This window comes from Macrotis lagotis, chromosome 1 (genome assembly GCF_037893015.1).
Source record: "Macrotis lagotis isolate mMagLag1 chromosome 1, bilby.v1.9.chrom.fasta, whole genome shotgun sequence".
In the NCBI taxonomy this organism is placed as follows: domain Eukaryota; kingdom Metazoa; phylum Chordata; class Mammalia; order Peramelemorphia; family Peramelidae; genus Macrotis; species Macrotis lagotis.
The window spans coordinates 396,224,888-396,363,169 of NC_133658.1; the positions used below are offsets into that span (position 1 = coordinate 396,224,888).

General features: G+C 36.7%; 2 protein-coding genes and 1 pseudogene across 13 annotated transcripts; 1 reads left to right on the top strand and 2 right to left on the bottom strand.

Moving 5' to 3' along the window:
• Nucleotides 1–51,206: 51,206 nt before the first annotated feature.
• MFAP3 (microfibril associated protein 3) lies at nt 51,207–71,507 on the bottom strand. Of its 6 annotated transcripts, none has more exons than XM_074212563.1 (5): nt 71,160–71,507; nt 68,982–69,050; nt 62,298–62,790; nt 54,507–55,237; nt 53,129–53,418 (listed from the first exon to the last, which is right to left on the bottom strand). In XM_074212563.1, exons 3-5 carry the CDS (start codon nt 62,590–62,592, stop codon nt 53,347–53,349), a joined length of 1,098 nt encoding a protein of 365 aa, XP_074068664.1. In that variant the 5' UTR covers nt 62,593–62,790; nt 68,982–69,050; nt 71,160–71,507; the 3' UTR covers nt 53,129–53,346. The 6 variants fall into 6 exon arrangements, with proteins under 6 accessions (XP_074068667.1, XP_074068664.1, XP_074068666.1 ...); XM_074212565.1 differs by lacking the exon at nt 71,160–71,507 and adding an exon at nt 70,651–71,038; XM_074212566.1 differs by lacking the exons at nt 53,129–53,418; nt 68,982–69,050 and adding an exon at nt 51,207–52,120.
• On the top strand, nt 71,270–105,175 carry FAM114A2 (family with sequence similarity 114 member A2). Of its 7 annotated transcripts, none has more exons than XM_074212557.1 (14): nt 71,270–71,349; nt 73,183–73,427; nt 74,323–74,422; nt 75,748–75,837; nt 78,144–78,253; nt 83,417–83,551; nt 84,085–84,243; nt 85,586–85,709; nt 87,873–87,952; nt 92,920–93,102; nt 93,457–93,596; nt 100,624–100,696; nt 102,282–102,335; nt 104,465–105,175. In XM_074212557.1, the coding sequence occupies exons 2-14, from the start codon at nt 73,197–73,199 to the stop codon at nt 104,567–104,569; spliced, it is 1,584 nt and encodes a 527-aa protein (XP_074068658.1). In that variant the 5' UTR covers nt 71,270–71,349; nt 73,183–73,196; the 3' UTR covers nt 104,570–105,175. The 7 variants fall into 7 exon arrangements, with proteins under 7 accessions (XP_074068658.1, XP_074068659.1, XP_074068656.1 ...); XM_074212558.1 differs by having other exon boundaries at nt 71,292–71,415; XM_074212555.1 differs by lacking the exon at nt 71,270–71,349 and adding an exon at nt 71,578–71,845.
• A 5,507-nt stretch (nt 105,176–110,682) lies between these two features.
• Nucleotides 110,683–111,567, bottom strand: LOC141518338 (U2 small nuclear ribonucleoprotein B'' pseudogene; annotated as a pseudogene).
• Nucleotides 111,568–138,282: the final 26,715 nt, after the last annotated feature.

A 138,282-nucleotide genomic window follows, 5' to 3' on the forward strand; every position in this document is an offset into this window, starting at 1 on the left:
AAACCCTACAACCTTCACTTGACATGGTGAACCTCTAAGCTATGATTCTATATAACCTCCAGAAAGAATAGTGTACTTGCTACCTTCACTTCCTCATCACTTTTCAATCCATTACAATTTGGTTTCAGAACCTACTACTCTACTTGAACTGATTTCTCAAAGTTATCAAAATGATCCATTTTATAATTTTTTTGTTTTTACACCACCTACATTTTCTCGTGCATTCCTTACTCCCTTCTCCCTTCCCCTCCCAGAGAGCCATGACTTCCAGCAGGGTATGGGGAACATCTGGCCCTTGAGTCATTTGAACAACCACAGACTGGGATTCAAAATTCAATAAATATAGGAGCTTTGGGGGTAAATTAAATTTTTGATCAAATATAGCACATAAATGATGCTATAAATATCCAAATAACCCTTGGCAGAAAAAAGATTCCCCACCTATACTGAGTTTTATAGTAAAGAAGAAAAAGAGAGGGAAAAAAGGTCAATTAAAGTAACCAACATATCAAGTAAGTCTGATACTATATGAAATGTTCTATGTTTATAAGTAGTTCATAATTATAAATAGTGTGGAGTGATTAAAATAGCTCCTTATTAATTAACTTTTCTATAGAGAAGGACCATTTTCCCTAGTGGAAAAAGGCAGTGAATTGCGATAATGTTCAGTCTTATTAGAAATTTAAAAGGCTTGTTCCTCCCCTTTATGCCAGTCATTGGTCAGGTTACAATGTACTCAATACACTCACTTCCATACTACTCTCTAATAATGTTTTCCCTGCCCTGGTCATTATACTAATGAGCACAGGGGGAGTGAACAGTAAATATGTATGAACTTCATTAAGCAGATGTACTTGCAAAGGACAGGGACTCTATATCAACCCTTGTCTAGTTGAAGCTAGTTTCTGACCTCCCCTTGGGCAAGGAGACTTAATTTCTGGTGAGGGGAACCTTACTCAGCTCAATGATTGGTTAGGAATCATTTCTTTTGTCTTACACTCACATATTGCAAGTAGGCACTACCACCAGCAGAATTTAGTCTTTATAATATATATTATTTTTTAAAGAAAGATTTTATTTATTTTGAGTTTTATAATTTTCCCCTCATTCTTGTTTCCCTCCCCCCACCCCCCACAGAAGGCATTTTGTTAGTGTTTACATTAGTTCCATGTTATATAATGGTATATAAATTTTAAACTAGCAATCTCTTACATTCTATGGAAACAAAACAGCCTACATTCCTCACTTTTCCATATTCACAATCTCTTACCTCTGCAAAGAAGTGGGTGGAAATGTTTTATGTCTTTTCTTTGGAACCAAGTTCATTCAATTATAATTTTGCAGTATTTACCTTTGAATTTGTAGTGATTGTGGTAGTGGTTCTGTGACTGCTGGGATTTTTGGGGGTCACCAATTAAAGATAGAATTTTGGGTAACCAAGAAATAGAGGGCCACTGAAAAGGATGCAAGAATTCAAGCTCTCTGGGATGTTAAAACTGCTCAGGATTTTATTATGCAATATAGCAAAGTAAACTGGTTAAAAAACACTTTTCCTCCCAAAGGATCAACAAGCACTTTATGACAGAGCTAAGGCCCCTTGCATGGTAGACAGAGAGAGGAAGAAAAGGAAAGACAGAGTTGCCTGGGAGAGAGAGAGAGAGAGAGAGAGAGACAGAGAGAGAGAGAGACAGAGACAGAGACAGAGACAGAGACAGAGACAGAGAGACAGACAGAGAGAGACAGAGACAGAGACAGAGACAGAGACAGAGACAGGGACAGGGACAGGGACAGAGACAGACAGGGAGAGTGCTTGAATGAGCTGGCCCAGAGTGGGGGTTCAGCTCAGGTTTAGCCTTTCCCCTTATCTGGGCACTGAGGGCAAAAGGGGAAATCCTTCCCCCACTTACTGACTGAAACCAGGTGGAAGGTTGGAAGGGGCCGGGTTGGGGATGAGGAGACAGGATACAAATTTTACATTAAACATTGAAACAATAGGAGTTAATTTACATCTCAAGAGCAAGGAGCCTTCCATACTCTTAATAAGATTCCCAGATTCTAACAGCATTAAAAGATTACAGATTTTGCTTCTGCCACATTCATAATTCTGTATATCGGTTCTTTCATTTATTTGTTGCAATCATTTTTCTTTTCTGGTTCTGATTATTTGCTTTGCAACAGTTCATATAAATTTTCTCATGGTTCTTTGTTGTCATTGTATTCATTATTTCTTAACAAGATAGTAATTTTCATACATATACCACAATTTGTTTAACCATTTCACTATCAGTTGGCATGTATTATGTTTCCAATTCTTTACTACCACAAAAAGAGTTACTATAAATACAGTGGTGTATCCAGGGCCTTTTTGTCAATTCATGATCTCAACTATTAAATCTGATATCCCTATCCTCCTTGGCCTTCCTTCAGTTTTTGACACTGTTAATAACTCTCTCATTTGCTTTCCATAGCACTTCTCTTCCATGACTCTCCTCTTGCTTGACAAATTCAGGTCAATTTAATGAGCATTTATTAAACTCCTAGTATGTACCAAGCCCTGAACTGAGTGCTGGGTATACAAATAAGAAATAGTCTCTGCCCTTAATGAGCTTATGATCTCAAAGGGGAAGATAAACTTCAAAAAAGGGGTGTTGGGACTGGGGGAAGCATGGGGGAAACCTCATATTCCTTGGAATTCAATTGAAAGAGTCTGTGGATTGAAAGTGGAGAGTTAGCTGGAGAGTCCAGATTTAGCTCTCCATAAAGGAAGACTTTGGGAAGAATTTTCACCCTCCAGCCCTTCACACAGTGGACAAAGGACACTGAGGGCGCTGGAGAAATGCTGAGTGTCCAAAGCTGAGATGAGATTTCAGATGGTTAGCTTATATTGGTTGGAGCATCATTTTCCTTGGAATTCAATCCAAGGAGATGTAGATGGCAAGTAAACTGGAGAGTGCAGATTCAGCTCTTTATAAGGGGAGTTAAGTGGAGCATTTGTAAAAGGAAGGCCAGACTCAATTTCAGTTAGTTACCTTAGGTTCTGTGTTAGAATAAAATGTGTAGGTTATTCAACAGTTAACAGAAATTTTTATAACTATAGAATAGAAAGCTTATTTAAAAAGTATACTCATGTTAGGAAATATTTCCTGACATTAAGCCTAAATTGGCCCTTTCACAACATACGTCAATTATGTGATATTGAGGCTAATTGGACATCTGGAAGAGAGAGATACAGTGGTCAGTTAGACATATGGGTCAAAAGTTCAGAAGAGAGATTTAAGTTGATAGCTAGTTAGATAAGATAGATAGATAGATAGATAGATAGATAGATAGATAGATAGATAGATAGATAAAAAGATAGATTTGGATGTCATCTTTTATAAAGATGACAACTGTATTCATGAAACAGGTCACCAAACAGTGAGAAAATAATAGAGAAGAGAACCCAGGGCATCTCCTTTAAGGACACCCAAGATGAGGGAGAGGAGACTGAGAAGGAATGCTGTAACAGGATCACCATCTCCTAGGGTTCCTCCCCATGCCCACCTCTTCCCCCTTCCCTCTTTCCCCTTGTGGGTTAAGCTAGTTTTTTTCTCTGGAAGGCAATAATGCTCTCTTAAAGCTTAAGCTGTGACTTTTTAAATGTAGTTTTCTAGTGGCTTCTGGCCACATTGACATAAGTGACATTCCTGTCACTAAAGGCATAAAAAGCCCATCCACACTGTATCAGTACCCTTCAGACTTGATGGATATTCCAAAAGAAATACCCCTCCCCTGATGACTGGATTCCTTTCCATATTTAAGGGGGTGGGATAGACACATCTAAGTTAAGTGCTAGAGTTTCCTTTTAACATGCCCTCTCAGGGAGGGTGTTAAATGATATTCAGTGCTCAATGCTGGGCACTCTTCTTTAGACATAAAAAATTCAGAATAAGCTCATCTTCTACCACTCAAGTAAGCAGGGCTAGGCTGACGCTCACCTCAATTCTCATGATGGCATGATTTCCTACTTCTGAGCATACTATCTGAGAAGCATAAACCAATCTCAAATGTGCAACTGTGAACAGCAGCCTTCCGCTTATACAACAGAGATGACGCACAAGAAGAGAGAAGTAGGAATAAATATAAGCTCCAGCCCTGTAGCCTCAGCTCTTCAATTCCCATTTAAGTCCCACTGGCTCTGTAAGGTTTCCATATATTCAATCCCCTGGGTGCTGGTTGATACCCATACATGGTCCTGAGGAATAGTCTGTTGCATCTGCTTGCTCTCCTCTTAGCTGTTTTCCTCAGAGGCAGGAGCAGAAACATGGGGAATGAGTTTTGCCTCCACCACCTGTGCTCTCCACTCCTTAGCTTCAGATCTTCAGTCTTTCTACTAGACTGACAGAAGGACATTTGTATATGATGTTTCAGATGTCTTAAAGAACACATTTGGAATTCCTTCACACTTTCTATTCATCTATGTCACACATCTGATGACCATATCCTGGCAGGGAGCACTGAAAAGTGTTCAGCTGGATCCTTGAAGGTGAATATTTAGAGCTTCTGCCCAAAGTAAGCTGCAGTGAGCCTCTATCTGTCCCCCATACTCTAATTATAAGAACCCTATCTGCACACTGGGAATAAAGAAAGTTACAGACTTATATCTTGGCAGTGGGAGCCCAAGGGGACACTCCAGGGAAGAACATTTGTCAGGGAGCTCAGGATAGGGTTTCAGTTTTGGGTGTGAACACCTAAAGTTATCCTTACAAAGGGCAATGGTAAGTATATTGTTGAGTATTTTGAAATATCATCCAGTGGTATTTAGGCACAACTGAAATCATCTACATATCTTCAATTTTTCATTGTTGATTTGATTTCATAAATCCAGCTTTGGAAGCAGTATGGAATTCATTTGTTCATTTAACAGGTATTTATAAGGAAAGTGAAAATGAGTAGAATTCTGTGAGAAAATACAAAAAATAAAATATGCTGCTGCCTTCAAAAGTTTCAAGAAAATCTAGGCCAACTCCTCAGTTTACAATTAAGGGGGAGAAACCTTGACCAGTGCCATATATGGCATGAGTGAGTAGCAAAGTCAAGGTCAAGTAGGTGGTGAAGTGGATAGAGCACTGGCCTTGGATTCAGTAAGACAGGAGTTTTAATCTTGTCTCAGCCACTTAACTCTTACTAGCTGTGTGTCCTAAGACCAGTCACTTTACCCTGATTGTCTCCCATCCAGGGCCATCTCCAGTCATCCTGACATATCTGGCCACTGGACCCAGATGTCTCTGGAGGAGAAAAGTAAAGCTGGTGACTTAGCACAGCAGCCCCTCATTCAAATTCAATTTATGTGTTTGGCATGGCATCACCTCCCTGATGTCATGGTCTTCTTCAAAAATGAAGGACAAACATTATTGGTAGCAGCAAAGTCAGAACCAGAGCTCAGGTGTCTTTATCATCATACTTCCTCTATTTAAGGCTCTTTTTTTCTCCTCTTCTCTGACTTGTTGAATTCTTAGGATTTTCAGACATCATAAACATCCATCTTTCTCTGATCACTATTCTCTCATACTCAGGGAACCAGAAGGAATGGGAGGTCAAAGGATCCTTCACATACTGAAAATCCTATAGATAATCTTTCTCCATATCCTTATAGTCACATGCATATGTCTGGAAGATGAGCTGAAATCCACTCTGCACAAACTGGTTATAATGCCAGAGACACAGCAGGATTTGGCATTGTTTTGACAGTATAAAAAGGCACTGAAACTTAAATGGCCTAAATTTAACATTCCATCTCTGTGAGCTGTCACTCAAAAGCCTTGCTGCAAACCATTGATCTGACATTAGTTCCTTCACTGGAAGATAGATCAATGGAAGAGAGTCTATTTCCCAAGCCACAGCTAAGCAAAAGGAAAAATCCACCATCCATACATATTGCACTTCCTCATGATTCAGCATTGTGGGAGGTTTATTTAAAACACCTCTCTTCCTCTTAAGGACATTTTTTTTTATTCACTCCTTTTCCACCCCTCATCTGGTTTTTTAAACCTTAATCAAATTTACTAGGGGAGTTTTTCTTTAGCAAGTGAGCAAGCTAGCTTTTGATGACAAGAGCACACGCACACATGCACACATTCACACCATATTTTTGTTTTCTGGAACTTTGGAGGCCTAACTTAGGTGCTTGAGAAGCAAATTCAATTAATTCTGATTTAATTATTCTTTCTCCTTCTCCCTCCCTGCCCCTTCCCATTTAGAAAGTGAAAACTGTATTCTGATCATTGGTTTTTCTACTGCTTCAGTATATGACCTTGCACAAGTCACTTTATATCACTGAAACTTGGTTTCTATATCTGTAATTCAAGGAGTTGGACTAGATGATTTCTAAGAATCCTATCTAATTCTTATAGGTCCTTCTATGTCTAACATAGATTGGTGTCTGGATCCTTAAGAGGAATGACCTTTCCAGTAGAGGGGCTCTTGAAGGCCATTCCAGTGAAGCACAAGTTCTGGCAGGACTTAACAAGCTGGGAAGTCTTTGAGCCCAAGCCTGTGATGTGCTGTATGTAGGCTGTGCCTAGCTAGGTTGGCAGAGTTTTTAGAACATTAAGTAGGGAAAGTAATTATCTTTTACACAGAAATAGGATGACATAAAAATAAATACATGAAAAATGCTCTCTTTTGATCATAGCATGACCCTGTATCAGAAATTCTCTGTACTCTATTTGTAGACTCCAGGAATTTTCACTTTCTGTTCCTCAAGCCTGAATGCTCTTATCATCTCTGCCTTCTCGCATCATTGACTTCCTTCAAAACCTACTAAAATCCTACCTTCTACAGAAAGTGTTTCCCAACTTCTTTTAATTCCAGTGCCTTCCTTCTCTGATTATTTCCAATTAATCTTTTATATAGCTTGTTTATATTTCCTTGTTTGCATATCATCTCCTCCATTAGAACAAGGGACTATCTTTTTCTTTTTGTTGTGTCTCTAGTGCTTGGCATAATCCCTGGCATATAGGAAACCCTTTATAAAAATGTTTACTGGCTGATTGGCAGATGTTCTTTAATTCATAGTCATAGGAACATAGAATTTGGAGCTGGAAGCTATCTGGAAATCATCTAGGTCAGTTCATTTATTGAAAAGGAAATAACTACAGAGAGCTAAAGTAATTTCTTCAAAGTTGAATAGGTGGTAAATAGTGGTAAAACCAGTATTTAAATACAAGTTGTCAGGGGTGGCTAGGTGGTGCAGTGGATAGAGCACCGGCCCTAGAGTCAGGAGTACCTGAGTTCAAATAGGGCCTCACATACTTAATAATTACCTAGCTGTGTGGCCTTGGGCAAGCCACTTAACCCCATCTGCCTTGCAAAAACCTAAAAAACAAACAAACAAACAAACAAATAAATAAATACAAGTTGTCAGACTCCAACTTTACTGTTCTTTCCATACACTGTGCTGTCTCAGTTTTCAAAGCATTGGTCATAAAAGAAGTTGTCTTGAAGTTAGAAATGGATAGTATGATGATCCAATGTGAGTAACTTAGCTATTCTCAACAAAACAATGACCCAAGACAATTCCAAAGATTTTCCACCTCCATGATGGTGTCTGAAGACAGATCAAAGCATAATATTTTTGTGTGTGTGCTTTTTTTAAAATTTTGGTCTGTTATATCTTTCACAACATGATTAATAATGGAAATATATTTTGCATGGTTACACATGCATAATCTATATCAAATTGCTTACCATCTCAGAGAAAGGGGAGGGGAAGAAGGAAGAGAATTTGAAATTCAAATTTTTAAAAAAGAAGGGCAACTAGATGGTGCAGTGGCCCTGGAGTTAGGAGGACCTGAGTTCAAATTTAACCTCTGACACTTAATAATTATCTAATTGTGTGACTTTGGGCAAGTCACTTAACCCCATTGCCTTTCAACCCCCCCTCCCCCCAAAAACTCCCATAAATTAAAAAAATATTAAAATTGTTTTATATGTAATTGGGAAAATAAATTATTATTGAAATTAGATTTTTTTTAAAACAAGGTTTTCAACTTTACATCTGGTATCTCCATCTTGCTCTTCTTTTTATAAAGCAATAGTACTTGCTACTTAGAATCAATAAACTGGTCAGTGTATTGTGTCCTAGCCTTCCATTTCATTCATGAGAATGATGAACAAAACTAGATTTTGAAATCAGAGTTTAGAAGTTGCCAAATCCTGTTTTGCTTCCACAACCTTTATCTTAAACATCCCCTCATCACCATTAATACAGACACCAATTTAGTTTAATCCTTCATTGGTCTCTTAATTAAAACTCCCCTGCTCTAATCCATTCTCTACAAAAATGCAAAAGTGATTTTCCTTAAGGGCATATCTGACTAGTTACTCATCTACTCAATAAACTTCAGTGGAACAAATATAAATTCCTTTAGTATTTAAAGTCATTTGCAACCTGGTCCCAGACTTTGTTTTTTAGCTTCCTTATAGGTTGCTATCCTTTATATATTCTGTGATCCAGTTACTCACACAGCATTCCATCTTCCCTCTTTGCCTTTGTACTGATTGTTCCCAGTGTCTGGAATACATTCTCTTCTCATCTTCCTCCTAAAGGATCCCTTTATTTCCTTGGATACCTAGCTCAAGCTCCACCTTTCCTGATCTCTCCAGTTGCTAGTGATCTCAAGATGACCTTTTATTTATTCTGTAGGGATTTATGCATTTATATATTATCTCAACTTGATAGAATGTAAGTTCTCTGATGGCACAAGCTGTTCTATTTTTGTCTCTGTGCAAGAAAGTCATCTCTTCATGTGAGACATGGAAGAAACGAGGAGACAATGGCAGAAGGCATCTAAGTGATGCCTAGCATCACGGTTGCTTGGCACGTGGTTGCCATTTGATAAATGCCTACGAATTGATTGATCTCACCCACTCAAAAATACCTTCATATGATGTGTTGCTATTAGAGGTTATAGAGCAGATGCCAGACAAGTTAAGCCACTACCATCACTTCTAGACCCTGATGAAGATGATGCCAAAGAAGCTAGAAGGCAGAGGTGAACAGGGGAGAGTATTCTGGGTGTGGGGAAGAATTTCTGATAAAGGATCATGCTGTGATTAAAAGATATCATTTCCCATATTTTTTTATGTAATACTATTTCTATGTAGAAGATAATCAATTTCCCTACTTCCCTACCTCATTGTTCAATCAAGATTACTCTCTCTATCATTACTAGTGGTCTCTTAATTGCCACCTCTAATGTCCTTTTCCCCATCCTCATCTTTCTTGGCTTCTCTTCAGTCTTTGACACAGTACAACAATCTTTTTTTCCTTGAGATTTTCTTCTCTCTAATTTTCTGTGACACTTCTGGCTCTCCTACTCTTCCTAGCATTCCTTATCAGCATCCTTTGTGGGATCTTAGTCCAGGTCCAATCTGTTAAATGTGAATGTTTCCTAGGGCTCTGTTCTGGGCGGGTGATCTCATCAATTCTCATGGATTATATTAACATCTCTGTGAGAATGATTCTCAGATCTACTTGTTCAGTCCTAACTGCTCTCCTAAACTCCAGACTCAGTTAATCAATTGATAAACATTTATTAAACACCTACTATGTATCAGGCCTATTCTCAAGTTGGATATCTCCAAATGCCTATTGGATTTCTCAAACTGAACATCTCAGAGACTTCTTGAACTCAACATGTTATTATCTTCTCTCTTTACCCCTCCTCTCAACCATCCTTGATTTCTAACTTCTTTATACTGTCCAAGATATCATCCTCCTCAGAGTCACCCAGGATCACAACCCAAGTAACACAGTTCACTTCTCACTCTTACCACTTTGCCTACTCCTATCTCCATATCCAATTTATTCCCCAATCCTGTAAATTTTTCCGGAACCTCTTTCAGCTATACCTATTTCATTTTTCTGAAACTTCACTCTTCTTGGGGCAAACCCTCATTACCTATAACTCCTATCCTGAATTTAGTTGTTAAATCAATCTTCTTAAAATACAGTCTGAACAAGGTTACTCTATTCAATAGCTTTTAATGGCTTCCGATTACCATCAGGATCAAATATAAAATCCAATTTTTCATTTCAAAGCTCTTCATAACCTGTCACCCCTCCCTCCTACTTTCCTTCTATGGAGTGATGAGTCATGACAGCTCCTGTAGCATGAGGGTGTCATTATGTAGCTCAAAGGGAGGTAGAGTAAATATGCCTAGTATTTTCTTTCCCCTCCCTACCATTTGTTTTCCAAGGGAGAGTTAAATTCCTGCCAAGAGGAAATAGGAAGGTGGGGCTAGAGGTCATGCTACTCTTTTCAGAGAGAGGGAATACTGGGCAAGAATTATAGTTTATTCATATATATATATATATATATATATATATATATATATATATATATATACAACTACAACTACCAACCTATAATTTATGTTGTTAGTTTAGGGGATGAGATTTTCAGGTTCAATTTCATTTCTTTTTTTTATGTTTTTTTTTTGCAAGGCAATGGGGTTAAGTGGCTTGCCCAAGGCCACACAGCTAGGTGATTATTATTAAGTGTCTGAGGCCGGATTTGAACTCAGGTACTCCTGACTCCAGGGCCGGTGTTCTACCCACTGTACCACCTAGCCGCCCCCCAATCTCACTTCTGATTTCTATTTCAATATGGAGGGAAGGAGGACCTAAAACTTTTTAACTCCTCACTGACCCCTGGTTCCACAATAAACACACATGTAACAATTAGTTAGAAATTCACTTATCCAAATTGATAGCAAAGTAGAAATCAGAAAAAGTACCATATTTTCTCATGTATAATACAAACCCTTTTAAGAAAAATTTGGGGGGCGGCTAGGTGGTGTAGTAGATAAAGCACCGGCCCTGGAGTCAGGAGTACCTGGGTTCAAATCCGGTCTCAGACACTTAATAATTACCTAGCTGTGTGGCCTTGGGCAAGCCACTTAACCCCATTTGCCTTGTAAAAAAAACCTAAAAAAAAAAAGAAGAAAAATTTAGGGTCTAAAAACTGGGAGTTTCTTATACAGTGGTTGTAGATTTTTTTTTAATTTGCGTTTCTTACTTTTTCACGTTTGATGTCTTTGCAATCATTGTTTCACGTTTGTTACCAGTATATTATATTAGGTTAAGCTTTGCCACATTCTGCCCAGAAATGGCTCAGAAAAGATTTTCATACAGTGCTAAATTCAAGTTCAAAGTGATCCAGTTTGTAAAAGTGAATGGAAATTGTGCTGCTGATCTTGTTTGATCTCCTCTAACTGAGAAAACAATCCAAGACTGGCTATGGGAAGAAGAAACCGTACTGAGAACACCACAGTAGAAGAAGTCCATGAGAGAGTCAGCCAAATGACCTGATCTAGAGAGGGAATTGAAGAGATAGACTGAAGAACAAAGGGCCACTGAAATTCCTTTGTCCACAGATGGTTCAGCAGGAGGCAAGAAGAATTGCTGATGAAAAAGAAGTGACTGATTTCAAAGGAGGACACAATTGGTAGGTAATTCAGGTTCATGAAATGGAATGAACTAAGCCTGTGTCCATGCACCAGACTTGCCTAAAAGATGCCTGAAAGCTATGAGGAGAAGGTCCTTGAATTTCATGATGAATAAAATGAGTTCAATAACTTTATGCAATAAATTTTTTTTTTCAAATTTTGGGTCCCCAAATTAAGTTCCACCTTGTACATGGGAGTGTCTTATAAATGGGGAAATATGATATACATGATGGTGATGATGATGATGTTTGTCTTTTATTTTATTTTATTTTTTTGCAAGGCAATGGGGTTAAGTGGCTTGCCCAAGGCCACACAGCTCTGTAATTATTAACCGTCTGAGGCTGGATTTGAACCCAGGTACTCCTGACTCCAGGGCTGGTGCTGTGTTAAGTTACCAGCCTCATTTTCTCCTCCAGAGCCATCTGAGTCCAGTGGCCAGATATGAATCAGGACAACTGGAGATGGCCCTGGATGCAAGGCAATCAGAGTTAAGTGACTTCCCAAGGTCATACAACTAGCAAGTATATATATAATAGACAATACAGAATGAAGTATGGTATCTCAGTTTAACTAAGAGATAAAAGTTCTGGATCTTGCTCAAGGGGAGTTCCCCAAAGACTCATAGTAACCTGGCAACAATGACATAATAAAGCTTGCCAGCTCCTATCAGTTCTTCCTAGAATCACTTTCCAAAGTAATCTGACTTGGGGCTGACCTACTCCATCTTCCTTCTCAAAATTGGAAGCCAGAAGTCCCTGGAAATTCTGTAGGGTCTGAAGAAACCGGAAGTTTAAAGAAAATTTGAAGATGACTCCTCTCTCCTGCTCTTGCCAACTTGGCTTCATCCACCACAGGCATGAGACATACATCAACCATGAGCTTTGGGACTGAGGTTAAACAATCTTCTTGTGCTCTCATACTCTTTGATCCAGTGACAGTGGCCTCCTTGCCATTCCTCATATAACTTCTGATTCTATGAATTTTCACTATGATTCAGTTCAGTCAGTTTTCAGTTTTGTCTTACTCTTGACCCCATTTGGAGTTTTTTGACAAAGATACTAGAATGGTTTGCCATTTCCTTCTCTAGGTCATTTTACAGTTGAGGAAACTGGGTCACACAGTTAGTATTTGAGGCCAATTTTAAAAAAATTAATTTATTTTCATCCATATGCACATGTATATTTTTAAATTACAAAATTTCCTTCCACCCTCCCTTCTTACTCCACTCCCTTCAGTGACAAAGAGTCAGGTTAGCATTGTACATACGTATTTTGAATAAATATGTTCATATATTAGTCATTTTCAGTATGAGGAATTGACATACATAAGATGAGATCCATAAGAGATAATTTTTATAAAATCGTCATCAGATTCTGAAGGGCTATTTATTTTTTCTTTTTTTTTGTTTTATTTTGTTTTTCTTTCTCTAGATGGGGATAACAATGTCCATAGCTGGTCTAATACAGCTGTCCTAGCTTTCTGAACTGCTTCCTTTAAGGCTGATCATCTCACAATGGTGTTGTTAATGTGTATATTGTTCACTTGGTTCTGCTCCCTTCCCTCAGCATCAGATCCTGTAAATCATGCTTTTGAGGACAAATTTGAATTCAGAAAGATGAATCTTCCTGACTCCAGACCTGGTTCTCTATCTGCTGCCCCACTTAGTTGCCACTTTCATTAAAGTTTACTATTTCTAAAATTCTCTCTCTTCTCATTTCTCCCTTCTCTTGCTTCTAGTGCTGGCTAAAATCCTATCTTCTACAAGAAGCCTATCATGCTTCCCCTTAATGCTAATGTTTCCCTCTTTAATGATTTCCAATTTACTTTCTATATGTTTTGTTAGCACATAGTTGTTTGCATGCTGTCTCTGCCATTAGATTGTGAGTTCCTTGAGAGCAGAGATTGTTTTTTATATTTTTTGTACCCCTAGTTCTTATTGTAGTACCTAACATATAGTAGTAGGCACTTAGTATATACTTGACTGATTGGTATCTGATTTGCAACTGAAACATTCCACATGTGTTGTTGTCTCCCCATTAGAATGGGAGCTCCTTGAGAACAGGCTTGCTTACTTTTTCTCTATATATCCCAAGCAGTTAACACAGTAATTTTGCCCTTAGTAAGACCTTAATAAATGATTTTTCATTCATTCATTTAAATGAATGTTTCTTGGGGACTTTGCTTTTCTATTCTAGAGACATTTTTTTTATTTTGATGTTATCAGTTTCTACTAATTATCATGTTTTCAGGGTTGCTTTAAGAGCCGAAGTCAAAAATACTTCTTAAAAATAGAAAAAAAAAGTTTCACCTTCAGAAATAACACAAATACACAGCATGTTAGAGTTGGAAAGAATCTGAGAGATTATCTAGTACAACTTATTTTTCCTAGTGAAATGTTAAATTCCTCTGCAGATAATGTGAAGAGGGAACAGGGAAGACCCATTATTAGAGGTGATGAAATCCCATATTTAACTTGTCAAATTGCCCCCCACTTCTGTCATTCTACCCCTACAAGATTTTGTTTATATTTTAGGGTAGTGAAAAGAGCACAATACTAAGAATAAACTCCAGGGTTTTGTTGTTGTTATTTTTGTTTTTTTGACCTTGTTTTGCCACTTACTAGCTATATGTTTTTGGGAATGTAACAAATTCTCTAAACTCCAATTTCTTCATTGGTAAAATGAGGAATCCTTTCTGGTTCTAAAATTTTATGATTTTATGAGATGTGAGAAAAGGGTCTAGGTAGAACTTGCTAGCTAATATAATTAATATAATCATTAATTATTAACATAATGATCATAATTAATATAATAATCTATTAGGAAATGATGGTTTTATTATTGTTACAAAATATTATGAACAAGTTGTCCCATAATTCTTTATAGTGAACATGTTGTAACTTTTCCTTTTCCCCATCTCAGTAAATGGAAGTTTCTTGAATGTGCGGATTGTCTTACTGGTATACTCAGTAACCCATCTAACAAAACACCAAACACTTAGTAGGTACTTTTAAAATGACCGTTGATTAACACTGAGATCATTTAATTATCGTATTTCATTATTTTATCTTAGTTCTTTTCTTTGACCTCCTTATAATATCTGACATTGTTAACTACTCTCTCCTCTTTATACTTTTTACTCTCTGAGTTTTCCTGATATAACTCTTTCTCTGTTCTCTTACCTTTCAGATTATCTTTCTAAATCCCCTTTACAGGTTCATCTTTAATATTATATCCCCAATCTTGGATGTTTCTCAAAACTCTGAAATGGTGCCTTCTTTCTCTTCTTTTTGCAGTCTTTCTTTTGAGAACCTTAGTAACTCCCATTGACTTAACAATTATCTTTATAGAGAAGACTTACTCTATGGGTCACCTATATTTATATCTATCCACCCTCTTTCTCTCTCTGTCTCTCTGCCTGTCTCTGTCTCTGTCTCTGTCTCTGTCTGTCTCTGTCTCTCTCTCTTGTCGATCTTTCTGTAGAGCTTCTGTACTACATCATTAACTACTATTGACTACTTAAAACTGAATGTTCCATAGACATCTCAAATTCAACACATCCAAAACAGAATTCATTATTACCACCCCACATTTTCTTCTTCCAATCTTACCTATTTATTTTGAAAGCATCAAAATCATCATTCTTTTGGTATTCCAGGTTCATAACTTCAGTACTATCTTGATCTCCTCCCTCTCATTTTTCCTTTCCCCACATATTCAATCATTTACCTTTAAGGTAATACCCATAGGCAATAGTTCTCTATTCTGCCTAGATTTTAGGTCATCTGCTTTTCTTCATATGAATGTTTAATGAATTAATAATATTTTCTTAGGCAGAGGTTTTCAATCTTCTTCAACATATAATTTGCATTTGGTAAAGCCATGATTGCTGGTAAATATATAAAAATTTGATCTCTGAAAAAAATTAGTTAAGATGCATCTGCATTATTAAAATTTTCTTAATCATTTTAAGTTCAGGCAGTCAAGAAGATAATAAATAGAACCTGTTCTGTAGCATTTGCTGATTTCTGAGGTCTAAATGCTTACATTAAGAATTTAATAATTTGCTCTTTTGAGTTGTAATGAACTAGCTCCAGCACATCCATGGGCAAAGTTTACCAACAAGCTTTGGTGTCCTGGAGAAGGCACTGACCTTGAGTCAGATGACCTGGTTTAAGTCTAAGCTCTGACACTTACTAACTGAATGACCTTGGACAAATCTCTCTAAGCTCATTGGATCTCTACCTGTAAAGTAGGGATAAAAAATCTTGGACTACCCCCAGTCCAGAATTGCCATGACAAAACTGTTTAGTAAACAGTAAACTAGTCTAGATAAGGGGCTTATTGTTATTAAAAGGAAGAGAGAAATAAAGACCAAAATAATCAAGTACCTCTTGTCTCTTCAAGATAGAGCCTACGTGCGAAAAATCTCTGTGATTTTTAATACCTGAAACAGTGCTCTTAATAGGTACTTAATAAATGATTTTGAATGAATTTAATGGATTTGGGGGAGGTTACCCTTGGCAGTGCCAGGAAGTTTTTCTCTTTAAGGTGGGGGTGGGTGGCAAGTTTGTGTGTGGGCTCAAGGATTCCTAGCTAATGAATTCAAAGGCACGGACTGGAGCTTACAAAAGGCAGCAGTCTTCCAGAATAGTTTCTAAGGAACATTTCATTGACTTCAGTCCCATCTCAGATGTGCCTTCTGTGATCAAATTAATGAGGAGGAGCAAACACACAAAGTCCCTTGGTGTAGGATAAAAAAGACATCACACTCAAAAGGAGCAGCAAGGGAGGAAAAAGCAATAAATGATTGAAGTTTTTCTATGATTCACAGTCTGCACGTAATCTTTGCAAGAAGGTTGTATTTTTTCCTTCTTTGGAGGTGGAATGCAAGCAACAATGAAGAAATGGCTGTCTGATTGAATATATTATAATGAGTTGATTGTACAAAGGAAAGGGCTGTGACTCTTGCCAATTTGTTTAGTCTAATCCATCAAATACTTTTATGCACTGTTTACTCCTTTGCTAAGTCTTTCAAGTTGGCTGGGCATAAAGTGAGTAAGGGAAGGATCTAGGACCTATGCCAGTAGGAACCATACTACTTCTTTCATGATGCCTTCTCAGATCCCTCCTCCTGGAAGTGCTATACTGATTTCATTTGATCACACAGAACTGTGTATTCTGCTTATGAATTTATTCCTGTCTTCAATAGAGCTCTAAACTCTGTATTTATCTACCAACTAAACTATAACCTCCATGAAGTTGGAAATCCTTTTTTTTAACCTTTATATTTCTTCCCGTGTCTAGTACGATATACCACATATAGCAAATGTTTAATAAATATTTATTGAATAAATGAAAAAATGAATACCTGAACTGCTTTTCCAATTATACTTTTCCCAGGGAGAAGGGAGAGGAATAAAAGAGGAATAGAAAAGGATAGTAACCATCTGAATCCCTGAAAATACCATCTTTAGGACTAGTGATTTGGGAATTTGTTGACTTTATCATGATTTTCTGACTCTGAGTCATTAAGAGGATATATCTCAATTTTAGCTAACCATGTGGCATAGTCAACAATGAGAGAGACAGGACAAACTATTGAATGGAACTCTTAAATCCTCTGTTTTTTTCTTATTATTATTTATTTTATTTGTTTTACAATTATATACAATAGTAGTTTCTATCTATCATTTTTTTGGTAAGGTTTTGAATTTTATACTTTCCCCCCCACCCCAAATCCTCAATTTCTTAAATATCATGGTTCTATGTATGAAAGTCTGCATTGTTTCCAGGAATAGGAAGATGAGAGTATTATCATATTTTGCCCTCATCAGATCTCATTTAGAATATCCTGTTCAATTTTGGAAACCAGTTTAAGGACAATAATAATCTGGAAAATGTCTAGAAGAAGACATCTAGGGATGGGCTGAAGCCAGCTTTAACTTTTGATAACTGATCACTAGTTTTTTTTTTTTTTGCAAGGCAGTGGGGTTAAGTGATTTGCCCAAGGTCACACAGCTAGGTGATTATTAAGTGTCTGAAGTCAAATTTGAACTCAGGGCTTTACCGACTACTCTATCTAGTTGCCCCCTTGATTGCTAAATTTTAAGTGTGAGCATTTGCACCTTGGAAATCAGCAAGCCACAAATCAGGACTTGATTTATGTTTTTCTTAATTAGGTTTCCTAGATTTCAGAAAGTTATACAGAAAATGTTTGTAATACAGAATAAACTTAAAAGTATGTCTTGTATAGAGTTTTGTTATTTGTTTTTTGTTTGTTTGTTTTCCTGAAAAGGCAGTTGTTTAACATCTACCAGCATATCCTTGAAATCAAGCAAGATAGTTAAGGGTCTTAGGTCCACATGATATGAAGACTGCCTGAGAGAACACAAATTGTTTGGACTGGAGAAGAGAGATGTCTTGGAGCATTTGAAAGGCTGTCACATGGAGGAGGAGTAGACTTGTTTTGTTTGCCTCTGGAAGGGAGAACCAGGAGCAATGAATGGAAGTTGCTAAAATGCAAATTTGAATTTGATGTCAGGAGGAAATTCCTAAAAATAATAGCAAACATTTATATAGTGCCTACTATGTGCTAGGCCCTTTACAAATATTATCTCATTTGATCCTCACAACCACCTTGGTTGGTAGATGCTATTGCTAGCCTCATTTTACAAATGAGGAAACTGAGACAGAGGTTAAATGACTTGTCCAGGGTCACACAGCTAGTTTAGGTATATGAGGATTGGATTTGAATTTAAGTCTTCCTCACTCCAGACCTGGAGTTTTATCCACCGCATCACCTAGCTGCCTAAATATTAGAATTGTTCCAGAGTGGAAAGGGATGCTTCAGGAAGTGGCAGTTTCTTTGTCCTGGGAGATCTTTTTTGGCAACTTTTTTTAAAGTAATTTTCTTTTTTATTTAATAGTGTTTCATTTTTCTAATTACATATAAAGAAAATTTTCAATATTCATTTCTTGAAGAATTAGAGTTCCAAATTTGTCTTCCTCCTTTTTCCTGCTCCCTCTTCCCAAGATATAGGTTATACATGTATAGTCATGTAAAACATTTCCTTATTAGTATTTGTGAAAGAAGAAAAAGAACATAGGGGAAAACAAATAGATACCCCCCCCCCCCCCAAATGACAACAGTATGCTTTGATTTGTATGCAGACTTCATAGTTCTTTCTCTGGATATAGATGGCACATTTTCCATCATGAATCTTGAAATTGTCCTGAATTGCTGTATTGCTGAGAAGAGCTAAGACTATTATAGTTGATCATCACACAATGTTGTTCTTACTGTGTATGATGTTCTCTTGGTTCTCCTCACTTCACTCAGCATCAATTCATGTAAGTCTTTCCAAGTTTTTCTGAAATCTACTTATGACAACTTCTTAGAAATATTATCATGGGAATTTTTTGTGTATGGATTGAAATAGATGGCTGCTGTGGTCTCTGTTAACTGTCAAATTTCATGGTTATGATAGTGGTGATGATGGGAGATTTTAACTTAAATTTGTATTTCTGCTAAAAATGTTTGGTATAGTTAAGAGGTATCAAACTGGACTTTGGAAAGCTTTTGTTTCTTGTCAGTTTTGCTACTAAGAAGCTATGTTACCCAGGGCAAGTCACTATATTTCTCAGACTTTTGAGCCTTCCTCCACTTTGATGCTGTGGACTTGGAATAGCTTTCATATCTAACATTCTATGATCTAAGTTCTTGTTCCCAGTCATTGCATTTTATGTACTTTACATTCCCTCTGGTTCTAACACCCTAAGTTTCATGTGCTTGGCAGAGTTTCTTATCAATATAACTTTATGATTCTCTGGTTCTACATTTAAGGCATATTTTTCAGGAAGATCTGGATGGGGTCTATATGAAGTGACCCATTGTTTACATTAATGGTGTCAACCTAAAATAGAAACAGGTCGAAAAACCAGACAAAAGAACACACACTGACTTAGAGAAGTACACATTGACACTATCCAACACTTTATTTAAAACACAATGCTTTTGTCATATTTATATTTATATTTATATTTTGTTAAATGTGTCCTAATTATATCTTAATCTGGTTTGCTGTACTCAAGAAACTGGGTACTTGGAATTTGACACTACTGATTTAAATGGCAAGTGTCCCAGATTCTATTCTAGCATTTGAGCTTCTCAAATAAAAATACTAATTTAATAGTTATTTGAATAATACAATAAGTTCATGAGGTAGGTAGAGCAAGTATTATTATTCTCTCCATTTAATATATGCTCAGAATGGTTAAATAATCTGTTCAAAACAGCATGAGTGACAAAAGCAAGACTCAAAAACAGGACTCCAAATACAAAGTTTGATGGTCTCTCTGCTATATCACAAAAATTTTTTTTCTCTCTCTATGGTTTATTTTTGTAAATAGTATTTTATTTTTTTTAAGTATGTGTAAAGATAGTTTACAACATTCATTTTCATAAGATTTTGAATTCCAAATTTTTTTCTCCCTTCTTCCTTTCCTCCTTCCCTTCCAACCCCCTCCCTAAGATGGCAAGCAATCTGATACAGGTTACACATGCAATCATAAAAACACATTTCCATTCTTCCATCTGCATTCAGACTTCATAGTTCTTTCCTTGGATATGGTTAGCATTTTCCTTCATGAGTCCTTAGGAATTGTCTTGGATCACTGCATTGCTGAGGAGAGTTAAAGTGCTGTTACTGTACAATGTTTGACTGGTTCTGCATCATTTGCCTGGTTTTTGCCTCATTCAGCATCAATTCATATAATTCTCTCCAGGTTTTTCTGACATCTGGCTGCTCATCATTTTTTTATTGTACAATAGTGTTCCATTATATTCATATACTACAGCTTGTTCAGACATTCTCCAATTGATAAGTATTCCCTCAATTTCCAATTCTTTGCCACTATAAAAAGAGATAATATTAATATTTTTGTACATGTGAGTCCTTTCCTCTTATTTATGATCTCTTTAGGATACAGACTCAGTTCATTTAATCAATCTCTTAGAAAGTGTTGCTCAAAAATATACTATGTGTTTTGCCTTGAACTTTTTACCATGGGATCAACTAGAGAAGAAAATATTTGCCCTTGAGGAACTTACAATATTAGTGGAGAGAAGAGAAAGTGGAGGAAGTGAAATATAATCCTTTGACTCAACCCTTTCTGATAAATTAAGACCTTTGGACATAAGGATTGAGAGGAACTGGGTCTTAATGAAACAATCCAAAACCAATGCCATTTAAAATAGAAGTGAAATTTCCATCTGGGAAAGGGGCAAGGAAAATTTTCAGTTCTTGTCAGATTGACATAATAGTGTCAACATTCTCTTAGCACAATAAACAGTTTTAGCCTATTAACCTGTATCAGAAGTTTGGAAACTTAACAATAGTTTCAAAGTTATCAGTCATCCATTTGCAGATTTCTATGCACAATCAACACAGGCAGTTATTTTCTCTCCAATCTCATATCTATTAGCAAAGCCATGAAGATGTTTGAGCAAATTTAAACCAAATAAATAGTAAATACCAACCAAATAAATATTAACCTTTTTTCTTTTCCTCTCTGTATGAGAAATTAATTATTAACCAATTGCCCTGGTTTAAACTATGTTAAAGTGTGAGAAAAATGGCAATATGAGTTTTTTCTGCCTTTATTAACTTCTAAAAGATATCTTGATGGTGATAAACACATTCATTCTAATAAGAAAGTCCTAGGGAATATGTTCAAGTTTAAGCAGATAGTCTTTTTTAAAAATTTTTTAAATTTTAAACTTAAATGCAAAATAAGAAAAGGAAAAAAATAACATTTTCAAGTATACAATAGAACATAGGAGAAGATTCCATATAAAATATTAAATTTCTAATTTAATAAGTTAGTGGAGCATTTATTGCACTCAAAGTTATCTAGCTTTTCTTAAGCAGATACTCTTAAAATGATGGATTCTGACTAGGCAACTGCGAAGAAACAAAGGTGATGAAGGCCATATTAAACAGTGCAAATTGAGTTTGGGTGATTAAAATCAGAGTAAGACAACTACCAAATTTCTCTCTTTGTATTACAAGACCATTTAATTGTGACTGGGGGAGGAAGCAATTCACATACATCCCATATTTCTTGGTCTAAAGTGAAATTTTAAGGGCTATGTGCTCAAATACTTTGAGTTGTGATTTCACTGATTTGGATGTTCTTTCCAATATGCCAACCATGCATCTTTTGTGCCCACTCATGATGTGAAACAAAACAATCTGCTTCAGACATTTTGAGTTTAAGATGAAAGTCATTTGGAGATGACAGATTGGAGGTCAGCAGAGAGATTAGGACAGGAAAGGTAGATTTGAAAATCATTAGCATAGAGATGGCAATTAAATCCAGGGTTGCTGATAAGATCATCAAGTGAAGTAAAGTACACAGAGAAGAGAAGGGTACCCATAAAAGAGGCCTAATGAACACTTATGGCTAAAAGGCATGATCTGGGAGGAACTGGCAAAGGAGGCAGAGAAGGAGCAATTCTATAGTAAGAGAAAAACCAAGAGAGACTAATATCCTGAAAACCTAGGGAGAAGATAGTATCAAGGAGCCAGTGATCAATACAAAGGCTGCATCTCTGCAGGTCAAGGCAAATGAAAATTGAGAAAATGTTGTTGGTTTTGGCAAGTAAGAGATCTTTGGTAACTTTGGAGAGAACATTGTTGGTTGGATTAAAAAGAGAGTAAAGAAAGTGGAAGCACCTATTGTAGACCACCTTTATGAAAAATTTAGCCACAAAAGGCAGAAGAAAAATAAGATAATAGTTGGGAGAGATGAAAAGATCAAGTGAGAGTTTTTTCAGGATTTGGGAGACAAAGTCATGTTTGTTGGTAGTAGGGAATAAACCAGTAGATGGAGGAGACTGAAAATAAGTGAAAGAAATTATTGGAGGAGAAGGAAGTGGGAGGAATAATTGAACAATGAGAGGGGTTAGCCTTGGGTTAGCCTAAGGACTAAGGCTACTTTGTCATGTGAAAGAAAGAAAGTGGAGGAAGACATCTGATGGGAGATAAGAAAAAAAGGGGAGAAAAGGGAGATCATGGAGAATGGTCTCAACTTTTTTTTTCCTATAATTTGAGGCAAGGTTCTTAGGCTGAGAGAATAGGAGAGGGAGAGTCATGAGAGATTTGAGGAGGAATGAAAAGCTTTGGAAGAATCACTGTGGAGAGAGGGATAGTGAGTTGGTCAGGGAGGTATAGTACAGCAAGGAGTACCTAGTTGAGATTATTAACATAAATATATAATAAACCAAGTCAGAATGGTTTTATGATTTTTCTCCACTTTTTTTTTGTTCAGTAGCACATGTATAGGGACAAAGACCACAAATGGAGTGGGTGGAACTAAAGTAGAGGCTTGGATAGGCATACTGGCAATATGAGAAGGGGTCTAAGAATTTGAAAGAGGAGGACAGCATAGCATTTAATTGGTTTACCATGAAAACAGAATGGGGAGAAGAGGAGAGTATGGCTAGTGTAGAGGAGGTGTGGGAAAGAACTGAGAGGTCAAGAGGTCATGGTAAGAATGAAGAGTAGGGTTATATAAGAGAAGGCAGATGGAGAGTTGAAAATCCAACAGATTATGTTTGAATAAAGGAATTTTCAGAATTCTTGGAGATTTATGGATGATAGCAAGATTGAGAGTATGAATGTCTTTGTGTGTAGCTGCTCAAGTAGGGTGGAAGAGTAACTCAAGGGAAATGAGTAGGTTAGGGAACTGGATAGTTAGAGTATTCAAGGGAGAATCAACATATATGTTGAAATCCTCTAATATGAGGGTAGGAATTGTGAAGGAGAGAAAAATTGTAAGTCAGATATTGAACTTATGGAGGAAGTGAGGGAAGTGACTTGAGGATCTATTTACAATAGCTATCAAAATTTTGATTGGTTAGTAGATATGAATTGCATGAACTACAAAAGAAGAGTGAAGAAAAAGGGGGAAACTTGGAAGTGGAAATGGGGAGAAAGGAAGTGGAAATGGGGAGAAAGGAGTATTTCAACTCCTCTGCCTTGACCAACAAGCCAAGTAGAACTAATGGAAGTACAGCTGGTACTAGAAAGAGTGGCCAGGGAGACTGCTGTGGGAACTGAATGACCTACCCTGACCTCATCTTGTGACTCACTTCTAGAGCCAGCTTAGATCCCTTTCTATTCAGGTATAGGCCTAGTCACATTTCTGTTTTGTAAGAAAACATTAGAAAACTTTTTGTATTGTTTGAACCTAGCTGTCTGTCTGGGAAGCTGTACCACCTCTCCCTGCTGCTAACTGGTAACTAAGGACCTAGTTTATGCTGACCAGAAACTCAGTCAGATCCAAAGACTGATATAAAGAGTTTTCCCATAATTAAATATCTCAAGTCACCCACACATCCTATGTGAAACTGACCCTGAACTGGTTAATTTATTATTGGTTCCACGTTCCTTTGATTGAATAAAGACACTTTGAGGGGAGTGGGACACTTCTTTTTCTGATTTCAGGGAATTGCACCTGCTTGCTCTCCCACTCCCATTTTAGAAAGTTCCTAATCTTTCCTCAATTAGAAATCATATTACCTCATTTTGTATCCTGGTTAATTATTTTCTTCTAATTAATTGGTCTTGTTTGAGTAATTGTTTTTAATGCATAAAAATTCTTCTCTTCCCGTATTTGGGGTCCAGTGCAAAACTGAACAGGTCTGGTTGTGATTTGTTATGCAACTGGCATGCATCCCTTAATAAATTGATATGCTTAGGAGCTTGAACCTTTGTTTCTTCAGCATTTCATTTTTCACCTGCTACACTGTGTTATCAAGGGAAAGTCAGATTTCAGTAAGCACTAATAGATGGAAGGAGTGGGAGAAAATAGATTTAAGATGAAGGAAGTTTGTTGTCTATAGAACAGACAATTCAGAATGCACAGTGGAAAGGCTGGGTAGAGTTAGGATAAAACTTTGAGGCAGGAGGGTTGAGGGAGAATGGAAATGAGAATCAGGTGTAGGGGGGTGTGAAGTGGTGTTTGGATGATGATTTATAGGAGTTCAGAGTCACTAGAATGTGAAAGTCATGAGCAGGTGTGAGAATATTTCTCATTGAGTGGAGGGTAGGTACCACATCACTAGCCTCAAAAGACAGTAGATGGGAGGCCTAAAGCTAGAGGGAAGTTGCACTCGAGGTTCTCCATTTAAGGAGAGAGCTCAGCTCAAACTTCTCATTTCTCACTGGCTGCACAACCTTGGGAATTCTCTGACTTACCACCATGTCTCAAATTGACTGCCTTCCCTTCTCTTTTCAGTTTCTTTTTATGTTTTTGTCTTTTCACCTTAAATTGTAAGTATCTTGAGGGCAGGGATGGTCTTTTCTTTTTTTTCACATTTGTATCCTCAGAGTTTAGCACAGTGCCTGGCAATATAGTAAGCAGTTAATAAATATTTATTGATTATTGATTATGATAGTCTCTGGATACAAAGAATGGCTAAAGGAGCATCCTTCTTTTGAGCTGTTTTCAAGGGGTTTACATTCTAAAGAAGGAGAAGTAAGGTATTTTTTCCAGCTATCACAAGGAGGCCAATGGAGCACATGGGTTGTTTGCCTGTTCTCTCTTGCCCTCACTACATAATGAGTCCCTCTTCTTCAAGCATTGTCCTTCTGATGCCATCTTTTATGTTTTACAAATAAAAATGTAAACCAGATCAATCCTGTCAAGACTTGTGTGACCACACTCATTATATGCCCAATCTAAATCCTGTAAGTTCTTATCTAATTGAGGGGAGCAGGATGTTTCAAACAAATCTCACCCTTCTTGCTTTCTAGGGTCTTTATTAAGAGAGACTAAAGGAATGTTGAGGAGGTTTGGAGAGATATATACTTTGTAAAAAATTTTTTTAGGTTTTTGCAAGGCTTACCCAAGGCCACACAGCTAGGTAATTATTAAGTGTCTGAGGCCAGATTTGAACTCAGATACTCCTGACCCCAGGGCTGGTGCTCTTTGCACTGTACCACCTAGCTGCCCTGATGTATACTTTTTATTGTATAGCCTTGGTGGTGGAAGGCTTAAAGGTCAAATTCACACATACATTTATTTTAATTTGCACAGCCCAAGTTTGCTTATCAGTTTCCCAAGTTCTGAGTCCACTTTTCCCCCATTGTCCGGTGTGCTTCATATCTGCTTGTCCACTGTCTGCCATTGCCTGCTGTTTGCTCCACTCAATTCTGGTACCTGCAGGCAAAATATGGTCTAGCCTCTCTATACCAACAGTTATAGGGGCCTAGAACAGCCAAGTCTAAGACTTACCTAAATCTCATTAATTATACACAAGGTGTGTAGCTACTTCCATGTCCAACTAAGGACTGAATGTATGACCTTGATTATATAATCATAATCTTCCAATACGGTCTTTTCCAGTCAGGTTGGACCACTGTGATTAAGGAAGATTCATATTCCAGTTCTGGTTGAATGGTTTATCTTACACTTCACTCCTATTACTTTTTGAAGCTTCTTATTTGTTATGTTGCAGCCTGTTTGTACCCAGCATTCACCTCTTAATTGTCTTCTGTTGGTTCTTTTTTTCTGTGCAACCTATTACACAAAGAGATAAAGCATTTTAAAAATGTAAGGGTGCACCTGAGGCTTTGTTTTTGTAATTTTCAAGGGGAGACAATGTGTTGAGAAAATCACTGAAGTGAGAATTAAGAGACCTAAGCTCTAGTCCTGGTCTTGCAATTAGCTTGTTATGTGCCCTGAGAAAACTATTTCTCCTTTTGAAGTTTCAGTTTCCTCATCGATAAAATGAAGAGAGGTTGGACTAGATGGGCACTAAGGTTGTTCTCATTCTCTCCTTCTATTTTCCCCAGTCTTCCTCTCTATCCCAAACCATGTCCTTGTATTTGATGATTTCCGCATTCATTTGACCTTCCTTTAAATTCCCTGGCCTCCCACTTCTTCAATCTCAACTTCCATGGGAAGCTTCACCCAGGGACATTCTTATACTTGATCTCTCATTATCATCTATAAGTATTCAACTTAAATAATTAAGCATTCTGAAAATCATTGGAATCTAATATCCTTTCTTTCCATCTCTCTCTCTCTCTCTCTCTCTCTCTCTCTCTCTCTCTCTCTGTGTCCCTGTCTGTCTGTCTGTCTCTGTCTCTCTCCCTCTCTCATTATGTTGTATTCTTGCACATTATTCCTCATTTCCAAATCATCACTTAGGCTCTTGTTTCACTTTTCTCCCTCCTTAATACAGACCCAATAATGAACTACTTCAATGTTACACTATCCTTTTCTCCCTTATTCTACTTTTGCTCATGCCTTGCCAAACTCAAACCCCAGATTACTTTGGTCTGTCTTTGCATTCCAAGACATATTCTGTTGAGGAGCTGGAGGAGGTCAGAAGAATGCTGACTAGGTCCACTACAAATTTATGTTTTCTAAATTCTGCAGGGTGCTCTTCCCTAATTACTGCATTCCACCTGATCCAAACCTTTTCTTCTTTCCTCAAACTGCTGTACCACTCTTCCTTAGAACCCTTTCAGTTGAAGAATTTATGAGTCTTATTCTTTTTTTTTCTTTTTAGTTTTTTTTGCAAGGCAAATGAGGTTAAGTGACTTGCTCAAGGCCACACAGCTAGGTAATTATTAAATGTCTGAGACTGGATTTGAACCCAGGTACTCCTGACTCCAGGGCTGGTGCTTTATCCACTGTGCCACCTAGCCGCCCTGAGTCTTATTCTTTATTAAGAAAATACAGGGGGCAGCTAGGTGTCGTAGTGGATAGAGCACCAGCCCTGGGGTCAGGAGGACCTGAGTTCAAATTTGACTTCAGACATTTAAAGCTACCTGTTGATCAAAATCCAAAAAAGAAAATACAGTCCATTGCCAGAAGCTCCCTCTTCTCCCCTCCTCAATGTCTCAAAACTCCTTGGCATCATTTCCCATCATCTTCTTTATTCAAGTCTCTGATGAAGAAGAGTGAGAGTCCTTCTTATCAAGTACCTTTATTGCATACTTTCCTGTCTTTTCTTGTAGACTAGCAATCATACCCCTCTCCCTCAACAAATCTTTAATCTTTCCCTGTCTTTTAACTTTCTTTTCTTGCTGCTTATAAACATACCCAATTTTTTCCATCTCTAAAAATTGGCTTATTTGTCACTAACATATCCTCTCATTATGATCTTATCTTATTCTCTTTCACTGCCAAATTCCCCCCCACCAAAATTAAAAAGTCCAACAACTGTTTACATGAGTTTCCTCAATTTTCTTTCTTCTTACTCAGTTCTTAATTCCCTCCTATTTGTCTTGCTTCTTACTTTATCACTCAGCTAAGATGGTGCTACTTCCTTCAGTTACTAATGATTTCTTAATTGCCACATCCAGTGGTCTTTTCTCTGCTTTTTTCCCCCTTCACCCTTCTTGACCTCTTTAGCATTTGACACTATCAATTATCCTCTCCTCCTTGATATTCTCACTTCTCTGGGTTTTCATTTTGACTCTCTTGAGTCTCCACCTAATTGTCTGCCTTTTCAGTTTTCTTTACCTATATATATTTCCTAACCATGGGTTCTCTTCTCTATATATATGCTTTCTGTTGAACTTAGTAGTTTCAGGGAGCTAGGTGGTGCAGTAGATAAGAGTACTGAGGCTGGAATTAGGAGGACCTGAGTTGAAATCTGGCCTCAGACATTGCATAATTATCTACCTAGCTGTGTGACCTTGACCATGTCACTTAACCCCATTGCTTTGCAATACCCCCATAAAAAGAAAAGAAAGAACTTATTAGCTTCAGTAGGTTCTTTTATTGTCTCTATGCAAATGAATCCCAGTTGCAGACCTCTCCTGAGCTCTATTTCTCACCACCAAGAGTCTATTAAACATCTTCAATGGGATGTCCCATAGGTATCGCAAACATATTCCCCCCAAATCCTTATTATCCACTCTCTCCCTGTGTTGAAATTGTATTTTGTAATGGTCCCCTGACCACACTACTAGTTAGTATACTAAGTAGATATACTTATATTACTTTGGTAGAGAGTGGAAGGAAGTAATAAATAGTATAAAGGGCAATGTAGAAGCCATTTGCAAAAGAATTGCCTCCTAAATTAATTAAGACTTCATCCAGAGACTATGTTAAATTAAAAAAAGCCAGCTAGGTCCCAGTATAATGGTCCCTCAGAACCCCTAACAGCCCTTTAGACTGTAAGCTATAGAGAAGTTGCAGATACGAGCAGAAAACCAAAGAAACATTATGCTAATTAAGAAATCCTAAACTGGCCCTGATAGTTTTGAGATGATGCTAATATGTTAATGAAAAACACTAAGGTGTCCTTATAAAGAATTAGACCACCCCCACCCCTCCCCAGCCCCTTTCAAAACCCTTTAATATTGAGACCTAGTATCCATCTGAGACCTGATTTGAGCTCAGATATTCCTCATTCTACTTCGAAAACTCAATCCATTAATTCCCCTAGCTGCCTCAACATACAACAGGAAGATGAAGAGAAGAAGGGAAAGTAAGGGAGAAGGGGGTCCATGATGACACGTCCATGTCCAGAGGACAGCCAGATGGGAAATAAAACTACTCAACCACCCTGATTTACAAATTTATAGTATCTCTGACTCCTCCTTTTCTCTTGCTCTTCTAGTCCAGGGATGGGGAACCTTACTCCTACCAGGGGTAAACCTGGTTATTTTTAACATTATTTGCCTGCTATATTTGATCAAACATTTAATTAATTCACCACTAAAAAGCTCCTAGATTTATTGAATTTTGAGTCCTGCCTGCAGTTGCCATGGCAGTGCCAGGCCACTGACCTCACACTACCTGAAGTTCTGGACCCTGACCTATTCATTTAATTACCAGTCCTTGTGGATTCATTCTCTTTCCATGACATCTTTCATATCTTTCTCCTTCTTTCCACTTGCATGGAAACAACCCTAGGTTCAGCCCTTATTACTTTTCCATGTCATGCTTCTTCTCCAGCCTGGCCTTCAGACTCATCTCCTTGGGCCTGCACCAACTCCCTTTTATTTGTTGTCTTGCTTTATTATAAGATAAGCTCCTTGAATGCAGGGACTCTCTACTTGTATTAGCATTTCCAGCACTTAGCCTGTTACATTATAAGATTTAATGAGTGGACTTTGACATCTGTAATAGTCTCCTCATTGATGTACCTGCCTTAAACCCTGCTTCCCCTCATCTACCACATCTCTGCTAGTTGATTTCAGGTCCCCCCCAATAATCACTTAGCACAATGCCTGAAACACAGTAGGCATTTAATGTTTATTGATTGCTTTGAACATGGCATTTAAATTCCTTTACAAACTTGTCTCCAGTCTGCTTTCTAAGTGTGTTCCACATTAATCTTTCTATGGTCCAGCCAAGTTAGTCTTACTGCTATTTTCCACATGTGGTCTCCATCTCCTCTATCTGGCTTTGCCCAGACTCTTTCTCTATACTGGGACTTCACTCTTTCCTCACCTATGTGTTCTGAGCTCAGCTTTCTCCTCCTTCATGAAACTTTCCACTATTTCCCAGCTGCTGGAGCTCCCCACTAAAAAACAAAAAACCACACTGCAAATGCTTTGTATGTATTTGTATAATATTTGTCTCTTTACATTTGTCATTTGTGTGGAAGGAGTGCCTGACAGGCTCTTCTGAAACTGGAGGATTCATTCCTTCTCGTTTTTGATGTGGGAATTATATGTGCCCTTTTCTAGACCGGAGTTTTCAGACATCAGTTTAGGACAGGGTTGTCTTGTCCATGTCCTGGGGAGGTCAAGGGTCTGTCATGGGATTTTATTGCTATATATCTGTCCTGGGCATTGAAGGTCTGGTAGCTGTGGTTGGGGGTGGGGTGGGGGAGAAATAGGAGGTCTAGGATAGGAACATTCTGGTATGAAGCACAGGTTGACTTTGGCTAATATTATGGCTTTATAAGACATTTTCCAGCACCTAATTTCTATTGCTCTTTATGAATTCAACATTTCAATCAATTTCATATCCTGTCCTTTTTTCCCCTTACTATCACCATATTTTTCACTGGAATACTTAAATTTACTTTCCCCTCTACCTCTTCCAACAGGAGTAACTATCCATCAATCCACTTAGGGGAAACTTAGTGAAATTCCCTACAAATGATGAATTTTCATGCAATAAGCATATTTGGATGCACCTGGCCATGAGCAGCTGCCTAGTTTTGTTTTGGCTATCAGGCTTACCAGGAGCTAATAAACACTTCCAGCTTCTCAGTTGGGAACTCCTTGCCCACAGAGATTTTGTAGCCTACTGCTCAAATGCAAAGATACCATGAACTCAGTCTGGCTGTTTAAAGTGAAGTTAGCAGCCTCCCAGTCATTCTACAAAACAACAGCGGCCTCTCGTGTCCAATAAGTAGAACTAAGAGATTCTTAATTCTCAAGTTCCGTGTAGACTGGATGCCTACTCATAGATAGGAGAAAGGGTCACAAGCATTAAGATCTTGGTATCTGGAAAGGAACCTATAGGTCTTGGAACATGGAATGCTCTGAGAGATCTTGTAGATAGTTGTGTAGTTCAAACTCTCTTTAAAGATAAAAGTGAGGCCAAGATTGTGACAAGTGCCTAAGTTTCAGTGACAAGCTAGGTCATTCAACAATTAAAACATTGATCTCCCATTTCTTAGTACAATGCTCTTGTTTTTTTTTTTATTAAGATAATTTTTCCAATTAACAAGTATTTTCTTCCCCTTCCCATTTCTTTTTCTTTAACTGAATAATAATAAAAAAGAAGAAAACCCTATAACAAATGCATGCAATCAACACATGACCCTATCCAAGAATATGCCTCAGTCTGCATCTAGAATCCAAGAGGATTCTGTCAGGAGGTTGGTAGCATGTTTTATTTTCTGTCTTCAGTAATCATAGTTGTGATTGCATCAAATATTCTTTCAGTATTTTTAATGGCTCAGCAAATAGATATCAAACCAATGCTTCTCTATTTAGGTTAGTCACTTCTTTTCTCCAGGAAGTGCAAGTATATTAATTGTTTTCATTTAAGGGAAATGCTAGGATAATTTACAAGTTTAATTTGTTGATGGTTCAAGGCACCAAAAAAGACAGATATTTGTTGTAGGTCCAACAAATAATAATGATGACATCAGGTTCAGAATCAGAATGAAATGAGAACCTTGTGGATTATCTAACAACAAAAGGAGGTGACTTTGCCTTATTAGCCATTACATGCAAAGGATATTTATCAAGAATGCAGCAATGGTTCATTTGAGTGAAGTTAATTTGTCTATTCATACTGCTACTCTAGCCTGTGGAGAGTAAACACTGCCTCCTCTTAGGGTTGGCTTTTGTGCTTGGGTCACCAGGAAGAGAATGCTAGTATCCTGCACCTTTGTCCTCTGAAGGCAGTTAAATTTTGAGAGTGTTTTCAAAGATGTGTATATGTGAGTGAAACTAACTTTGATGACATGACTGGTATTGCTCATGTTCACAATGTTCACAGGAATTGAAGAACAAGGATAAAAAGGGATCATCTATCCATACTTAAGCAATAACCCCTCCAGTGAGGAGGCTCTCAGGCTATTAAATTCCTGGAACTATTAGAACATTTTTCTTTCTTTCTTTCTTTCTTTCTTTCTTTCTTTCTTTCTTTCTTTCTTTCTTTCTTTCTTTCTTTCTTTCTTTCTTTCTTTCTTTCTTTCTTTCTTTCTTTCTTCTTTCTTTCTTTCTTTCTCAGATTCTTCTCTTCATTGCTCTAGTTTTGCTCAAGAAAGATTGTTATAGTCCCTCTTTCACCTGAAAGACTCAAGTCTTTTTGGCAGCTGAGAAATGCAGTGAATAGAACATTGGGCCTGGAGTCAGGAAAAGCTGAATTAATTCATATTCAGCCTCAGACACTTACTAGCTTGTGACCCTGAGCAAGTCACTTAACTCTTTGCTTCAGTTTCTTCATCTGTAAAATGAGCTGGAAAAGGAAATGGAAAATCACTCCAGTGTCTTTGACCAAATGGGGTCAAAGAGTCAGACTTGACTGATATGATTGAATGAATAATAACAACTATAACAATTTTGTCCCATTTAAGTCTTCTCTCCTCAAGAACAAATATTTCCAGTTCTGATTCTTGTATGACATTGTTTCAAATCACTTGATCATCCTCATTGGATCCTCTGGACATCTTAGAGTTCATAAAATGTAGTATTTAGAACTAGTTCCTAGAATCCAAGCATGATCAGGACAAAACACAGTGGGATTATCATTTCCCTTTCTCTGGACCCTAAACTTTAATTAATGAGACCTAAGAGAGTGTTGGGGTTTTTTTAGCTGCCATGTCATACTGTTAACTTGTATTAAACATGTAGCCCACTCCAATTATCAGGTCTTTTTCACATGAATTATTATAAGATAACAGTTCTAACAGGAAAAAACACTCTTTAATAGAGGAATAATCTACAGGGAAAGAAGTCAGTTGCACATGATAAACAAATTCATAGTTGACTCTAGTTTGCTTTTCTTCTAGTCTCCCAAAGGATCCTGTTCTAAGAAAAGACCAACAAATAATAATGACAAACTTGTAAATAGTTCTTTATGACTTTAACACCCTTCAGGTCTGTTATCTCATTTGATCCTCACAATGACCCTATGAGATAGGGGGATTCTTATTTCCATTTTACCTCTGGGAAAGCCCAGACTTGTCTGTAGGTTTTCTGATTAATTTACTTTTTTAACTTACCCCAGTGACTTGATATGACAGTATCCTAGCAAACTGATGATAAATATCAAGGTTAATTGTTTTAAAAGGGTTGGATCCTTTAACAACTACTACTAATGCTGGAAGATATATAGTTGGAGGCAATGAAAAAGGCAAATCAAATTTCATGGTCCACAACAAAAATGATTTGCCAACAGGGTGCCATATACTTTTGGGGTTCCAGGGAGGGAATTGTTTAGTTGAGAATATAAGGTTCTGGGTCATGGCTTTATCTTTCCTGAAAGATTTGTTCTGGGATCTTGATGGTGACATACAAATGACATACAGCTGACATAAAAATGTTTGATGATTATAATAATGTCAGAGCTATGAGACCTTATACATCATGCTGTCTAACTCCTTCATATTTTCCCACATACTGACATGGTCTGTGTACAAAGTTTTCCCATGAAAATTTACCTAGGAAATGAAAGATTAGAATGAGTTGATCTCATGTATAACCCATATCAAATTACTTGCTATCCTAGTGTGGGGGGAGGGAAGAGTAGGAAAGAGAAAACTATAAAAATGAATGTGAAAAATTATTTTTATATATAATTGGAAAAATAAATAAATAAGTTCATTAAAAAAAAGGAACTAGATGATTTCACAGGTCTCCTCCAGTTCTGAAATCCTATAATTGAATCAAAGTAAAGCCCAGAACAGGAGAGTGACAGTAGATGCTGTATTTAGACAGGCACAGTGTGGTAGAACAGAAAGAATTTAGAAGCAGAAATTTTGCATTTGAGTGTTGACTCCATCATTGACAAGCTGTATTCTGGTGAGCAAGTCATATCCCTTTCTGAGTCTTAACCTCCTTTTGCATAAAATGCAAATTCAGCAAGCCCTTATCAAGTATCTATTAAAATTTTAATATAAATTTAGAGAGATTGAAATATCAAGTCCCATAGAGGGAAAAGTGGCACTCTTTCTTATCTGCAATTTATGTTGCTAAAGGAAAAGCCTTAGGGGTGTACAGTTGACCTAAGGGTCCCTAGTAACAGAACTGATGTTGGGAAGAAGGGGAGGAGGCTATCTACCATCAAGGCCCATTTTTCCTGATTTAGCCTTTGTTTCCTTTTGTCTCCTAAACCTGAAACTTGAGATATAGTCATGGTTGTTGAATCATTAGTCACAGTCTTATATGACAGCATATGCTTCCAAGGAGAGAACTCACAGGGCTGGAAGGCACAACACCACAGAACAAAGCAGCAGGGTCCGACAAAGTGTTAGCAAGCAAGATTTATTGAGGGGGCACATGCCTGCAAGGAAGCAGCGGTCAGTTAGGCGTCTGCTTGTTCCTGGGTGGAGTTAGGTACCCGATGTGGGAGAAGTAGTTTTAGGTAGTGCCATAGTACAAAGAGCACTGGGATTGAAGTCAGGAAGACCTGAATTCAAATTTATCCTCAAACACTTAACAACTTGGTCTGTGTCAGCTTCTTCGATTGTAAAATGTAATTGGAAAATATTTACCAAAATAAAAATGAAATAAAACATAAATAATAGTATAGACAGTTTTATGGATGGACATCATTGGTGGAGCACATAGACTAGGACAGGGAGGAAATGGAAACTGGGATTCCAATTTGGAAACTACTGCAATAGTCTACCTGAGAAATTATTCAGGCCTGAACTGTGGTGGTGGCTGAGATGTAATAGATGGAGACAGATGTAATAGATGGCTGGTGAGTAATAGTGAGGGATCAAAAATGACTCAAAATTGTAACCTGGGTAATTGGGAGGAGAAATAGGAGTTTGGGAATATCAGTTTGGGGAGAAAGATAATTTTGTTTTAGACATGTAGAATCTGAGTTGCTTTGGGGACATTAATTGGAGATGTATAAAAGGTAGATGGTGATGTGGAAATGATTGATATTTATCCTTTGATCTTGAAGAAAACCATGATGTTAGGGAGGTGATGCCATGACATGTAAGTGAATGAGATTTAAGGGGGTGGGGGGGCTATCCACTACTCTACTCTACCAGCCTCACTTTCTTTGGGTCCATATATGGATCAGGAAGACTAGAAATGGCCCTGGGTGCAGTGGTAGATCTTGTTCTTTCTTTTTTTTCTTTATTCTTTTTGCAAGGCAAATGGGGTTAAGTGCCTTGCCCGAGGCCACACAGCTAGGTAATTATCAAGTGTCTGAGACCGGATTTGAACCCAGGTACTCCTGACTCCAGGGCTGGTGCTTTATCCACTGTGCCACCTAGCCGCCCCTGATCTTGTTCTTTCAAAGCTAGATGTGGAACTAGAATTTAGAATGGAAACCAGGGCTGGATTTATAGAAGTGAAAATCATTTGTGTAGAGATAATAACTGAACCGCATATATGAGAGAGAGAGAGAGAGAGAGAGAGAGAGAGAGAGAGAGAGAGAGAGAGAGTTTGTGTGTTTGTGTGTGTGTGTGTGTGTGTGTGTGTGTGTGTGTGTTTATATCTGTGCATTCAAGGGAGCATGTGTGATAAGATTACCAAGAGAGAGCTTATAAGGAAAGAAGATTAAGAGGGCTCAGGAGAGAGCTTTGGCAGACTATCATAGCTTGGGGAGCTTGGATGATGATCCAGCAAAAAGAGACAGAATGAGTGGTCAGATGGGTAGTGTTACAAAAATCCATAATGGAAAGAATATTCAGGAAGTGGTGGGGGTGGGGGATAGGTCAACAATATCATGATTCTGAGAAGTCAAGAAGAATAAGGAATGACCACTGAATTTGGCAATTAAGAGATAATTGCAGAATCCTAGTGACTGGTAAGAATTAATTCACTATTTGATAAAAACTGCTGGGAAAACTTAAAAATAGTCTGACTGAAAGTAGTCTGACTGGAAAGTTAGGAATTGGGCATAGACCAACATCTCACACCATATACCAAAGTAAGGTCAAAAAAGAGCACATGACAGTTATAAAGGGTAATATAAGCAAATTAGAGTATCATTGAAGAAACTACCTGTCAGATCTATAGACAGGGGAAGCATTCATGGCTAAGCAAGAGACAGAGAAATTCAAAGGAGATAAACAATAGATAATTTTGGCTTTTTGTTGTTCAGGTGTTTCAGTTGAGTCCAGTTCCCCAGTATCCTATTTGGGGATTTACTTTGCAAAGATATCAGAGTGGTTTGTCATTTCCTTCTCCAGCTCATTTTACATTTGAGGAAATGAGGTAAACAGTTAAATGACTTAGCCAGGATCACACAACTAGTAGGTGTTTGAGGTTGGATTTGAACTTATGAAGATAAACCTTCCTGTTTCTAAGCCCAGTACTCTATCCACTGTCACCTAGTTGCCCTTAGTACATAAAATTTAAAAATTGTTTTGCACAAAATCCCCAAATGCAAAATCAGAAGAAAATAAACTAGACTGTCTTAATGAGGAAAAGGAAGAAAAAAATCAGTCACTTTTTTCAGTTCAAGTCAATATAGAAAGCAAGATGGAGAGATCTACTGTAGACTTAGCCAGGAAGTGTTTTAAGGAATAGAGGAGACTTGGTCCTCTTCATAAATAATAGTAGCTAGAGAGAAATTGAAGAGAGACAGAGACAGACAGAAAAAGAAAGGGGGAGGGGAGAGAGAGAGAGACAGACAGAGAGACAGAAAGACAGAGAGACAGAGACAGAGAATGTCTGTATTATCCACTTCACAGGATTGCTATAAGAAAGGTGCTTTTAAAAATTAAGATTTTATTGATCTTTTGTTTTTCATATTTTCCCAGTTTTCCCAAACCCTTTCCCTTTCCTTTCAAAGCACTATCCCATATAACAAATTTTATTTTTAAGACAAAATAAAAGAGGAAAATAAAATCAACATAACTGATCAATATAGTTGAAAAAGTTTGAAAAATCTATCCAATATGCAACACCTGTAAACCACTATCTCTTCAGAGGTGTATGATGGCCGTGTCCTTCTAAGAAAGGCACTTTTAAAATCTGGCAAAACTATTTAGCTTTTTTCTTTGTTTTTTAAGTGTGTGATTTCTCCAAATGTCTGGACTGGAAAGGACAGGAAGAGCTTTTCTAGTTTAAGCTCCCCATTTTACAGACAAAAGTCTAGGGAGGGGAAGTTTCCAGATCTCATGACTCCCTCTCTTATGCTCTGCACTCATTGTTAGACATGATGCATTATTCAGACTCCAGAAGGGCACAGTATTGACTAGCTTGCATATATTGTGCTTTATGGTTCATAAAACACTTTTTTTAACCACCATGAATGTATGGAAGTGTGGCAAGCATTGTTATGTATTCCTTCCATTATACAGATGAGAAAAGTAAGGCTCAGAGAAGTTAATTGGCTTACCCACAGCCACACAATAAATAAATAAGTGGCAGAGCTGGGATTCAAACCCAGGCTGCTAGCTCCCAAGTGCTCTTCACACTATACCACCCTTCCTGCCTTTCCATTTGTTTCTCAAAAGAACAGTTTGAAAAGGGGGTGAACTAAGATTTAGGAAAAAAAGTGGCTCTGGTGGAATTGATGAATGATGTACCCAAGCACAGGCTAACAAGTGTGGAGCAGGCTTGATACAGCCTCAGTGAAAATATTCAAACATAACTGGGCAAGCTGTTACTGGAAAAGTCAATCTTTCTAAGGTACAACTGTTAGACAGGTGGGAAGTTTTTCTAAACATGGTTGTGTGTCACAGGATTTATTTGTAAGATGAAACACGAATTCTAAATTCATGGAGAGTAAAAATGGTCAAGACACTTTAAGGAAGAACAGAAAAATGAAATGCTTTAAAAAATTTTTTTTTTTGGTAAGGCAATGGGGTTAAAGTGGCTTGCCCAAGGCCACACAGCTAGGTAATTAAGTGGCTGAGGTCACATTTGAATTCAGGTCCTCCTAACTCCTGGGCTGGTACTTTATCCACTGCACCACCTAGCTGCCCCATTAGAGTTACTTTTGACTTCCCTCTTTCTAATTCCCCATATCAATTACTTGCCAAGTTTTGTCCAGATTACCTTCTTAACATCATTTTTTCCATTCCCTTTTCTTTCTTGATGTGGTTGTAGTCTCCTTCAGACTCCTTCCCCCCATCCCATGTAGATTATTGTGGCAGCCTACTGATTGTTTCCAAACTTCCATACATTTCCTCTCTCCAATTCCTCCTCTACAGAGCTTACAGAGTATTTTCCTAAAGCATAGGACTATGACACTCTCTCTCCCAGCTAAATATAAAATTAAAAACCCTAGAGTGGTCCATAATGTCTATAGAATAAAATAAATTCTTTGCCTGATATTTAAGGCACTCCACAATCAGACTCCTTACATCTTAGCCTTACGTTATTTCAGCCAAACTGGACTATTCAGTATTTCACTTATCTCTGTGCATCCATCATGCATCTCTGCCCTCTCTGGATCCTTGTCTTCCTTCAAGGCTCGGTTCACATGCCATACATACCCTCCAAGAAGACTTTCCTGATGCCTCCTCCACTAGTGATTAATAACTCTGCTCTCCAATTTCACGTATACTATGTTAAGTGCCTGTTTGATCCTTTCCCATTTCACCAGCCCAGTCTTTACAATGCAGTCTCTGAGAGTTGAGCCTTGTCTTTGTAGCCTCAACAAAAAGTACAGTGTCTACCACATAGGCACTGCCACATAGGTGCTTGGGTGTCTCATGTGTCCCTTCTTCCCTTAAAAGGATTTCTATTTCCCATCAACCTTGGTGGGGTGGTGGTGGTGGTACTGTTATTATCTTTCCTTTAAAGATGAAGAAACTGAGGCAGATTGAAGTTACTTTCTCAGGGTTTCACAGCCAGTAAATATCTGAATCAGGATTTGAACTGAGGCCTTCCTAATTTCAAGTCTAGGACTCTATGAACTTTGCTCTCTTGAAGCAAATAGGCAGCAAAGTGGTTTAAAATGATTATGAAGTGTGCTTTCTTAGAGTATTTCAAACCATAAAGCCAGACAATGAGATATGGGAAGAGCATTAAGATAATAGGGACTTGGATTCTAGTCTAACTGCCACTAATTCATTGGATTGACTTTAGACAAATCACTCAAACTTCCAATAAAAAAAATCCATCCTGTTTTTCCAAGCCAAATTAGACTATTTGCCATTTTATGACCATACATGATATTTCATACCTTTGCCCACATTCATACCTTTTGCTCAGATTTTCCCCTATTCATGGAATAGCTCATGCTTGTTGGAATGCTCTCCATTATTGAAAATCTAGCTCTCATATCATTTCCTCCAGGAAAACTCCATGACTACCCCAGACCATATTGACCTATTCCCACTGGAACCTCAGGTAACATTTGGTCCCTCTCTCATGTAATTTTTGAGTTCTAGAAATATCCATTTATTTGTTCTATCCAATTTTTGTATCTCCTCTATCACAAAGCAAGTATTTTGTATATTAGGTACTTAATACATTTTTGAACTGAATTGAAGAAGAGTCTAAGCTAGATGATATAGGGGCATTAGGGAATGTAGGTTCAAATACTACTTCTCTTATGCAGTGAGCTTAGTAACCTAGGACATACCACTTAATGCTTTCTGGGTCTCAGTTTCTTCAAATGTAAAATGAGAAGGTTGGACCAGAAGACTCTTAAGGACTCTTCCAGTTTTAGAACTATGAGCTTATGTTTTTAAATCATCATTGTTAGGTAATAAAATACATGCCCACCATCTCTGGTATCTTTTTTCATGATTTCTCATAATAATCCCTTTCACATGCCTCTCACTCATTTTCTTATTTTATGTACTCATTTTTATAAGGATTCCTGAGAGATTGAAATGTGAGATTGTCTCTGGTCTCAGAGCTATGTTGTTCCATGATGTGGGGGGCAAGCAGATAATTCTTCTCATTGCCCACAGAGCACATACCTTCACCCAATGATAAGTTCAAATAGAATTTCAAAATGGCAATGAAGTATAATCAGCAGCTGTGCCCACACTTGTTTGTTCTGACACACTCCATGATCAAAGACTAAAAACAACAATGACCCAAGAGTTAGAAGCTGTCAAAGTCTTGTCCTGACCCTAGTTATAACTTTCGGATATAATTTCTCCCCTCAAGAAACTCCTTAGTTTCTTCATTCCTAAAATGAGGATGACAATAATTCCTCTAACTACCTCAGGGTTTCTTTTTAAAGTGAAGACTGGGGCATCTAGGTGGTGTAGTGGATAAAGCACCAGCCTTGGAGTCAGGAGTACCTGGGTTCAAATCCGGTTTCAGACACTTAATAATTATCTTAGCTGTGTGGCCTTGGGCAAACCACTTAACCCCATTTGCCTTGCAAAAAAAATAAAGTGAAGATCATATTAGAATATTTGAAAAGCACTTTAGAAGTATGAGCTATTATTAGGAGACAGCAATATATAGCAATTCATTATTGAGTTCCCTGTCATGAAATATTTACAAATGGAAGATGGACTGACTTACTGGGGGAGTTGTAAAGGGAATTCATGCTTCAGTTACATGGACTAGGTTACCTCTAATATTCTTTTCAATGCAAAGAATGAATGATGTAAAGTGGATAATGGACCAGGCTATGATCTAGGAGAAGCCTGGGTTTAAATCCCATCACTGACACTGTGTGATCATGAGCAAATCCTGGTTTTCTCATCTTTAAAATAGCATTCATCATAATTGTAGTTAGGAGTTTGGAAGTAAATGTTTTAACAATTGGTTCTCCAAAAATAAATGAGATAAATCTGCATGTTTAACATTTCCTCCATCACTTTCTTAAGCCTTGACAATCAATAAAACACTAAATCAAGCCATGATTTGTAGAGTTTGCTGATATCCAACATATAAATGCTTACACTGAGAATTTTAACTGAGAATTGACACTCAAGAGATTGATACTCCAGTATACTCCTGTCTGGGGGTACTTACAACCTAAGTTTCTTATGAGTACTCAAGGGGAAAAATGTACATGAATTGCTTTATTCCTGTTTAGTAGTGTTCAACTCTTTGTGACTCTGTGGGCCATAGTATACCAATACTGTCCAACAGATTTTTTTTGCAATGGTTTGCCATTGCCTCCTCCAGTGGACTGAGGCAGAGATTAAATTACTTGCCCAGGATCTTATAAACTAGTAAGTGTCTGATACTGAATTTGAATTCAGATCTGCTGGACTCTAGGGTCAACTCTCTATCCATTGAACCACCTTGTTGCCTCTCCATAACATGCTTTACCAGTCTTAAATCATTATATAATTGTCAGTTATTATTATTATTATTATTATTATTATTATTATTATTATTATTATCTTCCCATAGCCAATCTTGCCAACATCACAGTGTGGTAGATGTTCCCAAATGTAGATATGTAGATGGGGGAAAGGCAATGAACCTGACTGGAATAGCATAAAGAATCTAGTTCATGACTTTTCAAAGTGGGATAGTATAAGGAACCTAAAATAGGCCACTACAGAATAGATTTGACCTGGAACATATGGAAACTCAGCTACTGCTCTTCATTCTGAACCTGTAACTGATTCTATTTTTTTTCTTTAAGTTTTTTCAAGGCAGTGGGGTTAAGGTCACACAGCTAGGTAATTATTAAGTGTCTGAGGGTGGATTTGAACTCAGGTCCACCTGACTCCAGGGCCAGGGCTCTATGTACTGCACCACCTAGCTGCCCTCCAATCACTATCAATATCTAAATCAGTCATAAAATGTAACTGCTTTAACTGCTTACTTTATAGGAATACCCTCTCTTGAAGAAAGTCATCTCTTTTTATGTCTGCTTTTATCTGGAAAATGAAGGAACCATAGAATCAAGTTGCTGAGGATCTCTGTGTTTTAGGTCCCATATGATTCTGATATCCTATGTTTTAAGGTCACTTTAGAACCTGATATTATATTTTTCTAAGTTCCCTTCTGCATCTGAGGGCATAAAAATTCTCCAATATCATTTCTTCTAGGAACCAATTATTTCACAGAGGGAGGATACTTCAATCAAAAAACCTGATTCATCAGTGTCTAGGACACATTAGTCTTGTTATTTGTTGATACAAAGCCAAAATGAAGACAAAACAAAGGGCTGCCAACTGTTAAGATGACTAAGCCACATATAACAGTTTGGATTCTTCAAACAGATGGATAGACATGAATATTTACATATATATTTCTAATCAATTGAGTCCAAGTGAAAACATTAAAGCTCAAGTGCATGATGGGAATCTGCCATATTATAGAGGTTTAACATAATCCTTATTTAGCTTTATACTTCTGTATTTTGATTCATCAGGATACATGATGCTAATCAATATGTATTCTAACAGTATAAATCACAAAACATCCACATCCTCTTGTTCTAACAACTTTTGTCAGATCCTATAAATCTTCCATAGGGCCACCAACATGCTGGAGGCCTTCTTCTGGGTTTCCTTACATTGTGTGGATTATCAATGTGGTAATAAATCATCCATTTATTAACTCTTGCTATTATTACAAGACTGGTCTACTTCCTTTTTTGTTCATACACTTCCTTGATAATGTCTTTTAGGCTAGTCCTCCTACCCAAATCTTTGTTGGCAATATACTTCAGCCCACTCATCCTGACTAATTCTTCAAAGACGATGATATCCCATCTCTTGAGATGCGCAGTGAGAACATCACTGCAAGAATACTGGTGTTGAAAGGATGGGTCTTGACACTTGAGGAATGCCTGGACAAAGGGTATTATATACATGTAAGGGATTGTTAGTGAAAAACAAGGAATGATAAATAAATCAGAGAAACATAGGTAGTTTTGTATGATGGATTGAGAGTGAAGAAAGCTGAGCTGGAAGAACAATACGTACAATGATGTAAATAATTCAGGGCACTTGGGTTGCTAGAATGTTGAGCCTGGAATAAAGAACACCAGTTCAAATGTGACCTCAAAAACCTTCAAGCTGTGTGACTACTGGTCAAGTCACTTGTTTTTCTGTGAACTCAATTTCTTCACTTCTAAAATGGAGATATTAATAAGTACTTAACTTCTATAGTTGTTGTGAAGATCAAAATGAGATATTTCGAATGTGCCTAGCCAAATATGGGCTTAAAAATGTTTGTCTCTTTCTAGCTCTGTATCCTTTTATATATTTTGGCAAAGAGAACAAATGTTTACTAAGGCATTTTCTAGGCTCTGAGGAAATTGAGGGGATTAGAACCTCAAAGGGTTAATTGGGGAACCTGAATGAATCACACTAGTTCCAACTTGTGACTCCATTCTGGAGCTAGCTCCCATTCCCTTTTTGTTTAATTATGTCCTGTGAGAAAACTTTATTGTGTTGTTTGAAACCCTCTATGGCTTAGAGACCTTAAAGACCTAGTTTATACTGACCAGAAATTTGGTCAAAGCCAAAGATTGTTGCAAGGAATTTCCTAACAATTCTACATCTCAAGCACCTCACAAATTCTATAAAAAACTGACCCCATGCTGACTAATCAGTTACACTTCTATGTTCCTTTGATTAAATACAGATATTTTGCGGGGGGGAGTGATATACCTTTTTTCTGATCGCAGGGAATTGCACCTGCTTGCTCTCCTTTCAACTCGGAATGTCCCTAATCTTTCTGAATGTATTTTTTCCCTCTTTAATTAATTGGTCTTTATTTTTTCAATGTATAAAAATCTGTCTCCCCTTGTGTTTGGGGTTCAGTGCCAAAGCTAAGGAAGGTTACTGGTCCTGATTTGTTGAGCAATTGGCATTCATTGCTTGATAAATCTGCATGTTTGGGAAGCTTAAACTTTTGTTTCCTCATTTCATCTTTCACCTGCCACAGCTCTTTTGGGGTCAGTTGGTCAAACATTTTTTGGTTTGTTTTTGCAAGGCAATGGAGTTAAGTAACTTGCCCAAGGTCACACAGCTAGGTAATTATTGTCTGAGACTGAATTTGAATTCGGGTTCTCCTGCTGCCAGGTTTGATGGTTGGCAAATGAAGAATCTGAAAGTGGTAATGGTGAGCAAAGAACATTCTGATACCTACAAGATGGGGAAGGAAATGGGGGGGGGGGGGCAAGAAATGAATGAATAAAGGTACAACCCGTCCTAAAAAAGTATAACTGGGATAGAACTAGGCCTTCATGATTGTCAGAAAATAGAAGCACAATGGATATATTTGCCAGTTATTATTATTATTATTATTATTATTATTATTATTATTATCTTCTCATATCTTCCTATCCATCAACTGGTTAAACTTCTTTAGCAAATGACAGTTTGTGTCAGTCTTGATTCACTCCCCATTTTCCTGTTAAAAGTCATTTAAATAGCTTGATTGGAATTGTCAATCTTTTTGGCATATGTCCTCAATTTTATTCACTTTTTTGCATTTGATCTGAAAAGTCAGTGATCTGAAAACCATGTCAGAATTTGGTTCTGTCCCCTTACCCATCCATTGTGCTTCTATTTTCTGACAATCATGAAGACCTAGTTCTATCCCAGTTATACTTTTTAGGACGGGTTGTACCTTTATTCATTCATTTCTGGCCCCCCCCCCCCATTTCCTTCCCCATCTTGTAGGTGAGTATCAGAATGTTCTTAGCTCTCCATTGCCACTTTCAGATTCTTCATTTGCCAACAATCATTTAGAGTCTCCTCTCCTTTGGAGTTTACACTAGTCAGCTATATCACTCAATAGAAATCCTGATAGCAGTTTAGTACTGACATCCAGATCTTTGTTCTTCCTTTCACAAAGAATTCAGTACCCCAAACTCTACCCCCGAATTATATTTTGAGATATATGTTGATATTCTCCCAAATTCCTTAATTTCCTCAGATCTCATGATTTTCTCTTTCATTCTATTTCAGTCACACCCTTAGTCTTCCCATCATCCAAACATATTCTATTTCCATGATGAAGAATTCTTAAATTTCTCTCTTCCTAAACCCATTAAAAATAAACCATTCTTTCCATGACCTCTAGGCTCTCCCAGGTCATCACATCTTCCCTGGCTTCATATTATGACTTTTCCAATCTTGACTCTATAATTAACCTGTCCAAATTTATTCTGTTCTCTATTTTTGAATATCCATGGGTCAAATGCCACTCTTGTCACCCCCCAGTATTGCAGAAGCAGATTAAAATGTAATTGTGAAATATTTGATAAAATAAAAATGCTAGTGATATTGTGGAGACTCTTTATGTATGGCTTATTGACCCCATTTCTATTTATCATCACTAATCAGTAAGACTTTGACCACTTTCATTAATACTGAGCTCTATTGTTTTTTTTTTTCCCCATCATAAAAGCAGAGAGGTGGTGCAGTGGATAGCACAGGGTTTGGAGTCAGGAGAGTAATAATAATCCTTCCAGGGTTGTCTCAAATGAGATATTTGTAAAGTACTTAGCAGTACTTATAATATAGTAGGTGCTATGCTTGATTCTCTTATTCTCCCCTAAACTGATTCTTGTATTGATATCAACATATATTAAAGCACAGGCTGATTTATTTTGGAGGGTCTTACTTATTTTAGAATTTCCTGGTCTCCTTATCCTCTGCAAAGGATGGTGCTGTTTATAAAGTTGGGGTTGCTGAGAGAACTTGGAGTCAGGTAAACTTGGGTTCAAATCTGACACTAGTTTTGTGGCCCTAAGAAAGTATAAACTTTTTGCCTCATTTGGAAAATGGGAATGTCTTAAATGACTCTATAAATGCCAGTTCTACACTGACTAGATAATCTCTAATGCCTATTCTATCTCTAAATCTGATTTTTCATATTTTTGAACAATCGTTTATTTGGGTTATTGCATCATATGACTTAGTGTCTCATGAAATGATGCTTCTCATTTCTTTGGCCACTTAATAAACCAACTTAGCTAATTCCTTTATTTGCTTCTCCCATGACAACTTATGAGCCATCATTCCATTGAGCTACAGCTTTTTTCATCTTCTGATTTTATGGCATGAATGTCTGTATTTACAATGTGGTAGAACTTGCTAGAGTTTGCACTTGGCTGGTATAGTCTTTGAGGATCCAGGTCCCTCCACATCACAAACAGCAGAGATCTTAGTATGCACGCTTAAAAAAAGTTGTCTAACTCAAATGATTCTGTAAATATGTAATACACATAGTCTACATTTGTAAGTTTTATGGTCTCAAACTTTTATATTCATTATCTTATTTGAGAGAGGCAGGGTAGTTATTTTCACTTTATAAGTCAATTGTTTCCAAAGTTGGGGTTATCATTATCTCAAGGGGTAACTAACTGGAGGACAGGAAAATGAGCTGTTATCTCTTCTCCATACTCCCAGGAGACAACTTCAGGGTTTATTATACAATTATATCACCCCTTTACACGTAATAATCCATACTCTTCAGTTTAACCCCCGCTCCCCCCATTGCCCTTCTAGTGGCTACAGCCCCAAGTTAGTTTTCAACCTTTCCTCCCCATTGTTGCACCTCTAGCAGCTGTTCAAGTTCCCATTGGAAAATACCCTCCCCCGTTCTTGTATCCCATCCTCTAGTCCCTTTATCTTTTGGCTCCAGCAGTCTTCCTTTCTCCGAGGTGGTCTCTGAACTCCACGAAAATAGCTGTTAAGAATGGATCTCTGCTCTGCCTATTTCCCCTCCCCTCTTGTGTTTTGTGATGGCATAAAGCCACACAAGTAGACATGGATGGGTTGTAATGTGCATAGCAGATCTAATTATGTTATTTCCCTCCAAAACAACTCCTCTTTTGAACTTACTTGCTCTGAAAGTACCATTTGGTGTCAAGGTTCCTAATCTCCTAGTTTTAATTTGTTCTTCAATGTAACCAATGATTTTTTAATTGCCATCTGACAGCCTTTCCTCAATCTTCATCCTTTAACATCTCTGTAATGTTGACCATCCTCTCCTCCTGCAGACTTATTTTCTGGGTTGTTGAAAATGATGTTACCTATAAATTTTAAGTACACTTAAAAATTTTGGGAAGAATTTCCCAACCTGTTGGATTTTTTTCCAGAGTTGCAGGGGATTTTGAACTGATGTTTGTTAAAAATATAAAAATGTAACAGCTTCTGGATTAATTTGCAAAAACTGACATTAGGGAAGATGGAAGTTTATTATCTAAATCTGAACAAAAACCTTTATATAATTAGTAGATGGGACTGAAAAAATTCCTAACATGACTTAGTAAAACAGTCAGCAAATGCACTTTCTTCCATTTGGATCTGCATATCTTTGTGAGCTCTTTTCCAGCTATGCCAACTAGTTTAAAATAAAACTGAAGTCAGAACTAGACTGTTGAATTGCTGTACAAGATTTTCCAGAAATAATGAATATTCAATTTGCTTTGCTCATTAAAAAGTCATTTTTTAAAGAAATCAAGTTTTTTTGGTACCATTAAATATTTCAACTTTTTTTTTTTTTTTTTTTTTTTTTTTTAGTATTTGCAAGGCAATGGGGTTAAGTGGCTTGTCCAAGGCCACACAGCTAGGTAATTATTAAGTGTCTGAGGCCTAATTTGAACTGGTACTGACTCCAGGGCTGGTGCTCTATCCACTGGGCCACCTAGCCAACCCCCAAATATTCTTAATTTAACTTTTGATTAAATTTTATAATAGACAATTTTAAAATCAATATTTGGAATTTAAAATTTATAAATAAGCAAATATCTATTATTGGAAATTTATGCCCAATTCTTTACTGATAGGTGTACATTGTCAAAAAAAAGTTTAGATCACTGTTATAAATTGAAACCTGAGGAAGTGAGGTGATTTGCTTGACAGTCTAAGTGGAAAAAATGAGATTGAAACTTCTCTCTTTAAAAAAAGATATCTTAAGTAGAGGTCTACTTTTTAAGGTACATGTTGCTGTTGTCTAGCCTCTATATACAAATGGAAGTTTAATTTCCTGTCTAAATTTGAATTAGTAAACTCAATACTACATTGTTATTGCACTCTTATAAGGGACAGATAAATTTCTATTTTTTTCTCTCAGCATCTTAGCAACTGCTACTACATGACATATAAGGAATTAACTAAATATTTTTACTATTTTGACCTCTTTTTTATTTAAAAACAACTTGAACATTGTTTGGGTCAACTGTCAATCCATTATTAATCAATGCTCATGCCATTGAAGCTGATGAGCCAATTCATATAAAAAGATTAATTACAAACTCAATGGAACATTATGATGTGGCAACTATAAAAGCTTATTCTGACAATACCTGCCATTTCATTCCATCCAATGATGCACATCTTCAACTAGCTTGTAAGTTAAAATCTTAGTTTTGGGGCACTGAGGACTTGCCTATGGTCATATGTGGGTGAAAAGGACCTGAACTTAGGTCTTCCTAACTCCAAGACTTGTATGTGGTCCATTCTGCTACATTCTCAATATGATCTTCCACTGCATTAATTTAAATATAAGGGTTCAGATTGAGGTGGTGTTGTTATATCCAGACACAGTTTGGTCAGGATAGTGTGCAGACTTGAAACTGTTATTCAATCCTTTATGAAAGTAACTTTGGGATGTTTGGCCTGGAGAGAAGGCTTGAGCAGACATGAGAGACAAACAGAAAGAAAAACAGACAGATACAGTGATAGAAAAGTTACAGTGATAGAAAAGAGATAGACAAGAAACAGCATTTAAATAACTATTATGTACTAGACACTTTATGAACTATCTCATTTGATTTCACAATGATCCAGTGAGGCACATGCTACAAAATAAGGCAAATAGAAGTTAAGTGACTTGTCTAGGGTCACATGGTTTGGATGTGAATTCAGGTTTTCTTGACTCTTGAACTCTATCTTGCTGCTCCAAGTATCATTTGACACAAACAAAAAGACTTTTATTACTCTTATGTAGGTAGATATACACTGTTTCCTTTAAATGTTCAAACATGAGATTTGGTGATCACCTTCAATGATGAGAATGTTCTGACTTTCTTCCATTCATGCTCTTAAAAGCTAAAAAATTTCCAATATGGGAGTATGGAATGAATTTATTGACAGCTCCTTTGAGCTAGAGGGAGTTTAGAGGTGAGCTAGAACAAATCCATTTTACAGATTAGGAAACTGAGGTCTGATCAGGTTGACTTCCCAAAGTTCATTCAGCAGGCTAAATGTTGAAATAGGATATAAGTCAAGGTCTCCTAGCTCCTAGTATAACAAATGCTCTTTCTACTAGACTATATTGTCTCTAAGTGAATGAAGGAATATAAAAGAGAGAACTAGAGTTGGAGACAGAGGTTTGAAGTTTAAAACTCTGCTACTTTCTTGTTATGTAACTTCTACCTGCCTGCCCTGTTTCCTTGTATTTACAAAACATGGCTAATAATTACCTTATCTTACCAAAAAGTTCTAGGGTAAATGCTGAGTAAACCTTCAAAAATTAATGTTTTATATGTCTGTGTGTGTGTGTGTGTGTGTGTGTGTTACTATGTTACTATATCACTAGTCTGTTTGGGGTGTATGTGGCAGTAATATTTACTGAACATATTGCTGAGGAGTAGAAAGCTGGAGTCTGAACTTGTCTCCTGATTCCCCATTCTTTACCCTATCTACTTTCTTCTCCCTGTCTAATACTAATGAGAAATGGTCCAAGATTTTTTTTTTTTAAAAACCTTTGAGAATTGCTAGGACACAGCTTGAAGTTAAATGACTTGCCCAGTAACACAGTCAGTATATATGTCAGATGTTAGACTTGAATACAGATCTTCCTAACTCCGTTTATCTATCATATGCTGCTTCTCCTAGTAAAAGAAATTAAAATCAGAACAACTTTGAGTTATCAACTGACAGTCAAATTAGCAATACCTATAAAATACAATATTGTCAGGGTCAGGGGGAGATAAGGACTCTGCTGTACTGTCAGTGGGATTGTAGAAATGTGCAAGTTTTTTTTAAAATTTACACATTGCTAAAATCTTGTTAAGAGTAAACACCCCCCCCTCAAATAAAAAACCTCATGAGAAATAAAGTGAGAGAGAAAAAAAAATGTACTTCAGTCTATGTTCCTATACCATCAGCTCTGTCTCTGGGGTGGATTGCATTTTTTATAAGTCCATCAGAGAAGTTGCTTCCATATTTTCCCACAGTTGCTGTTGCTGATTGTAATTCCCTGTATCCATTCCTCCCCCCCTACCAATTTATTATATTTTCTATCTCCTTTCACTCTGTCCCTCTTCAAAAATGTGATGTGGGGCAGCCAAGTGGTGCAGTGTACAGAGCACTGGCCTTGGGGACAAGAGGTCCCAAGCCTATATCATACCCCAGAGACCCAGCAACCACCCAACCCCTTGGGCCTGGACAGGTCATTCAATCCCACTACCTTGCAAAAAGTAAAAAAGAAAGTGTTATAACCGACTATTCTTTCTCATGATCTACCCTCTCTCCTCTATCACCTACATCCCCATCTCATCTCCCCCATTCCCTTTCTTTCCTTTTTCTTTTAGATTTCTATACCCTATTGAGTATGTATGCTGTTTCCTTTCTGAGCCATTTCTGATGAGAATGAAGGCTCCCTCATTCCCTCTCACCTTCCCCCTTCCATATCAATTGTGCAAGCTTTTTGGAAAACAATTATGAAACTGAATCACAAAACCTGTCTCAGAAGGGGCTACAAGTATATTCTAAAGATATCATTAGGTGGGGGGAGGGGGGAGGGAAGCAAGATTGTGGGAAAATGTAAAACTCAAATAATATCTTTAATAAAAATAAATTTAAATTAAAAAAAGCTATCATTAAAACACACAAAAAAGTGCCTATCTGCAAAAAATATGCCCAGTTGGATTATTATCCATCCCCATCCCAGATAGATTAGAAACAATATATCCAAGCCTAGGAAATGGTTTACTCAATTGTGATAAATCAAAGCATATCATATCATCCTATCATAAACAATTACTATTATGAACAATTAAAAAAATATATAAAAACTGATGTGAACTTAAAAATCAGCAATATAACAACACTTAAGTACAAAGATTAGGGTAAACCTAATAACACAAACTGAACAGCACACAAACTGGATTTTAGTGAGAAAAAAAGAGAAAATGCTTCATTTTTTTTGCAAAATTTATTCTGTAAGCTTACCAATTATAGACTTTTTTGGTTGTTCATAAATCACAATACAATTTAAAAATTACAAATGCTCACAATGAAACTATTTTAGAAATATTATATAACAGTATTTTATATTATTTAAAAATCAAGTTGGGCTAAAAAGATAAATACACCACAGTGATTGTCCAAAAACTGTAGTTTTAATTCAGAAAGTTAAGAATTTTACAAAAAGTTAAAAACCAACAATATATGAATAAATACTGAAAATAATAATAAACATGCTTTCTTCTTCCTGAAAACCTGTGCTAAGCAGTGTAGGGCTACTTGGCATAATATTGCCCAGATCAAACATTTGCTGTCACTAATGTGGTAATTGAACTTCAATATTGGAAAATTCCAAAATAAAAACCTCGGTTTGCCTGAGATACAATGATTTGAATTTGAGCTGAAGCTATGAATATTCCTCATAATATAATTCTGCTCAATATATTTTCATGTAATTATAATGCTGGTGGGGTGAAAAGGGAGAGGGGTTGTCTAACACAACAACTTTGCTTAAAAAAGGTTAACCTACAGTAACTGCCAAAAGGACTACTCTTCTTTAGAGTGTTCACAATTATCCAGTCCCATTTCCTTCAAAACCAAGTTCCTCTTGTATACTTTCAAAATATTCTGATGCTTAATTGGCAATCTTTCATATTATTTTATTGTTAAAACTAGGCAGGAAAAACAATTCATAAAATTGGGGTAGCATTTTGTTGGACATTAATCATAGACCATATATCAGCATTCCTAAAATACTTCCAATTTCTGCTATCAAAATATTCCATATAAAGCTGCTCTCTGTAACATGGCAGTTGTGTTATAGAAAATGATGTATTTTCTGATCAAGTTGCATCTTCTTAGGTCAAAGAACATAAAACAGAGTGTACCAGGGCATCTAAACAAAAAAAGCATTTTTAAAAATTCTATCAGGTGACTAATAGTGGGAAAACATAAGTGTACAGAAACTTTCAGGTGTTCAAAAGCAAAAATCTTTGCTCCATGGCCAAATCTATAGGGAAAAAAATACTTGTAGAAATATAGGGCCATTGGCTAATAATAGTCAACATTTCACTAAATGTTGATGCATCATTTCTTTTTATCCCTTAATGGTGTTTAATAATAACTACAAATGGATCTGTTCCTATCTAGGGCAGATGGGTTATTTTTGATTAACCAAGACAAAGGGAATGATGAACTTTATTAGGTTATTTTTTCAGCCCTCCTTCCTCTGAAACCAGCAATTAAATCCTGATCAAATCTTCTCTAAAAGTTCCCCTTAGGAAACAATTTTTTCTAGGTATGTTTCAATAATTGGAAACCCAATGAGAGAAATCTGAGGTATTATATCATGTTACTTGTCATGTTCTTAAAATAATATGGCACGGTACTTTCAGGAACTGAAACTAATATATATATATATATATATATATATATATATATATATATATATATATATACACCATTTTTATAAGATATAACACCACATCTCAAATAATAAATGCAATCTGAATGCTTCACATATACAGCTGAACCACAAATCCCACATTATAAAATTCATGCTTTGAGACAATTCCAAGGCCAATGGTATTTTATTTTTATACAGTAATACAAATGGCTAGAAAAATCCTCATGCTATAGCTTCACCATATGTCATATAGTTGAGCCTGGATCTGATACCCCATAGCAAGCTCTACTAAACTGAAAGGGACCGTGATAGATTATGTGTCTGTCTTTCAATAAGCCCAGGAAAATTCAGGAAAGGCTTTTTTTTTATCATCAAAAGGCTGGCTTTTAGATAATGAATTTTTTTGGCCACAGCAACTTTAAGTTGGTGGAAGATATATATACATCAATGAAATAACTGACTCTTCAAAATATGAAAGTAAACATAACATAGACTTCATTATTTTTTTAATTAAAGGTTTATTACTCCTTAATAAATCTCTCAAAATTCTTCTAATTGATAACTAAAGCAGTCCTGTCTCCAAATGCAAAAATAGGGTGAGGGGAAGAGAGAGGAAGGGGAAGGTGTAGGTGTGGAAAGATATTCTTCAGTGCCATATTTAAATGACTAAGGATAGATACTTTTTCGATTTTCATAGACAAAAGAAACTGGGTTCCTTATTCTTGGTTAGAATGGAATTTTTCCCACACAATCTTTCCAAAGTTCAGAATACCTGAAAAAAAATTAGTCTGAAAAATTTAAAAATCCATATGTCATGATTTACACCAGAGAAACACAGTATCTTACTTAAATAAAACATCAAAGAAAATATTTCTTAGGTGAAATTAGCTTTGTGGATGAACCATTTCATAAATTACTCCTTCAGTGCATTAAATGATAACCTGGTACCCTAAAAGATATAATGCACCTTTCAAAATAGAACAATTTATTCAGAGTTATTCATGGATTAAAATTAAGTCTCTCATTTTATCTGTATTTTATCTTGTATATTCACAAATATACAAGCATAGTTCATCATATAGATTTAATCAAGCACATGCAATTTCATTATTCATGTGATGAAATATATGGAGAAAAAAATACTCTTAAATCCTATCTCTTGGCATCATGGCATCACAGGTAGATTGCTAAAAAAAAGGAACAAAATCAAGATCTAGTTCCTTATCCTAAATTGGTAGTGAAAGAGTCAGAGAAGGATTTTTTAAATTGGGATTGTTAAAAATTCTGCTGGTTTAGAAAGGATGGCTAAGGGAAAGTGGTTAAGAGAAATCAGTTTGAACTGCTTATTTTACTGAGGTCAGAGAGGTAAAGTAATTGTGGTTATAGAACTAATCAATAGAAGAACAAGAGCTGACTTCTAGTCTGATTTTTCCACTATGCCACACTGATTTTCTTTTTAAGATTTTTCAAGGCAATGGGGCTAAGTGGCTTGCCCAAGGCCACAAGGCTAGGTAATTATTAAGTGTCTAAGGCTCCAAGGCCAGTGGTCTATCCACTGCGCCACCTAGCTGCTCCTACACCACCTAGCTGCTCCCACACTGATTTCTAAGATCTCTTCCAGCTCTAAAATTTTGCCTGAATAAAATTTGGGAAGCTAACAACTGTGAATGAGAAATATCAAATAAGGAAAAATTGAATTCCCCCCCATTAAATTTGGCAATTTTCATTCTGCAAAAAAAGCCCAGTAATTTCTGTCAATGTTGACAGAAATAGTTGTGTTCTCTTAGATACCTTCCCCTTGTAGTGTGATGAGATCAAAGGCTAACTTTCAGATGCCCCATCTTTGCAGTTAAGAGTTGAGCTCAGGAGAACCTACCTCTTCGGATGGGTTAGAATGACAGCTGCTGTGAGAATCTGTACCAATGCTCTGTGTTTCTGATTGAAGATGAACAGAAACCTGAACTGCTATCTCTTGACCCTGTTCATTCAGGGAGCCATCTTCTGAATCTCCTTCTGGTGAATTACTGCGCCCAATATCTGAAGTGATGACATAGATACTGTCTTGGGCACTGAGGGCTGGTCTTTCTTTGATTCTTTCTCCCATGTCATCAGGATCATCTACCCGCACTGCCTCAAACATCTCCTCTACAAATGCCCTACAATTAAGAATGAGGGGTGGAAGAGGAACACTTCTCGCCAGTTCTTCAATATAGCGGGCAAACTCCATGGTCTTGAACTGTGTAACTTTGGCCAGTTCCAGAGTCTTGGCTGAAGTGATGATGGGGATGCGTTTAGCAATCTCAAAGGCCTTCTGAAGCTTCTCTGCACCTTCTGTCCTAAAGAATTCATTGATGGCTTTCTCAGTCTTTCGAAGGTGGCTACTCATCATGCACAGACGTGTGATATTCAAGATAAGAGTTATTGTGAAGGCAATCAGGCAAACAATCATGTAGTAGATGCTCATGTCTCCTGAAGTGAAGATAACTCTTAGAGTGACAGAGTAAGAGGCATGGACTGGAGAGGTAACTATACAAGTATAAAGTCCACGGTCAGCAAAGGTTATGCTGGTGATATTCAGGTAGTTTTTGAAGATCAACCATTTTCCATCTAGTAATTCAAGGGAAAAAAAATTTTTTAAATGGCATTGTAAAGTGTGATATGATTAAACAAGCAAATTTTTAAATACTAATCCAATACAAAAAGTTTGTGTAAATATTCTACACAAAGGAAGGTCTACATGTTTGAGTAAAATAAACCCAAAGGTTTATGGACTCAAAAGTCTGGGCTGAAAAAGAAGCCTGGCAGAAGACAAATGAAAATCTGAACACAAACTGAAAATGTGATCCTTCACGCTAATAGGTTTTGTAGCTATCAGATGCTTCACTGGTGGACAATGAATATGATTTCTAGTCTTCGTGTTTTTTTGAAACTTAGAAATTTGTTAGATTGTTTACCAAAGAAAAATCAGAGGCTATGCCTTTTTTGGGGACAACATCACTGATCAGTTTTCAGTAAGCTATTCTGATACAGTAAAGACTATAGGTGATTTTCTTAGAAAAAAATTTTGATGATGAAATTAATTTTTTTTCTTTTAATTTACTTAAGGCAATGGGGTTAAGTGACTTGCCCAAGGTCACACAGCTAGGCAATTCAGAGGATGACTCCCTGAATTAAATGCTGGATTTGAACTCAGGTCCTCCTGACTCTAGGGACAGTCCTCTAACCACTGTGTCACCTAGCTCTGCCCCCCCAAAATTGATTTTTAAGGAGTTTATAATATTTTCAAAATACAAATTACTTAATTTTAACAGAATTTATAAAATTTCATAGCTGGAAATGATTTAAGAGGTCATCTATTCCAATCTATCCAACTTCCAGCATGAATTTTTCCAGAGCAAGTATTATATATCATCTCCTCTTGAAAACTTTTTATGAAGGGGAAACCCATTTTATTTCTGGATTGTTTTCATCGTCAGGAAATTCTTGCATATTGAGAAGAACTCTAGCTACCTTTAATTTCACATGCAATGGTTCTACAATTTGGGGCTAAGAAGAACTCTAGAAATCCTTTGATATTTGATGACAATTGTCATTTACCACTTAAATCTTTTCTTTTCAGACTAAATATCTTTAGCTCATTCAACTGACCCTATTAATGGTTTTAATTCTCCTTAACATTCTGGTTGCCCTCTCTGGACATGCTGAAACACAAAACAACTGCCTGTCCAGAAGTCACTGGGAATAAACAGCCTAGAGGCAGTATAAAAGTCCTTTTTAAACTCTAGATCACACATCTCCTAAATCTAATTAATGTATGTAGACATACATTTGATTTATATATAAAGAATCCATGCCTTCACAATTAGCTGAAGAAACTGAGGATGATTAACCTAGAGGAGATGATTAACCTAGAGGAGATAGAGTGGGGTGGTGGTGGAACAGGACAAAATCAATTTGAAGGTCTGCCATTTGTAAGAGGGTACACCAAATTATTCTGTGAGAATAGGGCAGAAAGAGAGGCAGTGGACTGGCAGAAATTCAAGGAAGGCACATTGTGGACTGATAAAACAGCAATTCCTAACAATCTGAACTATTCAATAACAGAACAAGTGGCCTTGGGGAAAATACTTTTCCATCCCTAGAGATGATGTTATAAGGTCATGCTAGAAGAGAGCTGGCCTTGGTGACCCCTACTATTACTTAAAATTCTGATGGTAAAAACAAAGTATGACAACTGTGTATAACAATTTGAATTGATTTTCATAATTCTTATATGATTTCTTAATCTCTAAAAAGCACAGGTTGCAAATAAATGGCAGGATGGAGTAAAAAAATGTTGCAACTGTCTTTTGCTTTGCCACAATTTTGGCCTGACTTTATTTTAAAAATATATCTCTTCATATACTCAAGAAAAAAACATGTCATAGAGCAGGAAGCTATGAATATGAACATTTTTCCTTTAACATTTTACTTTTTCTGTTGAAATTTGGGTACACCAAATTATTCTGTGAGAATAGGGCAGAAAGAGAGGCAGTGGACTGGTAGAAATTCAAGGAAGGCACATCGTGGACTGATAAAATAGCAATTCCTAACAATTAGAACTATTCAATAACAGAACAAGTGGCCTTGGGGAAAAGACTTTTCCATCCCTAGAGATAATGTTATAAGATCATGCTGGAAGAGAGCTGGCCTTGGTGACCCTATCACTTAAAACTCTGATGGTAAAAACAAAGTATGACAATTGTGTATAACCATTTGAATTGATTTTCATAATTCCTACATGATTTCTTAATCTCTAAAAAGCACAGGTTGCAAATAAATGGCAGGATGGAGTGAAAAATTGTTGCAACTGTCTTTTGCTTTGCCACAATTTTGGCCTGACACATGAAGCTATGAATATGAACATTTTTCCTTTAACATTTTACTTTTTCTGTTGAAATTTGAGCCTTGCAAGGAGCATTCCAATATAGGAATTCGTCTATTTATCAATTGTTCCTCTAATAATTCTAAATCCTGTCCTTTACATGTTGATCACAAAAGATTTATGAGTCTCACACCAGACTGACATGCTATTATCTAAGCTAATCTTATTAAGATTCATTAACTTGAGCCAATATAATTTCAAACCTAGTAAAGGTAGGAAAATGAAATTTGTATTCCACTTAGGAGTCCTAATATTTGATTTGGAAGGGACCTTAAGAGAATATCTAAATTTTCTCCCCTCATTTAAAGCTGAGGATGGTCAAGTCTAGAGAATATAAATCACTTGCTCAAGATCACAGAGCAGAGCTAGAACTAGACCAAACAAACTCCTAATCCAAATCAATGTTTTTTCCACTTGACAGGTCTACTCTTAGAAGACAACTAACTATATGGACAAACTTGTCTAATTCTGTGGAAATCAGTCATTCAGAAAAAAATTTTGTTAGTGGTGAATAGTGGGTTAATATGAGGCTGTGCAAGGTTTGATTTCTCTGTCCACATTGGGTTTTGCAGAAAATCTCACTTCAGATTTTAGATTTTGTCTGGATTCAGTGCTTTCCAATTCCTCTCACTTTGGTATTTATATTTCCCATAACAGCCTGGAAAGAGGCCTAAAAAATGTGCTATAGTTCTATTTGTGAAGAGAGAAAGGAATAATTAGGTATAGGAAAGGGATACCTGATGAAATTGATGGAGGAAATAAAAAGGAAAACAGAGTGAGATAGGAAGGACAAAAGAAAAAAAAGAAAGGATGAGTCAGACTCATGGTCTATACTGTCTATACACCATCTGACTGATGGGTTATATAGTCTTACTTATGATTTTGGAGACTATTATTGTAGAACCATTTAAAGCCTTCTAAGATACCTGGCTGGGAGCTGACTCCCTTTAAATGGAAAAGGAAAGGGTACAGAAATTCTTCTAATAGTAAAATTCTAAGCTCTGAAGAAAATATTTCTTAAAAGATTCCTCTTTCAGAAGTTGGCTTAGCCATTATATGTAATAGCCCATAGCAGTTATTAAGAGTAAATACAATATTTTAGGGAAATTTGGGATAGCTGATCATTTACTCTGAAGCTAATATTTATTTTGGAGTTGTCTATAGGATCATAGGCTCTAAATGGAACATTCAGTCCAACTTCCAATGTATAAAAGAGGGAACTGAGGTCCTGGACAGAAAAATGACTTGACCAAAGCCACACATAAATTAACTTACAAGCATCGAAGCGAGGATTCTAAACTAAATTTTTAGACACCAAATCTAGTGCTCCGCTATATTACAATCATTTTGTATTTAAGTTGACTGGTAAGTAAAATCCTATTCTTCTCCTAGAAACAATGTATTTTAAAATTTTTATATTTATTTTCAGTTCCAAATTCATATCCTAAAACCCTTCTCAACCCTTTGAAAAGACAAGAAATACAATACTCATGATACATATTAAGCCATGTAAAACATTTCCACATTAGTCATCTTCTGAAAACAAAAGAAAAATAAAGTAAACAAATATTCTCTGAGTCCACTGGTTTTCTAGCTGTAAATAGCATTGTACTGATCAGAGTTGCTAAGTCTTTCAGTTGATCATGTTGCAGTATTGCAGTTACTATATACAATATTCTCCACACTTCACTTTGAAGTAGTTTAAGTCTTTTCTGAAACCAATTCATTTCTTTTTTTTTTAAGGTTTTTTTGTAAGGCAATGGGGTTAAGTGGCTTGCCCAAGGCCACACAGCTAGGTAATTAAAGTATCTGAGGCCAGATTTGAACTCAGGTACTCCTGGCTCCAGGGCCGGTGCTCTATCCACTGTGCCACCTAGCCGCTCCAACCAATTCATTTCTTACAGCACAATAGTATTTATTCCATTACTTTCAAACTTTTTCCATTAACTTTTTCTTCTTTTAGTTTTTTTTGCAAGGCAATGGGGTTAAGTGGCTTGCCCAAGGCCACACGGCTAGGTAATTATTAAGTGACTGAGACCGGATTTGAACCCAGGTACTCCTGGCTCCAGGGCCGGTGCTTTTATCCACTGTGCCACCTAGCTACCCCCCATTAACTTTTTAACATAATTTCTGAATTTGTAAGCATACCCTCAGTTTCTAATTCTTTGCATCTCAAAAAAAAAACCCCTGCTATAAATATTTTTTGAACATATGGATCCTTTTTCTTTGATCTCCTTGGAGTATAGACCCAAGAGTGGTGTAGCTGGGTCAAAAGTAAACAAATCTATCCATTTTAGCTCTTGTTTGATCACAGATTCTTCCTCTATCCATAGATCTGACAAGTAATTTCTTCCTGCTCTCTTAATTTATGATATCACTACATCAAAAATATATATTCATTTTGAGCTTATCTTGAGATGTTGGTCTAATTTCTGACAGACTATTTTCTACTTTGTCCAGTAATTTTTGTTAAATAGTGAGATCTTGACCAAAGTTAGCAATTTTGGGTTTATCAATCACTACGTGATTGTGTTCATTTGCTTCTGTATATTGTTTCATTCCATTCAACAATCATTCTATTTCTTATCCAGGATCAAACTATTTTGATGATATCACTGTATAAGAAGAGTTTGAGATCTGGTATTGGTAGATCTATTTAACATTTCCCCCCCCAATGATTCTCTTGCTAAGAATGATTCTTAGGGGCAGCTAGGTGGCACAGTGGTTAGAGCACTGGCCCTGGAGTCAGGAATACCTGAGTTCAAATCCGGTCTCAGACACTTAATAATTACCTAGCCGTGTGGCCTTGGGCAAGCCACTTAACCCCATTTGCCTTGCAAAAAAAAAAAAACCTAAAAAAAAAGAATGATTCTTGACCTTTTCTTCTTCTAGATGAATTTTAATTTTTTTAGTTCTATAAAGTAATTTTTTGGTAGATTTTTTGATATGGCATTAGGTAAATTAATTTTGGCAGTAGTCATTTTTATTATTATTGGTTTGGCTCTGTGTGAAGCGTTTTAGAATTGTGGTCATTTGGTACCTGAACGTCTTAGCAGATAGATCCCCAAGTATTTTTTATAACGCCTGAAGTTATTTTAAATGGAATTTCTTTTTTTGTCTCTTCCTCCTGGGTTTTGTTGGTTATATGGAACCCTATCTATAAAGAGCTAAAAACCTTTAACTTGGTGAAAATCAAGTCCTCTTCTGGTTGTTATTTTAAAGTGTCTGAAAAAAGAGGGTTGAACACCTACTGTCTGATACATTTTCTTTCTCTACAGATATAAATACTAGCTTAGGATACCTTGCATGATGGGGGGGGGGGGGAATGGAAGAAAAGGTAACAAAAAAATTATTTGGCATATAACAACTGGGGGGAGGGGAGAACCTTTCTGAAAATTCAGCTTAGGAGCTCAGAATTTAACCTTTAAGTCACAGGAATAATATTTATTTTGGTGAGTACAACAGCTTAAGTTCTTGCTATCCTCTCTTGAGCAGAGATGCAAATGAGCAATGACAGGGAAACATTAATATAGTGGTTTCATTGAAACCACAGGTAAGTTAAGCAAAATTCCCTTTAAAAACCCCAATCTATTCCATTAAATACTACATTTGTGTAGTTTTTAAAAGAGCAATGGAAAAGACAATAAAGCAAGGGGAATATCTATTGTCAAATTTGTGAGTGTTATAGAATTTTAGGGAAGACTAGACTCTTTGGGCAAGCCCCTCCACACAGATGAGTATATTAAAACTCTCCTGGGAAGCCAGTTAAATAATCTCCTTAGGCAGCCTATTTTTTTTTTTTTTTTTTAGGTTTTTGCAAGGCAAACGGGGTTAAGTGGCTTGCCCAAGGCCACACAGCTAGGCAATTATCAAGTGTCTGAGCCCGGATTTGAACCCAGGTACTCCTGACTCCAGGGCCGGTGCTTTATCCACTGCACCACCTAGCTGCCTAGGCAGGCTATTTCAATGCTATTTAAATACTTTATGACATTTTCACTTATGTTTAACCTAGTTCCTGTGACACTTCTGTTTAGTCTATGTTCAACATAAAATAATTGGTCACTCCCTAGCTTTTTCTTTATTACAAATGACCATGTCTTTATTTTATACAAATGTCTTGTATGACATACATAATTAATATTCATGCCATGGTTATGGAATTTAAAGAGGAAGTACAAACTGTGTTCAAGTATATACTTCAGGAGCTCACTGTACAGCATGGAATATTAAGGAAAATCATGGAGAGGAGGATAATTTCAAGTACCAGGTCCATAATTATTGTACCCAAGGGCCAGGCACCCCAGCCTCCCATGTTAGTCTAAAGTGAACTACTGTAAACTTGAGTGCATGTGCTTATCTTTCCAGGATTTTCCTGGGGTTACTAACACTCAGACAGCCAATTGTAAGGCATCAAGATGCCTACTAACAAGACAAAATAATGTTTATTATTTCTGCTATCCAATTTGTGATTTAATAAAGGGACTTTGTCCAGAATGAAGAATGTCTAGCAATAATGAAGTCTTCCATAAGGAATGTTAACCTTACATATTTTTGCAGGAATGAAGAGAATGTATACCCTGGGTCCCTGTTCTCCAAGTTCAACATTTTACTTTTTTCTTTCTTCTCAAGGTTTCTTAATTGTTTCAAATGTTTCTTAAGCTTTATCTATACATTCTCTGTATGCTATTTCATAATAGGCCCCTGATGAAGAGAGTAAATAGATCAATGTTTAACAAAGCTTACCTTCTTCCTCCTGATCAAGCAACTGCCCTTTGGAATTGTACCAAAGAATATCTTCATAATGGCTGGTGGTGAGAAGACATTCAATCAAAACACTGGTTCCCTCTTTGGCTATGATGAAATCATCACTACTGTGGGAATTAGATGAGATTTCAAAGTTTGGGTGTAAAGAGACATTGTAAATAGTATGATTTGCTTTTACTGCTATTGTTCCATTGTCTTCTACATCATCCAGGAAAAATGCAGTAGGAATAATGGCATTTACTACCAGAGTGAACAAGCAATAGTGTGGCTTCATGAGAAATTAGAAAGAACTTGTGCTTTTCATTGAAATTGAAGCCTTAATCAAAAAAACTGAATAGGAAGCTAGAACATCTGTACTGTCTTCAGAGGAGTGAGTACATCTATTACTTGGCATTACAATCTCTGGGGAAAAGATGTATCTCAAATACACTTGTGAAATCTTCAAATTTAATAGAGATGACCAGGAACTAACCTAGAAGAAAATCATAATTAAACTTTAGAAGACACAGATATATCAATCATTCAACAAACAATAAACACCTATAATGTACAATAAATAATGAGTGACAAAGAGATGACATACTACCAGCCTTCAAAGGACTGTGTGTGGGGTGATATGTACCCAGAAAAAAATTCAAATTATGCTAATTACTTAGCATAAAGTGTGTAAGAATAAAAAAATATTGTGAAAGCAGATGAGAGTTCACTTCTTGCTGCAGAAATTAAAGGAAAGCTTATAGAAGAGGGTGGGATATGAGGGCATTGTATAGGAAAAGGGAAAAGCAAGAGCCAAAGTATGATGGTACATGGAATGTGTTATATAAAAGGAAGCAATTTGAGATAAGGTTAAAAAGGTAGGCTAGAGTCACATTGTAGTCTCATTTTGTAAATCTTTGAATACAAAGATTAATACCATTGATATATTCAGTAGAGCCACTGAAAGTACAATGGAATTAAAATTATAAAGTTTTAGAAGTATTTATATGAAGTACTTAAAATGTGGCACAGAAATTTGTTAATATAAATAAGAGTCAAAGGAGGAAGAAAAATCTCACTATAGAAAGATAACATGGTAAAGCAAGAAGATCACTAATGCCTTCAGAAGAGTTGGATTCTAAAATCTGGTTTTGCTATACCATGATAATTCTACAAGTTCGCTTTGGGACTCAATTTTGTCATCTGTAAAATGAGAGGGCAGAAATATATGATTTCTAAAGTCCTTTTCAGGTCTAAAGTTCATAGGGCTGACTGTTTGCTAATATAGGCTCTGTGATTTTTGGTCAGTTTTATCAAATGGGTTAAATGAAATCATCTTGAAGGTCCCTCCCAGGTAAAAAAAATTCTATCATTCCATAATACAATTCATTGTGACAAAAATATATAATGGAAGGCAGATACTAAATAAAATATTTAGCATAATACTTTATTTGAAAGTACATTTTTGCTATCTATTGTTATATCAAAACAAAGTCAACAGAACTCTTTCATAATCATAGCACTGAGAAGCAATGAATCATTTAAATACATGTAAAATACGTATTCCACTGATTAACACTTCAATGCAATGGAATTAAATAGAAAAGAAATGCAGAATATTATAACCCTGGAGAGCAATTCTGGGTAGCTTAATAATGAAATAGTTGAAATGGTTTCATTTTGTTACTTAACAGAGAATACTGCATACAAAACATAAGTAATCATTTTTCCAAAGGTATAAAGTTATTTTTCACAAAATGTTAGGAACATGGATAATTTTAGTTTTTCTATTCATCAGGAATGAATAATTTATAATATTTGCAACAAGAGAAAAATCAAATACTAAGCTCAAAGTCTACAATCATATTTTACTATCCCAGGAACCTCTTCTTTTCGCTTAAATTTTACCTTCCTCAATTTTCTTGCCACTTGGGGAACTGAGTATTAGGCAATAAGCTCTCGCTGAAAATGTGAAAAAATTCAAGAGAAAAGCAGAACTACCGTCGAAGTAAAAAGGTCAGTCATTTCCAGAAAACCAAAGCCGGGAATTCACATGGGAAAAAAGAGAGAGCTTTGGGGTACATTTATTGTATCTGACATTTCTAAGAGTTTGATTATAATGAGATGATAAATGGTAAAATCAATGTGGTCCTTCCTATGGAAAGTGCTGAACTTAATAGGATTCCAATCCTGACTGTTTCTCTTACTTCCTGTGTGAGTGTATGTCATTTCACTTCTCTAAGCCTCAGATGAGGGGAAAGATGCTTACAAGAACTCTATTTTGCAAAGAGCCTTTATGAACTGACTGCATACATAGAATGCTTATACTTACTACCCACTTAGAGGCCTCTTTAAGCTAGCTAAGTGGAAAATGGAAAATGAGAATGGAATTTCCCTACTATCCCCTTAATCCTGACAAAATATATTTCTCCACTTTTTTCCAATCACAATTCGAAGCTCTCTCTCACCTGTACATTCCCATATATTTCATTTCCTACTTCCATATGTAAAATGTTCTATTACTGGACTGTAAGCTCTCTAGTGGCAGGAGATGTAGTAGAGGTGGAAATTGTGTTGTATTTGTACCTTTTACTTACTGAAGTATTATGTACATAGTAAGAACAGCTATAGAGCATTAGAACAGGAAAAGACTTCAGATATCTGTTTGTTGAACAGAGTTCTCTATTTCCTTCCTTATCCTGCAGTTACTTCAGATAAATGCCATCACTTTTCCTATCTGAAGTCTATTTGGGGGGCAGCTAGGTGACACATTGGATAGAGCTTTAACCCTGGGGTCAGAAGGACCAGAGTTCAAATCTGACCTCAGAGACTTAATAATTACCTAGCTGTGTGACCCTGGGCAAGTTACTTAAACCCATTGCCTTGTAATGGCTAAAAAAAAGAAAGAAAAAGACATCTGAGACCAGTTGTGAATTTTTAAAATGGCATAGCTAATGAGTCTCAAAAATGAGCTCAACATTTTATTTACTTTTACTCTGTGTCAGACATTGAGTTAATCAATTGAGGATAAAAGACAAAAACAGTCTCTGCCCTTAAGAAGCTTGAATTCTAAAGGGGAAGATTGCATGTTAAAAAAATCATATCCAAAACTGGAAGGGAATCTTAGAGGGAAGACATCAGCAGACAAGTTGAATAAAATGGGATTCGAGTTGAGCTTAAGGAATTGAAGGTGAGAAGGAATAGCATTCCAGATATGTAGAGTCTACAGAATGTCCCTGTGAGGATAAGCAAGGTGTCATTTATCCCTAGTTTGTAGATTATGTTATTTAAATAGAATAAAAAGTAGGGGGATTTGTTAAAGTAGGATGGGACACGGGGTCAGGTTCTGAAGAGCTTTAAGAGACAAAAGGATTTTATAATAGATCCTGAGGACGCCACTAGAATTTACTGAGTGAGGGTGCAGAGTGCTCTGATTGGATCTGTCCTTTAGGGGATCCACTTTGGAAGGAGATTAGAAGTAGATGATGGATTGGGAGAGAGAAATGAAACATGACCAACCAAAAAGTTATTTTTAATAGTATAGGACTGAGGTGATGAGGGACTATACCAGGGCAGTGGCTAAGTGGAAAAGGGAAGTATAAAAGAGTTGTTGTAAAGAAACTATGTAGCAACAGATTAGATATGTGGGGTTAGCATGAAGAGTCAAAGATGACACTGAGGTTGTGATCCTCGGTGATGGAAGAATGGCAGTGCCCTCAATGACTGCTTTTTTTATAACTCAAAACCCATTTTCTCATGTAAACTGTTATAAATGCAGGTTAGTGTCTCCTGTTATTTCAAGAAAGCTTACTTAGCCTAAAATATAGTAGAAATAGCTGTATATGAGATTAAAAAGTGGAGAAAAATCCCACTGCAAAATTTAACAAAAATGTGTTTGTTTTGAAGTATTAATCTAATTGTTTAACCATTATTTCTGGCAATTTTTTACTGGTGTACAAAAAAGATTCCTATTTCCTAAAGCTTATATTAAAGTTCAATAAAATTTCTCCTCCACTATCTTGGGTCATCCTTCCACTATCTTGGGTCATCCTTCCCCTCTCTATCTTTTGATCCTTAATACTGAGAAACATCAGTCTGAAGCTTCAGAGTTAAGAACAATCTACTTCAGAAAATGTAAATATTTTATCACTCTAGTACAGTTTGGGTTGGAAAATATTTGAATTAGTTCAAGTAAGTACTTAATAAATCCTAAGTGCAACCTAAGTGATCTGGTACATGAACCAACACTATAATATACCAAAAAAAATTTTCACCCTGCTCCTTGCACACTTCCAGAGGTAGGGACCTCATTCCTAAATTGGCCGCCTAATACAGTGCTGGGCAATTCTACTTGCTAAGAATTGCAATTTTTTTATAAATCTGAAAAATCTGTCTCCCTTGTAAAATAGCTACTCAGTGGTTTTATTTCTTTGTTATAGAGCTATAGAGAAGGAGGCTAATCTCTCCAACTTATAAACCTTTGGAAAATGAACAATTTCTAAACTGGAGACTTCTAATTATTTTTATAAGTAGTTATAGATATTATACACATTTATGAATATACCTGAGGCATGGTTTCATGAAGAAAATAGTCTGGTTTCATAAAGTCAAAACATATCTACTTTGTAAATACTTAACAGGATCTGACCTAAACTTAGTCTGATATACCAAGTTACTCTACTTGCTGCTATTAATAGTCTCATTTACCAAGTTCCTATATATTAATAGGAGTAAAATAGTATTCCACTTATATAACACTTCAGTGCAATGGAATTAAATAGAAAAGAAATACAGAATATTTTAACCCTGGAGAGCAATTCTGGATAGCTTTAAATTGATTAAAAAGATGAAAGGAATCTAAGTATCATTCTGTAAAGATTGTTCTATTATATATATATATATATATTCTTACATACATATAATATGCATATGATAAGATGCTAAATATTTTGGAATATATATTTCCAGGTTCTTATTAATTTCAACCTTTCCTTCTCTTTGCCCAGGTCTCTTAAAAAAAATAAAGAAAATCGTCACTTTATCCATACATCCCTGTTAAAGCTATCATCTCACGTTTCTTTAGTGGTCAAACAAGGATGGGACAATAAAAAGTGCCTTCATTTCCTTTCCTTTCACTTTTAACTCCCTATAGTCTGGCTTTCTACTTCATCATTCAACTGAAACTACTCTCTCCAAAGTTACCAAAAATTTCTTTTTAAAATCTAATGGCTTTATCTAATTCAACCTTCTTGATCTTTCTGTAGCCTTTGACACTAATTGATTTCCCCCCTCTTCCTGTCTGATCACTCTTCTGTCTCCTTTCCTAGATCTTTATCAAGATTATGCCTGCTAACTCACAAATCCTACAGGACTCTGTCTTGGGATCTTTTTCTCCCCCCCCCCCCCCCCCCCCCGCCATTCTGTCTCATTTCATTATTTCACCAGCTCCCAACTATCATCTTTATGCTGATAATTCTCAAATCTACTTATCCTTCTCCAACCTCCTTCCTAACTTCCAGGCTATATATTGTCTACTGGGCATCTCAAAGACATTTTTAACTCAACATGTCTAAAACTGAACTTATTTTCCCACACAAAAACCTCCTCTCATTTTCCTAATGCTGTTGAGGGTGCTGCCATCTTCCCAGTCACCCAGGCTCTCAACCCAAGTATCATCCTCAACTTTTTCTTCTCTCTCACATCCACTCCACCTCATATCCAATCTGTTGTCAGTTTTAATCTTCTTAACATGTTTCTTATTTTTTTTCTCATGCTACAACCATTCTGGTACAGGTCCTTATTGCCTGAGACCTGAATAACTGCAATAGTCTACTGACTGATTTGCCTGTCACAAATCTCTCATCCTCCTTTTTGCTGTCAAAGTGGTTTTCTTTCCTAATTACAGATCTGAGCATATTATACCCCTCTCTCCTACTCAATAAATTGCAGTGGGCTCTCTTATCATCTCTAGGATCAAATATAAATCTTTCTGCTGCATTAAAAGTTCTTCATAATCCGCTTTTCCCACACCTTCAGCTTTCTTATACTTTATGCCCCTCCTCCCACTTCCCCTCACAGTGACACTGGTTTCCTTCAATTCAAAAGAGACTCCACCTCACAGCTCTGGGTATTTTCACTGGCTGTCTTCACATCTAGAATGCTCTTCTTTCTTATCTCTACATTCTGGCTTCAAGTTTCTGCTGAAATCCCAACGCTTTTGGAAATTTTTCCTGATTCCTCTTAATTCTAGTGCCTTTCCTCTGTTGATTATTTCCAATTTATCTTGCTTTTATTTTTACATTGTTGTTTTCCTATAGCTTCCCTCATTAGACTGTAAGCTCCTTGAGAAGGACATCTTTTACCTTCCTTTGAAACCCCAGTGCCTAAATGCTTCTGATAACTGTTATGCACTAGGTGGTGCAGTGCAGAAAATGCTAGCCCTGGAGTCAGAAGGTCCTGAGTTCAGATTCGGTACTCAAAATACTTGTGTGACCCTGGGCAGGTCACTTGCCTGTTTCCTCATCTGTAAAATGAGATGAAAAAGTAAATGGCAAATCACTCCAGTATCTTTGCCAAGAAAACACCAAATGGGGTCAATGAGAGTTAGATATGACTAATCAGCCAAAAAAGCATTCAGATGCAGTTTAAAAAAAAAAAACAAGGAGTCTGGATTTTAAATTAGAAGACCTTGGTTTAATTCTCTTCTCTTGACCTTAAACAAGATTTTCATCTCTCTCTGAAGCATTGTTTCTTTCTCTGTAAAATAAGGAAAATACTTATTCTATTAGATAGTCATGTCACTTTCCTGAGTCTTAGTTTTGTCATTTAAAAAAATGAGGATCAGATAGCTGAAAAACCTATTCCTCAGAACTATCCTGGGAATTAAGTTGTTAAATTGCTTCATGATCCCAATACCTAAAAAAGTTGTAAAACTGCATCATAATCACAATACACTAAAAAAAAAAGTCCCTTCAAATTTATTTTCAAACTGTGATCAGTTACAGTGACTACTTTTGAGGGTTTTTTTTCAGGTTTTGAGGTTTTTCATACAAGTTCTCCAAATTCTGATCAAGTCTGCAGTGAGAAAGCTATTGGCAACCCAAAACACACTCCACTCTTAACACTAGGGAAACTATGTTAATGTGGGGTAATGTTGGAAGTGGAACACTAGACTTGGATTTCAGTTCCAAGTCTGTCACAAACTAACAAATATCATGATTCTAGATCCAAAAAAGTAAAGAATTGGACTAGATCAAGGATTTTTAACACTGAGTCTCATTGAAATTCTACTGTATTTTATATATTTAAAAAAAAATTCTTAGATGTCCTTAAAGAATACCATCTGTATTCAGAGAAAGAACTGTAGAGTTTGAACAAAGACCAAGGATTATTTAATTTAGGGAAAAAAAACTGATTATCTTATTGTCTGATCTTATTCTTTGTTTCTTCCTTAAGGATATGCTTTCTCTCTCATCACATTCAATTTGGGTCAATATAAACCATGGAAACAAGTAAAGTCTGGCAAATTGCCTTCTGTGGGGGGGGAGGGAAGTAAGATTAGGGGTAAATTTGTAAAACTCAAAATAAATAAAATCTTAAAAAAACGATGTCCTGGGGCCGCTAGGTGGCGTAGTGGATAAAGCACCAGCCCTGGAGTCAGGAGTACCTGGGTTCAAATCCGGTCTCACACACTTAATAATTACCTAGCTGTGTGGCCTTGGGCAAGCCACTTAACCCCATTTGCCTTGCAAAAACCGAAAGAAAAAAAAAGATGTCCTTAAGTTTCATCAACATGCCAAAAAAAGCCCTATACATAAAGAAGTTAAAAACCACTGGGTTTTGATCTCTAAGGTTCATTTTTACAAAGCTATAATTTTACCATTAAGACTTTAAATCTACAGTTTGAAGGCAATCTAGATACATCCCTGCAATACAATTATAGCAAACAGCAAATGCCTATTGCGTGCAGAGCACAGCACAAGGCACTGGAAAGATACAAGCATCTTCATTCTATTCAAGTAATGCTTTTTTATGCACCTATAAAAGTACAAGGTACCAAGATAAAATGAAAAGTCCCTCCCCACAAGGGAGCTTACATTTTGGCTGAGTCGATAAAACAAGCTCATATTTATGCATATAGGTGATGAATTGAGGAAAGAAATGCCCACAACTACGGTGGGGAGGGAGGAAGATGGAGGGTTCAGGAAAATCTTTCTAGAAAAGATGACATTAGAGCCATTTCCAGGAAACCAAAGATTCCAAGAATGCCTGGGGGCGGGTTAAAGTGTGTAATTCAGGTAGGAAGAGATGAAAGACTGAACTCCTGAAAATTAAAGGAACAAATGAAAGAATATACCTCTAATCTCGACCAGATTGAATCCTTTAAAAAAATAGAAAAAAAAATCAACCTTTGACCCCGGCCAGGATTTTGGGCGTCTTAACCAGTTTTCACCAAAGGAGATCCGGACAACGCTTCAGAAAGAAGGTCAAGAGAAGCGAATGAAAGCAAGGTCTTCTAATTTAAAATGCAGATCTCCTTGCGGTCAAATCAATCTTGTCCTTCTGGAACCTGATTCCCTCAAAGGTTCCATCAGGCGGTAGGGGGCAGGAGAGAGGAGGAGAGGGAGGAAGGGCCGAGGACCGGCCAGTCTGGGGGCCGGGGCTCCTCTCCTCCTCCCGTCATAACACGCCCCTCCCCCGCCCCGACAGGCGAGGAGGGGCCTCGGGCCAGACCCAAGGGACGACGCAGGGGAAGGGGCTCCGTTCCCGCCTCCGCATCTAGCTCGCGCGCTCCCGCGCTCGCGCGGCCGTTACCTCACCGGCTTTAACCGACCCCCCTCCCCACCTTCCAACAGAAACACCAACCTGCCCCGGGACGGGCGACCGAGGCTCCTTCCGGCAGCGGCTGCCTCGGCAGCGGTGCCCTCGGAAGCACTTTCCGAGCGGCCGGAAGTCGCCCTGGAAGCTGAGGCCCTCCCTCCGCTCCGACGCGGAGGTGACAGTCCACTTCCGGGGCGCCAGGGATCGCTTGGGTCGGCCGCGGCGGTTCTCTATGGTGCGGACCCCCCCCCCCCTCCACCGGGGAGTTGGATTGGGGTGGCGAGGCTGGGATTGGAGAATGGTAAAGGAGAGAAGGGACGGGCTGCGTGGGAGGCAGCGGCCGGTGGAGTGGGGGACCCCCTTCCCCGCCCCGCGGGGCTCTCGGTGGGAAGGGAGAGAGGCTTCTCGGCCTTGTGCACGTCAGCGCCGCGTGCGTGCGTGTGGGGGCGGGGCGCGCAGCCCCGGGTCTCTGTGACGCCCATCATCAGCCTGGAGACTTCCTTAGCGGGCGCCTGCCACCCCCTTCCCTTAGGAAGCATCTGCCAGCCTCTGTAATGCAGACAGCAGCAGCACCGCCTCTTGGCTTATGTGAAGACCAAACACCACACTGTAGAGCACTCTACATCTGTTCAGCCCCCGCGGCTTACCGATGAACAGCGGCGCCAACAAGCCAGTTAGGGCAAAGGCCAGGGTCTCTAGTCAGATACGTATGTGGCCCCTGGACCTAGGAGGTATCCCAAGAGAAAGCGAGGCTGGTGACTTGGCACAGCCCTCCATCACTTAAAACCAGTTCACTTGCCCGTCGTGGCATCATCTCCCTAATGTCATGGTCCACTTTGGGAATGAAGGACAAACAGCTTAAGAGACTCAGTTTCTCTTTCTGAAAACTAGGAGTCAGCCCTAGAATATGATCTCTTAGGACTTAGCCATCTCTTACCTGTGATGAGTCTATGATTCCCTGATTGTTTTTCTGATAACTTCTAATTCTTGTCACCCAAGCCAGATTCTACTTCCTAGCTTCTGCTTTAGAAATCTTAAACACAAGGTTCAACTCTGATTTTAGGCTCTTAAGTATCTGGTGAGTTATAGGGAAGAGGCATTACATTTGTTGTTACAAAACTCCAGAGCACCTGTTCAGAGTGGAAATAATAGGCAGACAATTTGGGTTATCATAAAGAAAAATTGAACCATTAGAACAGTCCAAAAATAGGAGGGGCCTTTCACTTAGTAAGTTGCCCATCATTTGAGACCTTCAGTGATGAGATCTTTTCCACCTCTTCTTTTTTGGGTAGTTCTTTAATTATTGAATTAGATGAAACTGGATTAAATGACATTTACTCTAGAGGATGTGGAGAGAGAACTCTTCACTCATGCGTATGGATTATTACAGTGGATGGGAACCTTAGAGATCATCTGGATCAGCTTTTTCATTTTAAAGATGAGGAATCTGAGACTCAAAGATATATAATCATATAAGGTGTTAGGCAGAGTGGAGACTTAAAAGATTGCAGTCCTAGCTAATTAATTTATGTCTTTATACCAAATGACCTTTGAGTTGGTTTCCAGATGAGTCTGATTCTATAGTTCACATTTAGCTGTTTATGCCTGTAGAATTTAATTTTGTACCTTTGCTTTATTTTCCTGGTGTAGGAATGTCAATTTCTGGGAAGTAAACTATACTTTTACATACCTACCTTAATTTTTTTTGTTACAGAACTTTGCTTTGGTGATGATAGGGGAGTGCAGGTTACAGAGGGAAGTTTGATAAATTGTACAGGAAACAGACAGGAAAATCACATCTATTCCAAAATCTGGTTTGACATCTAACTTCCCTCTACTGAAATTGAAGATATCGATTTAGAATCACAGTTGTTTTCTATTCTCTCAGGGACTTTTTGAATTACTTTTCCCTCTTTAATAATGAAGAAAAAGAAATTACTAAAGTATATGTATATTTATACTTATTAATGACTTGTGAAAAAGGTTTTTTAAAGTGTTTACCCAGAAAGTTATTTATAATTTTAAATGAAAAAATCTTGATTTTTTTGTTCTTGGTATATTTTATTAGGAGATGTTCTAATCATGTCTGAAAATGATGGTGTAAAGAATATGGCAACAGTAAAAGAAATTTCTAGTTTTGAGAGTGAAAGCAGTGGGACAAACAAACAACCTCATTATGCTGACCCTAGTGCCAAGCAAGAGTCTGTACCAGATTCTATTGCCCCTACTCGTAAAAGACCTGAAACAAAACCTCCCAGTGAACCTGTGACTTCAGAAGTTCTCCCTGATGAAGGACTGACATCTGTAGGCAAGGTAGAGTGCTGTTTTTAATATGAAGATAAAAATCTGAAAAAGACTATATAAGCACTATTTAATATCTTCTAGCACTTAAGAAATCTTGCATAAAGTACAAAAATTAAATGGTTAATGTTATTACTTCTTAAAGGATTTTCCCTTATGTACTCATTTATGAAAGGCAATATGATATACAGTATTTATTAGTCACTATTGGGGGGTAGTAAGGTGATGCAGTGGATAGAGTACCGACCCAGAAGTCATAGAGGACCTTAGTTCAAATCCAGCCTCAGACATTTAATAATTGCCCGACTGTATGACCTTGGGTAAGTCACTTAACCCCATTGTTTTAAGTAAAATTTAAAAAATAATAAAAGCTACTATTTAGAATCAGAATTACTAGACCTGAGTTTTAGTATCAGCTTCTTTACTTATAAACTCTGTGAACTTGAGCAAACCACTACACATTTCTAAGTTTTATTTGCCATCCTTAAAGTGGGAGAAATAATATAAATTATATTATTGTTAAGTCACTTAATCACTATTTCCTTCAGTTTCCTCATTTGTAAAATAGGAATAACAAGCACTTATATCCTAGGGTTGTTGTGAGGATCAAATGAGATAATAATTGTAAAACGATTAGCACAGTATTGTTATATAGATATTGTTATTGTTATTATTTCAGGGAATTTGGTTGATCAAATAATAATATACATAAAGTAATTTGGATATGTCATATCATTTGTTCATTAGGCATTGTTTTAATCAAATTATACTTGCTTTGCTATTAAGAGACCCCTGATATTTGTATACTCTGAAAGATAATGCAAAAAAAAAATAGAAGGCATTCGTATTCACATTTGTGTTTTCTCTCTTGTTTTTGTTTCTTTCCTACATGTTTGAAAAAAAATAGGATCCTGTTTCTAAAGAAGAACCCCAAACAGGTTGGGGATACTGGGGAAACTGGGGCAAGTCATTGCTTTCTTCTGCTTCAGCGACTGTAGCCACTGTAGGTAAGTTCTGAAGTAATTTTTTTTAACTGTTGCTTGAGTTTTGTGCAAACATCCTTATAATTTCTGTGCCTCTAGCTTTGTAGAAAAAATTTCATTATATGAAGAAATATACAGAATATTAGAAAATGATTGTGATATAAAAGTAAAGAGTTCAGTGAAATATTTTTTAAAAGAAGAAAACTTGGGCACATTAGGTAGTTAACTTCTTAGTTGGTCAATAGATTTCAAATTGTAATATAGGAATTACTAAATTTTTACCAGTAGTCTGAGATCTAATAATTTCTAGTATCCTAAAGTGACTTCTTTCTTTTTTCTTTCTTTTTTTATTAAATAATTTATTTTGAGTTTTACAATTTTTCCTCTAATCTTACTTCCCTCCCCCCACCCCCCACAGAAAGCAGTTTGTCAGTCTTTACATTGTTTCCATGTTGTACATTGATCCAAATTGAATGTGATGAGAGAGAAATCATATCCTTCAGGAAGAAACAAAGTATAAGAGATAACAAGATCAGACAATAAGATATCAATTTTTTTTCTAAATTAAAAGAAATAGTCCTTGGAGTTTGTTCAAACTCCACAGTTCTTTTTCTGGATAAGATGGTATTCTCCATTGCAGACAGCCCTAAATTGTCCCTGATTGTTGTACTGATGGAATGAGCGAGTCCATCAAGGTTGATTGTTGCCCCCATGTTACTGTTAGGGTGTACAGTGTTTTTCTGGTTCGGCTCCCTGAATTCCCATCCCTCCTGGTTTCTAATAGAACAATAGTGTTCCATGATATACATATACCACAGTTTGCTAAGCCATTCCCCAATTGAAGGACATTTAATTGATTTCCAATTCTTTGCCACCACAAACAGGGCTGCTATGAATATTTTTGTACAAGTGATGTTTTTACCCTTTTCCATCATCTCTTCAGGGTATAGACCCAGTAGTGGTATTGCTGGATAAAGGGTATGCACATTTTTTTTTTTTCCTTTTGGGAGGAGTTCCAAATTTCTCTCCAGAAAGGCTGTGTGAATTCACAACTCCATCAACAATGTTATAGTGCCCCAGATTTCCCACAACCCTTCCAACAATTATCATTATCCTTTCTGGTCACATTGACCAGAAAATTACTTTTTTCTAATAAAAGAATTAAGTTTTACAAGAGGTAAGCCAGGTAACCTGGAATAGCATATATTCAACTTGCCCTACCTATTGTATTGATTTTTAAAATCTGAATTGTTCATTTAGAATTTAGGTTTACTTTGCTATTTATTTATGTAGTTTTGGTGGCTATGATGACTTAAATGTAATAGAGGTGTCATTTTTCTCTCATTTAGGGCTAGGCATTTCAAATGTCATTGAGAAAGCAGAGACTTCCCTTGGCATCCCTAGTCCCACCGAAATTTCATCTGAAGCTCAAAATGCAGGTCAGTATACTGAAGTTTTAGAAACTTTCTTTTAGAAACTTTCTTAGAAAACTTGAAGTTATCATTGATTTAGCAAATAGCTTATTGCAACAGGAATTAATGCACTATCATAGTGGTAGATTATATTTTTATTGTGTTAATTTTTGGTATGTTTCGAGTATAATGTGGTTGGTTCCAAAAAGACTCTTTTTCTGAGAAGATATTTTATATTGTATTTACATAATTTAATATAATGATATTAATTGGAATACCTCTAGAAGAGGTGGCCATAGAGAAATGTCTGGAACCTGTATCACATGACACTTTGTTGAAGGAGCTGGAGTTATTTAGTCTAGATTAGCATGATTGATAAATTTGAATATTTTTATGTCATGTGGAAGAAGAATTATATTTGTTTTGCATAAGGGCAGTATAATTGATGGTTGAAAGCTATGGAGATGGAGCTTTTAGATCTATTAGAGAAAAACTTAATAATTATTAGAGTTGCTCAAAAGAATAATTGTCCAGGTGGTTTGTGGATAGAGTATTAGCTTTGGAGTCAGGAATACCCAAGTTTAGGGTATTTCATTATCTTTTCAATTTCATTATCTTTTTTTTTTAAGGTTTTTGCAAGGCAGTGGGGTTAAATGGCTTGCCCAAGCCACACAGATAGGGAATTATTAAGTGTCTGAGGCTGGATTTGAACTGAGGTACTCCTGACTCCAGGACTGGTGCTCTATCCACTGGACCACCTAGCCACCCCTGAAGTTCATTATCTTAGAAATATTGATAGCATCTACATCACAGAGTTGATTGTGAGAATCAAATGAGATAATACAGTATCTTGAAAGTCCTAGTCTCATTCTTAAGCTTAGTTTGAAACTACACTGATCCTTTTAAAATCTTAAAGCTTAAAACTTCACTGGGACTTTTGGGACACCATAAATATAAAGTAGCTGCTTTCCAGATAGTACATTCTACTTCATTAGATGCATTCTAACAGAAATTGGATAATTACTCCTTGGGCATATTACAGAAGAAATTCATTCTTCATGCAGATTCATTCTTCTTGAATTATATACCTTTTGGAGGTTACTTTTCACTGTATATTTCTGCCTTACTCACTGAGGTTATACAGAGTTTTTAGGATGAAATTTCAAGCTCAACGTATGTTCCAAAAGAGAATATATTATTTTTTCCCAAAATACAACCTTCTTTTGAACTTCCCTATTACTGTCAAGGGCATCATCACTCATCCACTTACCCATGTTTTTAATCTCTTTCATTTTCAGTCACATTGCATAGTAAGTTACCAAACTGTGTAATTTCTCCCTTTGTAACATTTCTTGCATATCCTTCCACCAACAACTACCATTTTAGTTCGAGTGATTATTAGTTCTTGCCTGACTTATTACAATTGCCTTATAATTGTACTTCCTGCTTCATCTCTCTCTCCACTCCAATTCATCTTTAGACTCAGTTCCCCAATTTTTTTTTTCTTAAATGTAGGTCTGACCATGTCACCTCCTCTACTTGCTCCCTCTTCCCTCAAGGATCAAATGCAAATTCCTCTCTTTGTCTTCTAAAGCCCTTCACCATAGCCCCTTTTTACCTTTCAGTTATTTTTTTTAACACATTAACCCTCTCATTATACTTTTTAGTCCAACTCTACTGGCCTATCTGTTCCTAATGATCTCTCCGTCTCTGGGCATTTTACTCTTAACTCTCTTCTGTGCCTGGAATGTACTCTCTTCTCACTTACTCCTTTTTAGATCCCTGGCTCCCTTTAAGATTTAGATCAGTTGGCACCTCCAGCAGAAGGCTTTTCCTCATTCCTCTCCTTCTCCAAAGCTACCTTCTATCTATTCTATACTTAGTTTATTTGGACAGATTTATGGTTTTATTGTCTTTTCCATTTGAATTTGAGATCAAGAATTGTTTTTACCCCCTTTTTTTAATCCCCAGAACTTTACATAGTAAATAAATCAATTTGCTTGTGATTGAGTGAATGAGGTTGCTCTTATAAAGCTTTCTATCTAGTTAGTAATACATAAAGTGGAAAAAAATACTGAACTTGGAATTGGAATACCTGGGTTCAGTTCAGTAAAATTTCATTAAATATCTATTATGTTCTGGGTTCAAGTCTTTCTTCTGCCACATCCTAGTTGTGTGATCTAGGGCAAATCAGTATTATGCTCTGAATTTCATTTTTATTATCTGTAAAGTTAGATGGTTAAACTTGATAACTGCTAAAAGACCTTTAAAAAAGGTTTTTGATATTTATGCAGTTTCATTTTATGCAACATTTTTCTCCTTATAAAATATAGGAGAGAGTAATGTCAAAACAAGGAACATCAATAAAGAGGATGATAATACTTCACCAATGGGCACAGCTCTTGGTGTATTCTCAACTATTTCTACAGCAGTACAGAGTACGGTGAGTATGAAAGTGTGTGCTTCCTTCATCCTTCATATAAGATGTAATGTTAAGTAGAAGAAAAGGGATGGACTTGTCTAGGAAATCTAGGCTTTATGCCAAGTTCTAATGCTTACCAGCTTAATCTTTCTGAACCTACTTTGTTCATCTGTGTAAATTGGGATAATAATGATTGTGCTAACTCCTACATAGAGTTACTGTAAGGATAAAGATTTGTAAAGATTAAAGCATTATTAAAATGTCAGTTATTATTTTGAAAACTCTAGCATTTTTTTTTAGGTTTTTTTTTTTTGCAAGGCAAATGGAGTTAAGTGGCTTGCCCAAGGCCACACAGCTAGGTAATTATTAAGTGTCTGAGACCGGATTTGAACCCAGGTACTCCTGACTCCAGGGCCAGTGCTTTATCCACTGCTCCACCTAGCCGCCCCTAAACTCTAGCATTTTCACCTTTTTGTTCTTTTTTTTTTTGGCAAAGCAGTGATATTGAGTGAGTTCCAGTGTCTGAGGTCTTCTGACTCCAGGTTCTACTGTGCCAACTAGCTGCCCCCATTTTACCTTTTTGTTTTAAAACTATGGTTAATCATACTATTTATGTTTATGACATTCTACACTATAGATTATATGTTATGACTTAATTTAAGTCTGGGTTAAAAACATCTCTAAGAAAAAGTTGTTCTTTTGTTTACTCTTAAAGAAGAATATTTTATTAATGTAAAAAAACATTTGTACAAAATGAAAGTAAAAAAAAGAAAAAGAAAAAGTTGTGATAGAGATGGCCAGAAATAGTGTGAAGGCAAGAAATTTAACATTTTTAATGTTTGGAGTTTTTAAAATTTGTAAGTAGACCTTATTTCTTAAAAACATCATTCACATGTAACAAGTTATAAAGCTTTATATGCTTTTCAACCAGTAATTTTTTGAGGAACATAACATATAAGGATAACCTAAAAGAAATAGAAATAGGGAAATAGAAAAAGAAGATATCTATATATATGTTCATAGCAATGACATTCATAATGGTGAGAATTGAAAATAATTTAGATATTTGATAGGGATAATTATAGACACATATTTATAGTCCTCATAACAACCCCATATGATAAGTCGATAAAGTATTATCCTTTTTTCACAGATAAGAAAACAGATTCTAGAAAGCTGACCTAGAAAGATTATATAATCCTTGTAAATGACAGTCCTCTTGAACTTAAACCTTGCACATGTGTGAGACTTTTTCCTATTATATAATATTTTGTATATTACCACAAACTCACTTTTGATTACAGTTCAATATTCTTGATAAGTGGTCTATGTCAATATGTTAGAAGTGTTTCTTTAAGCAGCTCTTTTTGTGAAAGCAAAGACCTAGACATTGAGGGGAAGCTCATCCTTTGGGGAATGGTGAAACAAGTTGTAGATTATGATTGTGAGGGGAATACTACTGTGCTATAAGAAATGATAAACTGGTTGATTTTAGAAAAACATAGAAAATCTTGTATGAAATAATGAAAAGTAAAGTGAGCAGAGCCAAAAGAACATTGTAAATAGTAAAAGCAATATTGTTTAGAGAATGCTGTTCAGTCTGTGAATAACCAAATTATTCTGAATACTGTACTCAGCTCAACCATAAGGACTTTTAAAGGAAGCTGCTTTCCACCTCCAGAGAAAGAAGTGATAAGTAGAGATATGGATAATATCTTCTTACACATATATTTATAAATCTGTCTCAAATGGTGATCTTCTTGGTTTGCAGTAGGGAAGGAAGGAGACAATTTAGAACTTAAAATATAACAAAAAAGATAAAAGAAAAAAGTTGTTTGTCTTTACCATGTTGCTGGCATTGTGTAAATTGTTTCTATCACTTCATTCAGCATGTTTCTCTGACACCATCTTTTCTTAATTTTTTCCAATGCAATAGTATTTCATCATATTTAAATACTTGTTTATACATTTTCTAATTAATATTCTCTTCCCCACCCCTATCCCACCATTCTCATTCTTTGCTACCTCAAAAGAACTTTAATTTTTTTGTACTTTTAGAGTTTATTTGCTTAGACCTCTGAATCTACCTTCATCCTTCCCTCTTTTTCTTTCTTATTTTCAGAAAAATTTTAGAAAAACATTTCCAGAAATATTTCTATACTAAACTCTATGTGTGTATGTGTGTGTCTGTCTCTCTTTCTCTTTATGAGCCTGTGTGTGTGTGTGTATTATACCTTCTTTTAATCAGGTCAGATGAAAATGGGGTTGAATTTTAAGCTCTTCCCCAATTCCCTCTTTTTAATAAATATCTACTTGTGCATCCTAATTATGTGAGAGATAATCCTCCATATATATTCTTCTTCCCCCCTCTTTCCATGATTTTTTTTTTTTAGTTTTTTGCAAGGCAAATGGGATTAAGTGGCTTGCCCAAGGCCACACAGCCAGGTAATTAAGTGTCTGAGGCCAGATTTTAACTCAGGTACTCCTGACTCCAAAGCCGGTGCTCTATCCACTGCACCACCCAGCCACCCCTATTATTTTCTTAAGATCATTGAGATATATCAGAACCACTCCTAGGCCTATTTTAATTAGACTCTCTCTGGGATTCCTGATGAAGAGAGTTCAGAGGACAAATGTATCATCTCCCCCTTATTGAATGTAAGCAGTTTTCTTTGCTTAGTCCATTATAATTTTTTTCATGTTAACTTTTTTATGATTCTCTTTATTCCTTTGTTTGAAATTCATTTTCTATGCAGCTGTTTTCTTTTCATTAGAAATGCCCTCTGTAGGGGTGGCTAGGTGTGCAGTGGATAAAGCACCAGCCCTGGAGTCAGGAGAACCTGAGTTCAAATGTAACCTCAGACACTTAATAATTACCTAGCTGTGTGGCCTTGGGCAAGCCACTTAACCCCATTTGCCTTGCAAAATCCTTAAAAAAAAAGAAAGAAAGAAAGAAAGAAATAAATGCCTTCTGTTTCAATAAAGAATCATTTTGTGTCTCATATATTCAGTATTGCTATGAAGAGTTATTATTGGCCATTAGTCCATATCCTTTGCCTCCTGGAATATTTAGTTTAAGTATTTTTTTGGGGGGGGGTGGCTACTAAATCTTGTGTGATCCTGACTTTGGGTCTTCAGTAAAAGCTCTTGCGTTTTTTTTTTTACCTGCTTGAAGTACTTTTTCTTTGACCTGGAAATTGGATTTTGATGATGTTTCTAGGAATTTATATTTTCAGGTTTCTTTTAGAAAGTGACTGGCAAATTCTTTGTATTTCCATTTTGCTCTCTGATTCTAAGATTTGGGCAATTTTCTTTTAGACTTCTTGAAAGAGATAAGCTTCTTTTTTGGATATAGTATTCAGGTAGTTTATTGATTCTTGATTGATCCTTGATCAGTTTTTCAGGCCAATTATCTTTTCTGTGATACTTTAATTTTTTTCCTATTTTCCCAATATTTTGATTTTATTTTAATATTTTTTATCTCATAGTCATTGCCTTCTATCTAATGCATTCAAATTGAACAAAGTTTTGTACCTCTTGTGTCAAACTATTAATTTTGTTTCTATTTCTTTTCCAGTTTTTTCAAGTGTCTTTATTTTATTCATTAAATTTTTTTTTAACTCTTATAAATTCTTACTTCATCTACTCCAGGAATTCTAGTTGAGTTTGTACTCAGGCTGTGTTTTTATCTATTTATTTACTTATAGATGTTCTGGACTCATTCTTTTCTTCACTATTTGTGTCTTACACATCTCTGCCTCTGTAATAAATTTTTATATTGGTTTTGTTTTTAATTTTCAAGGCTCATCATTCCAGGCTACTTCCTGAGTTAAGATTCTGTTAGAATTGGATTCTGCCACACTTCTGGATTTGGTCCTATAGCTGCTTCCTTGGCTGTTTGTTGTTACAGGATCTCAGATATAGCTCAGACTAGGGACCTTCAGGCTTTCATTGTTCCCAGGGTGGTCTGATTCAGGGTAAAATCTGATTGCTACCCCCCTGTCTGAGGTCTGCACATTCTCAACTTGATTTTTGGTCAGAGCAGTAGTAGACTACTGACAGACTTAGCTATCATCAGTCAGCTAGGGAGTTCTGTTGGTTTAGAGAGACAGAACTGCAGTGACCCATTTTTCTGGGGTTCCTTGTCCTCAGCAAGCCAAGCTTGATGCTAGAATTGAGATCCCTTTTACTCCTGGGGTCTGAGCCATATCACTATTCCTGTTGGCTTTTTTTTTTTTTTTTTTTGGTTTTTGCAAGGCAATGTGGGATTGCTGTTGGCATCTTAACTTCCTTCTTTCTCACTACACTGTACAGGGCCATGTTACTCAAGAACATCACTTGTATGTTTACATTCCTTTCTCTATTTGCCTTGGATCTGAGGCTCAGAACTGGAAAGTGGGCAATAAATCTGTCTATTGGTACTTGTCTCAGGACGTGGAGTGAGTTTGCTCTGGTGTGACTCTGGAGCCTCCTTTTGCCTGATGTACTACTTCTCCCCTGGATACTGCAGTGCTCCACGTACCTTGGAATATTACTGTTCCTACCCAGTCCCTACTGATCTATTGTTAGTAGACCTCTCACTGTCTCCCACCCTGTTTGGATACAAAACCTACTATTGCACTTTTTGGATTTCTCAGAGAATTTAGTCTGGTATATTTTCTAGATTTTGGGGAGGAGTTTTGTGGATAGAAACTTGGCTGCACTGTTTCTTGCTGCGCCATTATTTTGACCTAACTACCCATATAATTGCTTTTTTTTTTAAGAAACATGGGTAAGAATAATTCTTTAAGATATCCATACTTGGGGTGTAGTACAGATTTTGTTTTGGAAAACTCTGTTACATACCAGCTTTTTTGTTAGCTTATTAGCTTTGAGTTTTGGCCATATCATGCCTCCCTTCCTCCCATCATTCCCTGAAACTCATTTTCTTCATCTCTTCTTTGTAGTACTTAGTAGGAAGATTGTGAGCAAGGTACTGTGAATAATAAATGCATTGTAGAAATTTGAGCTGGTTTTTTCATGGTTATCATCATTATATTGATTTTAGCATTTAAATAAGTCTTGTAAAAGAATCATGACATCATTACTTGATGTAGATAGATTTTGTTTGCATTTATACAATTAGTAGATACATATTCATTTTCCTAATGCCATACTGAGATTTGTACTTTTTTTTTTTTCCAGGGAAAGAGTGTTATTAGTGGAGGTTTAGATGCTTTGGAATTCATTGGTAAAAAGACAATGGATGTGATAGCTGAAGGTGATCCTGGATTTAAAAGAACCAAGGGCTTAATGAACCGAAATTCTACTTTATCTCAGGTACCATATCTTCTTAACTGCCATGTTTTCTCTTCCCACTATGATCCATATTGGTGCCTATGACAAGAATCTTAAGTTCTTTCTATATTTTCTTTTTTTTTTGACATGTTTTCCATAGCTGTTTCTCCAGAACACCAAAACAGTTGCAATCTTTAGTACTTGAAAAATATTTCTGATTTCATTAGTGTGGATACTCTTAGCACTGATTCATGTAATTCATGTAAAGTGCTCACTTTCTAATAACAAATGAATTTATTCTTAATATACTAGTGAATAAAATAGAAAAATGAGCTAGTGATAATTTATGTTTTTATGATGCTTTAACTGGTGGTATTCATATAGTACACTTAATATTCATGTGACCTTGGGCAAGTCACTTAACCTCTCTAGGCACTTCATCTATAAAATGTAGAGATTGGACTAGATGACCTGTTAAGGTCCCTTCCAACTCTAAATCTAAGATTCTATTTCCTATTGGGGGAGGGAAGATGGAGTTAGACTAGATAAATTATGAGGTCTCTTACATTGCTCAGGTTTTGCGAGAGGCAAAAGATAAGGAAGAATTGAGGACAGCCAATGAGGTTACCATGGATACTGACAAGAAAGCTCATTATGGATTACTCTTTGATGAATTTCAAGGTCTTTCACATCTAGAAGCTTTGGAGATGCTTTCACGAGAGAGTGAATTGAAGGTAACATGATAGTTTGATTATTGTACCTTCCAAAGTCTGGTAACTCACTCCTTAAATGAAGTCTATTTGAAGCCCGGGGGGGGGGGGATTAGATAGTATAAACTGAAAAATAATTATACAAATTACTTTGATACTCCAATGACTTTTTTTTAGAATACTCTATGACTTTTTCTGTGTGATGTACCTTCTATCAATGCAAATTGCAACACCTCCATACTCTATGGACAGTCCAACTTACCCATAATAAGGAAGAAAGAAAAAAAGAATTGTTGGGACCTATAGAAAATGTTACGATCACTCTTGACTCTTACTGTGGGAGTGGCAGGACTAAGGCAGTTTGAATAAAAGTCAGGCAAAGCTTGACTAGAAATTGCTACATTCAGGTTTTGGATTTGTCAAGTTTTGAAAGAACATGTAGCTTTTGTTTGAAGAGAGATCACACTGGTAAGCCAGTCTTCAAGTAGGATGAGAAGGCATTTCAAGGATGGAGGCTCTAGATTCCTTTCGTTATGTCAGTAAGTAACAGCCACTTACTAGATGCCAGACACTGTGTTAAACATTTGAGATACAAAAGATCAAAAACAGTTTTTGCCCTTAGGAAACTCAATCCAATGGGGAGAGGAAGCATGCACACATCTATGTATGAACAAGATATATATAGATATGATCACAGAGAAGAAGGTATAAGTATTAAAGGGAACTGAGAAAGGCTTTCTTGTGCAAAACAGAATTTTTGCTTAGGCTTAAAAGAAGCCAAGAATCAGAGGCAAGAAGGAAGAAAATTCCACTCTTGAAGGACAACCATTGAAAATGTGCAGAACAACATTTGAACCTTATACTTGAAATAAGAAAGTAAATTGTTGTCTCTTACTAGCTTGGGGAATAGTTCTACTGTTAATTTTTCCTATACCTTGATCTGCTGTTTCCATAAAATGAACTGTTTTGTTTGTAATTAATTGACTTGATATTATTTCATATGTATGTTTAAAACAGTCATTAGGCACTAACAATTTTCTAGACATCTCTGATGTAGGTTATAATTTGGATTTACCACATATTTGGATTTATTGCATATAATCTAATACTGATAAACAAATGTTTATATATGTTATTTATATGAAGGAACCAATTAACTTCCATCCCTAAACTACTATTATTGACCAAAGTGCTATTACTGTTACTGTAAAGTTGATCTTTAATCCCTTAATCTGTAAAATGGTTATATAATACTTTCCTTATCAGCAAAATTTTCTTATCGGTAAGGACTTCACTGGAATTCTTTATCTACTTTCAATTACTTTTATATTCGTGTGTATTTTATGAATATCTTGTTTGTAACCAGGTAAAATCCCTCACTAACTCTCTGTCTGGTGAAGAATTAGAGAATCTAAAACTGGATTTGGAGCAACTCAAAGAAGCTTTTTCATTAGCAGAGTTCAGTGATGAAGAGGAAGATGAAAAAAAGGGTAATGTGTAAATTCACTTATTATTTGATACTTAAGTATAATTACCATGAGAGAATCAGGACTCAGAATTCTAAAGCACTGAAGTTTCTCTCATCTACTCTAGGTTAAGTATTCTCTCTGATCCCTACAAAGAAACTATATTTCCTGCTGTTGTTTAGCAAGTTGACATTCTGGTTTATCAGTCAGTCTTTGATGAGTTTAGTTAATATCATTCAACTCTTCAGCTCTGATATGAACTGATTAAATTAAGTTTGTGAAAATTCAGACCTTGAAACTAATATTATCAGAGTTCCATGGATGACCATTCTGAAGTGCATACATTATTTCCCTTTGCACTTTCCTATGAATTTTTGTTGTTGCTTAAAGTTATAGATAGGATGTCAGAACACAATACTAACTGACTGTTCAGATTATATTTTATTGATTGTACTTTTGGTAGGGTTGTTGTGGGATCAGGATCTGGATCCTAGCTTTGCATATTCAGGGTCTTAATATTATCGCTCTTTGCACTAAACTCTACTGCCTCTTGCTTTAGACAGGCTTCTTGTAAACATGTCGTATTCAACTTAATAAGCATTTTAAAAACATCTACTTGTTGTATAACAGTGTACTACATTCTTACATTTTATTTTACCACCACAAAAATTTGAGGTTTGTAGATCCTTTTTCAGAGACTCTGTTGTCACTTCTTACTCAGATTCTGGTGAACTAAAATATGGTAAATTGAAGTAACTAAAAGATCTCGGCTACACATAAAGTATATTCAACTCTATTTTAGCTACCTAGAGGTTTTTCTGTGAAGTTCTTGGTGCCTGATAAGTGAACTCAAGATGATTGTGTTGCTGTATATAAAAATATATAAATATATAAAAAATATAAATATATAAAAATATATGATCATAATTGATGTGATTAGAAAGCAGTTATTTTGAATACAAATTTACAAGAGGTTCATTATTATTGAGGTAGCTTGTGGGAATTAATGAAGATTTATTTTTAAATGGTTGGGTAGGGTACACCTAAATCTGATTTGTTTCCTAAATTTAGTAACTTCGTTGATATTAACCACACTGTGATAATCCCCAGTTTTTTATAAACTTCATTTCAGTTATCGGTATAGGATGCCATTAGCAATATATGTTTTATCTAGCCAACATTTACCCTTGCATAAGTAATCAGAAACTGTAATCTTTAAACACTCTTCAAGGTGATTAAAAGGAATTTTCTAAACAGATGTGCTGGATTTGTATCTCTAATTAGCTCTCTTTCCTGTCTACCAGCAATCAGGTGTCTGAAAGGGTAGATCTGGGATTTTTGTGATAAACTTCAATTGAAAATTCCATTGTGATGTTTATGGACCCCTCCCCTACAAAATATTTATCATGTGAGTGGGGGTAGAGAAATAACACTGAGGTCTTGGGGACCACAGGCCACACTATTTTTTTAGGCTTCAGCTTCCATTAACTTCCTCAATCCCATTCCCTAATCCTTGATATCAGGGAAAACAATGCAGTGTCATGAAAGAAACCAGGACTTGGATTATATAAATCATACATTTAAAGGTAGAAGTTACTTTTCAAGGTTATCTAGTCCATTTGTATATGCAGAGGTGCATGGTCCTGCAGATTACCAGCAGCATATGTGGGATTTGGATGTAGGTCCTCTTAATTTAAAATTCAACACTTTACCATTTTACCTCTTATGATTTCCTTTCTTTGCTCCAAAATTTCTCTCTATATTAGTTTTTCCATGTCCCTTGAAACAGCATCATAGGTTTTGCCAATATATTTCAAACCTTAAAGTGTCCCATGACCAAATTAGTCTGGGAAACACTGGAGTAGACTGATAGTACTAAAGGAGATCAAAGAAGGACTTTGAAAGATAAATGACTTTTGTATGGGCAGAGAGGAATATGCTCTTCAGGTGACTTTTTTCTGTTTTGCAATTCTGTTTTGTAATTCTTGGTGTGGTCCTTTGTGGTGGTTCTGATTACATATTAGAGTTTGCAAAGCTTTGGAGGGAGCACATTCTCCATTTATAGGAGTAGTGACTGTACAATGCCCTCTAGGCTTCACACACTTTGCATATCTTGGGCAAGCTGTATGCTACTTATTGCTGACTTTGCTCTTTATAGTGTGTTCTTTGTCATTGATTATCTTTCAGAAGATGAAGATTTCACCACAGAGATAACAGGGCTGTTTTCCCAGCTGCATGTTTCTGCCAGACCCGACAAACTGACCAAAGTGAGTCACTTCATCCTGGCAATTATTTTTTCTAAGTCTGAGTAGGACAGACATACAAAGATTTTGGATAGATAATTCTAAACTCCTGGTGTACATATCACAAAGATTAAAAGTTTATTCTTTTATTTTGTTTCCACTCTTATAGATACCATAATATTTTTCTTTTTATTCTCCCACTGCTTAGCATAGTGCACCAAATATAGTGGCCACTTAATAAATGTGGGTTTGTTATCCTTATTATTTCTTCTGTTACTTCACATTTATGTAATGCTTTTTTTTCACCACAATCCTATAAAGTAGCCAATCCAGTGTTAAGGAGATAGGGATTTCACCTGTTATTTCATTGGCATAGCAACTCTCAGATGAACAAATTATCTTTACCAATTCAGGTCAGTCTCTTCTCTGCAGCATCTGACTTACAGAGTTAACTGCAAGGTTATATGATTTGCCCAAGGTTGCATTTCTAGTATATGTCTGAGATAAGATTCATACTATGCTCTTTCAGTCTCAAAGGCCAGTTCTTTGTTCACACTATCTCTTTGATAGTCCAAGTATTATTATTTTCATTCAAAAGCATATTTACTTAAAAAACCCCACCAAGACATTTAAAATTAAAATGAAGCTAGCATTCCAAGCATCCAATCCTTGAGCCACCTTCTCAAATATATAGCAAGAGCTGCTTTCAGTAAGTTGTTTTTTGCTGGTTATTAATAATCAGCATTAGGACTAGATTCTGCCTAATCAAAGGACCTAGAAGGCATTCTAGAGTAACACATTTCTCTAAAAAAAGTAGGAGCCTTTATCAGTGGAAAGAGCACTGGAGTGGGAAGCATCATTTTTAGGGGAACTTAGATTTATGTCCTTGCTCTGCTATTTATAAGTAAAATGATTGGATAATTTGTATGACCTCTGGTAGATTTCTTTGCCTCTGTGAAACTCAGTTTTTATCTATAAAATGAAGATGATTGAATACTTCTTTGAGGTTGCTTTCTCAGCTATAAAATAAATTTATATGTGGCAGCTAGGTGGTACAGTGGAGAGAGCACTGATCTTGGTGTCAGGAGGACCTGAGTTCGAATGTGGTTTCAGACTCTTCAAACTAGCTGTGTTGACCTTGGGCAAGTCACTTAACCCTGATTGTCTTGCATCCAGGGCCATTGCTAACCATCCTGATTCATATCTGACCACTGGACCCAGATGGCTCTGGAGGAAAAAGTGAGACTGATGATTCAGCACAGCACCCCTTCACTAAAATCCAATTCATGTGCTTGTCATGGCATCACCTCCCTGATGTCATGGATTTCTTTGAGAATGAAGGACAACATTATAAATTAAATATAATAATCTACATCTTCTGTCTTTGAGAAATGTAAGGATCGAAGGAGATAATATGTATGAAAAAAACTTTGAAAAGTATAGATCTTTGAAGATATACTCCTGCAATTTTTGCTTCTGGAATTGAGCTCTGGAGTTCTGAACTGCAATGAGCTAAAAAGCCCATCAGGTGTCTACACTAAGTCCAACAGCAAAAATGATAAGTCCTGGGTATAGGGAGCCATCAGCCTGCCTAAGGAAGGAGAACCAGCCTATGATTCAAAGCAGAGACTGTTCAGGCTCCTGTGATGAGCAGTGGGTTCAGGTCTGGGAGTGGCCACATATACTTCTAGCCCAGGTGAATGAAATAGTCTCCAAAGAAAAGGAGAAAAAGGAAAGTATAGAGCAACATGCAATTGTCAGGGATTATTATAGTAGAGGCAGTGTGGAGTAATGCTTAGAGAACTAAATTTAGAGGCAACACACTTGAGTTCAAATCCTCTTTCAGATACATACTTGTCATGTGATACTGGGCAAATCACTTAACCTTTCCCAGCATCAGTTTCTTCATCTGTAAAGTAGCCATGATGGTAATGGTGATGATGATGATGATGATGATGATGATACCTACCTTACAGGGTAAGAATAAATGAGGTTATATAGATAAAGTGCTTCATAAACCTTAAGTTGCTATATAAATGTTAGCTTTTATTGCTATTATTATTACTATACACAACATGTCTAAAGTGCAGAAGACTGGACTTGAACTGGAATTAGGATGGTCTACTTATGACCTGTTCTGAATGTGGGAAGGTCACTTCTTTGGGTCTCTTATCTTGTCATCTGTAATCTGAGGTTGATAATACCCAGTAATATCTACTCCAAAGAATGATTGGAAAGCATAAATGAGATGAAAATGCTTTGAAAACTTTGGATTGCTATATAAATAATTTTTTTTTGTTGAATGGTAGCACTACAGTAGATAGAACATTAGACTGAGAGTCAGGAAGACCTGAGTTTGGATTCCAACATAGATATTTACTATCTATGTGACCTTAGGCATGTCATATATGTTTAACTTCTCATCTCAAAAATGGGGATAATGAGAGCACTTACCTCATAGAATTGTTGTGAGGTTCAAATGAAGTAACATATGCCAAGTGTTTTGCAAACTAAAGCCCTGTATAAATGGGCTTGTCTTCCTCATCATCATCATTGTTGGCTTAATAGCAAGGTCTTATCTAATTGTTGGTTTTTAGAGTTAATAGCTAAGGAGCCTGCCTTTGTAGTTTTAGGTTTTGGAGGTCCTTTAATCTGAATTCAGAGTTAATAATAATAATAATGATAATAATAATAATACAGAAGGCATATTTTTATTGTACTTAACACATAACTAAATAGTTTATGACAGGAGTCCTCAAACTATAGTATGTTCAATATGGCAGACAGTCCAGTTCTCTTTGGCACTTGGACATCTGTGGTCTGTCCTTGTAAGAACCATCATAGTCCACAGGAGCCACAGGTAGGTCAGGCTTCTTTACACCCTCCTTATATTTTATGATAGTTTTGTTCTCTTTTCAAAAGGTTAGAAAAAGAACTCAGGAACTGGGCACAACTTTTTTTTTAGGTTTTTTCAAGGCAGATGGGGTTAAGTGGCTTACCCAAGGCCACACAGCTAGGTAATTATTAAGTGTCTGAGACTGGATTTGAACCCAGGTACTCCTGACTCCAAGGCCGGTGCTTTATCTACTACATCACCTAGCTGCCCCTGGGCACAACAACTTATTGTTTCATTAAACTGTTTTGGAAACAACAGAATAGGATGAAGATGGAACCAGAAGGTCTGGGTTTGAGATCAGGCACTGACACTCCCTTAGCCTCCAAAGAGTGGGGATGACAATGTATTAACTCAGTACTTCATTTTGTGAGTAAAGTACTTAAGGTAAACAGTGATGCATTTTTAAAAGGGAACTCTTTGTTGTTGTTCTTTTGAGAAATTAAGTTTTAAGATTTATTCTGTCTTCACAGTATTTCTTTTCTCCATCCACCTTCTTTCCATTCAGCATAACTCTACTTCAGCTTGGTGGCCCAGGAGATAAGCAAAATCTGAATTTATATCCTCAGAGACTTGGACAATTAATCCCTGGAATCTATGTTTACTTCCATTTCCAATTCTATAAAATGGAGATAACATTAGCACCTACCTCCCACAGTTGTGTGGAGGATCAAAGGAAAGTCATTACAAAGCACTTAGCACTGTGACTACCACATAGAAAGCGCTACATAAACATTATTACTATCATCATCATCACCATTCATTTCCTGCTTTCATCCCCCCATGCCTAGGCTATTTCAGGAACCTTCTCCCTGTACTCTCTTCCTCAAGTCTCTCCCCACTCCATTCCATCCTCACTCAGCTGTTATCATTATTTTTCTAAAGCATAAGAGTCTGATTGTACTCTGTTCTCTACCTCCCTCTATCCTCTTTGCTCAGTGAAGTCTATTGATTCCCTATTACAGTACCACAGGATCAAATGTAAACTCCTCTGTGTGTCTTTTAAAACTTTTCATCATCTCTCCCCTTCCTCCATTTCCAGCTTTCTTTTACATTATTCCCCTCTTTGATCTCTTCATACAACTGCACAAACTTATTTACAGTTAGACAGACATAGTGCTCCATCTTCTACCTCCATTGGGCCTTTGCACTGGAATGCCCTGCCACCTTATTCATGCCTTTTATTTTTCCTGACTTCCTTTAAGACTTGGCTCAAATCCTAGCTTCTGCAGGAATACTTTCCCAGTGCCCTCAGTTGTTAATGTCCACATGTGATCTTTTTCATTAGAATGTATGCTTCTTGAGGACTAGGACTAGTTTTGGCATTTTTTTGTTTCCTCAGTGCTTGGTATAGTACCTGACCCAAGGCCAATATTCAAAAAATGCTTGTTGACTAACTGATAAAAGTACTTGTGGACTTTTATCAGGTGGAGGGACCTTTTAAACTGGAAACCTTTCTATTTCAGTGAAATGACATGTGCAGTTCCTGTCTCTAAACTTAGTACTAATTGTTCTTATGTACAGATTATACAAGAGGTCATATATTTATATAATACATAGAACATTAGAGAAATGTTATAAAAACTGGTGTCAAGACTGCTATTTAACTTCCTGTGGGACCTTATGCAAATCACTTCACATTCCTGTGTTTTAGTTTCCTCATTTATGAGAGATTAGGCTAGATAATTTGGACTAGAAAAACTCTAAGGTCATTCAAATTTTAGGATTTAGAAGGAATTTCTCTTCAATTGTCAATAACAGACAATACTATGCTAAGCCACCAGGTGGCATTAATATTATGAGAAAGTTGATAATCATTTGTCTTGCTTCAGGTTTTTTGACCACAGTTTTTATTGCAAGGTGGTGACTTTATGCCAGTGCATATTGCCTATAAAAACATGTTATAGACATGGTGTGGATTTTCTTTGTGGCTTTATATAATCATTTAGAACTGAAAGAGGAACATCAGAGATCATTGAATTTAACCCCTTTGTTTTATGCATATCAGTTTGTTCCTTTCCTGGGGTAGCAAACTTAATTACTCAAGGCCTTATTGGTTTGATGAGCATTTATCTTTTGTTTTTTAATATGTATTTAGGCAAGAAATACCATTCATGAGTGGATAAGAATGTCTAACTCCAAACCTTTAACAGAGGGAGGAGAAGAAGAAGAAGAAGAAGAAGAAGAAGAAGAAGAAGAAGAAGAAGAAGAAGAAGAAAAAGAAGAAAGAAAGCAGGTAGAGCTGGAGAATTCAGAGCAAGAAGATAAAAAAACAATTGAGGTAAATAATAAGGCAGAAAAGAACCCATTTCATATATGTTTGAAATGTAAGTGGTACTGTACTCAGCTTTGCATTCAGAAGTAGCAATTTACTTTGTTTATTAGTTATGTGACTTTGGTGAATGTCATCAGATAAGAAATGAAGGTTTTAGCCTAACTTCTTCTCTTGACCTCTTCCATATTATATTTTAAGATTCTTTTCTGCTCAGGCATCCTGTTGTTTTCTGTCCAGTTGTCTATTGGGTTTCAGGATGTTGGATATCAAATTGTTCACCGTAGGGTAAAAAAGATAGATGATGTTTTTTGGAAAAAATTACCTACTTATGGAAAATCAAAGGTTTTCTTTGTCTCCCAGAATATTCATGCATTTGCCATCCAAAGTCTGGCAGAGCTGACAGCCTACTCCATTGAAATGTTCCATAAAACAGCAGCATTGATTCTACATGGTCAAAGAGAGGAAATAACTGCTCTAAAGAGAAGCAAAACCCTTTCCCAGTAAGTATAATGAATATTCTTTGTAAAATCAAGTCTATTATCAAGTGTGAATCATTATCAGTCATTAGTTCTTCCTTAGCTCCTTCCTACAACTTGAAATACATATTCTGTTCACACCTACTCTGATTATTTGAATTAAACTTAATTTGGGGCTCATTTAATAGGTAAATTTGTTTCTTTGTGTGAAGCCACAATCCAGGATAGAGTCATTCCAAAAGTAAAGGACAAATGAAGATCTGTAATTACTTTGTGCTGGCAAAGTTTGCTCTATTCAAGATATTTCTCTGACAATATAATTATTTTTACAAAGTATGCAAAAATACTATAAAAATCCAAATTCCAAGAAGTAAAGCTATTTAAAAATAAAAAAGTGTGAGTTTATTTAGGCACAAGATAAAAAGTGACTAGTTGTTAAAAAATAATTATGAAGATATTTATGTATTCATTGGAATATCTCCTAAGTAAGTCATTGTACTGCTGCTCTCCTCTACCAGAGACCTTTCTTGATGTAGTTCATCACAGTGTGGAGGGGGCCATCCCCAGTCATCCTGATCTATATCTTGCTAATGGACCCATTATGTCCCTGGAGGAGAGAGTGAAGCTGGTGACTTTGCATAGCCCTGTCTCACTTAAATCCATTTCACTTGTATGTTATGACATCTCCTTCTTGATGTCACGATCCTCTTCAAGAATGGACAAAGGGCGGCTAGGTGGCACAGTGGACAGAGCACTGGCCCTGGACTCAGGAGTATCTGAGTTCAAATCTGACCTCAGACACTTAATAAATACCTGGCTGTGTGACCTTCAGCAAGTCACTTAACCCATTTGCCTTGCAAAAAAACCTAAAAAAAAAGAATGAAGGACAAAAAATAACATAGTGTGGATGTGATTCTGGACTTTCAGTGCTATGTCAGTGAATTGGAAATGGGCTCATTGGTGAATCAAGGACTAGTCTAGCTGATTAGGTGTAGAGGATCCCAGAATTATTCCAGTGGGCTTTCAAGTGTTAAATTTCTTTTAGATACTACTCTAGTAGGTAGGATCTATGTCCATGGAAGGAGTATCAGCATTGCTAAAGTCATAGATCATTTGAAAGTCAGATAATTTATTACAGTACTTCTGACCTCTGGAACAACTTGAGCTACATGACTAAAGTTGGCTAAAGGAGCTCAGTCATTGGCCAGTCTAGCTGCCTACCATGCTAGAAAAGAGTCCTTAGCAGAGAGAGCCAGACTTCCTTCTCATAGTTCTTTTCCCCACAGTGTGGCATCAGTCAGTCAATAAACAGGTATTAAAATGCCTCTTAATTGCCAGGAACTTTGTTAAGCACCGAGTGTCATTGGTCCATGTTTATGAAAACCTTATTGCCAAAAGGATTTAGATGTGGTACTTAAGTATGATTTTTTGGTTTCTTTTTGTTAATGTGTTCCAAGATTCCACTAGTGCATAAAGCTGCACAGTTCCATTAAATTAATTTCAATATAATTCAATTAAACAGACATACTTATCTGCCTACTTTGTGCAGAGCACTTTACTTAGGTACTGGGGAAAAAAAGTTAAGGAAAGGCACACTTTGTTTCATGTACCATACATTCTAATAGGAGAGTATGATTCCATCCATTAGTTAGTCAATCAGCAAGCCTTTGTTAAACTCTGAACAGGTTGCCAGACTCTGCAGGGTGATGGGAATTTAAATACAAACAGATTAAACTTTCAGGGAGCTTATAGTTCTACAAAGGAAAACAACATGTATAAGTATGTTCATAAACTACTTTGACATCTAAAACCTTTTATAGCCTGTCTTCAACTTATCTTCTCAGTTTGATTCCACATTACTTCCCTTCTGTCACATGATGTTCCTGTCAGCCTGGCTAACGTACTCTTCCATGTACATGGTATTCCATCTCCTTCCTCAGTGCCTTTTCATAGCCTGTCCCCCATGCCTAGCTTGTTCTTCCTTCTCTTCTTTGCCTTGGAGAATTCCTAGTCTCCTTCAAATCACAATTCAGGTGCTAATCTCCTGTGGGAAGTCTTTCTTGATCCCTTTTGATGTTTGTCCTCCCTTAATCGCTTCAGTGAAATTACTTTGTATTTCTTCATATATTTATCTGTGAGCATACTATTCCTCAACAGAATGTAAATTCTTTGGGAGCAGGGATTGCTTTATTTTGTCTTTGTGTTGCCACCATCCAGGACAATTCCTATCACATAGTAGGAACTTAATAAATGCTTTCATCCATTGAGTAAATATTGATCAGCTTGAACCTGTGATTTGGTCAACTGGAACCTGTCATGTTAGGGAATATATAGGGTACAACTTGAACAAAGGCATGAAGATGTGAGAGTTACAGACCAATTTGGTGCTTGTGGAAGAAAAGTTGTTTAGTTTGATTGAAATATATTTTGTGGAGAAAATTAATATAAAATAAGCCTGGAAAGGTAGAGTGGTGTTGAATTTCAGTGAACCTTGAATACAAGGCAAAGGAATCTGAACTCAGTAGGCAATAGGGAGTCACTAAAAGTGTTTTTTTAGTAGAGTGATACCACTAAATCTATGCATAAGAAAGATATTTTTAAAAGTGTTTTGAATTGAGAAGGGGTTAGAGGCATGAAACCTAAGTCAAGGCAGTTAGTTGGTCATGAGGGCCTATGGCCTATACTAGAGTGCTGCCTAGGAATAGAGATAGATGGGAAAGATTTGCAGTTACCAACAAGACTTAAGTAACTGATTTTTAATATGAGAGGTAAAGGGAACAAAGAGGCAAAAATAAAGCTGAGATTTTGAATACTAGAAATTGAATGAAGTGGTATTAGGATCAGAAATGGTGAAATCATAAAGAGGGAGCAGATTTCAGGGTAAAAAGAAGATAAATTTTAGAAGATCATTTGAGTTTAAGCTGCAAAGAGTCAGACATGTGGATAACTGGAGATTGTGGGTGCAGTCTCAGAAGAGAAATCAGACCTGGAAATTTGAAAAGTGAAAGCATTGGACCCAGAAAACTTTTTTTTTCTTTTTGCATTTTATTTGTTTTTCCAATTATATACAATAGTAGTATCTCACCTATCATTTTTTGCAAGCTTTTGAATTTTACATTTTCCTCCCCTTCCCTCCCTCCCATAAGGCAGTCTGATAGTCTTTACATTGTTTCCATGCTATACATTGATGCAAATTGAATGTGTTATAAGAGTAAACATGAGAAAGCATAAACCCCAACCCCTCCCCGCCCAAGAAGATAAGAAACCTCAAGAATAAAGAGGGAAAAAAATGTACTTCAATCTGTGTTCACATTCCACTGCCTCTTATCTCTGGGGTGAGTTGCTTTCTTTATCATAAGTCCACCAGAGAAGTTGCTTCAATATTTTTTCCCACAGTTGCTATTACTAGCTGTACCTCCACTTTATTCCTCCCCACTCTCATATTCTATTCTCTCACTCCTTTCACCCTGACCCTGTCCAAAAGTGTGTTGAATCTGAGTACCCTCTCCATCAATCTTCGTCTCTTCTATTACCTATTCCCCTATTCCCCTCTTCCCTCCCCCATTCCCCCTTATCCCATCCCTTTCCTCTCATTTTTCTGTAGGGTAAGATAGATTTCCTCACCCTATTAAGTGTGTATGTTATTTCCTTTCTGAGCCATCTCTGATGAGAATGAAGGCTCACTCATTCTCCCTTACTGTCTCCCTTTCCACTCCATTGAAAAAGCTTTTTCTTGACTCTTATGTGAAATTTCTTAGCTTCTTCTTCATCTCCTTTCTCTTCCTTCCAGTACTTTCTGTTATCACCCATTGACTCCATCTTTTTATGATATTATGCCATTATATTCCATTCCTTCCTGTGTCCTGTCTATATATATATATATGTATGTATATATGTATATAGATATAGATATAGATATAGATATAGATATATATACACACACACACTCCTTCTAACAGCTCTTATAAATGAGAAAGTTCATATGAGTTATCAGTATCTTCTTCCCATGCAGGAATACAAACAGTTCAGTATCATTAAATTCCTCATAGTTAGTCCTTCTCTTCCACCACCTCTATGGTTCACCAGAGTCCTGTACTTGGAGATCAAACTTTCTGTTCAGCTCTAGTTGTGTCAATAGGGAAGTTTGAAAGTCCTGTTTCATTGAAAGTCCATGTTTTCCCCTGAAAGAGGATATTCAGTTTTGCTGGGTAGTTGATTCTTGGTTGTAAACCAAGATCTTTTGCCTTTCGGAATATCATATTCCAATCCTTACAAACTCTTAATGTAGATGCTGCCAGATCCTGTGTAATCCTGACTATGGAACCTCAGTAGTTGAAGTGTTTGTTTCTGGCAGCTTTTAGAATTTTCTCTTTGATTTGGGAGTTTTAGAATTTGGCTATAATATTCCTGAAAGTTTTTCTTTTGTGATCTCTTTCAGGGGCTGACTGGTGAATTCTCTCAATTTCTATTTTACCCTCTGCTTCTAGGATCTCAGGGCAATTTTGCTGTATTATTTCTTGAAAAATGAAGTCTAGGCTCTTCTCCTGATTGTGGCTTTCAAGATAGCCCAATAATTTTTAAATTATTTCTTCTGGATCTATTTTCAAGGTCAGTTGTTTTTCCAGTGAGATATTTCACATTTTCTTCTAATTTTTGGCTTTTTTTGGAAGAGTTTTAGTTCTTCCTGATTTCTTGCAATGTCATCCACTTCCTTTAGTTTTGCATTTCAAGGAGTTATTTTCTTCAGAGAGCTTTTTTAATCACTTTTTCCAGCAGGCCAATTCTGCTTCTTAAGGCATTCTTTTCCTCATTTGCCTTTTGTTTTGCTTTTTCTATTAGGCCTAAACTGGTTTTTAGTATATTATTTTATTTTATTTTATTTCATTTTTTTAGGTTTTTGCAAGGCAAATGGGATTAAGTGGCTTGCCCAAGGCCACACAGCTAGGTAATTATTAAGTGTTTGAGACCGGATTTGAACCCAGGTACTCCTGACTCCAGGGCCAGTGCTTTATCCACTGCACCACCTAGCTGCCCCGAGTATATTATTTTCTTCAATATTTTTTTGTATATCTTTCACCAAGCTGTTGATTTGGTTTTCATGTTTTTTCTGCATCGCTCTCATTTCTCCTCCCAATTTTTCTTCCATCTCCCTTAATTGCTTTTCAAAGTCTTTTTTGAGATAATCCATAGTCTGAACCCATTTTCTATTTCTCTTAGAGGTTTTGGATATGGAAGCTTCGATTTTGTCATCATCTGAGTTTGTGTTTTGATCTTCCATGGGACTAAAGTAATTCTCTATGGTCAGATTCTTTTTCTTTTTCTGTTGTTTACTCATTTCCTCAACCCAAGACTAATTTACACCACTTCCAAGGCTTTGGGGTTTTTTTTGGGACACCCCACTGGGTCCTTTATTCTTTCAAGGTCTTATGCTCTTTTGCCTGTGCTTTGATATGTAGATGGCCCCCTTACTTCCCTCTGCCCTGGAACTATAAGGAGGGATCCAGCTGTCTTAGTATGGAAGCCCAAACTGCAACCTGGATTTGAGAGTAGGCTAGCATCAGAGTCCTACCCTGAGGTAGAGCAGAGGAAATCTCTGCAGATTTCCCTTACTGTCTTTGGGGGTGCAGGCTGCTTTCTCCAGATTCTTGCTGCAGATTTTGCAGCCTGTGCTCCTTACTGCACACTCATTCTGATGTAGCAGAATTCTCTCACTGTGCCTTTAAGCTGTTGCTGGTGATCTCTGGGCTGTGCTGTGCTGTGCTGCATTAGCAGCCTTTTTCCAACCCCTGGTCCTGGTGAAACACACCTTTCCTGTGGAACTTCTAAGTTGTCTTGGACTGGGAAAATGTATCGCTCATTATTATTTTTTTTTTTTGGCTTTTTGCAAGGCAAATGAGGCTAAGTGGCTTGCCCAAGGCCACACAGCTAGGTAATTATTAAGTGTCTGAGACCGGATTTGAACCCAAGTACTCCTGACTCCAGGGCCGGTGCTTTATCCACTGTGCCACCTAGCCGCCCCTGTATCACTCAGTCTTTCTGTAGGTTCTGCCCCTCTAAATTTTGGCTAGTCATAATTTGTTGTCTTTTGGAGTTTGAAGGGGGGGGGAGGAATTCCCGAGCAATGCTACCTTCACGCTGTCATCTTGGCTCTGCCCCCCCCCCCAACTTTTTAAAGAATCTTAACCTTGAATGGTGAGGCCTGGAGTAGGTGGGAAAGAATGTAATAATGGGTTTAGGTAGAGGTATTAGTTTTAATAAAGAATAGGGTTATGATATGGTGATAAATATATATGGAGAGAGAAAGAAAATATATTGACGTTGAAGGAATAGAGAAAGGAAGGTGAGACTGCTGGGTCAAATCATTTCAGGCTTCTCAGTCAAGTTGGAAGGAATGTCATCTGTGAGTGTTGGTAGTGAGAGATAAGAAAATGAGATAGGAAGTCTGTAGATAGAATAGAAATACTGTTGTGTATCAGGAAGAACCTAGTTAATATCATGTATATTAAACTCTTAACTCATAAAGTACTTACTTAATATATATTTGTTTTTTGAATTTGATATGTGCATTGGTTACCAAGAAGGTACCTTTTGGAAATATGTTTCTGAATTGGACATGGTGACATACCTGTTCTGAGTAGGGTGAGTCTGGTGAATTGTTTGAATTGGGTTTTCTGAGGTGCAGTAGGTATTCACACTAAGTCTGATACCAGTATGGTGAGACCCTCTCCAGAGTCAGGGCCACCAGATTGCCTAAGGAATGGTGAACTGCTCAGGCTGGAAATGAAGAAAGTCAAACCTCCTCTGATGGTCAATAGTTAGAATTGGGTATGAGAATGTTCCTACCTGGGTAAGATAGAAAGAGACTTAGTCTTGAAAAAAAAATCTGAAATTACTTATGTATTTGACTCTTAACCTTGATACTTATATCTCCTTAAAAAGTTTTTTTATTCACATTTGGAATACATGGAGATGATTTGTTTTCATTTTGAGGTTTTAAAATGCATTGTATAAAATTAGGAAACACTTGATTTTTCCTTTTATATTTCCTCAGAATGACAATTTTGTTGTGTAAAGAACTGTCTTCAATGTCTAAAGAGTTTGCTACGTGCCTGACAGCTGTTGGGGTAAGAACTGCTTCATATTTTTTGGATTGGAATGTCTAATTCTTTTATAATTCTTTTGCTATGCTTGCTATGTATATTTGAAGCACACACATAGTATACAAAAGTATACTTTGTTGTCTGTATCTAAAATTTAGATTCTGAAAAAAGATCTTTGTCCCTTGCATTTTTCCATTTCTAGTATAATATACCAGCATTGTTTCTTAGAACATTTGAAGATCTTTAATTGTCAGTAATTTTATTTTCTCTCTCTTCCATATCTTTAATTCTCAAATTTTCTGCTTTTCTTTCTTCAAGCTCTTCTTTCATTGTTTTATGGTTTGTTTTGTTGCTTTTGCATTGTCAGTTCTTGCTCATTGCCTTTGAATGCACTATTTACTGATCTGGGAACATCTGTTGGAATAGTTTTCTGATTACTTTTCCAATTTCTATTGTTTCTAGTAATTATATCTGATTCAGTTCATTAATGTCTTAAATTGTATCATTTTTTCTTTGTCCATTTTTATTTTGCTTGTTTTTTATTTTATAATGTGCTTTGTTAGTTTTATCTTTTTTTTTTTTTTGGTGTTTCTATTATTTTTCCATGAAGTTTTTGAGGAGGCTTGGCTTCCCTCTTCTCTCCCCCTTCTCTCACTCTTATATCTTGGATCAGTCTCTGGCCTTGTATTTTTTAAGTCTTCTATGATTCATACCTAGTATCAATAGCTGGTTAAAGTGATGTAGTTACAAAGCAAATTACGAAAATAAAAATTAAAAATCCCAACTTTACAAAAGATATTTGTGTGCTTATCCCTTTGAGTCTCAGATTCTTCCTCTAGAAAGTGATGGAATTGGACTTGGACTAAATAATCCTTAAGTGATTGGTCTCTCTAATATTCTATATTTCCTGTATTACATGTTCTAAGTTTTAACAACTCTCCTAGCTTTAACATTCTGGGACAATTCCAGTGTGAGAATTTATTTTGCTTAACTAGGCATATTTCTAGGCATATTTGTTTTAAGGGTTTTGTTTTTCTTTTTTCTTTTTCAATTGTGTAGGGATGGGGAGGGGAAAGGAAAAAATTCTCTATTCTAAGATCTCTTTCATCTCCAACATTCTGTATTTTATTTTCTAGAGTTCTTTTTAGTGTTTCCAGAAGTCTGTTAATCATATGTCCAGCTTATATCCTTTCCTCACAGCAAGCTCAATGGCTTATTACTTAATTAGATGTTAGCATTTTCTTCCTAAAATTTTCCGGGCAACTCATCTGAAAAGTTACTGGATGTTTTCTTCATTACATATTTCCATTCACATCCTTAAGAGACACTGAGGTATTCTGAAAAAATGCAGTAGACTTGGAGTCAGAAGACCATAATTAGATTTCCAGGTTTATACTTTTGCCAATTTTTAACCATTGACAAATCACTTTCCTTTTTTGGGCCTTAATTATTTTCTCAGTAAAATGGTAATAATAGTACTTATACGACCTTTCTTCGTTGTTTTGAGAAAAGTACTTTAAAGCTATAAAAAGTATGGAAAAGGGAGTTTCCATTATTATTTTAATTATGTAAATATTATGAAAATTAATATTTATTACATTTTTTCCAGGTCAAAGAAAAGCCTGATGTACTTAATCCACTAATAACTGGTGTGTTTCTTGAGGTTAGTTTTGATTTTTTTTTTGACCCATAACTTTGTTTTATGCTTTGAGTACTTTTTGATCTTTCATACTCAGAATAATTAAGGTTTATATATATTATATATATATAATATATATAATTCATCTATTCATTCATTTATCTATCAGTATTTATTGCCTTTATTCTGTACATTAATTAAAAACAAAGTTGGAGGTACAATGTAGTATTTTTTCATAAATAGACTAATAGAACTAAATAAATAGACTAATAGAACTTCCAAAAGGGATAAAGTTTCATCAGAAGGAACTTCTTTCCATAATCCACTTGCTGAAAAAATTATGCTTTGTTTTTTTAAGATTGGGCCTCTGCTGTATCCTAGACCTGTGTTCTTTAGAACTCCTTATGTATTCTGTGCCATATGGAATCCTGATGATAGTCATCTAGAAGGAGTGTCCCTTCCACTAAATTTAGAGGAAGGGTAACATTTTTCTAGATGATTTCATCAATACCGACCCAATGCGGTACTGCCATTTTACAGACCTTCTTCTCCCTAATCCCACAGGGGCTGGTGTCCATGGGGGGAAGATACAGGTCAGAGAAGGTGTTTCTACTCTTATTGATCTTCACTAGGAGCAATACAAACAACTTCCTATTCCAGATTTTCTATAACCCTGTCTTTTCAGACACGTATTCCTACCTTTCTCAAAAAAGGACAGGAGAGGAGCTAAAGAAGTGAAAAATGCTATAGTTTAGACAAACATTGTCCCTATCATAATTTTGTCCCAGGCTGTTGCACCATCTTCAAAATTCTCATTACTATCCTGCCTATGGCCTTGACCTTAGAATTCTGCATTTATGGGCTCTGTCAGTTTATTTCAGACTGAATTATTCTCTAGATGTATTTGTTTGGGAAATGCTATTCTTCAAGAAATTAAAACAAGAGCAACAAACATCTGGAATTGTATTGCCTCAAAATATCAGAAAGTTTTATATTTTGCTTGTTATAAACTATAGCTAGTAAATCAGTATGATCCAATATTTAAAGAATTTGGAACAAATTAATTTCCTCAAAATTTTAAAATCTTGAGTCTGGATTGAGAAAGATTGTATTTGATTATTGATTTGAATAGAAAATGACCACAATTTGGCAGTGCTCATCAGAAGACTTTGGTTTCCACCCCAGCTATGTAACTTAATAGTTAAAATGTGAATTATCAAAATAAAAGTTGAAAATCCTAATTTTACAAAAATCATTCATCTGTTTACTTCTCTATTTCTTAGATTCTTCAATCTGTTAAATGTGGGGTTGGACTTAGATGACTTCTAATAACTTACTCTCTGAACCTCAGTTTTCTCATTTGCAAAGTAAAAACAGTAATATTTGTACTAATCTCTACTTCCCAAAGTTGTGGGGATGAAATGAATGTATTTGAAAGTACTGATGAAAACACTTCACGTTAGAGTCATAGAACCTTGGTTTGAATTCTGGCTTTTACTTGTATGACCTGGACAAGCCATTTACTCTCTCTAACCCTTAGTTTCCTTCTCCATTAAATGAGGTGGACTAGAGGACTTCTGAAGTCCCTTCCAGCTACAAATCTATGTGGATATTGTAAGACCAGATTGCCATTTTTAATCATATTATTATTATTAATACTATTATTATATTCTTCCATTAAAGTCCTTCTCTGATGTCTTGTCATTGCACTGAAATAGTCCCAGGTCCTTAAAGGACTAAGAATGCTTACTAAGAATATACAGACATAGATAGGTCCTACCAAGCTGTTAAAAAACTTCAAGTTTGGTCCGACAACACATTTCATCTGAAATCCAATCTAGCTAAAAATTGAGAGGTTCATTATGGGAAGGTTGACCATCAAATGATGATTTTTTTTTCTTTTTTGGATTGCTGAATCCATGACAGCTCCCACTAAAATAATGGAAGGGTTGTGACTTGCTTTGCTGAAAGATAAGACACCTCTCAGAGAAAAAAAAGGCATTCTCGAAGTATCTGATCATTATTTTCCTTTAAAAAGCTGATTTCACCAAAACAGATGAGATTAATATGAATTAAATCACTAGATGCAGAAGAAATCTATTCTTACATATTTTCTTTGAAGTGATCATCCTTTTTTGTTTCAATTCCAACAGGCATCCAACAGTGCTTCATATGTCCAGGATGCCTTTCAATTACTTCTTCCGGTGCTTGAAGTTTCCCTCATTCAGAGCCAGATTGAATCATCACAATCACAATGAACTCCATACTAGTAGAAGAGAGAATTCCTCATTTACAGAAACCAATATGAAGAAATGTTTAAGGACAATAAGTTTTGACCTTGACTTCCAGCAATGGCCAAAAAGTGCCAGACCATTTCTAGGCCTTATTGCCCTGATGATGCAGAAGCAAAAAAGAGGGTAATGGGAAATTACTGTAGTCTAGACAACCAGACAGTCTGGCAGGTTAAAAAAGTAAATTTGTTGCCTTCGTTGTTTGACCAAGACTGGTTGGTTCCTCATTCTACAACTGCAGATAGTTTTGTGCATTAATAAATTCTTTAAAGAAGATTTTTGGAGAAGATCCAAGAAGAATAGCTCTTGAAAAAAAGGTTAGCATCTTCTGCTAATGTGATGTTTAACCAAAAACATCTGTTCCATTTCGACATGATGCATACAGCCCAAACACTACAAATCCTTGGTAAAGGAAAAAACTGACTCTTTGAAAACAGATTTTCTTTTCAGGCAACCCATAGATCTTTCATTGTGTGGGTGAAAAAGAATTGAATTTTGTATGCCCAGATGCTATTGTTTGATCTGGAAATGTCACATACTTTTTTCCTTCCCAGAATAAAAACTTCACTTATATGATGGTTGTTGGACTTTATATGTATTCTGATGATTATAGCTTTCCACTTGAATATGATTATATTCCATACCCCAATGCTTTTTTCTCTTCCCAGAAAACATTTAGTATTGAGGAGAGATTCATATAGTTGAACTCACATTAATCTTATTGCGGTGGGCTTGGCTTCTGGAGCAATAAAAATTAACTGACTTCATCTTTAGCCCTTCTAATTATGCATCAGGAAGAAGTGTATATAAAGGAAGTGGGATGGATGGTCTTTCTTGTGCTGACTTTTGAATGTCAGAGGAGATATGCTGACTTAGCTTTTATTTCCATATATGCCTTTTTCCATATTTTATTAATCATGATCAGTTTTTTAAAAGTGATCACTGATATTCCCAGAGATAGTCAAACCACATGGGGTTACTTTTAAAGTACAACTTATCCATTCGAATGTGAACCAATACCAGGATACTTTGCAGGTATATGTCATAAAGAAGTTGAATACTGATAATGAGTTTTGATAACTTTAAACTGGTATTCAAATTCTTCTATATAGTATTGGGATTTTGTCTTATCAAATATGAGTATGACTCATAGATTTCCATTTTGTATAGTCTTAAATCAATCAACAGGTATTGAATGCCTCCTAACCATTATGCTATAAGTTGCAGAACACTTGTCAATCAGCATGAGTAAAAGGGATTCCTTACCATGAATTCCCTATCAGTGGAATCCCATAGCCCTGGGTCATAGACACATGTTTTCTGTGTGTGTGTGTGTGTGTGTGTGTATGCATGCATGTGTTAAAATTGTTTCAACATAGCTTCTTCATTTAGGAATAATACATAAGGGAAAATAAGCTGCTTTACTTGAAAAGTTTCCTTATATTTTGGTGAGAGTTCTTATATTTCATATCACATTTGATAGATAAATAACCATTATTTTCTTGTGAAAAAAGTTTTGATACAATAGCTTTTACTGGATAATTGACCATTTTTACTAACAGTTTTTCATCCTCTAGCATGTTCAAGTGTATTGAAGAATTTAAAAAGATAATTATAATGTGATTGACTAGTTGAGTGTGATTCTTTCTCTCATTTACCTCTGCTGTAATTTTTTGAACCTGTAGTTCTGTAATCTTGATTTTGTGTTCTTTCATATTGAAAGCAAAACCCCCATTTTAAAAGTGAGGTTTAGTAAGGTTAAATGATTTGTGTTCTCACAGCTAGTTAACAGATAAGCCAGGATTTAGAATCTCAAAAATTGGGAGGACCCAGAAAATCTTATCTAGTCCTGTCCATTTCAGAATCATTTCTACTTCGTATACCCAAAATAGCAGCTTGGTCTTTGCTTGAAGATTTCAAGTCTGGATGAACCCCCTATGAAGTTTGACTATTTTGCTTGGTGATAGGATTATTTATTAGAACATTTTTCCTTACATGAAGCCTAAATCTCCCCCTTCAGTAATTGCTTCTAGTTCAGCGCTCTGGGGCCAAGCAGAATAAATCTAATCCCATGTTATATCCCTTAGTACAAACTTGAAGACTATTTTGTTTTTTTCTAGGTTTTTCTGTTCTGTAGGCTAAACCTCTCTAGTTCCCTGAACCCTAGATCTTCATGTAGCATGATTTTGAGACATATTCCCAAACAGATGCACTCTAATTGGATATCTTTGCTAAAATGTTATGTCTAGAATGAACACAATGCAAGAATGGTAGAGTTATCACTTTCTTATTCTCAGACACCTGTCTCTCAATATTAATAATTTACTTTTTTAATAGGAGACAGAGAGAGGAGGAGGCTATATTGATCTTACAGACTACTAAAACCCTCAAAGTTTATTATTTGAACTGTTTATCTAGTCACATCTTTCCCTATGGTTGTGATTTTTTATATTTTTTTGAACCTAGTAGTAATTTTTAAACAATGTAAAATATAAGACTTTACATTAATGTCTATCAAATTTCATTGCATTAGATTTGACCATTGCTCAGATTTGTCAAGACTTTTATCAGTCCCAACTTAGTCATCCAAAGTTGACTTTTCCTTAAAGCATTGTGTCATAATTGAAATTAATGCATGTTCCAACTCTGGAGGCATTTCAGAGTGACTCAGCTGAATTTGGAATTAGCAATGAATGGATTTTATCATTGTTTTCTTCCTCATTAAAATTGTTTCTTCTAAGTATTTTATTCTTAAGAGCTTTCTATCCTTCCTGGGGTTACCTTTATAAAATTTTTAGCCATTGGTTATGTGTCCTCAGTGTCACTGAAATCTGTTTCCCCGAAATCAAGGGTGAGTGACAGACCATGCCCAGATTATCTTTCTTCATCACAAAGTCTAGGCCTCTATTTTAACTTCAGTAACCACTTTCTCCTTGTTGGTGAGAATCAGATCTAGAATATAATTTCCCTTGTTGAATTATCAAGATGTAATTAGCTGTTCTACTTTTGGTAAAGAGGGCTCCAGCAGATGTCGGATAATTGAAATCCCCTGTAACTACTATTAGATCACATATCATTGCCAGGCTTAAGCTCTAGTTCCTGAATTCTTCATGTAGTTCCTCTTTCTTCCTTTATACTTAAATGACATACTTTTGTTTCTATCTCAGGTTCCCCACTCAAATATTCTCTACTAATGTCTCTATTTCCTTGATTTCCTCAGCTATTTTCTTGCTAGATAATGCTATTCTTCCTCTTTTCTCTTACTCTTTATCCTGTTTTCTTTTGATTGGTCTAGGGCTATTCAAGTTATGATTTTCATTGTATTAAATCTGACACCTTTGAGGTCAAATTTGCCTTCTTGGGTTAGAAGCTGTAATTTAAGTGACTTGTTACCCATATTTTAGACACTTTGTGTAGAGGTATGGATGATGTTATTTCCATGGTGATATAACCATGGGTCCTATTACTGTCTCCTTTATTCAATTAATCTTATATGCATTTTTGGCCTTTCTATTGCTATTTTGCTTCCAACATAGCTTTTCCCCGCGGTGTGTTAACTTGGTTGACATACATAATCATTTTTTTCTTCCTTGACTAACCATTCCCCTTTAAAATTTAAAGCTCTTTTAACTGAATTTGAAAGATTCCAGGCAAATTCCTTCTTATGGTCCTTACAGATACATCCATCCTTGATTAGGAGCCCATTATGGTTAAAGTTTAAACTATGATCCAAAATTCTAGAACCATTTCTCAGAATCTTTTTAATTAGCTGTTTACTTCCCAATGCTGTATTTTTTTTGAAGTTCCTTGCCTTTGATCAACAAGCGATGAAAACATACTATCTAGGCCCCTAAAAATCTTCAGCTCCTTGATCAAGACTTCATCATTTTTAAGTAATGCTTCATGAATTCTTTCTAGCAGCATTATTTATGAATTACCAAAAATGGATAGCAGTCATCCAGTTTGAAACTTTAGGAAGATTCCCTATCATATTCTGGATGTATACCTTAGGAGGATACCAGACCTCTGTCATTATCAGGTCAACAAATATCCAAATCATTAACTTCTCAGCAGAGAATCACTAACCACCACTGCTCATTGCTTCTATGACCTTTATGTGTGATCTTTCATCTCTTGACATCAGTTATGACTCCATGTCATTATTAATAGAATAAGACATAGCAGTTGCTTCTTCCTCAGAGGTTCAAGCTCTTTCACCTTAGGAGAAAGCTTCATTCTATCTGTTGCTTAGTTTCAAGTGTTCAGTGATCTTTCTTTTATGTGTCATTCTCCTAACCCATTTCCTTCTACATCTCCAAATCCATTTGTTGCCACATTGAAATCCCAGTTTCAATAGTCAATAGTTCATTCTTCATAATAACCTGGTTCATGGAGACACATTCTTCTCTTTAGAGGGAAATCAACCATAACCTTGATCATAAATACAGATGCTCAGCTATTATAGTTTAGAACATTCACCTTACATGTGACACTTGCAATAGCTGATGAGTCTGACTGCCTTAACCCCAGTCCATCCTCTATTCAGCCACTAAAGTGATTTTTCTGAAGTGCAGGTTTTATTACATCTCAGTGAGCTCCCCTGTGCCCCCCAAAACACACACACACACACACACACACAAACTCTTGCTCAGGATCAAATACAAACCCTTTGTTTCACATTTGAAGTCCTTTATAATTTAACCCTCTCTGACCATTCTGGTCTTCTTAGAGATGACTTCCTGTTATATATTCTTCAATCCAGTGACACTGGCCTCTATCTCTTGATTTTGATCATTTCCTCTGGCTGTCCCTTGAGCCTGGAATGCTTTTCCTCTTCAAATTAACCTACTGATTTCTCTGGCTTCCTTTAAATTCCAGTTTAAATCTCATCTTTTATAGGAAGCCTTTCCCAACCCTTCTTAATTCTATCATCTTCCCTCTGCTAATTATTCTTATTCATTGTGCATATAACTTGTTTGCATATATTTATTTGCATATTGTCACTCCCACTTAGATAGTTATTTCCTAGAATTGCAGGAACTACGTTTTGCCCTTTTTTTGTATCCCCAACATGTGGCACAGTATCTGTCACATCTGTACTTGATAAATGATGATTAATTGATATTATTTGATAGAAATACAAATATGGCACACTCTTTGCAGGTTTTTTCAAGGCCCTTCTTGCTCCCTATTTTTTTTGTTGGAAATGAGATCTTCAGTTCTTCACTCTTCTTGCTAACAGCTTCTCAGGAGAAATGCTGTAGCCAATAGTTTGTTTGGAATGCTCCATTTTGAAGTTGTCAGTCTTCTTCCTGAAGAGCCTGAGGAAACACATAGACACTAAAGAGGCATTCCTGTCTATTTACTCATTATACAATCTTGACAACTATAGTATAATGAACTCTAATAAATGTAAGTTTAAAAAATCCTCCATCTCTGATAGCCATCATCCTATATTTTCGCCCCTTTTTGCAAAATTTCTTGAGAAGGCTATCTACAACAGGTGTTTCTACTTTTCTTCTCTCTTTTAACTCTTATCTGTCTTCTTAAGCTGATCATTTAACTGAAACTCATCAAAGTTGCTAATAATTTCTTAATTGGCAAATCTAATGAACTTTTTTTTAAATTTTAGAAAGGCTTTATTTATTTTGGGTTTTATAACTTTTTCCCAATCTCGAATTTACTGATCTTTTAAAAAATTATGAAAATACTGAATGTCCTAGCTTTCTCCTTTCTTTCCCTCCCACTTCTCCCAAGAAAAGCTTTGAGATTACTGATGAATTGTTAAAAAAAAAAGATCTATTCATTCTGAGAGCTATAATCTATCTTCCCTCAATCAAAAAAAATCTAGGGGAAACAATGACTAAGTGGGCCTACAGTCAGGAAAATCTGAATTTAAATTTGATGACAAACACTAGCTGTGTGACCTGGACAAGTTACCTAGTTCACTTTCCTTATCTCTATAATGGGGATAACAACCCCTCCCAGAGTTGTGAGGATCAACTGAAAAAATAATTGTAAAGTGCCTGGCACATAGTAAGTATAATATAAACTTTACTTATTTTTTTTGAATACAAGAAAGTTTTAATTGTACAAAATGTCTCTTGCATGTTGTGGTACCCCAAATTTGTAAGGAACACTGGAGAATCTCAGTTCAAAAAGTTTACCCAGAATGTTTTACTACTTTTAGTATTGCCCTCAGAAAGCTCTTCAAAATTTCTGAATTGTATCTTTTGAAAACAAAGGACAGGAGCCATAAATAAAAAGTCATTTAAAGAAAGTCCAAAAAGCTATTTCTTGGCATATGTAATCTTCATGGCATGGGATGGTGTGATCTTAAATCCTTGTAAGGCATCTCTGGCAGCACTAGCCTGTCCATCATTTTCAAACTCCATAAAAGCAATGTCGTGTCTCCCAGGTACCAATCCTACTTCTTTGAAACTAGGAAACTGATTAAACAGCATAGATAACATCATTTCATTAGTCTCTTCTGGCAAGTTATTTAGGAATAAAATATAATTCGGTGGGTAGTCAGGCACCTGAGGATTTGGGGTTGAATTTCCTTGGGTGTTAGCTGAATTTGGTGTAGCCTGACCAGGCTTTTTGTTTGCAGCATTAGCAGTTTGCTCCAGAGATTTTGCCTTTTTCTTTTCTTTTTTCCTTATCAGCAAAAGTGCCACGCATTTTAGAGATTACATCAGAATCTGTTTTTGCATACTGAATTCGCATTGGTTTACCATAAAATGGAAAGCCTTGTAACTGCCTCAAAGCATTAGTAGATGAACCAAGTTCTTTAAATGTAACAAATGCTTGTCCTCTCATCTTCATAGTTTTTAAAGCCACAATATCCACTACATGGCCAAACTGAGAAAAGAGTGCATACAATGATCTCTTCAGTTCTTCTTTTTTTTGATTTTATCATTCATATTGTTGATATAAATTGTATGATTTGGTCTGATATCCATGTTTTGGATTAGATTTCAGAGAAGCCCAATACTCCCTATATATAGCCTGCACCGCACATCTTTTGTTCGCAAGTTTTTCCTTGCAGACAGTGCGCTCCTAGGAGCCCGGAGCTCCCTGTCTCTTTATGAACACCCATCCTTTAGCACGGCAAAACGCTGCGTCAAGATTAGCCACGGCCAGGACTAGCTCTAAGGCGTTGCTATTTACAACCTGTGCAGGCTCTGGCTTGCCACATGTACACGTGTGTACAGATCCACAGCATTGCATGCACGCACACGCACACACCCCCTCGGCCTTCCCTAGGTTCGAGCTCAGTGAGACACCCCCAGTCCGCAGGAAGGCTTTTCCGAGGCCCCGCAATTCCAGGGCTGGACACAGGAGCCTGCTGGCCCCGCGTGTGCACCAGTCCCCGGGGTCCCGCCGGCGGGGCACCGGCACCTCGGTTCGGGCCCTCCCGCAGCCTCTCTCGGCGTCCCCGGGCTTAGGGCGCCCCGCGCCCCGCGGGCACGGAGGCCTCTGAAGGGAAGCGGCCTCGGCGTCACGGGGCCCTCGCTGTGGAGCCCCGGGCCCTACCTCAACTTTACTTATTTTTAATCAGCAACATAATGAAAAGGAAATATAATTCATTTCATCAGCACTGACAGAGTAAAAAGTATTATATGTATTCATTACCTTTCTAATACTCTGACAGGAGAATAATAGAGTGTTGCTGGAAGAAACTTGAAAAATATAGAACCATAGAATTCTAGAGCTAAAAGGACCTCAGGATATAGAATGTCTTAAAACATTCAATGGTAGAATTGGAAAGGTCCTTAAAGATTAGACGGGTCCTAACATTTTATAAGTGAGGAAACTGAGACCCAGGACTGGGAAGTGACTTACCCAAATTCATACAATGAATTTGTTATTAGAGCTGAAGTGGGATGTGGAAATAGAAATAATTTCACAATTATGATAAAAATAGTCACAGTACTCCCATAATAGTTCCTTTATTATTCTGTTCCATGTACATGTATATTCTGATCTTCTAATCTTTAATGATATTTTGGTTCTACTTGTATGCATCTAGATCCTAGAACTTAATTATTTTCAATGTCTTGCATCCAAATCTGAAGCATCAGGAGAGCAAGTTTTGGTTAAATGCCATAATTTTTAGATTTTATATACTTTAGTTATAAAGAGATTCCTTATATGATGAGCAACAATTAAAAGCAAATGAACAAAACAACCCTAAACAACCCATTTGTCAGGAACTTTGGATACAATACTACCTCCTTCCAAATGTCATACAAGTCCTTTGTCACTGATTCACTGTTTTTTTTTAAGACAAATTAACAAAATAACCTTACTTTCAAATGGATACATTTTATCAAAATATAAAGAAGGCTAGGCATAACAAAGGAGGTGTGTGATAGAGTGGGCTAAAGCCTATTGGGTATCCACACTAAGACCTTAGTCTGACACTAATAAGTGGAAGGGGAGGAGGACAACCTTAAGGCTACTTGAGAAGGGGGAAAAGTGACCCAGATCTCATCTCCTCCAAAGTGGGATCAGGTCTGTGAATGATCATTGACCTTTTAGTCTGAGCAAGATAGGGAGAGCCAGTCTCAAAAAAAATATTATTTCTGCACTGAAATTATCCTTATTTGGTAAGAATGTCAATATAAGTACAATTTCACTGCTAAGCAATGTAAACCGAATGTTTCTTTGTGTAGCTTAAGGAAGAATCTGTGTTTTGTAATCATCATCATCCAAAGTCTTATTTGGGGAAGAAGGAAATTTTATGTTATTACTGTCAGAGGTATCTTTCTCAGTAATAATTTTTCCTATTATTTTCAGTTTAATTTTCCTGATAACTATGAATCCTCAAAGGGAAAAAAAAAACACCTTAAAGGAGAGTACAGTCTTCATTCTAGGAGAGCTCCATTTAAAATTTTTGTACCCAATAGGTACTCAATAAATAATGTATTGAATGAATGCTTTAAAATTACTATTGCTGTTACTGGTATCAAGATTTTCTGGTTTCATGAAAAGTTTTGAAATTGTGTCTAAGAAGTATCATCTTTTTTTAAAAATTTTTTTTAGATTTTTCAAGGCAATGGGGCTAAGTGGCTTGCCCAAGGCCACACGGCTAGGTAATTATTAAGTGTCTGAGGCTGTAATTGAACTCAGGTACTCCTGACTCCAAGGCCAGTGCTCTATCCACTGCGCCACCTAGCCGCCCCAAGAAGTATCATCTTGAGATTTGAGTTGTAGGAACTTTGAAAACTTCTTTTAAGGTACAGTTTTATAATTTTTTTCTTATTTCAATTGCACTACTTTTCTTTTTTCATTATTTTGCTATAAAAAACATCATTGTAACAATCATAGAGTTGCAGTAGAAAGATCACAGAATTAGGAATGAAAAAGATTGGAGTTCTAGTCTTGGCTGTGTCATGAATTGACATGCTATATTTGATCAAAGACAAGATATTTCACCTTTCCAAGTCTTGATTCCCTCATCTGTGTAAAGGGGTTGGGGATGGGCTTTGACTAGATGATCAATAAGACATTTTTCCCTTAATGATTCAATTTATTACAGTATTTAATGTATTATAATCCTTTCTTAGATTTAATATTTTAAAAAGTTAAAACTTTTTTCAATTAACTAGCATCTGTTATCTGTCTTTTACCTACCACTCCACCTCTGCCCCATGAAAAAAGTTCCTTAAAAGCTTTAATATTCTATGTAAGACACATCCAAGTCCTCATGTAATTTTCTCTGATCTTATTTCTAATTTCTTTCCAGGTTTAATATATCATTTTCTATGTTTTTAAGTTCCTTCCAAGATCTATGATTATGTCTTAAGTTTTCCAAGGGGAAATTATCTGAATTTTCTCTTACCTCTCTTAACATTGGGAAAGTAGATATGTTACCTTTGCAAGTCAATGCTCAAAGTATTAATGCACAGAAGAAAGTTTTTGACTTAACTTATTTTGGCTCCTTAAGGTAGGAAGAGAAATTATCAACATCCATCTGTGACTATTTGTCTGACAGATATTGTTTGTCTTTTCCTGCTTTTTGAAATGCAGTGAAACTTGTTCTAAAAGAAGCAATCACCTTTCTTGTTTTTTTCTGTGAATTAACCAATATTTAGTTGTGTATTTTTTTCTTTTTTCTTTTTTTTTCTGATTGTCTTTTATTTATTTTTTATTCTCATTTTGTACAAATGTTTCTTTACATTAATAAAATGTTCTTGTTTACAAGAAAACAAAATACTACTCCTCCCCCATGAATATAGATAGACTTGTTTGGGCGAAAAAAGTAAAGGGGAGAGAAAAAAATTAAAATAAAAAATAATAATAGTAATAATTGTAGGTATGGCCAGGTGGCTCAATGGACGAAGCACCAGCCCTGGAGCCACGAGCACCCGAGACCATATCTAGCCTCTTAAACCCAGCAATCACCCAGCCGTGTGACATGCAAGCTACCCGATCCCCACTGACCTGCAAAAACCAAAAAAAAGAAAGAATAAAAAGACCCAAAATAAAATAAAATAGTAATAATAGTAGGGGTGGCTGGGTGGCAGACAGAGCATTGGCCCTTGAGCCAGGAGCACCTGGGTCCAAATCTGGCCCCAGACACCCAAAGATCACCCTGCTATGTGGCCCCAGGCAGGCCATCCAGCCCCACTTGCTCTGCACCCTCCCCCAAATAATAATAACAAAAAATGTGCTTGAGTCTTTGTTCCAACACCAACAACTCTGTTATGGGTGGATCTCATTCTTTATGATAAGTCCATCACAAAAGTTATTTCCATATTTTTCCACCATTGCCATTGCTGATCGCAACTCCCTCCTTTCTTATTTCTCCACTACCATGTATTCTATTTTCTCTCTCCTTTCACTATGACTCTGCTGTAGGGTCGCTGAGTGGCACAGCAGACAGATCCCTGGTCCTGGGGCCAAGGAGCCCTGAGCCCCCATACCACCCCTTAGGCCCAGAATCCACCTAGCCCTATGGTCCGGGGCAGGCCTTCCATTCCCAGCCCCTTGCAAGAAGTAAGAAAGAAAATGTATTATATTTGACCACTCTCCCCCCATGGTCCATCCTCTCCTCCTTTATTCACATCCCCACCCCTTCCCCCTGCTCCCCCCTCCTTCTTACTCCAGATGTCTACACCCCATTGAGTATATTTGCTGTTTCCTCTCTTAGCCATCTCTGATGAGAGCAAAGTTTCCCTCATTCCTCCTTGCCTCCCCACTTCCATATCATTGCAATAGCTCATTGTAATAAAAAAAATCTTATGTGAAATATCTTGGACTGGAAATTCCCCCTCTCCTTTTTCTTTCTCCCATTCCATTTCCCTTTTTTTCTATTGACTACATTTTTACACCATATTTTATCTTCGAATTCAGCTTTCTCCTGTGCTTCAACTATAAAAGCTCTCTCTACTTGCTCTATTAACTGAGAAGGTTCATATGAGTATTATCAGTGTCATTTTTCTATGCAGGAATACATGCAGTTCATCCTCATTAAGTCCCTCATATTTCCCCCCTCTCCTCCAATCTCCATGCTTCACCTGAGTCCTGTATCTGAAGATCAAACCTTCTGTTCAGCTCTGGCCATTCCAAAAGGAACATTTGAAATTCCCCTGGTTCATTGAAAGTCCACCTTTTTCCCTGGAAGAGGACATTCAGCCTTGCTGGGTAGTTCATTCTTGGCTGCATTCTAAGCTCTCTTGCCTTCCTTGTATTCCAATCCCTACAAGCTTCCAATGTAGCTGCTGCTAAGTCCTGTGTGATCCTGACTGCAGCTCCACGATATTTGAATTGTGTCCTTCTGGCTGCTTGTAATATTTTCTCTGACTTGGGAGTTCTGGAACTTGGCTATAATATTCCTAGGGGTTGGTTTTTTGGGATCTCTTTCTTGGGGGGATCGGTGGATTCTCTCCATTTCTATTTTGCCCTCTGCTTCTAAAATATCAGGGTAATTTCCCTGTAGTAATTCTTTGAAAATGATGTCAAGGCTCTTTTCCTGATCATGACTTTCAGGTATTCCAATAATTTTAAAATTATCTTTCTTAAGTCTGTTTTCCCTATCAGTTGTTTTTTTCAATGAGATATTTCACATTTTCTTCTATTTTTTCATTTTTTTGGTTTTGAAGTATTGATTCCTGATTTCTGTTAAATTCATCAATCTCCCTGAATTCTATTCTTTGTCTGAAGGATTTGTTCTCCTCAGAGAGTTTTCTTATCTCTTTTTCCATCTGGCCAATTTTGCTTTTTAAAGCATTCTTCTCCTCAATAACTTTTTGAACTGTTTTATCCATTTGACCTAAGCTGGTTTTTAGCATGCTATTTTCTTCAGCATTTTTTTGGATTTCCTTGACTAAGCTGCTGACTTCATTTTCATATTTTTCCTGCATCTCTCTCCTTTCTTTTCCCAGTTTTTCTTCCAACTCCCTCATTTGATTTTCAAAGTCTTTTTTGAGCTCTGTCATAGCCTGAGCCCAATTTCTGTTTTTCTTGGAGTCTTTAGATGCAGGAGCTTGTGCTTCCTCATCTTCAGACTGAGTATTTTGGTCCTTCTTGGTCTCATTTGCAAAATATTTCTCAATAGTCTTCTTTTTGTTTCCCTGCTTGCTCATTTTCCCAGCCTGGGCCTGGTTTGGGGTGTTTCTTGAGCTTTTGGGGCACTCTCACAAGGGTCTCAGTGTGTGAGGCTCTGTCCTCCCTCCTGGTCTGTGAATGACCATAAGCACCTCCCTCTTCCACGGGGCTGAGGTGGGGGGGGGCCCTGCTGTTCTACTGGGGGGCCTAGACTGAGATCAGGATCTGAATGTGGTCAGAGCCCCGGAGTCCTGTTCCAGAGGCAGAGGACAGAGCTCTGCAGTTTCTCTTCACTCCCCTCCCTCAGCTCAATGGGCTCATGCCCTGGGGGCTTCTGCTTAACAGCTCCGCCTGCTTCTGTTTCCTAGATCAGGTCTGGGGAAAGACCATGCTGCTTGCTGTGTGCCCTGAGGGCTAGGCTCCACATGCTCACTCTGGCAGGGGTCCCCTGCTGTTCCCCCACTTTGTGCCCGGTGCCCCTCGGGGTGCAGCTCAGGAGACTCCCCCGCTGCTGTGAGCTGCGGCTCCCAGCGCCCTGGGGCTGCCTCCGGGAGGCTGAGGTTCTTTGGCTCTGGCGGGCCACCCCTCTGGCAGGCCGCCTCTCTGATCCCAGGGAGCAGAGCCTTTCTGCTCTTTTCCAGGTTACCTTGAGTAGGAGAACTGCCTCACTGGGACCTTTTGTAGGTTCTGTCTCTCGAAAGTTAACTAAACTTAGAGTCCTTAGCTGATGAATTTTATCAGAGAGCTCCTAAGACTGCATCCCTTCTTGTCACCATCTTGGCTCCGTCTCCACCACTTGTTTTCTCGGGAAGTCTGTGTATTTTTTTTAATCCTAATAGCTTAATAGGAATATAGTATCTTAGTTACATCTGCATTGACCAAACAAAACATACAGCCAAAGTACCTATCTGGAAAATTTCAAGTATTCTCTTAGACTTGACATAATAGTTAACATTTTTATATAGTGCTTTATGACTTACAAACATCTTTACTTTTGTCCCAACAATATAATAAGGATAAATAGTACAAGTATTATCATTTCCCTTTCACTGATGGAGAGAGAGAGAGAGAGAGAGAGAGAGAGAGAGAGAGAGAGAGAGAGAGATTTTGTGTAGTTACCTAGTTAATAGATGGCTGAGCCTGGGTTTTATTTCTGTTAATATAACTCCTACTCCTCAGAGTTTGATGACTATATATGGAGGAGCCTAAAGTGTAAAATGTTGGTAATATGTTTAACAGTTGCATCTTTCATCAAAAGGTATGTACTTTTTGTTCGTTCGTTTGTTTGTTTGTTTTTAGGATTTTTGCAAGGCAAATGGGGTTAAGTGGCTTGCCCAAGGCCACATGGCTAGGTAATTATTAAGTGTCTGAGCCTGGATTTGAACCCAGGTACTCCTGACTCCAAGGCTGGTGCTTTGCTTTATCCACTGCGCCACCTAGCTGCCCCAGGTATGCACTTTTTAATGACATTTTGGATATAATCAGCTAGCTCTAGGTTATATAGTGGATAGAACATTTGACCTGAAGTCAAGAAGACCTAAGTTCAAATATGACCACTTGTTGATAGCTGTGTGATACTGGGCAAAGCACTTGACCTCTATTTGCCTCAAATTCCTCAACTGTAAAATGAAAATAATAATTGTGTCTACTCTGAAGGGGTGTTGTGATTATCAAATAAGACAATATTTTTAAAGTGCTTATCATGATGCCTGGCACATAACAAATGGACATAGTACTTGTTATGTGCCAGGCAAAAATAAGTCACTAGTTGTTATTATATGGTTCTAAAGTACTTTTAGAAGTATGATCAATTCACAGCTCTCCCCAACAATACACTAGTGTGCCTGCTTCCTTTAACTTGTCCAACTGTTGCCATTTTCCATATTTGTCAACTTTCACAGTCAGTATTTACAGTAGAATCTCAGAATGGTTTTGTTGTACATTTTTCTTCCTTTCCACTGTGCCACTGGGATCCCCATTCTGTTGCTAAGAAATTTTTCATCTGCATCTGCATTAACTGAACTTTAGTTTTTTTTTTTTTGAAAGGCAAATGGGATTAAGTGGCTTGCCCCAAGGCCACACAGCTAGGTAATTATTAAGTGTCTGAGACCGGATTTGAACCCAGGTACTCCTGACTCCAGGGCCAGTGCTCTCTTCGCTGAGCCACCTAGCCACCCTTGAACCTTAGTTTTTCTTTGCATATTTCACATATTTATCATTTTCCTACTTTGATGCTAATCAGTCCTCTGTCTAATTAGTCAGCATCCTCCTTGAGACCTTTGATCTGACACCATCACTGAAAATTATGTCCTTTGATTTTTTATTCTATCAGTTTTTATCAGTCTTTCATGACCCTTGCAACTATATCATCTGTTAACCTCCCGGTCACCCTTCCCATTTCCCATGACTTTGCAAATGGCTCATAGTCTTTTGCTCCAACTCCTAGTTCATCATAATCCCTTGATATTGGTAATTTTGCCAATGTCTCTTCTGATAGTTTCTATTTCCTTGAGTCATTCAATTTTGATGATTTCCTTGCCATTCTACAAGAACTACTCATGGCGGGGGGGGGGGGGGGTCTGGCCTTAGCGTTCATAATCCCCAGAAACTGTTCTATGATCAAGATCTTGCATTCTGAAATTTCCTTCTTCTGCTATAATATCTTATATTTCCATCTTTTCCTATTTTTATGCCTATCCTTTACCCTCATTAAGACTTCTAATCCTTTCAACTCTTCCTATTCTCCCAGCCTGCTAACTATTCTGGAAGCACTTTCATAACTAAAAAGGTTATTAAGTCAGTATAGCCAATCATTTTATGAATACCTTCTTCATTCTTAAATCAATTGCTTTTTTGACTTACCTCTACTTCTTACTTCTGAATTCATACCATCTGCTCCTTATGTTCTTAATTCCAAGAAGTATACTTTTCTAAAGAAAGATCCCAAAATATGCTGATTAAATTCGCCACAAAGATGTGGTACAGAAGCTTAACTGTGCCCTGCCTACTGCATAAGAATCCTTATTCCCCTGTTGCTGAATTTTGTGATTGCCACAATAGCTATCTTCTCTGCTTTAGTTTCCTTCACTTCTCCCTTAAACTCATTACTTTTAGTAAATAACTTTACTTTTTTCCCCCCTTCAAAAGTTGAAGAAAATCTAATATGATCTTAATTTCCCCAATTCTTCTAAAACTTTTAAGGTCCTTTTTCATTCTTTTCTCACAACTGAAGAATCAGAATTTGAAAGTTATATGGGCCCTCAGCAGTCATCTAGCCTACTCATGCACAAAAGGAATCCTTGCTATAACATACCTGCAGTTGGTCATCAAGTTTGAAGATCTCCAACAAGGGGGGATCCACCAACTCTCAGAGTAGCCCATTCCACTTGTGGTCAACTCAAATTGTTAAGTATATTACAATTTACTTCTTTGTAATTGTCCATCCATTGTTCCTGGTTCTTCCCCCTCTGGGGAAGTTAAATGGCCTAGTGTATAGAACTCTGATCCTGAAATCAAAAGGATCTGAGTTCAAATGTGACCTCAGAAACTTATTAGCTGTGTAACCTTGGGCAAGTCACTTAAACCCTGATTGTCTCTCATCCAGGGCCTTCTCCAGCTGTCCTGATCCACATCTGGCCATTGATCCAGATGACTCTGGAGGAGAAAATGAGGTGGATGACTTAGCTTAACAAATCCAATTCACATGCATGTCTTGGCATCACTTCCCTCATGTCATGGTCTTTGACAACCAAGGATAAACACCATCATCACCCTCTCTGAGGCTATACAGAACAAGCCTAATTCTTCTTTCATATGACAAACCTTCAAATATTTGAAGATAACTGTATGTTTCTTCTGGATTTTCTCTTTAGGTCTAAATATGCTCAGTCTTTGAAGATGAGGTGATTCTCTTTGATAAAGAATCCACCCCAAACCTGTCCATTATTATCTTCTCCATAATCTTTCTCATCAATCATTTATTTTTACATAATTTTCAATTGTTTTCTCACTATTGGATCCTTATCTTTTGCCTACAAATATGCTCAGATCTCCCAAGACTGACTGATCTCAGAAACTTTCAGGATATCCTCATTATCTATTGGATAAAATATGAACTTTCCCAATCTTGACTATCAAGGCCTTTCACAACCGGCTCCAACTTCTCTTTTCAGAAGTATCTGATACTACTCCTTTTCCCTTACTCTCAAGCTACAATACATTCCATCTCTCATTCTTGTTCTGTTTCACGAATGAAATCTGTTAGCCTTTTTTTCTTTTTTTAAAATTTATTTATTTTGAATTTTATAATTTTCCCCCTAATCTCACTTCCCTCCTTCTACCCCCCACAGGAGTCAGTCTGTTAGTCTTTACATTGTTTCCATTAGCCTTTATCTCTAACCCAATTCAGTTTCAAACTATTTCATGAAACTTTTCCCAACCTCTCCATCCCAAATGAAAGCAATTGCTTCTTCTTTTCACTTCTAATTAAATATGTAATGACATAATTATTTGTGTATGTGTGTAGCTGTGCTTATATTCTTTCTTTTTATAAATTTTTTGAGAGCAGTATATGTATTATATCTTTTTTTAATAATCTACTAGTAGCGTGTCTCACACATAATGAATTGTATTTGATGGTACTCAAATATCTGTTGATATTAAAATGAGTTATTCCAGGGCCAGAACTCAATGCTTTATCTTTCTAGCTCTTCCAACTCCATCATATTTAATTTGAAATCATTATGTACACTGAGGTTCATGTTATGGGTTACATAGCCCATATCTTGATTTGTATTATTCATAGTATTTATTAAAATAGATTTTTATTTATATTTTTGTTTTTACATCACTTACATTTTTCCTTTATCCCTTCTTACCATCCCCCACTTCTTCTGGCATCCCCAGGGAGAAAAGAAATAAATTAAACATAACAAATCAACACATTGATTAAAGCCTGAAGTTATAAGCAATGATGCAGACCTGTCTCCATTTCTACAAAGGAGTGGAGAGAGGAATTTCTTTGGAGTCAAAGTTGATCTTTTTTTTTTTACAATAATTTTACAATATTCAATTTCAACTGTGGTGTTATTGTTCTGTCCATATGCATTATTGTTGTCAGTTGTGCATATTGTTTTCTTAGGTCTGCTTTATATGCTGTCAGTTCATATATTCTTTTCATGTTTTTCTATATTCATCATGCTTGTTATTTCTTCAACACAGTGATATTCCATTACATTCACATAATACATTTTATTTAGTCATTCCCCAGCTGATTTTATCAGCTTTGTTTCTAGTGTGTTACCACCACAAAAAAGTACTCCTATAAATATTTTGGTGAATCCATGAAACCTTTCTTTTTATCAATGAGTTCCTTGGAATGTTTACCTAACAGTGGAATCTCTGAGTCAAAGGATATGGACGTTTTAAACATTTTTGCATAGTTTCAAATTGCTTTCCGGAAAGGTTGTACTAATTCATAGTTCTACCAACAATGAATTAGTGTGCATGTCTTATCATAATTCCTCCAAAATTGGCCTACCTACTGCAGTTATTTTTGGTATTATTGAGATTTAATTAGAAAATATAATTATTTTACATTTTTTCTTTTTTATGATGAATTTTACAAATAACAAACATGAACATTTTCATATACAAAGAACAGAAAAAAGAGAATTATACATAAAATATGAATCTCTGTTACATAAAAGCTTATTTTAAAAAGCATATGCTAAATTTATTATGGTAGTACAAGCCCTGCTCTGCTTTCTAGGTTCTCCAAATTCTCTTTTCAACCTCTTCCTGTTTGTTCTTTTCTGTGAATTTTAATATTTTTTTAATTGATCCCCCTTTTTTCCCTTTTATTTGTGATATCACTGTCCCCACTTTGACCTTGTCTTAATATTTCTTATTGTTTTATGGAATCATTGAGTTATATTTGTAACATTCTGATCTTTAAAGGAATCTACTACATAATAAATTTTTTCACTTTCTGTTCTGAAGCACATTTATCTAGTTTTTTCCCCTCAAAAACTTTAATTTCACTTTTTATCTCATGTTTCATTTCTTTTAACCATTCTTGGTCCTTGAGACAAAATTCTTGCTGTGGAATTACTCTCTCCTAAATTCATCTCTTTTGTTTCTCCTATTCATAATATTTCTTCATTGTGTTTATCGTTTTCTTTTGTTTCCTCATATGTCCAGGCTCAATTCCTGCATTGGGAATTTGTGATAGGGTCAGATTCTGCTCTTCCCTGTGTTTTTTCTTAATTAAATGGTCAGACCTTCATTAATCCTTTCTCTTCTGTAGTGTGGTTGTTGCTGATATTTACTGTTTAAGATGGAGTGGCTGGGACCAGGTCTGATGCCATGCTATAATTTCTGATTTCTTTCCTGGTAGCCCAATTCAGGTATTGAACTCTTCCCTTTTCTGTCTCCTGATCCTTACACTGAGTTGATTCAACTCCACTGGGAATTGATTCTGTTTGCTATGACCCTGACAGGTCTTGATTAGATATAAGAGCTCATAGTGGTCTTAGGTCTCTTGAAACGCCCCTTGGCATATATGCTTTTTGGGTGAAATAGTCTTTTTTTCCTGCTATGAATCTGAGTATTCTGAACACTGATTGCAATCTCCCTGAGCAATGAATTATGGGGGTTGGCTCTATTACCCATGTTCCTCTAATAAGGGCTGAACTCCCATTGGCTTTAAATCCTGATTGCCAAATTTCATATTGGTTTCTGCCTGCTTTGATGCATTTTTGCTCAATGGGTCCACAAGTTTCTGAACCTATGAGATAGAGATTCACTTACTTACATATATTATAGCAAATATAGGTTATGACTTTTCATGTCGCTATTCCTAACCCGAAGTGTGCAATAATTTGAAAAATGATACCAGGAGAGAGGAAAGTATCCAAGCAGGAGATAAATTCCCTGACAATCAAGAGAAAGAGAAAGATTCCCCTGCTATCTTGAAATTTCTGCCCAAATGCATCTGAGCATGGAAGAGAATAATAGTTTTCAAAGTATAGTCTGGGGATCCCTGAGAATATCCAAAGCTTTTCAGGAAGTCTGTGAGGTCAAAACTATTTTTTCATAATAGTACTAAGAAATTTTGATTTTAAACATGGTAAGAATTGATAACTTTAACTTCCATAAATAAGAATTCTTTTAGGAGTCCTCAATAATTTTTAGCAGTGTAATGGTGTCCTAACACCAAAAAACCTGAAAATCATAGCCATAGAACAAACCCAGGAGAGTTTACAAACCATTTTCCTCACAACTCTTCTCAATTAGAGATGGCAAGAATTATATTTTCCAAATGAGGAAACTGAATTGAAAAGGACTTGAATAACTTGAAGTAATAGAACTGGTAGATGTTGGGTTTGGAACATAAAAATAGATCTTCTAATTCTCGATTCAATGACATTTTCCACTATACCAGAGATGTCATGTATCTAACTTGCATTATCCTGTAACACCCCTGAGTATGGTCCAAACTAGATTAGTTGGGAAATATTTATCAAAATAAAAAATAGACATAAACAATATAACATTTGAATACTAAATCAATACACAGTCCACCGTGTTCCTTATATATGGTTAAATGACCTTCTTTCCTGTTTTAGTTAGACTATACTGCACAACACTGCTGGGACTACTGAGAATATAAGAAAGCAAAGATCTGGAAATCTACTGTTTAAGACAACTGTGGTGATAATGGGAGTACAGGTAAGAAGAAGTAGTCAGGAGAAGGAAGAGGTATGAATTCTGCTCATTTAAAAATCACTGCTCAGGATGTAAGAGAACTCTGCAGGAGGTTACTGCCCAGTTTTGCCTTGCCCCTAGCTCTTGCTTGGCAGTTTTGGAACTTGAAGGTCTAACTAGGTTCCATTATTATTTCCAGAGTCACATGACCCCAAACAAATCACTTTCTGTCTTCAACCCTGTTTCCTTATTTGGAAAGTAGGAATAATGATCCTTCATGAAATTCCCACTCTGATGCCTTGTTATGGAATGGAGGTTACCCTGGCTTCCTGAAGGCCAGGTCAGAGGACCACAAGCTCTTAGAAGTTTTTGTGATGCTGTTGAAAGATGCCAAACTTAAAGTCATGGGAATTGAATTAAAATCCTGTATCTACATTTACTGTTTTGGGTACTAGGACAGGCCATTTATTTTCTTTAGATCTTTTTGTCCTCAACTATAAAAAATTGGGGACTGAATAACACAAGCTCTTTGTTCAGCTGTTTCAGTTATCTTTGACTATTCATGACCCCACTTGGTTTTTCTTGACAGAGGTACTGGAGTGATTTGTCATTTCTTTCTCCAGCTCATTTTATAGATGAAAAACTGAGGCAAACAAGGTTAAATGACTTGCATGAGGGTCACACAACTAGTTAGTATCTGAGGTCAGATTTGAACTCAGGAAGATGAGTCTCCATGACTCTAACCCATCACTCTATCTACTGAAGCACCACCTAGCTGCCCAATATCTAGTTTTCCATTAATTCTAGAAGCTCCTTGGTTTACCATTATATCTACTCTATGATCATAAATATAAACTCAGCAATGGATTTTTTTTGTTGATGTTCAAGGATTAGATTAATTAGTTAATGATAGAGGTTCATCAACCAAAGGGGGATGCATTTTTAAGCACAATAACTCTCAAATGATTTCTATTTGGGGGTTGGTTGTTATCTGCATAGGAATCGCCACATTGATGAAATTACAGATCTTTGAACTACTGAAGAAATGATAATAGTTGCCCAGCTTACTTAATAGGTCAGAGGCAAAATGAAATGGGATTACATGTCCACATATTAAAATGAAATAAAAAAATTAAAGTAAAAAAAACACCCAACCTAATAATTACCAAATTACATTAGTGTGGTCTAGTGTTAAAAGGAGAGAAGATTCCAAACTTTCCTCTATTCTAATCATATTTCTTCAGAAATATTGTAATCAATTCTGACTACCACAGTTTAGGAAGAACATTGACAAGTTAAATTGTATCTAAAGGATCAGAATCATCAAATTATTCAAAAATAAGTCATAAGATGATTAGTTGAAAGAACCGGGGATGTTTAGTTTAAAGACAAGAAGATAGGGTGATCTTCAACTATTTGAAAGGCTATCATGGAGATCAGCAAACAGACTTTTTTTTTTGTTTGATCTCAGGGGACAGAACTAAGAACAGTAAGTGTAAGTTAATGGAAGGCAGATTTTTGCTTAACATAAAGCAGAACTTAACACTTGGAGCTGTCTAATAAAGCAATTTACTGCCTTGTTAGGTGGTGAGTTTCCTGTTACATTAAGTGTTCAAGTTGTGGCTAGATGACAATTTATTGGGGACTTTTTAGATGGGATTGCTGCATTAGGTAGGGGTTAGACTAAATGACCTCAAGGATTCTTTTCAACAATGAAATTCCATTATCTTCTCATTACGGGTATAGGGTAAGACTCACCTTGAGGCTCAAAATGAATGTAGCTTTGCTACAATTTGAAAAAAAATTGTGGCTAACAAAGTAGCTAAAATTCTCCCATGAGAGTAGAGTGCTTGCATGCCCCTCCATGGAAGATTCTAAAGCCTGTCTTGAATTCCTTACTTTTGAGGATTTAAATTTATCATCCTGAGCATCAGGAATCCTAAATTTCTTGTTTGGGTTTGTGAAAGAGAAGAGGATTAATTGATTTCAGAAGAGTCAGGAAGCCATGATAAACTCTCCCTTCGTCTATTCTGACCTGATGTTATACCAGTGTGATACTCTGTAAGAAATCATGAGCAGTTGGACTTTAGAGAAGCATGGAAAGACTTGCATGAACTGATGGTGAATGAAGTGAGCAAAACCAAGAGAAAAATATGCACATTAATAACATGGTACTTTATGAGTTGATCAACTGTGATGGATGCTGATCAAGGACAATCCTTGAAAGACCTACTATGGACAATACCATCCACATCCAGAGGGAAAAAACATGGAGCCTGAATGTAGAGCAAAGCATATTATGTTCACTTTTTAAATATCTTTTAAAGTTTTTTCCCCCTTTCTTTCTTATGGTTTTTGATTTCTTTCCCCTTAGTTCTACTCTTTCACAACATGACTAATATGTAAATATTTTAATCATGAATGGACATGTACAACTTTTACCAGATTATGAGTTCATTTCTACATGCTCTTCCAGTTTGATATCTGAGTATTTATCCTGTATCCAGCACTATTCTAGGTGCTATGTTAGTTTCAAAGAGGCAAGATGGCACTTATAAATAGAGCATTTCTTAGGTATTAAGAGCAGAGAATTAAAAAAAAAATCAAGAAAATAAGATGGTCTCTTTTAAGAAGTTTACATTCTGATAAGTAAAGACAAATCATAGAAGAGCATATAAGGCCCAGGCAAATCCTGTCTTCCCTGTAAAGCTCCCTATCCTCTTATAGCAGAACTTGATCTCTCCAGGGGCATGCTGGCAAATGTTTAACAACTAGATCTCTGAAAAAAAAAAGTATCCATGACACACTTTTATTTTAGCCTGAATTATTAACAGTTTCTCCCTCACTTTTTTTTGTTTTTGTTTTTGTTTTTGCAAGGCATTGGGTTAAGTGACTTGTCCAAGGTCACACAGTAAGCTAATTATTAAATGTCTGAATCCAGATTTGAATTCAGGTCCTCCTGACTCCAGGGCCAGTACCCTATCCACTGCACCACCTCGCTGCCACTCTCACTTTCTTAAGTCTAGAAAATCTCATCAAATTAAACTCTGATTTGTAGCATTTACTGATTTATGAGTTAATTATTCTCACTGAAAATTTTACAACTCTTCAAACTGGCTCCAGTTCACCTCTCTCCTCTTTAGTTCTTCTTTTGTTTATCATGTGTTTGTAGGACTTTTTCTTTGATGGTTAGGGACTGAATGGGATGGGTAGCCATCCCATAGTTAGTTTTTCTCCCATCTTCATGCAAGGAGATTCTGTCTTGAGCCCTCTTGGTGGTGAAGTGAATAGAGCACTGGTCTTGGAGTCAGGAGGACGACAGTTCAAATCCAGCCTCAGATCCTCTCCACTTAGACAAATTTGACCTTGGACAAATCACTGAATTCTGATTGCCTTGCATCCAGGGCCATCTCCAGTCATCCTGATTCATATTTGTCACTGGACTCAGATAGTTCTGGAGGAGAAAGTGAGGCCCCTCTCTCAAACCCAATTCACGTGAGTGTCATGGCATCATTTACCTGATGCTGTGGTATTTTTTAACAATGAAGGACAAATATTGTTATTATTATTATTATTATTATTATTTTTATTTTTATTATTATGTGAGGAGGGGAAATAAAATAAGGTACTGGAGCATTTTCTACCATTGACCTCTCTCTTCAAGAATAAAACTGCCTATCACCATGTCTGCAGAGTAGGAATGTCAGGTAAAGGGGGGACAGGTGAGGTGGAGCTGAACTTCATCTCTGACTGCAAAGGGTTGAGCGACTATACCTAGTACTTACCTTAAGTATGCAACCCTTCACAATCACAGGTGAGGGTTCACCCCATGTCTCTGCATTCAGAGAAAGCTGGGGCCATCATCATCTTTACTTCCTGACTAGGCTTTTGGAGAGTGAGTAGCCAGGGATGGGCTTCTGGGGCATGTTAAAGCTTAAACAACTATTTGAAATCAAGTCTATTAAATGCTATCATGTTCTAGACACTGTACTAGATACAAAGAAATAGGATAGTGCTCTCTCTCTCCCTCAGGGGGATTCTATTCTACTGGATTGATGATCATTAAAGGAAATAAAACTAATTGACATTTTTATTGATACTTTGTAGCTCTCAAAGTGAACTTTGTCCCATCAAATTGTGGTAGGTAGTTCTATTAATATTATTATTATTGTTATTGTTATTAATACTTTATATAAGAGGAAACAGATTCAATGAAGAGAAATGACTTTCCTAAAATCATTTAGGTAGGATTTGAACCCATCACTTCTGATTCTAAATTCATTTCTATTTCTGTTACATCCTAGCTGCCTTTATCTAGATACTATTATGATTGCTGCAGCTTTTTTATGTGTATTAATTGACCATTTCCCACTGTGCACTTGTCCCAGCAAAGAAATTGAGTGAGAAGAGTTCATGCTAATAAATTTTATCACTAACTGAAATGTGTGAATGAGATGCTCAGTGTGGAATAAACAGCTAGTCCCTTTGCTGCTTTTGGCCAGAATTTCTTAACCAGTTCATTTTGAGATGTGTCATAGTTGAAACATAATTGGTGATCTGAGGACAGAAACAGTATAAAAATGGGGGGGGATTTACACTCAATGTTTTCATAGGCATATCAATTCCCATCTGACTAAGATTCTTCAGAATGCTAAGACAACCAGTTTTTCTGCTTTGAAGGAGAAGAACTGGAGAAGACAGTTTACAAGGACAAAATCAGCATTGAAGAAACATCTGCCATCTGGTTATAGAGATAGCAACTCATCTATTTCTCATCTATGTTAAATGGATGTTTAGGAGCAGCTAGGTGGTACAGTGGATAGAGCACCGGCCCTGTAGTCAGGAGTAACTGAGTTCAAATCTGGCCCTAGACACTTAATAATTATCTAGTTGTGTGTCCTTGGGCAAGCCACTTAACCCTATTTGCCTTGCAAAACCCTAAAGTAAATAAATAAGCAAACAAACAAATAAATAAATAAATGGATGTTTCTTCTTTTCTCTTGGCTTTTGCTGCCATTGGAAGCTGGGTTGGAAGCTCTTGGCCTTAGGAAGGGGTTGTTGGTATAGAAACAGAATTGGGGGAGGTTAGATCATATACCCATTAGCCAAGACCCAGAAGAAGATCCTGTCAGTAAAAAAAAAAAAGATTCTTTTTCATTGGATTGAGAACTTTACCCTGAATTAAGAATCCAGTCAAAATGTAAGGAAATCCTAACAGGTGGGTTTTAAACTAGACCCAGACCTAACTCCTTCTTGTTCTACAACCCAACTCAGAGCAGAAATTGAAGAATAATTAGGCTCACTTCTGTTACTTTGATATTCAGGATGTTCCTATCCCTTCCTGTTTCCAACATCTTATTATTTCTTTTGATGCAGACACTGATCAGAATCCTTCTTCCTCTTGAGGAAGAGAATTACCAGTGCTTTTTTTTTTATAAGGGGGGTAGTAGTAGTACTACCGAGAGGTAGTAGTGCCTCTTCCAAAAAGGCAATCAGCCACAATGAGAAGGGAATCCCCTGTCCATTCTTTCACTACTCCTATCCCATCACTGCCAGCCTTTTCTGCTAACCAAGAGTCAAAATAAAATTCAGCTATGTCCATTAAATGGTCTGACTATATTCTTTGAATGGAAGGATGGTGGCTCCATTTTTGGACCATGTGTGATAGAAGACAGTTAGCTCAAAAGAAGTCCCAGCTGAGGATCAGACCCCTTTAGTCTACATTTTTGCCTAAGCAGAATCATGCAGATCTATAGCTTTTCAGAACTAGAATTTAGAATATTGCACATTAGAGTTGGAAGGTGCTTTGGAAATCAACTAGTCAAACTTTTCTTCTATATTATTGTGGGAAAATAAGCCAGAGATGGCAAATGATTTTCCTAGGGTCATAAGGACATTACAAAAAGGTCATGAAGAGTGATTCCTACACTCTAAGAGGATTGACTAGAGAATATCATGAAGATTTCCTTCTCAAACTTCAACTATACAATTAAATTTAAAGCTTTCCAATGCTAGATCTGTCTCCCTATTTCTCTCTCAGGATTGAGTGGAGAGAGGGAGAGTTGGAGAGCCACTATATTGAACTATGTGAGCTGATGTAGTTTTAGGTGTATTCATGGGGAGATGATCTATATAGCCTGAGGAGTTGGTAGCCAGAGTGGCATGTGTCCAAAAGTCTTTGTTCCTATCAACTTATTCTAGGTTTTCCTTCATGTAGGTCTCTGTCAGTAGACAAGCATGATCACAAGCAAGATGGCATTTGTTTTGAAATGTGAGTTTTGAGGTTATCCATTTTTGTGAGATTCTTAAAACAAATTTTTATAACTTTTCTCAAGATGTTTTAGGCCTCATTTTTTTTGGAGGGGAGGTGAGTGTCAATAGGAAATTATTATAATGTTCAGAATATTCCTGAAGGGTTGGGATGTTAGAATTGACTGGGGCCTTATTCACTTTGAGAAAGGATGCAAGATGTAAGGATCTATACTAGATATTAGAGATGTTAAGACAAAAATAAAACGGGTTGGCCCTCTAGAACCCCTCATTCTACTAGATACTATTCTAGATCACAGCATCTAATATAATCATTTTTTCAGAGAAGGCATCTGACACCCAGAAAGAGGAAGTGATTTATTTTACTTGTTCATGTTGAACCTGAGTCTCTTGAATTCAAATCTAAAGTTCTTTCTTCTATGCCAAGTTGCCTCCTATTTCAGAAGAAGGGCTGAAAGTAAGCACCATGAGATAGCAGAGATTTTACAGAATTTGGAATCATAGGACATGGATACTGACTACCTCTGTGAACCTGAGCCACTTCCCTTGTGAGGGTTTCAGATTATCAGATGATCTTTAAGGTTCCTTGTGCTCTTAAATCCTAAGAGCTAAAGTAGATATTGTAGTCCTTTTTAGTACATGAGATAAGCAGACCAGCCTCACTTCTAGCATTGAATCATTAATTCAGAGCTGGAAGAAATCTTTGAGGTTATCTAGTCTGATGGTTGAAGAAACTGGGGCCCAAAGACATTAAATGATTCACTCAAGATTACACAAGCAGTAAGGACAAAGAACCCAGATTTGAACTTTAGTCTTCATTCTAAATCTAGCTCTCTTCACTTTGGATTTCTTTTTGCTCTCCCTGCCATACTCTACCTCCATATTCATGGTTTGGCAAAGCTAATGACAAGCACAAGGAAAAGTAGCAGCAGGAGCAGCAGCAGTTAGGACCAGAGCTGCAGCAGCAGAAGCTTGAACTAAGGATGAGCAGCATTATCAGCACCAGGCAAGCAGACATTAGGGTTGTCCCCATAGTTTGCCTTACTGCTGTCATTTGTTGAGTCAGAACTGCCTTCACTTGATCAGAGGGACCTCTGTGGTTACTTCACAGCCAGGAACCTGTATATGTCAATGGGTCCTTAGACTTACTCACTTAAATGGAGTAGTCTTTAATTGAATATGAACTTCCCATCCTGCATGGATCTGGAGGTCTTCCCCTAGCTTTCTCCACCCAGGATGATGATGGCAATTCTTTCTTTAAGGCATTTAAAGTCATTCAAGGGATTGTTAAAGTTTTGGGATCACTGCTTCTCCCTTAAATAAAGAGGTGACTTACTGTACCACCTACTTGAAATTGGAGGAGAGATCATTGACATTCAGAAAGTTTTAGAAATCTTTAGAGTAAGGTCATGAAATCATTGGATATAATTTCAGAGCTGGAAAAGACATGGGAAACTGAAACAGTGTCAGAGTTGGCAGGTACTTTGCAGATTATATTTTAAAAACCTCTCATTTTACAGAGGAAACTGAGGCTAGAGTAAAATTTATTTCTCTTAAAATACATAATGCTTTTCATATATTATCTGATTTGAATATCAGAACAACCACATAAACACTGCAGATGATATTATCTTCACATTTTTTTGTTTTTTGTTTTTTTTTAGGTTTTTGCAAGGCAAATGGGGTTAAGTGGCTTGCCCAAGGCCACACAGCTAGGTAATTATTAAGTGTGTGAGGTCAGATGTGAACTCAGGTACTCCTGACTCCCAAGGCTGGTGCTCTATCCACTGCGCCACCTAGCTGCCCCTATCCCCACATTTTTAAAAAAGAAATAAAGTTCAGAGAAGGCAACTGAGACCCAGAAAAAGGAAGTGATTTATTTTGTTCATGTTAAACCTGAGTATCTTAAATTCTTTGTAATTGTCCCAGAACTCTGTCAACCTGTAAAATAAGATCAAGAATTTATGAGGTAGACATGAGCATGAAAGTCTGGAGAAGAAAAGTTAAGGATCAAGACTCTAGAGGGGATTCATCTTTGTATCACCTCTAGTAGTAAGAACCCAGACAAGGTAAATGACTTGCCCAATGTCAAAGAGTTAGTCAAAGAATTTGGTCTGAAACTTTGTCCTCTTGACTCCATCATAATGCCATCCCCTTGTGAATTCAGGCCAGGTCAACAAGTATTGGCTAAATTTATGTTATAGCTATGGTGCTATGGGGAAAGGTAAGCTCTCTGACCTTGCAGGGTTTAGTTGAGCAGAAAGGACATCTTCACTTGAATCATTACAGAGCAAGATAGTTTAGTATTATATTAGGTATTAGATTGGATGGGCCAGTCTATGATATAACACTTCTGAGAGGGAAGATCATTAGGGTTGGATTAAATAAAGAAGTCTTCCTGGAGGAAACAGAACTTAAGCTGGGTCCCAATAGCTAGATTTAGCAGAGTAGAAGGGGAGAGAGGATGACATTCCCAAGGAAAAACATAGACAAAACTCCAATTTCTGATTTAGTCAATTTGCAGGCTTGGGAAACAAAAATGCCTATTATCTTCTATAGGAATAATAATAATAATAATAATAATAATAATAATAATAATAATAATAATATTTGTCCTTCATTTTTGAAGGACATCATGCCATGAGAAGCAGTGAATTCAATTTGAGTGAGGGGATGCTGTACTAAATCACCAGCCTCACTTTCTTCTCCAGAGCCATCTGGGTCCAATGGCCAGATATAAATCAGGACTACTGGAGATGACCCTGGATGTGAGGCAATCAGGGTTAAGTGACTTGCTCAAGGTCACACAGCTAATAAGAGTCAAGTGTCTGAGGTTGGATTTGAACTCCTATTCTTCTGAATCCAAGGCCAGTGCTCTATCCACTGTGCAATCTAGGATTAACACTTTAAAAAAATTTTTATTTTTATTGAATTTTACAATTTTTTCCCCCTAATCTAGCTTCCCTCTCCCCACCCCCCAGAGAAGTCAGTCTGATGGTCTTTACATTGTTTACATGCTATACATTGATCAGAATTGAATGTGTTGAAAGAAAAATAATATCCTAAAGGAAAAAAATTAAAGATAACAAAATTACATAAGATAACTTCTTTTTTTTTAAAAAAAATGAAAGGTCTTTGGTCTTTGTTTAAACTCCACAATTCTTTCTCTGGATACAGATGGTATTCTCCATTGCAGATAGCCTAAAATTGTCCCTAACTATTGCACTGATGAAATGAGCAAGTAAATTAAGATTGATCATCAACCCCTTGTTGCTGTTATGATATACAATATTCTTTTGGTTCTGCTCATCTCATTCAGTATCAGTTCATGTAAATCCTTCCAGGCTTCTCTGAATTCCCATCCCTCCTGGTTTCTTATAGAACAATAATGTTCCATAGCATTCATATACCACAATTTGTTCAGCCATTCCCCAATTGGTGGACATTAACCCAATTTCCAATTCTTTGCCACCACAAACAGAGCTGCTATGTATATTTTTGTATAAGTGATGTTTTTATCTTTTTCATGATCTCTTCAGGGTATAGACCCAGTAGTGGTATTGCTGGATCAAATGATATGCACATTTTTATTGCCCTTTGGTCATAATTCCAAATTGCACTCCAGAAAGGTTGGATGAGTTCACAGCTCCATCAACAATGTATTAGTGTCCCAGATTTCCCACATCCCTTCCAATACTGATCATTGTCCTTTCTGGTCATATTGATCAGTCTGAGAGGTATGAGGTGGTACCTCAGAGATGCTTTAATTTGCATTTCTCTAATAAGTAATGATTTAGAGCAATTTTTCATATGACTATGGATTGCTTTGATTTCTCATCTGTAAATTGCCTCTGCATATCCTTTGACCAATTTTCAGTTGGAGAATGGCTTGTTTTTTTTTTTAATAAATTTGACTCAGTTCTCTCTATATATTTTAGAAATGAGTCCTTTGTCAGAAATACTAGTTGTAAAAATTGTTTCCCAATTTACTACATTTTTTGATCTTGATTAAAATGGTTTTGTCTGTGCAAAAATTCAAAAATCATCTAGTTTGTTTTTAATGATGTTCTCCTTCTCTTCCTTGGTCATATCCCCTTTCCATAGATCTGACAAGTAAACTATTCCTTGATCTCCTGGTTTGCTTATAATATTGTCTTTTTTTTTAGTTTTTTTTTTTTGCAAGGCAAATGGGGTTAAGTGGCTTGCCCAAGGCCACACAGCTAGGTAATTATAATATTGTCTTTTATGTCTAAATAAGATCAACACTCTTGAGAGTTTGGTGAGATTATTTGGTAACTAGATCCTTTGGAATAAAAGAAGTAAGCCTCGAATTCACTCCATCCATCCATTCATCCATCCATCCATCCATCCATCCATCCATCCATCCATCAATCCATCCATCCATGTATCCAAACAACTTTCATTAAGTTCCTACTACTGGAGGAGATACAAAGATGAATCCCTTCTTGAGTCTTGATCCTTAACCTTTCTTCTCCAGACTTTCATGCCCATGTCTACCTCATAAATTCTTGTTCTTATTTTACAGGTTGTACAGAGTCCTGGGACAATTACAAAGAAAAATAAGAAAAACTGGAGTTTACCGTGCAGAATTCATGCAGGAAAAATGAAAGTCACAAAGTAGAAAAGGGAAATGAAATATTTGCCCAATAAAATGTTTCCAATCCAAATGACCATTGTTGTTCATGTGCATTTCTACTGGAGTGGAGGCAGTGTGGTATGGTAGATGGTATTAGGAATCTATCTCTGCCACTAACCAGCTTTGTGATGTTAGGCAAGTCACTGCCTTTCTCTCTGGACCTTAAGGTGATGAAATTAGAAAAGATAGTAAGCAAGGTCATATTCAGCTTCAAAGTTACAGGAAGCTATGATTCTCATTCAGACTCCCTACCTTGCATAAAAGCATATCATTCATTGCTAATCATCACTGAGAGATGGAATGTGCTGTTTTGGGGGCTCAGGAAGTTCAGGTTAATGTTTACTCCAGTTTCTTTCTCATATGTGATGGTGGGACTTGGTTTTCTAGGCTAGTACTTTTTTCTGACATTCTCTTCCTGTGCCCCTATGCTGTCCTTGTGAGACCTCATTCTGCCTCCTGACTGCACTGGCATGTTGGCTGGACCTTATTTTCCTAGAAGCTCTTTCTACTCCAAATCATGTGATTTTCCTTTGATCCCCAGCAAAACTTCTTCAACCTAGATTATAATCCCATTCAGCTACACTTTATAGCAACACATTCACCTCTATTCTCACTCCTACTTCACTTATCATGTCTTGCTCAGGAGACAACAATCAAAATCAGTATTGCTATGATACCAGATCACATTTCCCATTCTAACCCACCACTCTCCCCAACTATTTTTTTGACCGCTATTCTGCTACTCACTACATTCCCTCTAACCCCAAACCTACTCTCTTGCCTTTTTTTAAAATTACCATCATTTCCCAAAATACTTTTATACCCTTCCCTGGAGACTACTCCTTTATATGTATTGTTTCCCTCAACAGAATATAAGCTCTTGCTTTGCATGTTTAGCCCAGTACAGTGCTTAGGTAATAGTAAATGCTCAAAAATGCTTTTTATTCATTCATTTATTCATGCTCACTTTACTCACTCTCCCTATGACCATCTAGTCTCAAGCTCCCTTCTCTGTCCACCATTTCCAATTATTTGTTGTATTTCTTTTTTTTTTTTTAAGTTTTTTGCAAGGCAAATGGGGTTAAGTAGCTTGCCCAAGGCCACACAGCTAGGTAATTATTAAGTGTCTGAGGTCTGATTTGAATTCGGGTCCTCCTGACCCCAGGGCTGGTGCTCTATCCATTGGACCACCTAGCTTCCCTCTTATTTGTTATATTTCTTACTAGAATGCATATTTCTCGAGGGCAGGGACTGTCTCTCTTTTAGATTTGTATTCCGAGTGACTATGATGTAGTTAACACTTAAAATATTGCTTTATTGCATAAAACTATCAGTTTTGAACCTCTTCTTTAGAACCTTAATGGGTAACTGACTGCTAGCTTCATAATCCTTAATATATGACTTCTTCACAAGAAAGTCTATCTGTACTCTGATAATTATCATATCGAGGTTGAGGCAGCATGGTCTAATTAATGGAAAAGGTCCTAGGCCTAGGAATCAAACCTGGGTTTGAGTTCTTGATTTGCCCACTGACTTGTACTGAGTGACCCTAGGCAAGTGATTTTCCAGATCTGATCTGTAAAGTAAAGAGATGGTTATAAATAATTTCTGGAGCACCTAGGTGATGCAATCGATGGAACAGTGGGCCTAAAATCTGGAAAATCTGAGTTCAAATTTGGCTTCAGACATTGACTCCCTGTTACCCTGGGCAAGTCACTTCACTCTGTTTACTTCAGTTTTCTCGTCTGTAAAATGTACTGGAGAAGGAAATGGCAAACCAGTATCCTTCCAAGAAAACCCCAAATGGGATCATAAAGAGTCAGGCAGGTCTGAAACAAATCAACAACAATAACAAAAAGTTAATTTCTAAGTTCTCTTCCAGATCTGCCATTCTGCATTGCAGCTTTAAAATATCTGAACATAAATTTGGAAGAGCCTAGAGAAAAAATACATTATATAAATTCCAGGTTTGCTTTTTCCTCTTATAAATAGCACCCATATATGCTTCAAGTTTATCTTATTCTTTCTACAACCTAAATAAGTCCTTAATTCTATGCCCCAAGGTGTCTCTGGCTCTGAATTACCATAGGGGACTATAGAATTCATTTTCACCTAAATCACATAGCTGGACTTAAGTCTGAATTCAGATGTCTCAGACTGATCCCACTGAGTGACACTGAGAGAGTCACTCACCATCTCTGTGTCTCAGTTTCTACATCTATAAAATGAGAGAATTGGACTTAATGGCTTTTAAGGTCCTTATCACCTCTAGACCTAGAATTCTTTCATTATACCTGGGAATACAAAAGTATCTCTAGTAGTAGTATCTAAGGATCTCCTAAATCCTCTTTTCCTTCTATATTCTATTAATTGTTGATGTATATCTACAATCCTAAGGTCTCTTCTGAACTTCAGTACCTCACCCCAAAACACCTTTTGGGTATCTCATATAGACTGACCTGCAACATTTGAAACTCAACATGTTCAA

What these genes read in the sequence shown, in the direction of transcription:
- MFAP3 (XM_074212562.1), bottom strand. Translation starts at nt 62,592, where the DNA reads ATGAAGCCACACTATTGCTTGTTCACTCTGGTAGTAAATGCCATTATT. An exon ending in GCTTGATCAGGAGGAAGAAG is followed by an intron (nt 55,238 to 62,297) that starts GTAAGCTTTGTT and finishes TTGAATTACTAG; the next exon opens with ATGGAAAATGGTTGATCTTC. An exon ending in ATTCTAACCCATCCGAAGAG is followed by an intron (nt 53,419 to 54,506) that starts GTAGGTTCTCCT and finishes TAAATTTTTCAG; the next exon opens with ACTAATTTTTTTTCAGGTAT.
- FAM114A2 (XM_074212555.1), top strand. Translation starts at nt 71,764, where the DNA reads ATGAACAGCGGCGCCAACAAGCCAGTTAGGGCAAAGGCCAGGGTCTCT. An exon ending in GACTGACATCTGTAGGCAAG is followed by an intron (nt 73,428 to 74,322) that starts GTAGAGTGCTGT and finishes GAAAAAAAATAG; the next exon opens with GATCCTGTTTCTAAAGAAGA. An exon ending in CTACAGCAGTACAGAGTACG is followed by an intron (nt 78,254 to 83,416) that starts GTGAGTATGAAA and finishes TTTTTTTTCCAG; the next exon opens with GGAAAGAGTGTTATTAGTGG.